The 142,929-nt window shown below is 50.2% G+C and overlaps 1 protein-coding gene across 1 annotated transcript; it reads left to right on the top strand.

The window, feature by feature from the left end:
- The first annotated feature begins 49,118 nt into the window (after positions 1–49,118).
- On the top strand, positions 49,119–114,782 carry SLC37A2 (solute carrier family 37 member 2). Its single transcript, XM_077839771.1, has 18 exons — positions 49,119–49,438; positions 78,436–78,517; positions 79,187–79,262; positions 80,865–80,943; positions 83,222–83,357; positions 87,455–87,531; positions 89,289–89,455; positions 92,174–92,211; positions 94,206–94,355; positions 99,702–99,792; positions 100,412–100,474; positions 101,180–101,265; positions 104,823–104,871; positions 106,234–106,307; positions 108,690–108,768; positions 109,853–109,950; positions 111,517–111,581; positions 114,525–114,782. The coding sequence occupies exons 1-18, from the start codon at positions 49,119–49,121 to the stop codon at positions 114,538–114,540; spliced, it is 1,746 nt and encodes a 581-aa protein (XP_077695897.1). The 3' UTR covers positions 114,541–114,782.
- Positions 114,783–142,929: the final 28,147 nt, after the last annotated feature.

Genomic DNA, 142,929 nt, shown 5'->3' with positions numbered 1-142,929 from the left:
AGCGGTCTTCGCGGCAGAGGATGTGAGGGAGATTCTCAAACCTGAGCCATTCTTTTTAGGTGATAAATCTGAGGAACTGTCCCAGATTGAGGTGTCATTAGAAGAGGTTTGGGAACAAATTGATAAACTAAACAGTAATAAGTCACCAGAACCAGATGGTATTCACCCAAGAGTTCTGAAGTAACTCAAAATGAAATTACAGAACTACTAACTGTAGTATGTAACCTATCATTTAAATCAGCTTCTGTACCAAATGACTGGAGGATAGCTAATGTGATGCCAATTTTTAAAAAGGGCTCCAGAGGTGATTCCAGCAATTACAGGCCTGTAAGCCCGACTTCATTACCGGGCAAACTGGTTGAAACTATAATAAAGAACAAAATCTTCAGACAGATAGATTAATATAACTTGTTGGGGAAGAGTCAACATGGTTTTTGTAAAGGGAAACCATGCCTCACCAATCTACTAGAATTCTTTGAGGGGGTCAACAAGCATGTGGACAAGGGGGATCCAGTGGACATAGTGTACTTAGATTTTCAGAAAGCCTTTGACAAGATGCCTCACCAAAGGCTCTTAAGCAAAGTAAGCTGTCATGGGATAAGAGGGAAGGTCCTTTCATGGATTACGAACTGGTTAAAAGATAGGAACCAAAGGGTAGGAATAAATGCTCAGTTTTCAGAATGGAGAGATGTAAATAATGTTGTTCCCCAGGGGTCTGTACTGGTCCTAGTCCTATTCAATATATTTATAAATGATCTGGAAAAAGGGGTAAACAGTGCGGTGGCAAAATTTGCAGAGGATATAAAACTACTCAAGATAGTTAAGTCCCAGGCAGACTGCGAAGAGCGACAAAAGGGTCTCTCAAAACTGGGTGACTGGGCAACAAAATGGCAGATGAAATTCAATGTTGATAAATGCAAAGTAATGCAAAGATAAATACACATTGGAAAACATAATCCCAACTATACATATAAAATGATGGGGTCTAAATTAACTGTTACCACTCAAGAAAGAGATCTTGGAGTCATTGTGGATAGTTCTATGAAAACAGCCACTCAATGTGCAGCGACAGTCAAAAAAAGCGAACAGAATGTTGGGACTCATTAGGAAAGGGATCGATAATAAGACAGAAAATATCATATTGCCTCTCTATAAATCCATGATACACCCACATCTTGAATACTGCATGCAGATATGGTCGCCCCATCTCAAAAAATATATATTGGAATTGGAAAAAATACAGAAAAGGGCAACAAAAATGATTAGGAGTATGGAACGGCTTCCGTATGAGGGGAGATTAATAAGACTGGGACTTTTCAGCTTGGAAAAGAGACGACTAAGGGAGGATATGATCGAGGTCTATAAAATCATGACTGGTGTGGAGAAAGTAAATAAGGAAGTGTTATTTACTCCTTCTCATAACACAAGAACTAGGGGGTCAACAAATGAAATTAAGAGGCAGCAGATTTAAACCAAACAAAAGGAAGTATTTCTTTACACAACGCGCAGTCAACCTGTGGCACTTTGCCAGAGGATGTTGTGAAGGCCAAGACTACAACAGCACTATTAGCCAGGATGTGCAGGGATGGTGTCCCTAGGCTGTGTTTGCCAGAAGCTGGGAATGGGTGACAGGGGGTGGATCACTTGATGATTATCTGTTCTGTTCATTCCCTCTGGGGCACCTGGCATTAGCCACTGTCGGAAGACAGGACACTGGGCTACGTGGACATTTGGTCTGACCCAGTATGGCCATTCTTATGTTCTTAAGGATGAAGCTCAGTGCGGGACCAGATGTTTGGCTGGAGCTCACCAATATCTCATCTGACAGAAAGCAGCTCTGTTTGTGAAGCAAGAACATCCTTCCATTTAAGGGCACTTTTTGGAAAATTTCAGAGCTACATCGAACGTATTGTATTTTTCTTGATTTAAATTTTGTGAAAGAGAAGCAAAGTGAACTTTGGCTTGTCTGCAACAGTAACCCAGATAAGAATGATCAGGAACTTCAAACTTAAATTAGACAAGTTAAAAAGTCACACTACTGATGTAATTCAGTGGCGCACCTCAAAATATATCAAGATATAATTTATGGCATTTAGACTCATAAACTTTAAGGTCAGAAGGGACCATTATGATTGTCTAGTCTGACCTCCTGCACAACGCAGGCCACAGAATCTCACCCACCCACTCCAGTAACAAACCCCTTACCGATGTCTGAGCTATTGAAGTCTTCAAATCATGGTTTAAAGACTTCAAGGTGCAGAGAATCCTCCAGCAAGTGACCCATGCCCCACGCTGTAGAGGAAAGCAAAAAAACCCTAGGGTCTCTGCCAATCTGCCCTGGAGGACAATTCCTTCCCGATTGCAAATATGGCGATCAGCTAAACCCTGAGCATGTGGGCAAGATTCACCAGCCAGACACCCAGGAAAGAATTTTCTGTAGTAACTCAGATCCCACCCTATCTAGTGTCCCATCACAGGCCATTGGGCATATTTATTGCTAATAGTCAAAGATCAATTAATTGCCAAAATTAGGCTATCCCATCATACCATCCCCTCCATAAACTTATCAAGCTTAGTCTTGAAGCCAGATAGATCTTTTGCCTCCACTGCTCCCCTTGGAAGGCTGTTCCAGAACTTCACTCCTCTGATGGTTAGAAACCTTTGTCTAATTTCAAGTCTAAACTTCCTGATGGCCAGTTTATATCCATTTGTTCTTGTGTCCACATTGGTACTGAGCTTAAATAATTCCTCTCCCTCCCTGGTATTTATCCCTCTGATGTATTTATAGAGACCAATCATATCTCCCACAGCCTTCTTTTGGTTAAGCTGAACAAGCCAAGCTCTTTGAGTCTCCTTTCATAAGACAGGTTTTCCATTCCTCTGATCATCCTAGTAGCCCTTCTCTGTACCAGTTCCACTTTGAATTCATCCTTCTTAAACATGGGAGACCAGAACTGCACACAATATTCCAGATGTGGTCTCACCAGTGCCTTGTATAACGGAACTAACACCTCCTTATCTCTACTGGAAATACCTCGCCTGGTGCATCCCAAGACTGCATTAGCTTTTTTCACAGCCATATCACATTGGCGGCTCATAGTCATCCTGTAATCAACCAATACGCAGAAGTCCTTCTCCTTCTCTGTTACTTCCAAGTGATGCGTCCCCAGTTTTTTACAAAAATTCTTGTTATTAATCCCTAAATGCATGACCTTGCACTTTTCACTATTAAATTTCATCCTATTACTATTACTCCAGTTTACAAGGTCATCCAGATCTTCCTGTAGGATATTGTGGTCATAGAATATCAGGGTTGGAAAGAATCTCAGGAGGTCATCCAGTCCAACTCCCTGCTCAAAGCGGGACCAATCCCCAACTAAATCATCCCAGCCAGGGTTTTGTCAAGCCTGACCTTAAAAACCTCAAAGGAAGGAGATTCCATCACCTCCCTAGGTAACACATTCCAGTGCTTCACAAGCCTACTGGTGAAAAAGTTTTTCCTAATATCCAACCTAAATCTCCCCCACTGCAACTTGAGACATTACTCCTTGTTCTGCCATCTGCTACCACTGAGAAAAGTCTAGAGCCATCCTCTTTGGAACCCCCTTTCAGGTAGTAGAAAGCAGCTATCAAATCCCCCCTCATTCTTCTCTTCCGCAGACTAAACAATCCCAGTTCCCTCAGCCTCTCCTCATAAGTCATGTGCTCCAGCTCCCTAATCATTTTTGTTGCCCTCCGCTGGATGCTTTCCAATTTTTCCACATCTTTCTTGTAGTGTGGGGCCCAAAACTGGACACAGGACTCCAGATGAGGCCTCACCAATGTCGAATAGAGGGGAACTATCACATCCCTCGATCTGCTGGCAATGCCCCTACTTATACTCCCAAAATGCCATTAATCTTCTTGGCAACAAGGGCACACGGTTGACTCATATCCAGCTTCTCGTCCGCTGTAACCCCTAGGTCCTTTTCTGCAGAACTGCTGCCTAGCCATTTAGTCTGTAGTGGTGTATGGGATTTTCCGTCCTAAGTGTAGGACTCTGCACTTGTTCTTATTGAACCTCATCACATTTCTTCTGGCCCAATCCTCTAATTTGTCTAGATCCCTCTGTATCCTATCCCTACCCTCCAGCATATCTACCACTCCCTCCAGCTTAGTGTCATCTGTGAACTTGCTCCTTTCTGGCCCCACAATTGCGGCCCCAAGACCGGAGAAGTTCTTTCCTTGTGCTATAACCTTGGGGCTGCAGCAGGGAGTGAGAGCTCCTCCCGTCCCTGGGCCGCAACAGGGTCTGGGTGCAGGGGCTTCCCCCACAACCCTCCTGTGCTTCTGTAGGGGACCAGGGTAGGGGCACTGGGGCTTCTCCTGCCCCATATGGTGCTTCTGCTGGAGAGCCAGGTGGGATGCGGGGGCTTCCCCTGCCACCCCACAACTTCTGCCGGAACAGGGTTGGGGCACTGTGGCTTCCTCTGCTGGGGTCTGGGGCTGCTGGAGAGGTTTCCCCTGTCCCAGCTTCAGCTGGGGACAGGGTCAGGGGAGTCAGCTGCATGGGTTTCCCCTGTCCCGCAGCTTCTGCTATGGACTGGGTATGAGGGGTTTCCTCCACCCCACCTGCTTGGCAGCAAAAGCTAGGGGCCCCCCAGTTGGCCAGGGCCCCTGGGCATGGGCCTGTGGGTCCAGTGGCTAATCCTTTGCTTTGTGCTGGTTGGTGACTGCCTCCCATTGGGGGCTCTCCAGAGAGGACTGTACATGTTTTATGCTCCTGAGTGGCACAAAGGGAGAAGAACAGGACAGAGAATCTGCCCCAAATTCTTGATTTTGGCTGTTTGACTTTGTAATGGCTGAGAAGGCAGACAGTGCTGCCAGTTTGGGTGATTTTAGCAACACTCCCATGATATTTGGTGTTTTTAAAGCCCCAGCTCCTGGAGTCAGGTGATTACAAAAGATTCTCAGCTTTCATTTAAAAAGGACATCTGTAGCCCTTCTGTTTGTGAGGAGAAAAGCTCGAAAATGTGACACCCCTCCCCGGGGCTCCCCCACAGGTTCAGAAAATAGGAAGTGTTAGAAAGAACTCAACACTTAACGCTTTTCAAAATCTCATGGTTTGTGGGGCCTGACATAAGATTTTTGAACTTGTGAGGTTGGCAACATTGCGCTGGGCACGACTGAATCTGAGGATAATGCAACAGCTAAAAGCAGCACTGAGGGTTGATAAACTAGAACAGTGTCAGGCAAACTGGGTTGGTTTAAAAAAACCAAACCACATCTTTATTTAATGCACTGGTTGGTAAATGTGCACTGGTGCCATTTGTCTGGTGTAGGACTTGTCTGTTGACTGTTCCCCAGGACCGTTACAATGTGCAGCTATTGGTTTTCAAAAGTTTCCTTGCCTTGTGACACAGGGGAGTCAATTGGGTTTGCTGGTGCTATTCTCTAAAGACGGGCAGCCTGGCCCAGTGCTTACAGAGTGGCTTCTAAAGGCCAGTGCTTTCAAAAGCACATTTTCACCAATAGAGTAAAAAGTGAATTCACTTCCAGGTTGTCTTAGGGATTGTTTCCTGGGTTAGCGCCCAGTCTGCCGCCACAGCAGACAAACACATTCCCCCTGGCTGCCTGCAGCCCCAGCATACCTGAGGCCCAAGCCTCCAGGTGGTTAACTCCCAAGCTACCCCGTTTTATGCAGAGTGAGATTTATGGATAGGGCCCTCTAAACAGTGGGCTTAATCTCTTCTTACTGATATTGCTAGAAACACACAGACGCCCATGGATGGTGCGGTGCGTGGTTGAGTTACATGTCTGTTGGTTTATTGGATGAGCTGCTACGCGTGGGGGTACTCAGTGCATCCCGGCACTCTGAGCTAGCCCGTTTTACACTTGCTTTGTCCAGTGGAAGGTGAGGACACCAGGTGGCAAGTCTGGTGCGGATTCTGCCGGAGACACAGTCAATACAACTGAGAATCAGCACCAGGGAAATGCCCAGGTGGGCTGAGCGTTTGGTGCCTCCCGGCGCATGCAGTCGGAGGTGTCGTCGTCTCTACGCACTGCAGAGCTCATCCCTATGGGCTGCCAAGGTTAATGATGGTCCCCAGAGATGAAATTTAACACAAAAGGAGAACTGCAGGGAGCCAAGCAGAGGTGAGCACAAGTGCCTACTTCCTGTAAGTCTGAGGCCCCTCACTCTCCTGTGTGCTCATTAGTAATGCTGGGGTGCGAGGTCAGCGTGCTCCTGACCACAACACGGGGGAACCTGCCAAGTCGAGAAATGGGCCTGGCTGATGGACCACGTGGCTGCACCAACCCTCCCTGGGAGCAGTGCTCCTCTACCTCCGACGCAACAGCCTCATGCTTCTCTGGGCCTTGATGCACAGTTGTTGTACCAGTTTAGAAATCCGTATCATTACAGCAGTGCAAGGGAGGCTGGAGGACCAAACCCCAGGAACAAACGCTTGTCTAAATTATTCACTTGTTCTTGCCATATTTTAGCCTGAATCCTACCTCAATTTTACTGGTGTTCATTATAGGACATGTGATCGCTCCTAAACTTTTTGTGGAAGCTGAAACAAAAAAGTCATTTAGCACTTCTGCCATTTCCACAACAACAGACGACGTGGGTTTGGCGAGTCTCCTCAATTCAGAGCATTTAAAGGGCCAGCTGGTTGTATACACACCCACTGTAACAAAATATTGATTTTGGAATAGAAGGTGTTGGCATATTTCAATAGCATTTTTGTAGCCCAATCTTCCTGCCCTTAATCTGCCTCTTTGTTTTCTCCTGTTTTATAGTTCACCAGAAGTTTGTGAGGCTTGGCAAACATTAGCACCTCAGCATAGTGCAGAAGCCCCAAGCTCCATCTCCTCCGGCTCTTGCTGGATAGCGACAGGGTACCAATGCTACAGTTTGAAAACAATTTGCAATTGTTACTCCCCATGATGCTAGGTTGGTTCCAGTTTGCCAGTTAGGGGTCTTCAAGTCACCAGGGCCTGATGAAATACATCCGAGAATACTCAAGGAGCTGACTGAGGAGATATCTGAGCCATTAGCGATTATCTTCAAAAAGTCATGGAAGACAGGAGAGATTCCAGAGGACTGGAAGCGGGAAAATATAGTGCCCATCCATAAAAAAGGCACTAAGGACAATCTGGGGAATTACAGACCATTCAGTGTACAGAAAGATAACAGAGCAAATAATCAAGCAATCAATTTGCAAACACCTAGCAGATAATAAGGTGATATGCAACAGTCAACATGGATTTTTCTCAAGAAAAAATCATGTCAAATCAAGCTAAGAGTTTTATTTGATAGGGTAACAAGCCTAGTGGATAGAGGGGAAACAGCAGATATGGTAAATCTTGACTTTAGTGAGGCTTTTGTTACTGTCTCATGACGGTCTCATAAACAAACTGGGGAAATACAACCTAGATGGAGCTACTATCAGGTGGGTGCATAACTGGTTGGAAAACAGTTTTCAGAGAGTTATCATCGGTGGTTCAGTCAAGCTGGAAGGGCATAACAAGTGGTGGGACCAGGAGAAAGGTGCTTATCCCAGTGTGGTTTACTCTCACTGTCCAATTTATGGGGAGAAGCTATACCAGTATAAACCCTGTTAGCAGTTGTCACAGGGCAAGTGTGCTCTATCCCCTTTTGGGGCAGGGTTAGGGTTATTTCCCTGCAGCTGAGTCTGTGCGATCACCCTTTGTCTCAGGATAGCATGGCCTAGGGGCAAGTGTCAATACGGCTGCCCTCTCCCTCAGGCCTGCTTGGCCCAATGGCCAGAGTCAGTATAGCTGCCCTCTCCCTCAGGGCAGTGTGGCTTAATGGCCAGAGTCAGTAGGGCTGCCCTCTTCAGCAGGGCTGTGTGGCTTAGTGGCTGGTCAGGTGGGTGGCAGCCAGGGTAGGGGGGACCCAGACCCCCCTGCTCCACTGGGTCCCAGCTCAGGGCCCTAGCAGTGGGAAGCGTGCTCACCATTGGGTCAGCGGGGGATCCATCCGAAACACACTGACATCACCCGGCACAATGACTAGTCCCCCTAAGCTACTTCCTACCCTGTCTCTGGTGTAGTGGTCCTGGCATCTCCAGGGTCTCTGGGCTCCTCAGCCCATGCAGCTCTCAGGAGCAGCATCACTCCTTGGGAGTCTGCAGGAGCTTGGGCGTTCACCTGGGTCTCAACATCTCTGACCGCCACCACCTGGAGCCTCAGCAATTTCTAGACTGGAGCTTGCAGCATGCATCTTCCCTCCTCAGCAGTCAGCACTGAATGAGCCGGGCTGCTCCCTTTTATACCTGGTGTCCAGCCAGAGCATGCCCAGCAGGACTGAAGGGGCATGGCCTCCTGAGCCCAAAGGATGGTATTAACCCTTGTAGTACCAGTGCGAGGCAAGCAAGCCCCATCATGCCAGTATAACACGCTCCACACCAAGGGCTGTACTGGTGTACCTACATGGGTAGAAAATCAAACCCTTATCCAACGTGGTTATACTGGTACAAAATCCATGTCCCTCCCTGGGGATTTGCTCCTGGTGTGGAGGGAAGGCTTGTTCCAAGGCCGCAGAGATCTGAGGCTGGCGGGAGCTGTAGTTCCCGGTAGGGCCACCCAAGCCGGAGAGGCAGTGCCCAGACAAAAAGCAGCTCACTGGCTCTCCAGGGTGCTGGTTTTCAGCAACTGATCCTTGCAGAAAATGTGAAGTTCGAGAAACACAGCCAGGGAGCCATTCCATTCAGGGACGGCCATGCCTTGTTTGTGCCCTAAGCAACTTTTGGTGGCATGGGGATTCCAATTCAGGAAATCTGTGGGCAGTCCAGGCCTTTCTCTCCACAGAAGTCATTACAGGGCAGTGAAGAGTGACTGCCTACCAGCCATATAAAAAGTCTTATGATCAATCATTTGGGGCAGATTCTCTGTCCTGTTCTTCTCCTTTGGTGCCACTCAGGAGCATAAAACATCTACAGTCATCTCTGGAGAGTCCCCCAATGGGAGGCAGTCACCAACCAGCACAAAGCAGTGTAGCTGGTTCCCAGTGGTGGATTACCCATGGGATGGGGGAAACCCCTGCTGCGGACCCCCCCGACCCCATCCCCAGCAGAAGCCGGAACGGGGGAAGCTTCCCCAGCAGCCTTCGACGCCATTCCTGGCAGAAGCTGTGCGACGGGAGAAGCCTCCCGCCCCCACCAGTAGCCTCAGACTTTGGCAGAGGAAGGCCCAAGTGCCCCGACCCTGTTCCGGCAGAAGTGCTGGATGCTGCAAGTCCCGGATGACTGGAAAAAGGCTAATGTAGTGCCAATCTTTAAAAAAGGGAAGAAGGAGGATCCTGGGAACTACAGGCCAGTCAGCCTCACTTCAGTCCCCGGAAAAATCATGGAGCAGGTCCTCAAAGAATCAATCCTGAAGCACTTACATGAGAGGAAAGTGATCAGGAACAGTCAGCATGGATTCACCAAGGGAAGGTCATGCCTGACTAATCTAATCGCCTTCTATGATGAGATTACTGGTCCTGTGGATGAAGGGAAAGCAGTGGATGTATTGTATCTTGACTTTAGCAAAGCTTTTGACACGGTCTCCCACAGTATTCTTGTCAGCAAGTTAAGGAAGTATGGGCTGGATGAATGCACCATAAGGTGGGTAGAAAGTTGGCTAGATTGTCAGGCTCAACGGGTAGTGATCAATGGCTCCATGTCTAGTTGGCAGCCGGTGTCAAGTGGAGTGCCCCAGGGGTCGGTCCTGGGGCTGGTTTTGTTCAATATCTTCATAAATGATCTGGAGGATGGTGTGGATTGCACTCTCAGCAAATTTGCGGATAATACTAAACTGGGAGGAGTGGTAGATAGGCTGGAGGGGAGGGATAGGATACAGAGGGACCTAGACAAATTGGACGATTGGGCCAAAAGAAATCTGATGAGGTTCAATAAGGATAAGTGCAGGGTCCTGCACTTAGGACGGAAGAACCCAATGCACAGCTACAGACTAGGGACCGAATGGCTAGGCAGCAGTTCTGCGGAAAAGGACCTAGGGGTGACAGTGGACGAGAAGCTGGATATGAGCCAGCAGTGTGCCCTTGTTGCCAAGAAGGTCAATGGCATTTTGGGATGTATAAGTAGGGGCACAGCGAGCAGATCGAGGGACGTGATCGTCCCCCTCTATTCGATATTGGTGAGGCCTCATCTGGAGTACTGTGTCCAGTTTTGGGCCCCACACTACAAGAAGGATGTGGAGAAATTGGAGAGAGTCCAGCGAAGGGCAACAAAAATGATTAGGGGTCTGGAACACATGACTTATGAGGAGAGGCTGAGGGAACTGGGATTGTTTAGTCTGCAGAAGAGAAGAATGAGGGGGGATTTGATAGCTGCTTTCAACTACCTGAGAGGTGGTTCCAGAGAGGATGGTTCTAGACTATTCTCAGTGGTGGAAGAGGACAGGACAAGGAGTAATGGTCTCAAGTTGCAGTGGGGGAGGTTTAGGTTGGATATTAGGAAAAACTTTTTCACTAGGAGGGTGGTGAAACACTGGAATGCGTTGCCTAGGGAGGTGATGGAATCTCCTTCCTTAGAAGTTTTTCAGGTCAGGCTTGACAAAGCCCTGGCTGGGATGATTTAATTGGGGACTGGTCCTGCTTTTGAGCAGGGGGTTGGACTAGATGACCTCCTGAGGTCCCTTCCAACCCTGATATTCTATGATTCTATGCTGGGTGGGGCAGAGGAAGCCCCTATGCCCCGACCCTGGTCCCACACAATAGCGTGGGGCATGGGGGTGGAAGTCGCAGCACCCAGACCCACCCTGCGGCCCTGGGACTGATGGAGGTTTCACTCCCTGCTGTGGCCCTGGGGCCATGGTGCAGGGACAGCACTTCTCCACTCTTGGGGCCTCAGTGACGGGGTCAGAAAGAGCAAATGGGTTATGGGGCTGGCGGAATGGGGCAGGGGGGATCCTGGGTGGAACAGGGTGGGGTCATGGGGAAGGGGCAGAAAGGGGTGGAATGGGTGGAATGGGGCAGGGCCACAGGTGGAACATGGGGCGGGGCCACAGGCAGAAGGGATCTGGCTCAGGGCCCCAGGAAACCTTAGTCTGCTTCTGCTGGTTCCCATGCTTCCCTTCCTCCCTGTTACTGGAGTGACTGGAGCATGCACTAATGTACGCTGGCTAGGGCTGGATGGTTCTTCGCTTTTCCTTGTTGCTGGGCTGCCCTGGGTGGCTGCATGATTGGAAGCGTTGTCCTGTGCTAGGAAGTCCCCTGGGACCCGGCAGAACCCCAGTGGTTCTCAACCTGCAGCCCAGTCAGCAGAGAGCTGCGGGCTATGTGACATTCTCAGGGCCATACAGGTGGTATTGGATTTAGCCCACAATGGTAAACAGGTTGAGAACCGCTATGCTAGATCCTCCAAGCTCCTCTCTGTGGGAAAGGGCCAGCTGCCTAGGCAGAGTAACCAGGGGAGAAGAAAGCAGAGGAGAGGAGAAGAGAGACCCAAGCGTTGGAGGGGCACAGGCAGGAGAGAAAGGCAGTCAGACTCAATGGTGAGTCGGGCCAGGGAGCTAGACATATAAGGGAAGCGGGCAGAAGAGGAACAGGCAGCTGAACAGCCCATGCCTGGGCATGGGAGAGGAGACACACAGTGCCGGAGGAGCAGGAAGTGAAATGAAGAGCAGGCAGGTGACCAGGCCTCCACTGACGCTCTAACCCCAACGATTTTTCAAATAGGAAGAAACACTCCTGGACCAAGACAGTGAAAACGGAAACACTTCCCACCTGTAGTTCTGTTCCATCAGCCACTGCTGTTTCCTATTTTGGGAAGGGCGCCAGGGGGAGCGGGAGGGGAGGTGGGCACATGGCACTGCAGGACACATCGAGGGGGTGTTGCGGGTTAGGTCCACAACTCTCTCCCCGTTAAGATGCAATCCAGGCTGTGCCAAAGCTTAAGGAATCTGGGGTCACCCTGATGCTCACCTGTTCTCAACACCACAGGGACAAGGAATCACATAGTTATACAGTGTGGCAAGGGACATTGAGGGGAAGGCCTCTATGCCATTATGCTTCCCCCGACAATCACACACACACAAACTCACAGATGATATCCACCGCGGAGATGCTTTAGCTGCTTCGCGGCAACACAAATGCCATTGTGGCCAAGAGCCTTTTGCAGAGGTCAGAACTTGTTGTACTCCAATCAAAGGCATCAACAGCAGAGTAATAAACTTTATTGGGGCTTATCAGAAGCAAATAAAGATTCTCAACAGCGTGAGATACAAAGCAGCAAAGAATTTCCATAAATGCCAACAAAGCCTTGACAGAAGTGTTGCCATGCAGAACTCCTAGGCACCTGCTGCCTCATGGGACCCTCAGCCCAGGGGAGGTACCCAGGCACCCTGCACACCATATGGGGAGACTTAGGCACCTAAGAAAGGGATCCTCAGGGGCCAGCAATGTGAGCGAGGAGCTGCCTGAGCTAGTCCGGCATGAAATGCAGAGGAAAGGGACAGGGCTTAGGGCCAGATCCTCAAAGGTAGTTAGGTGCCTAACTCCCATGGACCTGAGCCTTGGGGCATTTCCTCCTCTCAGGATTCTCAGCCATGATCCCTCTCCAGGAGCCAGGCACCTAAGCCAGATCAGCCTTATCTCACAAATAACGGAGAGAGAGAGCCAGCCCATCACAGCCAGTAGCTCAGTTGTCAGGGCACTCACCTGGGTAGGGAAGAGCCAGACTCTAGTCCCTGCTCTCCCTATTTTGGAGCTCCCAGGTGAGCACCCCACCCACCCAGCTATTGAGAATATGGTGGGGGGGATGTGTGTGTGTGCCAGGGCGTGTCTCTAAATCTCCCTATTAATGGGGCCAGAGTGTGCAAGAGACTGAGACAGCCTGGTGGTCAGGATACTCCTGGGATGTGGCAAAGGCAGGTTCAGTCCCTGCTCCAATTATTCTTGACGTAGCGATACAAAGGGAACAGTTCCAGGAGGAGAGCTTGAGATACAGGCCCTCACCTGGATACAGGCTCCTGTCCAAACCAGGCAGAGGGGGATCCAAAGCTGGGCCTCCCACATCCCCAGTAAGAGCTCCACACACTGGTCTGTTGGGGAATCTGGGGACAAACAGACACGGCTGCCTTTTCTGCCAGGCCTGACCCCGTGCCCATGCTCTCAGCATGCCTCTGGGATGGGGCCCCGCTGGTGAACTAGGCAGGGGAACACCTTGTTTGCGACTCCCACAGGGCCATGGTTTGTGCTAGGGCTCCAACCTGTTGGTTAGTTCTGGGGTGTCATCAGGACACAGGAGACTTTGAACGTGGGGGAAAGGGGAGCACTTTGGTGCCCACGAGGGAAGCAGCAGCTGCGCGCTGGTGCAGAGAATGTCCGTGGTGCCAATACATTGCACTTAGGCAGCGGAAGAGGCTATTAGGCACCTGCAGTTTGTGAAGCTGGCCCTCGGTAAATGGAATATGTCACAGCTTTGCCCCGAGCGAGCAGTAAACACTGGGTCAATAGCCTAGATCCATATAAAATGTATTTATTTCTGAAGGTCACAATGCGAGGGGAAGGGACGGATTGACAGTATTGCTACAAAGAGGGCGGGCTCAGCGCCAGGTTGCTAGCAACTCAGTAGTTATGACAGGTAAATTGGATGAGCAAGGTAAGCATGGTGTAAAGTAGAGCAATGTACACTGTTTGGGGCCGGGCTATGAACATGACAGGCCTGTGACAAACAGCTACCCCCAAGAGAAGTCAGTAATGCGAGAGGAAATGTATAGAGACGGGAAACTCGATAATGCACGCAATGGTTGGGCTGTCAGGAGCCCTATGCAGCAGGGCAGAGATAAGGAAGTGAAACAGTAAAGCTTTTGCTGCCTCTGGGCGTCCATCATCCTGTGCCAAGAGCCAGAGCAAGGCCTAAACACCAAGAAGGGATCCGCCGTTTTGAGGGATAACTAGTCATGCAGAGTTACGACAGTTACTGCTTACAGATTTTGAATGGACATTTGAACTTCCGGCTTCTGGGCTTTAGCCAGTCCCTACCTGTTAGAGACCAAGCTGGAGGCGTACCTAATGCTGTGGGTAGACAAACTGTTGCAGAGACTAGGGGTCATTGAGTACATCACTACCAGTGGTTTGCAGCCCAGGGGCTGCTTGAGACTCAATCAGCATGTGACATCCTCAGGGCCATACAGGTATTATATATATTTTGTGTAAGTGTGGCCCACATAACACAGAGAGAGCTGCCTATGCGGCCACAATGGTAAAGAGGTTGAGAACCAGTGATCACTACCCTTGATTTGACTAAAGAATGTTGGCAGATTCCCCTAACTGTGGCATCATTTGCAAATCTCGCCTTCCATACACCCTTCAGACTTTCTGCAAATTTCAAGCGATGCACTTTGGCCTATTCAGAGCAGCAGCCACTTTCCAGAGGTTGCTGAACAAGGTATTAAAACCACACAATTGATAAGCAGTGGCATATATTGACGATACCTTTGCGTACTGCAAGGCTTGGGGAAACTACTTCACACATTTCACAGTAGTCTTACAGACCCTCAGAAACATAAGACTAATGGTAAATCCATCTAAATGTAAATTGGCCAGATGACCTGGGTTATATGGTGGGGGGTGTGGGGGTAGTCAGTGCATCCCGGCACTCTGAGCTAGCCCGTTTTACACTTGCTTTGTCCAGTGGAAGGTGAGGACACCAGGTGGCAAGTCTGGTGTGGATTCTGCCGGAGACACAGTCAATACAACTGAGAATCAGCACCAGGGAAATGCCCAGGTGGGCTGAGCATTTGGTGCCTCCCGGCGCATGAAGTCGGAGGTGTCGTCGTCTCTATGCACTGCAGAGCTCATCCCTATGGGCTGCCAAGGTTAATTATGATCCCCAGAGATGAAATTTAACACAAAAGGAGAACTGCAGGGAGCCAAGCAGAGGTGAGCACAAGTGCCTACTTCCTGTGAGTCTGAGGCCCCTCACTCTCCTGCGTTCTCATTAGTAATGCTGGGGTGCGAGGTCAGCGTGCTCCTGACCACAACACGGGGGAACCTGCCAAGTTGAGAAATGGGCCTGGCTGATGGACCACGTGGCTGCACCAACCCTCCCTGGGAGCAGTGCTCCTCTCCCTCCGACGCAAAAGCCTCATGCTTCTCTGGGCCTTGCTGCACAGTCGTTGTACCAGTTTAGAAATCCGTATCATTACAGCAGTGCAAGAGAGGCTGGAGGATCAAACCCCAGGAACAAACGCTTGTCTAAATTATTCACTTGTTCTTGCCATATTTTAGCCTGAATCCTACCTCAATTTCACTGGTGTTCACTATGGGACATGTGATCGCTCCTAAACTTTTTGTGGAAGCTGAAACAAAAAAGTCATTTAGCACTTCTGCCATTTCCACAACAACAGACGACGTGGGTTTGGCGAGTCTCCTCAATTCAGAGCATTTAAAGGGCCAGCTGGTTGTATACACACCCACTGTAACAAAATATTGATTTTGGAATAGAAGGTGTTGGCATATTTCAATAGCATTTTTGTAGCCCAATCTTCCTGCCCTTAATCTGCCTCTTTGTTTTCTCCTGTTTTATAGTTCACCAGAAGTTTGTGAGGCTTGGCAAACATTAGCACCTCAGCATAGTGCAGAAGCCCCAAGCTCCATCTCCTCCGGCTCTTGCTGGATAGCGACAGGGTACCAATGCTACAGTTTGAAAACAATTTGCAATTGTTACTCCCCATGATGCTAGGTTGGTTCCAGTTTGCCAGTTAGGGGTCTTCAAGTCACCAGGGCCTGATGAAATACATCCGAGAATACTCAAGGAGCTGACTGAGGAGATATCTGAGCCATTAGCGATTATCTTCAAAAAGTCATGGAAGACAGGAGAGATTCCAGAGGACTGGAAGCGGGAAAATATAGTGCCCATCCATAAAAAAGGCACTAAGGACAATCTGGGGAATTACAGACCATTCAGTGTACAGAAAGATAACAGAGCAAATAATCAAGCAATCAATTTGCAAACACCTAGCAGATAATAAGGTGATATGCAACAGTCAACATGGATTTTTCTCAAGAAAAAATCATGTCAAATCAAGCTAAGAGTTTTATTTGATAGGGTAACAAGCCTAGTGGATAGAGGGGAAACAGCAGATATGGTAAATCTTGACTTTAGTGAGGCTTTTGTTACTGTCTCATGACGGTCTCATAAACAAACTGGGGAAATACAACCTAGATGGAGCTACTATCAGGTGGGTGCATAACTGGTTGGAAAACAGTTTTCAGAGAGTTATCATCGGTGGTTCACAGTCAAGCTGGAAGGGCATAACAAGTGGTGGGACCAGGAGAAAGGTGCTTATCCCAGTGTGGTTTACTCTCACTGTCCAATTTATGGGGAGAAGCTATACCAGTATAAACCCTGTTAGCAGTTGTCACAGGGCAAGTGTGCTCTATCCCCTTTTGGGGCAGGGTTAGGGTTATTTCCCTGCAGCTGAGTCTGTGCGATCACCCTTTGTCTCAGGATAGCATGGCCTAGGGGCAAGTGTCAATACGGCTGCCCTCTCCCTCAGGCCTGCTTGGCCCAATGGCCAGAGTCAGTATAGCTGCCCTCTCCCTCAGGGCAGTGTGGCTTAATGGCCAGAGTCAGTAGGGCTGCCCTCTTCAGCAGGGCTGTGTGGCTTAGTGGCTGGTCAGGTGGGTGGCAGCCAGGGTAGGGGGGACCCAGACCCCCCTGCTCCACTGGGTCCCAGCTCAGGGCCCTAGCAGTGGGAAGCGTGCTCACCATTGGGTCAGCGGGGGATCCATCCAAAACACACTGACATCACCCGGCACAATGACTAGTCCCCCTAAGCTACTTCCTACCCTGTCTCTGGTGTAGTGGTCCCGGCATCTCCAGGGTCTCTGGGCTCCTCAGCCCATGCAGCTCTCAGGAGCAGCATCACTCCTTGGGAGTCTGCAGGAGCTTGGGCGTTCACCTGGGTCTCAACATCTCTGACCGCCACCACCTGGAGCCTCAGCAATTCCTAGACTGGAGCTTGCAGCATGCATCTTCCCTCCTCAGCAGTCAGCACTGAATGAGCCGGGCTGCTCCCTTTTATACCTGGTGTCCAGCCAGAGCATGCCCAGCAGGACTGAAGGGGCATGGCCTCCTGAGCCCAAAGGATGGTGTTAACCCTTGTAGTACCAGTGCGAGGCAAGCAAGCCCCATCATGCCAGTATAACACGCTCCACACCAAGGGCTGTACTGGTGTACCTACATGGGTAGAAAATCAAACCCTTATCCAACGTGGTTATACTGGTACAAAATCCATGTCCCTCCCTGGGGATTTGCTCCTGGTGTGGAGGGAAGGCTTGTTCGAAGGCCCCAGAGATCTGAGGCTGGCGGGAGCTGTAGTTCCCGGTAAGGCCACCCAAGCCGGAGAGGCAGTGCCCAGACAAAAAGCAGCTCACTGGCTCTCCAGGGTGCTGGTTTTCAGCAACTGATCCTTGCAGAAAATGTGAAGTTCGAGAAACACAGCCAGGGAGCCATTCCATTCAGGGACGGCCATGCCTTGTTTGTGCCCTAAGCAACTTTTGGTGGCATGGGGATTCCAATTCAGGAAATCTGTGGGCAGTCCAGGCCTTTCTCTCCACAGAAGTCATTACAGGGCAGTGAAGAGTGACTGTCCACCAGCCCTATAAAAAGTCTTATAATCAATCATTTGGGGCAGATTCTCTGTCCTGTTCTTCTCCTTTGGTGCCACTCAGGAGCATAAAACATCTACAGTCATCTCTGGAGAGTCCCCCAATGGGAGGCAGTCACCAACCAGCACAAAGCAGTGTAGCTGGTTCCCAGTGGCGGATTACCCACGGGATGGGGGAAACCCCTGCTGCGGACCCCCCCGACCCCATCCCCAGCAGAAGCTTGGACGGGGGAAGCTTCCCCAGCAGCCTTCGACCCCATTCCTGGCAGAAGCTGTGTGACGGGAGAAGCCTCCCGCCCCCACCAGTAGCCTCAGACCTTGGCAGAGGAAGCCCCAAGTGCCCCGACCCTGTTCGGCAGAAGTGCTGGTGAGGCAGAGGAAGCCCCCATGCCCCGACCCTGGTCCCACACAGTAGCATGGGGAATGGGGGTGGAAGTCGCAGCACCCAGACCCGCCCTGCGGCCCTGGGACTGATGGAGCTTTCACTCCCTGCTGTGGCCCTGGGGCCATGGTGCAGGGACAGCACTTCTCCACTCTTGGGGCCTCAGTGATGGGGTCAGAAAGAGCAAATGGGTTATGGGGCTGGCGGAATGGGGCAGGGGGGATCCTGGGTGGAACAGGGTGGGGTCATGGGGAAGGGGCAGAAAGGGGTGGAATGGGCGGAATGGGGCAGGGCCACAGGTGGAACATGGGGCGGGGCCACAGGCAGAAGGGATGGGGCTCAGGGCCCCAGGAAACCTTAGTCTGCTTCTGCTGGTTCCCATGCTTCCCTTCCTCCCTGTTACTGGAGTGACTGGAGCATGCGCTAATGTACGCTGGCTAGGGCTGGATGGTTCTTCGCTTTTCCTTGTTGCTGGGCTGCCCTGGGTGGCTGCATGATTGGAAGCGTTGTCCTGTGCTAGGAAGTCCCCTGGGACCCGGCAGAACCCCAGTGGTTCTCAACCTGCAGCCCAGTCAGCAGAGAGCTGCGGGCTATGTGACATTCTCAGGGCCATACAGGTGGTATTGGCTTTAGCCCACAATGGTAAACAGGTTGAGAACCACTATGCTAGATCCTCCAAGCTCCTCTCTGTGGGAAAGGGCCAGCTGCCTAGGTAGAGTAGCCAGGGGAGAAGAAAGCAGAGGTGAGGAGAAGAGAGACCCAAGCGTTGGAGGGGCACATGCAGGAGAGAAAGACAGTCAGACCCAATGGTGAGTCGGGCCATGGAGCTAGACATATAAGGGAAGCGGGCAGAAGAGGAACAGGCAGCTGAACAGCCCATGCCTGGGCATGGGAGAGGAGACACACAGTGCCGGAGGAGCAGGAAGTGAAATGAAGAGCAGGCAGGTGACCAGGCCTCCACTGACGCTCTAACCCCAACGATTTTTCAAATAGGAAGAAACACTCCTGGACCAAGACAGTGAAAACGGAAACACTTCCCACCTGTAGTTCTGTTCCATCAGCCACTGCTGTTTCCTATTTTGGGAAGGGCGCCAGGGGGAGCGGGAGGGGAGGTGGGCACATGGCACTGCAGGGCACATCGAGGGGGTGTTGCAGGTTAGGTCCACAACTCTCTCCCCGTTAAGATGCAATCCAGGCTGTGCCAAAGCTTAAGGAATCTGGGGTCACCCTGATGCTCACCTGTTCTCAACACCACAGGGACAAGGAATCACATAGTTATACAGTGTGGCAAGGGACATTGAGGGGAAGGCCTCTATGCCATTATGCTTCCCCCGACAATCACACACACACACAAACTCACAGATGATATCCACCGTAGAGATGCTTTAGCTGCTTCGCGGCAACACAAATGCCATTGTGGCCAAGAGCCTTTTGCAGAGGTCAGAACTTGTTGTACTCCAATCAAAGGCATCAACAGCAGAGTAATAAACTTTATTGGGGCTTATCAGAAGCAAATAAAGATTCTCAACAGCGTGAGATACAAAGCAGCAAAGAATTTCCATAAATGCCAACAAAGCCTTGACAGAAGTGTTGCCATGCGGAACTCCTAGGCACCTGCTGCCTCATGGGACCCTCAGCCCAGGGGAGGTACCCAGGGACCCTGCACACCATATGGGGAGACTTAGGCACCTAAGAAAGGGATCCTCAGGGGCCAGCAATGTGAGCGAGGAGCTGCCTGAGCTAGTCCGGCATGAAATGCAGAGGAAAGGGACAGGGCTTAGGGCCAGATCCTCAAAGGTAGTTAGGTGCCTAACTCCCATGGACCTGAGCCTTGGGGCATTTCCTCCTCTCAGGATTCTCAGCCATGATCCCTCTCCAGGAGCCAGGCACCTAAGCCAGATCAGCCTTATCTCACAAATAACGGAGAGAGAGAGCCAGCCCATCACAGCCAGTAGCTCAGTTGTCAGGGCACTCACCTGGGTAGGGAAGAGCCAGACTCTAGTCCCTGCTCTCCCTATTTTGGAGCTCCCAGGTGAGCACCCCACCCACCCAGCTATTGAGAATACAGTTGGGGGGGGGGGAGGGCGCGTGCCAGGGCATGTCTCTAAATCTCCCTATTAATGGGGCCAGAGTGTGCAAGAGACTGAGACAGCCTTGTGGTCAGGATACTCCTGGGATGTGGCAAAGGCAGGTTCAGTCCCTGCTCCAATAATTCTTGACGTAGCGATACAAAGGGAACAGTTCCAGGAGGAGAGCTTGAGATACAGGCCTTCACCTGGATACAGGCTGCTGTCCAAACCAGGCAGAGGGGGATCCAAACCTGGGCCTCCCACATCCCCAGTAAGAGCTCCACCCACTGGTCTGTTGGGGAATCTGGGAACAAACACACACGGCTGCCTTTTCTGCCAGGCCTGACCCCATGCCCATGCTCTCAGCATGCCTCTGGGATGGGGCCCCGCTGGTGAACTAGGCAGGCGAACACCTTGTTTGCGACTCCCACAGGGCCATGGTTTGTGCTAGGGCTCCAACCTGTTGGTTAGTCCTGGGGTGTCATCAGGACACAGGAGACTTTGAACGTGGGGGAAAGGGGAGCACTTTGGTGCCCACGAGGGAAGCAGCAGCCGCGCGCTGGTGCGGAGAATGTCCGTGGTGCCAATACGTTGCACTTAGGCAGCGGAAGAGGCTATTAGGCACCTGCAGTTTGTGAAGCTGGCCCTCGGTAAATGGAATATGTCACAGCTTTGCCCCGAGCCAGCAGTAAACACTGGGTCAATAGCCTAGATCCATATAAAATGTATTTATTTCTGAAGGTCACAATGCGAGGGGAAGGGACGGACTGACAGTATTGCTACAAAGAGAGCGGGCTCAGCGCCAGGTTGCTAGCAACTCAGTAGTTATGACAGGTAAATTGGATGAGCAAGGCAAGCATGAATCATAGAATCATAGAATCATAGAATATCAGGGTTGGAAGGGACCCCAGAAGGTCATCTAGTCCAACCCCCTGCTTGAAGCCGGACCAATTCCCAGTTAAATCATCCCAGCCAGGGCTTTGTCAAGCCTGACCTTAAAAACCTCTAAGGAAGGAGATTCTACCATATCCCTAGGTAACGCATTCCAGTGTTTCACCACCCTCATAGTGAAAAAGTTTTTCCTAATATCCAATCTAAACCTCCCCCCCTGCAACTTGAGACCATTACTCCTTGTTCTGTCATCTGCTACCATTGAGAACAGTCTAGAGCCATCCTCTTTGGAACCCCCTTTCAGGTAGTTGAAAGCAGCTATCAAATCCCCCCTCATTCTTCTCTTTCTGCAGACTAAACAATCCCAGCTCCCTCAGCCTCTCCTCATAAGTCATGTGTTCTAGACCCCTAATCATTTTTGTTGCCCTTCGCTGGACTCTCTCCAATTTATCCACATCCTTCTTGTAGTGTGGGGCCCAAAACTGGACACAGTACTCCAGATGAGGCCTCACCAATGTCGAATAGAGGGGAACGATCATGTCCCTCGATCTGCTCGCTATACCCCTACTTATACATCCCAAAATGCCATTGGCCTTCTTGGCAACAAGGGCACACTGCTGACTCATATCCAGCTTCTCATCCACTGTCACCCCAGGTCCTTTTCCGCAGAACTGCTGCCTAGCCATTCGGCCCCTAGTCTGTAGCGGTGCATTGGATTCTTCCGTCCTAAGTGCAGGACCCTGCACTTATCCTTATTGAACCTCATCAGATTTCTTTTGGCCCAATCCTCCAATTTGTCTAGGTCCTTCTGTATCCTATCCCTCCCCTCCAGCATATCTACCACTCCTCCCAGTTTAGTATCATCCGCAAATTTGCTGAGAGTGCAATCCACACCATCCTCCAGATCATTTATGAAGATATTGAACAAAACCGGCCCCAGGACCTGCCCCTGGGGCACTCCACTTGACACCGGCTTCCAACTAGACATGGAGCCATTGATCACTACCCATTGAGCCCGGTGTAAAGTAGAGCAGTGTACACTGTTTGGGGCCGGGCTATGAACATGACAGGCCTGTGACAAACAGCTACCCCCAAGAGAAGTCAGTAATGCGAGAGGAAATGTATAGAGACGGGAAACTCGATAATGCACGCAATGGTTGGGCTGTCAGGAACGCTATGTAGCAGGGCAGAGATAAGGAAGTGAAACAGTAAAGCTTTTGCTGCCTCTGGGCGTCCATCATCCTGTGCCAAGAGCCAGAGCAAGGCCTAAACACCAAGAAGGGATCCGCCGTTTCGAGGGATAACTAGTCATGCAGAGTTACGACAGTTACTGCTTACAGATTTTGAATGGACATTTGAACTTCCGGCTTCTGGGCTTTAGCCAGTCCCTACCTAATAGAGACCAAGCTGGAGGCGTACCTAATGCTGTGGGTAGACAAACTGTTGCAGAGACTAGGGGTCATTGAGTACATCACTACCAGTGGTTTGCAGCCCAGGGGCTGCTTGAGACTCAATCAGCATGTGACATCCTCAGGGCCATACAGGTATTATATATATTTTGTGTAAGTGTGGCCCACATAACACAGAGAGAGCTGCCTATGCGGCCACAATGGTAAAGAGGTTGAGAACCAGTGATCACTACCCTTGATTTGACTAAAGAATGTTGGCAGATTCCCCTAACTGTGGCATCATTTGCAAATCTCGCCTTCCATACACCCTTCAGACTTTCTGCAAATTTCAAGCGATGCACTTTGGCCTATTCAGAGCAGCAGCCACTTTCCAGAGGTTGCTGAACAAGGTATTAAAACCACACAATTGATAAGCAGTGGCATATATTGACGATATCATTGTCTACTGCTAGGCTTGGGGAGACTACTTCACACATTTCACAGTAGTCTTACAGACCCTCAGAAACATAAGACTAATGGGAAACCCATCTAAATGTAAATTGGCCAGATGACCTGGGTTATATGGTGGGGGGGCGGGGCAATGCCTATGACCTCTGCACGGGAAGGTGCAGGGTTTGCAGGACTGACTCATTGCAGGGCAGGTTTCAGAAAAGTGTCACAAGAGTGATTAAACAGTTAGAAATCCTGCCTTGTTGAAACAGACTCAAGGCGCTCAATCTATTCACCTTAACAAAGAGAAGGTTAAGGGGTGATTTGGTCACAGTCTGTAAGTACCTACATGGGGTACAGATTTTTAACAATGGGCTCTTCAGTCTAGCAGAGAAAGGTAGAATATGATCCAGTGGCTGGAAGTTGAAGCTAGACACATTCAGGCTGGAAATCAGGTGTAATTGGAACAACTTACCAAAGGTCGTGGTGGATTCTTCATCACTGCCAATGTTTAAATGAAGATTGGAATTGTTTCTGAAAGAGCTGCTCTAGGCATTATTGCGGAGAAGGTCTCTGGCATGTGTTTTACAGGAGGTCAGACTAGATGATCACAATGGTCCCTGGTCTTAGAATCTATGAATCTATAATTCATAGCTTCAGTAAAACACACAGTCTAATTGTTATAAATGTACATCAAGCACTACATATTTCCTAACAACCCCAAAACCTTCAAGGCCAGAGCACAGTCCAGCACAGCACATTAACGTGGCTAACCATTAAAGTGCTCTTTCAAAGCCTACCTCAACCTCATAGCTAGCTCCATGTTGAGCTCGTGTAATGACCCTTGTGTCTGGTTGTTCAAACTCAGCAGACAGCTGCTCCCCTGCACCCTGGCAGTACCTTTTCTCCATTTGCTTCACAGATATTATGCAGAACACAACATGCAGTATAACCGTTGGGATATTTTTCTTACTGAGATCCAATCTGGTGAGTAAATACCACCAGCGTCCCTTCAATCTACTCAAACCTCATTCAACTGTAATTCTGCACTTGCTGAGCTGGTAGTTGCATCATTCCTTGGTGCTGTCAAGGTGGCTGGCAGACAGGTTCATGAGCCAGGGGAGCAAGAGTTAGGCTGGGTCCCCCACAATCACTGTGGGCATTTCAATGCTGCCAATGATAATGATAATCTGCCAGTTGGAAAAAAATGTCTCTGCTTGCAGCTTTCTGAACAGTGGTGTTTTCTTAAAGATGCAGATGTCATGCTCCTTCTCTGACCAGCCCACACTGATGTCAGTGAAGTGTCCCCGGTGATCCACCAAGGCTTGCATAAGCATAGAAAAGTAAACCTTTCTGTTGATGTACTCTGTTATAAGGTGGATAGGTGCCAAAATAGAGATGTCCATGCTGTCTATCATCTCATCAAAATTCAGGAACCCCACTGATGAAAATTCATCCACAAAGCAGGAGATGATGAATGGCCCTGCACCTTTGCATGGCAACAGCCTCCACTGTGGATTTTCCAACTCCGAAATGATTCCCCACTGACCAGTAGCAATTCAGCATTGCAAGCTTCTGGAGTGTGATCATCGCTCGCTTCTCCATTGTCAGTGCAGCTCTCATTCTACTAAGATGGAGTGATAGGACACTGCCTTTCAGATGCTATGGCAAGAATGGGGGTTATTTATGGTTTGAGGACAGGAGTTTTCAGCGTATGTCTACACTGCAATGTAAGCCCAGGCTCTGACTCAGCCCTGGTCTACCCTATGAGTTTAGATCGAATTTAGCAGCATTAGATCAATTTAAACCTGCACCCATCCGCATGATGAAGCCATTTTTTTCGACTTAAAGGGCTCTTAAAATCGATTTCTGTACTCCTCCCCCGACGAGGGGATTAGTGCTGAAATTGACCTTGCTGGGTCTAATTTGGGGTAGTGTGGTTGCAATTCGACGGTATTGGCCTCCGGGAGCTATCCCAGAGTGCTCCATTGTGACAGCTCTGGACAGTGCTCTCAACTCAGATGCACTGGCCAGGTAGACAGAAAAAGGCCTGCAAACTTTTGAATCTCATTTCCTGTTTGAGAAGCTGCAGGTGAGTGCAGATCTCATCAGCAGAGGCGACCATGGTGGAGTCCCAGAATCGCAAAAGAGCTCCAGCATGGACTGAACGGGAGGTACGGGATCTGATTGCTGTATGGGGAGATGAATCTGTGCTATCAGAACTCCGTTCGAAAAGACAAAATGCCAAAACATTTGAAAAAATCTCCAAGGGCATGAAGGACAGAGGCTATAACAGGGACCTGCAGCAGTGCTATTTTGGGGACGAGGAAGATGATATTGAGGAGGAGTAGGTTGAAGATAGTGCACAGCAAGCAAGTGGAGAAACCGTTTTCCCTGAGAGCCAGGAACTGTTTCTTACCCTGGACCTGGAGCCAATACCCTCCGAACCCACCCAAGGCAGGCTCCCGGACCTGCCAGGCAGAGAAGGGACCTCTGGTGAGTGTACCTTTGTAGATATAATACATGGTTTATTAGCAAGTGTGTTTAATGATGGATTTTGCCCTGAAGATTGGGACGCATTTGCGGCCAGTACAGATACTGGAAAAGTCTGTTAACGTGTCTGGGGATGGAGCGGAAATCCTTCAGGAACATTTCCATAAAGCTCTCCTGGATGGTCACTCTTCATGGTCACCTGGTTGAAATAGGGTAATTTTATTAAGGGGACATTCAGAGGTGGCTCTTCCTGCTGGGCTGTGTACCTGTGGCTGAACAGAAATCTTCCCCGCTGTTATCCACGTGGTGTGGGGAGGGGTGAAGCCATCATCCCAGAGAACTGGGTCTGTGGGGAGGGTTTAGTTGGGTTTGTGCTGCACGTTAACTCGAAAACCGCAGCCCCTCCTTTTAAATGGCCAACCCATCTTAAATGGCTGACCCAATGGCTGCTTGGTATGGGAAAGGAGGGCGCTGCTGTTTGAAACCATTCCCACATGTTATGAAGGTTAAAGAAGGCAGAAGACTGTGGCTTACCATGGCTGCCTGCAAGCTGAAGTCTGTTGCCCGGCCCTGCGTGTGTGATCTCTCACACCAAACCGGCAGGCCCTCAATATAAGAAGCAACATGCGACCTTGTACTGAAAGCACACGTGCTATGTAATGTTAATAGCAAGGTTCACCGTGAAAGAGTCTACGCATTGTTCTCTAAAATGTGTCTCTTTAACTACTTTTTTTCCCTCCTGCAGCTGCAAATGTTTCAACGCTCACGCTGTCATCTCCGTCCCAGAGGCTGGAGAAGATTAGAAGGCGAGAAAAACACACTCGCGATGAAACGTTCTCTGAGCTCATGCCGTCCTCCCGCACTGAAAGGGCCCAGCAGAATGCGTGGAGGCAGACAATGGCAGAGCCCAGGAAAGCAGAATGTGAACGCAAGGACAGGTGGCGGGTTGAAGGGGGTAGGTGGCGTCAGCTGCCTGACAGAAGGCAGGAGGCAATGCTGAGGCTGCTGGAGGATCAAACTGACACGCTCCGGCGTATGGTGGAGCTGCAGGAAAGGCAGGAGCACAGCCCGCCGCTGCAGCCCCTGTGTAACCAACCGCCCTCCTCCCCAAGTTCCATCACCTCCTCGCCCAGATGCCCAAGAACGCGGTGGGGGGGCCTCCGGGCACCCAGCCACTCCACCCCAGAGGACTGCCCAAGCAACAGAAAGCCAGCATTCAATAAGTTTTAAAGTCCAGTGTAGCCTTGTCCTTCCCTTCTCCCCCATGCCACCCGCTGCTTCCCTCCTCCCCCTCCCCCATCCCGGCCTACCTTGGCAGTTATCCCCCTATTTGTGTGATGAATTTATAAAGAATGCATGAACTTGAAACAACGATGACTTTATTGCCTCTGCAAGCGGTGATCGCAGAGGGGTGTGGAGGGCGGTTAGCTTACAGGGAAGTAGCGTGAACCAAGGGAGCGGGTTTTCATCAAGGAGAAACAAACAGAACTGTCACACCCTAGCCTGGCCAGTCATGAAACTGATTGCGTTGGCTACTTGGATCACAGCAACCCCCACAGTAGATTTGCCCACTCCAAATTGATTCCTGGCTGACCGGTAGCTGTCTGGCGTTGCAAGCTTCCACAGGGCTATTGCCACTCACTTCTCAACTGTGAGGGCTGCTCTCATCATGGTATTCTTGAGCTTCAGGGCAGGGGAAAGCAAGTCACAAAATTCCATGAAAGTGCCCTTACGCATGCAAAAGTTTCGCAGCCACTGGAAATCGTCCCAGTCCTGCAACACTATGCGGTCCCACCAGTCTGTGCTTGTTTCCCGGGCCCAGAATCAGCATTCCACGGCATGAACCTGCCCCATTACCACCTAGATGTCCAAATTGCTGGGGCCCGTACTTTGAGAGAAATCTGTGTCCATGTCCTCATCACTCTCGTCACCACACTGCCGTCACCTCCTCGCCTGCTTTTGCAGGTTCTGGTTCTGCGTATACTGCTGGATAACACACGTGGTGTTTACAATGCTCATAACTGCCGCTGTGATCTGCGCGGGCTCCATGCTAGCAGTGGTATGGCATCTGCATGGGTAACCCAGGAAAAAAGGTGCGAAACAATTGTCAGCTGTTGCTTTCATGGAAGGGGGGGGGCTGATGACATGTACCCAGAACCACCCACGACAATATTTTTGCCCCATCAGGCATTGGGATCTCAACCCAGAATTCCAATGGGTGGCGGAGACTGCGGGAACTGTGGGATAGCTACCCACAGTGCAACGCTCCAGAAGTCAACACTAGCCTCAGTACTGTGGACGCACTCCACCGACTTAATGGTCTTAAGTGGGGACACACACAATCGACTGTATAAAATCGATTTCTAAAAAATCGATTTCTATAAATTCCCCCTTTCCATCTACACTCAAATCACACTAATCCAGGGCTTGGTCCGAGGGTCCCAGGACCCTCCTGGGCTGCAGAGTCCAAGCCCAAGTCATGCTGGGACCCAGAGTTTGAGCCTTATTGCTTTGCAGTGTCAATGCAGCCTCACTTGACTCATGTCCTGGAAGTCCACCAAAAGTATCCACATTCCCAAGGGCCAACTTCCTTTGTCCTCTTGGTCCCAAGAATCTCCAATGGAGTCAGGTGAAAATGGAAGCCAGCCCCCTTGATGTACAGCAGCATCTCAGTGAGTCGGCATTCACCTTTCCATCATCTTCTGACCACTGAGCTGCAAATTCCCCATTGGAGAAGAGCCTTTCATGTGTGCAATGGAGACTGACTAGAAGAAGCCTTTTGCAAAGGGCGCTACCTCATGGTCATGGGAACATGGCCAGATTTTGGTGAATCTCTGGTGAGAAGTCAGCAAAACTGTGGACTTTAGCAAAAGTACCAGGAATGACCACACAGATAGTGAAAAAACTTTGCAAATTTTCCAGACTGATGGCCTGTGCAGGGAGCAGATGAAGAGGCTCAAGAGTGAATACTGGAAGACCAGGTACCAGCACTTCACCTGGGCAACTCGCCAACCTAATTCCTGTTTGACAAGGTGTTTTACTGGATGCTGAGCACCGCACCCATCGCAGAACCTATGGTGGTACATGACAATCTGGTCAACCAGGATGGTGACTGATGGAAACCATCAAGTGATCATCAAGTCACTCTGTTGCTGAAATTGGTCCCACAGCAGACTGTGAAACAGGATCAGCAACAAATTCTGGGTCCATACTTGGAGGAGCTGTTTGATGCCCCTGCCCCCCGAAGTAACAGCCCACCGCTGAGCCTGCAGCAAACCCAGAGGAGACACAATCTTCCCCTGAACCTGGTAAGTTTCTGGTGCCATTTAAAAGTTAATTACTACAGCAAAGCAACAGTAATGAGAATCTGCAGCTACCAGCATGTACCCATCGATGGCAGATTGTATCCCAGCACCTTGTCACCCCTCAACCCGCTTCCCTTCACATGGCTTTCAAAATGGCAGCTGGGAAATGCAAAGAGTAAAGAACATCTCTGAAGAGCATTTTCACTGGGCAGGGACTTTGGGTCATTCCTTTTTCCTCAAAGTAATAGCGGCTTTACCTTTGCTGCTCTGTAGTCACTCAGCGGATCTGCGGAGCTGCCAGGAACCAGTGAAGTCTCTGTGTGTGTTTGGGGAAATGCGTTGTCTTTCCAAATCTAGTCCATTTCAGTTGGAAGTAGTCCAAGCAGTCCGTAGGGGACAAAATCATGTCTCCCAAGTACGACCGGGGTGTCCGTTTTTGTCCAGAAATGTGCCAAGGGCGGGGAGCAGGAAGGCTGTGGAGTTCTGTGCGTTTGCATGCAGCCATAACAGGCTAAGCCCTGTGGAAGCTAACACAGCATCCTATTCATTTCCTCATGGATTCTGACCAAATCCCAGACGCTGATAGATGGGTGCTTCTCCTGAAGCAGGAACCCCAGCTAGGCAGTCGCATTGCAGGGAAGGGTGTATTTCCCAGGGCCAGCTTGGCAGCTGACCAGCCCACTCCACTAATCAATGTCCTGGTCAGTCTCTCTACATCCGAATACTTTGGCTGCAGACACTGTAGGTTTCCCACCAGGAACTTGGAATAACATCTCCCTCGGCCACTAGGGCACCATAAGAACCGTTATGGCGTCCAAAACATGAAAGGCTGAAATGCTAGAAGAAGCCTTTTGTTGCAAGGCCACCCCCACTTCAACTAATTATGCAAAATTTATCAGACAGAAAGAGCATGTAACCATTGTCTCTGCACCGCTATAAGTGCAATTAACCAGGTTGTGTCCAGGGCCATTCTGTGGACTGGAGCATCCCTTTCACATCTACTGGGGTTCAGTTTTGAAATGTAACATTTTATGTCCTTGAAATTCCACAATAATTAATTCTGTGCTCCTTCACTGAGCTCTTTGAGACAATAACCCTCTGTGGCTTGTTCAGTTTCAGGCCCCTTGACCTCTACTAGCTGCTGTATGTCCACAACTTGACTCCAGGCTCAACGTACTTTCATGAACAGTTCCAAGAGGAAGCATATCCGTGATGAAGTTACGATCAAAGTTCTTGAAAGGGCCAACAAGCAGGTCCAGGACCAGGAGCAGAGAGCCTTAAGACTGGAGAAGTGGCATGCTGAGAGGCAGGTGGAAAGCTGAGGCTCACTGCACAGCTGGAAGGCAGGTGTTTCAGTATGGGAGCAGGCAGCTATGCAGTTCCTGGAATGGGAATGGTGGCTAAGGAAGGACAACAGAGCACAACAAAGAGACCTGTTTGAGCAATTCATCTCCATCATGGCTGGAAGAGCACCAGCTCCTGCTGCCCTTCCCACACCATGGTCTGATCCCTCTGCAACGTACCCTCTGTCCAGAAGTAGCTCGGACAACTCCATGTCTGGGTGGCCCATGCAATCAGGCCCCATGAGTGGCTGGGCAAGGCACCTAAGCCTTCCTTCTGAAGCCCTCTCCTGTGGATACATCCATCCCCCTCCCCTGGCACCAAGTGTGTAGAAAATGGGGAAAGAAGGGAAAGAAGAATGCGGGGCCAGGAGACATGCGCGGGAGGGGAGTTTAATCGTGCCTGCACTGTGTTCTGCACTTTAATTTTGTTTGGTTTGGAAATGTTCTGTTACTTGGTTGTGGGTGTTGTTTTGATTTGCTGACCTGCCTGGCAATGGTTGAAGATCTACCGGTTTATGATATGTTTACAAATAAAACATATTATAACATCAAGGATTTTTATTGCTATTACTGCATCCTATCATATAATCATGATTTGCGACAATAAAACTAAATATATGATCAGGAGCAATTATACATGACTAAGCAAACACTTCTCCTCTACACAGTTAGATATAGCAATTCACACTTCAATAACTTCCTTACAAGATCCTATGCTGTGATTCATTGACTGCCCTCCTCTACCCAAATCATTACTCATCATGTCATTCATAAGTACATTGCATGGCAATCAAGCCCCCTAACACCCAAGAAGGTTGGGACCCTCCACAATTAATTAACCCTTTTCTCCCCACAAGCACATTCATAGAGGTGCTATTCCCCCTCTTCCATTGGACCAGGCAAGTCCATAACGTGGAAGCACAAAGCAGGGAGGGATACCTCAGTGGTTTGAGCTTTGACCTGCTAAACCCAGGGTTGTGAGTTCAATCCTTGAGGGGGCTATTTAGGGATCTGGGGATTGGTCCTGTTTGAGCAGGGGGTGGGACTAGATGACCTCCTGAGGTCCCTTCCAACCCTGATCTTCTAGGATTCTACCCCTGACTCCTGTGCCTGGGGGCATCCATCTCCAGCTGGGGCGGGTGCACTTTCTGGCTGAGGCACCGATCCAGCGGCCTCTCGCTGTCACAGGTCCATTCAGGAGGAAAAGGCTCAGCTCTGGCTTCACACAGATTGTGAAGAGCACAGCAAGCCACAGTGATGCGGACAGCGTTGAGGACACTGGCATCCAAAGGGGTCTGTAAACACCTCTTGTGGGATTTCAATCTGCCAAAAGCACATTCAGCAACCATTCTGCACCTGCTGAGAGTGTAGTTAAACTGTCTTCTGCCAGGCTGCTGACATCAGGGTACAGTTTGATAAGTCAAGGCAAAAAGGGGATACACAGGGTCCCCCAGAATGCCGGGGGGGACAGTAACTCCGTTTATGACACTGTCATGTGGTGGGAATAGTGTCCCAGCTGGGCCATGAATGTAGACTGCTGATCAGCAGAAAACACTGGCATCATGAACTTTCCCTGTGCAGCCCCCATTAAATCACCCTTTGTGGTCCATGAGGACTTGTACTACCCTTTGTGGTTTATATACTCACGTGCTTCTTGGGGAGGGCGAACTATGGGAACATGAGTCCCATCAATGGTGCCGGCAGAGTTAGGAAACCCCATTCTCTCAAAGCCAGCAATTGCCTCTGGAATAGCTTGGGGTAACCCACACGACTGACTGCCTCCGAGACCTCTGCCACCGCTCTACCCGCACTCGACTTTCCAACACCAAACTGGCTGGCAACAGACCTGTAGCAGTCTGGGGTAGCCAGCTACCAGATGGTCATAGCAACCCACTTCTGGTCCAGCAAGGGTGGCCTCCTATGTGTCTCTTTACGCTGGAGGGTTGGGACAAGCTGCTCACGAAGCTCCAGGAACGTAGCTTTCTTCATGCGAAAGTTCTGGACCCCCTGCTGCTCATTCCAGGGCTGCATGACAACGTGATCCCACCAGTCTGTGCTTGTGGCCCAGTGCCAGAAGTGCCAGTCTACGTAGGGGGCATCAGTGGCCATGCTGATGGTACTGTGCATCTTCCAGTGTCAGTCTGCCATGCCCAGGTACTCTTCCTCCTCCGCCTCCTCCTCCTCCGCTCCCGCATGAAGTCTCACAAGTACGTCTGGTGGGTCAGAATGCCGCTGAAACGTCCACCAGCATCTCACGGACGCTCTGCCCAATTCCTGACGCAGGAGTGAAAGCGCAAGCAAGAGAAGTTCTACAAAAGACGTCTCCTCCGCCCTGTTGCTGGCTTTGGGAGCTGGGAGCACACAGACCAAAATGACCCCTCGGCAGGCTGCGTTGGCGGGCTGTTCAAACTTCCTGCAATGTGCAGGGCGGACAGCCAAGTTTCCCCACAGTGCACCAGGGTCAAAGGGCTGGAGTGGCCACATTTCAGGAGGGTGCTAGGGACTCAGATATTGTTGACTCGTGTCTGTGTGTTCCAGTGTGGAAGCCAGAGCCCCGGCTCAGAAAAGTCTGAACAGGATTAAGAATCAGTGTAGCTGCTCAAGCCCATGGTTCTCTAACACGGATCGGCTGACTTGAGTCCCACTAACCCTTACATTACAGTGTAGACAGTGGCCTCTGAATCTGCCTCCTTCCGCAGCTGGAGCCACCCCTGGGAGTTGGCCTACTTATAGGATGGGACAGAGAAAAACCTGTGCATCAAAAGCAGTGGCTCAGAGGATACAGCTGATGTGCTCAAGGGCTGTAAAACCCAACCCAGACAGAAGGAGTCAGTCTGAGTGGGTAGAAAAAGGAAAGTAACTCCAAGACTCAGGTGCAAACCCCAAACCCAAGCTCTTTAGTCTGTCCTCACACAAGCTGCTAAGTTATCTGGAGTGGATTTATATTGGCTTTTCAGGGGGGATAGATGAAGGAGAGAGGGCCCAGGGGCTCTGTATGTTTAATAAACTAGGAATTTTTAACTCACAAGGCTCACTGGGGGTAGGTTTTTTCAAAACACCACCTGGAAGCATTCCAGTCTGCACAGCATCACGACATTCCCATGGGGGGCTCAGTGTCCCTCTCAAGGCACCCTGCAAGCTGAGAGCCCATCAACATAGATGAGTTTGGTTTTGGCCTTAGGGTGATGACAATGAAATGTCGTCCCTCATCACACTGCCCAGTCTCCCCGTTCAGGAAAATCCAGCTGGAGGTACTTAAAGTCTTCTGTGGTTCCAGAAATCTAACATCATCAGGAAGCCAGCAGCTGCAGCGACAGTCCCTCTGCAAACCACTCAGCCAAGTACCTTGGTGATGTGCTTGTTGGAATTCTGCCACCAATGGCAGGGAGAGTTGGGGTGATCTCCCAACCTTCTCCGTTTGCTCCTTCTTCATCCCTGCCAGAAACGACTTTTCCCAGGATCTCAAACTTCTCAAGCACCAACACATTCTGAAAATGTTGCAAGAGCATTTCCAGAAATTGTATTTAATCCAGGTTTATTTGCCGAAGGGTATTTCCTCCCTCATTAGCTTTGAAAATGTTTTTTTAAAATGGGTAGACAACTGACTAGGCTCTCGTAAGCACACACAGAGCTGGGTTTAGCAGAGGCCAAAGGAAACCTTTGGTTAAAATAATGGCAGCAAATCACTGAAATGAATGTCACCAACTCAAGGAAATTTCCTCTTCAAGCCATTAAGTGTATGAGTCACACTTGTTCCAGTACATACCCCTCAGACCCGACTCCTATTAACCTCTATCCTTTCTAGGACAGGCAGAGCTTCCTTATTGCCTAACCAGTGCTTACTCCATAACAAGACTTTGCCCCTTGTCCTGCGGGTTAGTTAGATTCCTTAATAAGCTTTTATGACAATCCTTATCAAAAGCTTTTTGGAAACCCAAGTAAGTTATGGACGAGGTCACATTCGACTACTCCTGAATTATTGTTTTCAAAGAGTAGCAGGTTAGAGATCTCCCCTGCTGTTTTGAGCCTGACAGGTTTTACTTATCTGAATGTTCTTCTTGTCTGTCAGCAACAACAGATGAGAGTGTCTGTGATTGTCACACACACTTGAATGTGCTGAGGCATGAGTCAGGGGAGTGCTTTAGCACACCAGGGTGTGCGCGTACAGTCCCCGACACTCACTCCCAACATGTTCTATTGTACTTGTGTTTTGTTTTGTTCTTTTTGCGGGGGGGGGGGGGGGGAGGGGGGCGTTTACATGGGAGCTTTATGAATATAAGATTTGCCAGACCTGATCAGGTCATAGGTTCCATGTCCTGGCCTACAGATGCCAGTACCAGATGCTTCAGAGGTAGGTGTAAAACCTTCATAATGGACAATTATGCAATAACATACCTACCTGGGATGTTTCTTCCTTACCCACAAGCAATCAGTGATTGGCGTATTCACTGCAGTGTTCAAACATTCTGTCCTTTTGACTGTTGATGTTCCCATCGGTCATCTAAAAGTTCAATTATTTCCTGAATCCTGCTAAGCTTTCATCCTCAACTGCATCTTGGAGCAAGGATTCCCCTGGTTAACGGTGCATAGTGTGAAAGAGAAAAGTATTTCCTTTCATCAGTTGTAAATATGCTGCCTTCCACTGCCATTGCACAGACCTTTGCTGCTGGGTTATGGAAAAGGTAAACAAGAACCCCCTTTGCATCATAGTCACAGATTCCAAGGCCAGAAGGGACCAGTGTGACCATCTAGTCTCACCCCCTGCATAGCACCCACCAGATGGTCTCACCAAGAGATATACTCTTCTCTACACCCTCCATTATTAAGCACCTCTATCCTGAGCCTCAGACATTAAGACAATAAAGTTAAATCCTCTGCCCCAGCAGATGACAGGCTGCTGAAGGCACAGGTCCCAGAGGCTACTGATGCCCCCACACTGACCCACCAAGGGGGTTTGTCAGGCCAGGGCCAGGCAGGCCAGCTGGCAAGCCACAGATAGGCAGGGGAGCAGGGGCTTTATAGGCAATGGGAGGGGCAGAAAGTGCAGTTCCCACCAGCAACCCACAGATAGGTCACCAGCTTGGGACTGTGTAGCTGGAAGGGGCAGCATTTTAAGAGGGGCAATGTGGGGTGGGAGGAGTCAGCTGGTGCATGAAGGAGGTTTGTTGGGTAAGGAAGCTATTGCATTTGACAGCTGTCAGAGATAACAGCTACCCTGTCTCAGCTGGGGCGAGGAAGTCCTCGTGTGGACGGAGGGCAAACCTTATTCCCACTGAGGGTGTAGAATGTAGAAGACCTCAAACATTTGTGCTTCAGCTGGACAGAGCCTATTCTTTAACTTGACCAGTCTGCCTTCTTTACTCTACACTTGTAGTGTGTTAGTTCGCGCCTGCTAGCAAGACATCTTTCAACCCTAGCCTAGACAAGGATGTGGAACAGCCTGGAGCCCCTGGCTCTGGCCTCCTGCAGACATCCCAGGATCTATGCAGCTAGGGATCCAGCCCACAGCCTGCTCTGTGGCGGATTACCTCATTCCACTGCCACCCCTCCCCACATAAGCTATAGGAAGGGAAAGGAGGAAAGGAATTGGACGTATTATCCAGTACAAAGAAATGCATGTTTCCTCATAGCAGCACCTTAATTCCGACTCTAAATAAAACCCTTTACTCAATAAACTCAAATTGCAAACACAAAATACAACCCTTAGGGAAAAGAAAATAATTCTTTACAGCAGACACCCTTAACTACTCGCAGCTGGCCCAAGATAACTAACATTCCTTCACTGTTTGCAGTTTCCCCTAAAGCAGTGGTTCTTAAAGCCAGTCTGCCACTTGTTCAGGGACAGGCTCTGACAGCCTGGGCTGGTTTGTTTACCTGCCGCGTCCGCAGGTTCGGCCGATCGCGGCTTCCACTGCCCGCGGTTCGCTGCTCCAGGCCAATAGGGCTGTGGGAAGCAGCGGCCAGTACATCCCTTGGCCCACGCCGCTTCCCACAGCCCCCATTGGCCTGGAGCGGCAAACCACGGCCACTGGGAGCCGCGATCGGCCGAACCTGTGGACGCAGAGGGTAAACAAACTGGCCCGGCCCGCCAGGGGCTTTCCCTGAACAAGTGGCGGACCGGCTTTGAGAACCACTGCCCTAAAGTACAGGGATGTAAAAGGAATGCTTCAAATACGGAGGTAAAGGTGTCTGTTTATCTAAGGCCTTGTCTACTCGGGCAAGTTTGTGCGCAGTAAAGCAGCTCTCTGTGATGTAACTCCCAAGGGGTACACACTGCCAAGCCACTTGTGGGCAGAAACTCCGTAGTTGCAGCGTTGCAAAAAACCCACCTCGACGAGAGTCGGAAGTGGCGCAGAGGCTCCAGCGTTGTATTGGCCGTGTGAAAACAAGGACATTGTTGTGACTGGTTTATTTATTTGTCTCTTTCAGGGGCCCTGCCCCCTCCCCATTCTGTGAGGCTCCCCGTGGATGTGATCTTGGCCCTTTGCTCTTCCTACCACATTCCCTATCTCTGGGTGACCTCATCGGCTCATGGGGCTCCAGCTCTCACCTCTGTGCTGATGACTCACAAATTTCTCTTTCCATCCAATCTCACATCTCACTTTACCTCTCTGACATCTCCTCTTGCAGGCCTTGGCACCACCTTACACAGACAATGGCTAAAACCAAACTTTTTCTTTCCTCCTGAACCTTCTCCTTTTCCTTCCTTCTACAGCCCCCTCTCCCCCCAGTTCCCATCCCTCTGGGCCACAATCTTAGGGTTATTTTTGACTCTCTGGCCTCCAAGCAGCATAGACGTTGCTCCCTTTCAGTCCATACCAAATGCGGCTGCTAACCTTGCCAGAAGATTTGATCAGATAACTCATCTTTTTGAATCCCTCATTGGCTTCCCATCTGACATCATTTCATATTTAAGTTCTTTTTGTTCTCACCTTCAGAGCTCTGGGTAACTCGGCCCCTCCGTACTGGGTCATCTTTGTCAAGCCCCTCTTTTCCCTTCCACCCAATAAAGCTGTTTGAGAAATTGAGTTTCACTTCTGCTAAAACTGTTGAGGTTTTGGAAAACAAATGTGTCCTGAATTGGAACAAAAAGACTAAACCTCAAAGATTTTTGCACAAATGAACTGTGGCAATGTTTTGTTCCCAAAACAATGAAATGGTCTCACAGTAGAAAACATTCCCAGCTGGATGCCAAGGACCCAGGTGCAGGGGAGTACCGGCACCACAAGTGCCTGCCCAGCTTGCTGTCGGGGAGCCTGGGAACCCAGGGAGCCCCAGCTCTGCGGCAGCTTACCTGGCAAGCTACAAGGGAGTCTGGGAGCTGGGAACCCCAGTTCTCTAGCAGCCCACCAAGCAGGCTGCAGAAGAGCCAGGCAGGTGGGCAGGAGGGTGAATTGGCAAGAAACCACACAGGTTTGCACAGGAAGTTTTGCCAAAATCATAGACTCTCAGGGTTGGAAGGGACCTCAGGAGGTCACCTAGTCCCACCCCCTGCTCAGAGCAGGACCAAGTAAATCAACAAACACACTGGTGAATCACCATTTCCCAATGAAAACCTGTTCCACTGGGAAATGTCCACCCAGCTGCACTCCCTGCGTTTGCCAGAGGGTGAATGCTCAGCATTTTAAATTGTCTGGAGTTGGACACCCAAAAACGGACACAACCAACTGTGAAAAGTAGGTCTGGTGTCATGCAGGTAGTTGGACATAATAGCGGTGGGCACTGTATAAATATCCAGCTAGATGGGTTGTTAGGTGCAAGAAGCAGCACAAGGGAATCAGGTAAGAGGGTGTGATGAGTTGGGAGTCTGTCTGTACAATGCGTGAGATTACAAACTCTATGTGTGTATCTGCGCCAAGCTGCAAACTCCATTTGCATGTGAAGGCTAGTTGTCTCCTCTGTGTGCTTCTGCCCCTCTGCCGGTTTGGAATGCTAAAGGCGGGTGGCAAAGAGCTAACAAAAGAGGGTCATTGACTTAAGTGCTCGACCACTGAAGTGCAATTTCTCTAGACAAAAGACTGGCCCCCAAACAGGAGAATGAGTTTGTCAGGGGAGAGATCACCTTGCAATGAGGTCGCTGTTGGGACTGATCAGAAGGCCAGCGGACAGAGGGAATGGAAGGTTATAAGAGGGCAGGAACTGATCTCTTTGGGTCATCATGGGCCAGCTTAAGATGTGGGAAGCTGATGCAGGATCCGGATGAGACGGGGGAACCCTGCTTCCTTGAACACAGATGGTTCCCAAGGAAGGACTCCTAAGGAACGGTGAGCTAAAGTGGGGAGCACTGGGCACAAGCTGTTTGTTGTTTTCTGTAGGGTCTGTACCTGCTGGGTAGTTCTTGTGTGATGAAGCAAAGAGCAACAACGTGTCAGACCCTGTGCAAAGTGTCTGTGTTATACGCTACACCTGCCACGTGGCCCCTTGAGGCAGTAACCCGGCAGGCTCACCCCTTTGGCCGGACGAGGCCGGGGTGGCCAACCTGGGCTCCGGAGCCACATGTGGCTCTTCAGAAGTTAATATGCGGCTCCTTGTCTAGGCACCGACTCCGGGGCTGGAGTTACAGGCGCCAACTTTCCAGTGTGCCGCGGGGAGCTCACTGCTCAACCCCTGGCTCTGCCACAGGCCCTGCCCCCACTCCACCCCTTCCTGCCCCCTCCCCTGAGCCTGCACTGCCCTCGCTCCTCCCCAGCCTCCCAGAGCCTCCTGCACTCCACAAAACAGCTGATCGGGAGGTGTGGGGAGGGAGGGGGAGGTGCTGATCGGCAGGGCTGCCGGTGGCAGGAGGCACTGGGAGCGGGGGAGAGGGGGAGCTGATGCGGGGCTGCTGACATGTTACTGTGGCTCTTTGGCAATGTACATTGGTAAATTCTGGCTCCTTCTCCGGCTCAGGTTAGCCACCCCTGGACTATGGGAAAGGTGCGTTTAAGATATGGGGGTATCTCAGGGGTCAGCAATGGTCTTGGAGGGCTGCAGGGCTCCAGTTCCATCAAGCGGTAACAGACTAAGAGTCAATGCCCAGGAAATGGGGAAGGAACCAGTGCTGCAGCCTGCTCAGAGCCAGGGAAGCTTAGAGTCCATGGGGGAATCTCTGACTTGATCCCTCATTGCAGTCTGCAGGCTGCCAGCAGGGGGAGCCTGACCAGATCTGTGTGACAGCAGGCGATGTCATGTTCATTTCCCTCTTTCCTCCAAAACTTTTAACACATGGTGTCCATGAGGGAATAACCAGAAAGAGCAAACCAGCTGCTAGAACACTCTAGTTACTGTCCCACACAACTCAGCCTGGCTAGACTCCTTTGGGCCAGCATTGCACAAAGGCATAGAGGAGCCGGTGGTGCACAGCCAAATCACATGCCATGAATTGTTACACCTCTGCACTAACTTTCAATAATCTGTGATGGCAAAAGTCTCAAAAATCACATGCAGGCCAAATAACTGGGCTGTAGCCATTTGCCCTGGGGAACAGAATTCTCAGGTCAGATCTATACTACAGAGTTAGGTCGACATAAGGCAGCTTATGTGGACTTAACTATGTAAGCATGCAAATTACAGTGTTCCTCCCGCTGCTGTAACTCACCCGCTCCGCTGACCTAATAAATCCACCTCAGCAAGAGGCATAAGGCTTAGGTCGATGTAGTTTGGGCAACACAGTGTCTGAATAGACACTGCATAACTTGCATCAACTGTTGGCTGCCAGTGTTAAAATGTGTTTGGAAACTACAGGAGAAAGTCCCTGGTGATCTGCACAGAAACACTGATCCATAATTTCAGTAGCTGGGCACATGAAGCAACCTATAAAGAGGAAACATTCTGGCTCTGGAATTTATAGCCGCACTATTATCTTTGGGAGCTATGCACGATGTCCAAGAGGCAGAACTGCATGCTGCTGATAGCTGAGTCTCGGACACTGCCGTCTGTAGCTGCTTCACGTGACCCTAGCTCTTTGTACTATCAGAAAACAGGGCTTTTATTTTAAAATGCTTATGGGATTTTAGGCAATAAATTCACAAACAGCCAAACCTGAGAGCCATCACTCATAACAGAGTGTGACACTGGGGGGCCAGAAAGAGCAGGGACTTGAGAGCTTTCCTCACCTGAGCACAGAGATCAGGGAATGACACAAGTTTCATGTCCCATTAACAGAATAACCCCATAAACCAAAGTAACTGGAACAAATATAAAATAGCAGCAGATTTTAAATAACTAGCTCTGCTTACCCGGGTGGTCTCCTCACCACCCATAGTCCAGAGACTGTTGTCGAAAAATCCTCGCCAGGCAGGTCTCTATTGGCATGGGAGTTTTATCAAGCTTATGTATTAAAAAAACCACAGCTGCAAACCTGGAGGCCCCCTATGGTGGCGTGGAAATTTTTCATAATATTTTGTATGTATATTGTGTGTGCCTCAGTTTCCCCTATGTGCTGTATGGTTAACTAGATGGTGGGAAAAGTTCCTTGGGGCTTGTCTACACTGGCAATTTACAGCACTGCAACTTTCTCACTCAGGGGTGTGAAAAAACACCCCCCTGAGCGCAGCAAGTTTCAGCGCTTTAAAGGGCCAGTGTAAACAGTGCACTAGGCTGGTCGCTATGCCTCTTGTGGAGGTGGTTTTTTTAGCTCTCCCAGCGCTCTGCCATGACTACACAAGCCAGGTTAAAGCGCTGCCAGTGTAGACTAGCCCTTACTCTTTGCAGAGACCCAGATATCTGGGTGTGACTGACACCTAGCTGCCTGGGGCCCCGGGCCCATGGAGAGTCTGAGAAGACAACGGCCACTCCAATTGCCTGGACATTTGGCACCTAGCAACTAATGACCATGGATGGCTCAACCTCCTTAGGAAGCCAGTCCGGTGTGAGGAGGCCAGTGACTATGTTTGCCTGGGAACAAGGACAAAGGACTGAGGAGGGACCAAGTGGGGTTATTGAGTGTGGGCTGCTGGAGGCAGGAGAAGTGCCTGGACTGTGACTAAAGAGGAATCAGAAGGCTCTGGGACTGACCCGATGGACTATGGTGTAACTATCTGTTCTCTATGTTAACTAATGACTTTCTATACTGTGTTCCAGACAGCTAATAAACCCTCCTGCTTTTACACCACTGGCTGCAAGCTACTCCAGGTTAAGGAAGTTGGGGCGCATTGCTCCCTTTGGGTGTGCAAGTCTCCCTCAAGTGTCCAACTCAGGTGGACTCATTGCAGGTAGCTCACAACGTAAAGCAGGGGTGCTGAAGGCTCTGGGTTTCCATCTAAGGAGGCAGTAAAGCCAAGTGACTTACCCTAGTGACAGAGTGTGACCCTAAGGGGGCTGGCAGACTGAAGGGATTCTCCCAGGAACTGTTCCAGAGCTGTACAAGAGCATCAGACTTGTGGATCTGTGACACCCCCAGTGCAGGAAACCTTTCTGTGTTGCCCAGTAGTTTAAATGTGAAGCTGTCCCTTGGCGTAGCTTGCTTGCTGAGCTCAGAGGAGCATGCTGTGGAAGGGAGGTGGGGCTGTCACCAATCCTGCAGAATCAATCCCTTCTTTCATAGAGTCATAGACTTTAAGGCCAGAAGGGACCATTGTGACTGTGACAGATATGAAAATATGGTGGACAAACTTGATTGCATTAAGTATAAGTATCTTTGGAGTTCCTTGTGTTAGAAATGAAAATGTTTCCGTATGACTGTGGGATCAGAGGGGTCGCCGTGTTAGTCGGGATCTATTAAAGTGGCAACGAGTCCCGTGGCACCTTATAGACTAACAGACGTATTGGAGCATAAGCTTTCGTGGGTGAATACCCACTTCGTTGGAGGCATGTCATGGAAATGTCAGCGCACTGCATGAAGGAGAACTTCCTTTTACTTGTTTTAGACCTGCTGCCCATTAATTTCATTTGGTGGCCCCTAGTTATTATATTATGGGAACAAGTAAATAACTTTTCCTTATTCACTTTCTCCACACCACTCATGAGTTTATAGACCTCTATCACATCGCTCCTTAAGTCTCCTCTTTTCCAAGCTGAAAATCCTAGCCTCTTTAGTCTCTCCTCGTATGGGACCCGTTCCAATCCCCTAATCATTTTAGTTGCCCTTTTTTGAACTTTTTCTAATGCCAGTGTATCTTTTCTGAGATGAGGGGACCACATCTGTACGCAATATTCAAGATGTGGGCGTACCATGGATTTATATGAGGGCAATAAGATATTCTCCGTCTTATTCTCTATCCCTTTTTTAATGATTCCTAACATCCTGTTTGCTTTTTTGACCTCCACTGCACACTGCGTGGATATCTTCAGAGAACTATCCACGATGACTCCAAGATCTTTCTCCTGATTAACTGTAGCTAAATTAGCCCCCATCATATTGTATGTATAGTTGGGGTTATTTTTTCCAATGTGCATTACTGTACAATTATCCACATTAAATTTCATTTGCCATTTTGTTGACCAATCACTTAGTTTTGTGAGATCTTTTTGAAGTTCTTCACAGCCTGCTTTGGTCATAACTATCTTGAGCAGTTTAGTATCATCTGCAAACTTTGCCACCTCACTGTTTACCCCTTTCTCCAGATCATTTATGAATAAGTTGAATAGGATTGGTCCTAGGACTGACCCTTGGGGAAAACCACTAGTTACCCCTCTCCATTCTGAAAAGTTACCATTTATTCCTACCCTTTGTTCCCTCTCTTTTAACCAGTTCTCAATCCATGATAGGATCTTCCCTCTTATCCCATGACAACTTAATTTATGTAAGAGCCTTTGGTGAGGGACCTTGTCAAAGGCTTTCTGAACATCTAAGTACACCACTGGATCCCCCTTGTTCACATGTTTGTTGACCCCTTCAAAGAACTCTAATAGATTAGTAAGACATGATCTCCCTTTACAGAAACCATGTTGACTTTTACGCAACAATTTATGTTCAATTTATGTGTCTGACAATTTTATTCTTTACAATTGTTTCAACTACTTTGCCCGGTACTGATGTTAGACTTACCGATCTGTAAGTGCCAGGATCACCTCTAGAGCCCTTCTTAAATATTGGTGTTACATTCGCTGTCTTCCAGTCATCGGGTACAGACGCTGATTTAAAGGACAGGTTTAAGTGTGAAACCCATCAAACCCATAACTCCTGGTAGAGCTACAGCAGATCTCTTACAGCTTCAGCCAATCTTGATTTAAAGACCTCAAGTGATGGAGAATCCACTACATCCCTAGGTCTGTTGTTCCAAAAGTTAATTACCCTCATTGTTAAAAATGTGTGCCTTCTTTGTAGTTCGAATGGCTTCTAGCTGTTGCACCATACTCTGCCTGGTAAATTAAAGAGTCCTTAATTAGCAGGAATCTTCTCCCTGTGTAGGTGTCTATAAACTTGCCTAAAACAATAATGCAATGCTCAGCTGGTTAGTGCTAGCAGCATTGACTCTTTCTCATCCCACACTAAGCAGGGTGAGTGATTGCCAAGAATATAAGAAAGAAGCAATCAGTTGGAAGCAGCTGTCTAATTGCGTTAATTAGCTCAAGGTTCTGCAGCTCCAGATCTGCATGGCCCCACAGCATCTGCTCTGCCATCTACGGCAGAGTGATCCAGTCTTGACAAGCCCAAACATCCAAAAATCAGAGAAGATTTTAATTCAAAATCATGAGATCAAAACAAAACCCAGATTTGGGCTCTTTTAATTTGCCTGCTGACTTTTCAGACTTTTAGCGATCGTGGGGTTTTAAGCTTTTTTCCCTGCTATAAAGGCTAGACCATTCCTCTCTTCTAAATGGAGGCTATTATCACATACCCTTTGACTCTAGGAGTTAACATGAAATAGTGCAAGAGTTAACCCCTACACTCCGGTTGCAAGGAAAGCAGAAATTCTACCTCTAATTAAATGCACATTCCTAATATAACTACAAGTACAAACATTGGTTTTCTACAGAGTCCCCTCATTGGGCCTACTTCTGCTTTTGACTGCTGTAAAAGTGGGAGATATTATGTTGCAGTAAAACTGATGTGACTTCAGAACCAGGCTCTACATTGCCACCTGTTTTAGGTATTGGTGCTACAGGGAAATCGCTTTGCTACTGATGGGGCAGTGACTACGTTGGGGAAAACAGCAGCCACTAGGAGCTTCCTCCACCCTCTGACACTTAACCCTGCTTTAGTGCCTGGCAGACTACAAGCCAGAGCCCTGGGGTCTGGCATATGGGGAAGGTAGCTGTATATGGGGGCTGAGAAGTGTTTGGGGTGTGGAGTGTCTGTGGAGGCTGAGATGTGGGTATATGGAGAGTGTGTGTGTGTGTAATGAAAGAAGCAGAAGGATGTGTGAGGAGGGCAAGGCTGGGGGGAGTATGAGGAGGGAAGGGGTGGAGCTGGGGCAGGAGGTCTATGGAAAGGAATAGGGTGTGGGGCTGTATGTGCTTGGAGATACAGGCAGGGTTGCAGGGCCGGCCCACAACATTATGGTACCTGAGGCGGGGAGCTCAAATGATGCCCCCATGCCCTCTCGCTTGGCCCAAAACTTTGAAAGGTCTCAATTCTGCCTGCTTCCTGTTCTAGTCCTCTCATGGTACTGCTCTGCCACCTACCCCAATAAAGAAGAACTAACAACTTAAAATGCCTTGTTCAAAAATGTTAAGTAACACTTAACTTTCAAACGCCTGAACAGCAAATGTAACTTTCCTTGTCTGCAGAGTAAACACTGGCATTTGTATCTGTGTGAATAATCAAAGTGGTGCTTTCCCTGACTTCTTGGTTGCAAAGATTTGAACTGTTTCCTGCTGAACGTCCACAGTCTGGGCCAGCTCCTGCTCTGTTGAGATGGTTGCAAGGCCGACCAGCCTCTCCCGTGTCACTGTGGAGCGTAGATGTGTTCTTATTAACTTCAGCTTGGAGAAGCTGCGTTCTCCACTGGGAACTGTTACAGGAAGGGTTAGAAGTATGCGCAGAGCAACAAAAGCATTTGGAAAGAGAGTAGTCATCTTATTTGTGCACATATATTCCAGAACAGCCCTTGGAATTGATCCTGCTGAAATGTATCTTGAAAGGGCTCTCGGTTCTTCACCTAAATCACTCGCATCAATATCGCGCATGTCATCATGTGTCAACACTGTCTCCAGTGCCCTGCATTGCTGGTGTCGGTCTTCTTCAGGTATAGTGAGGAGTTTTGGAATATCAGACAACATCCCAAATGTACTGCTGTGTTCCTTGAGCTGCAGGAAATGTTCGTCAACTGACTGTATTGCACAATCTAGCACCTGGTTAAAGAATTCAACTTTGAATTGTTGTTTGGGGTCTCTTATGAATCATAGAATATCAGGGTTGGAAGGGACCTCAGGAGGTCATCTAGTCCAATCCCCTGCTCAAAGCAGGACCAATCCCCAATTAAATCATCCCAGCCAGGGCTTTGTCAAGCCTGACCTTAAAAACTTCTAAGGAAGGAGATTCCACCACCTCCCTAGGTAACGCATGCCAGTGTTTCACCACCCTCCTAGTGAAAAAGTCTTTCCTAATATCCAACCTAAATCTCCCCCACTGCAACTTGAGACCATTACTCCTTGTTCTGTCATCTGCTACCACTGAGAACAGTCTAGAGCCATCCTCTTTGGAACCCCCCTTCAGGTAGTTGAAAGCAGCTATCAAATCCCCCCTCATTCTTCTCTTCCGCAGACTAAACATCCGCAGTTCCCTCAGCCTCTCCTCATAAGTCATGTGTTCCAGTCCCCTAATCATTTTTGTTGCCCTCCGCTGGACTCTTTCCAATTTTTCCACATCGTTCTTGTAGAGTGGGGCCCAAAACTGGACACAGTACTCCAGATGAGGCCTCACCAGTGTCGAACAGAGGGGAACGATCACGTCCCTCGATCTGCTGGCAATGCCCCTACTTATACATCCCAAAATGCCATTTGGCAACAAGGGCACACTGTTGACTCATATCCAGTTTCTCGTCCACTGTAACCCCTAGGTCCTTTTCTGCAGAACTGCTGCCGAGCCATTCGGTCCCTAGTCTGTAGCGGTGCATTGGATTCTTCCGTCCTAAGTGCAGGACTCTGCTCTTGTCCTTGTTGAACCTCATCAGATTTCTTTTGGCCCAATCCTCCAACTTGTCTAGGTCCCTCTGTATCCTATCCCTACCCTCCAGCGTATTTACCTCTCCTCCCAGTTTAGTATCATCTGCAAACTTGCTGAGGGTGCAATCCACACCATCCTCCAGATCATTTATGAAGATATTGAACAAAACCGGCCCCAGGACCGACCCTTGGGGCACTCCATTTGATATCAGCTGCCAACTAGACATGGAGCCATTGATCACTACCCGTTGAGCCTGACAATCTAGCCAGCTTTCTATCCACCTTATAGTTCATTCATCCAGCCCATACTTCTTTAACTTGCTGGCAAGAATACTGTGGGAGACCGTGTCAAAAGCTTTGCTAAAGTCAAGGAACAACATGTCCACTGCTTTCCCTTCATCCACAGAGCAAGTTATCTCATCATAGAAGGCAATTAGATTAGATTGTAGGATTATCCCGTGCCTCATAATCAAAATGTCTTCTTCTTCGGTGACTCTTGTATTCTTGAGTGGGTGGGAAAATACCTTCAGTGTGAAGTTCCTCTGCCAACTTCTTGCACTCTTCAGAATGTTTTGAAATCCCTCATCTGACCGGTAAGACTGTAGGTATGACTTTGCTTTGTCCAATTGTTCCATTGCTCCAGATATATCAAGGTCAACATCTTGGAGTCTCTTGCTTACAACATTTATTTCAAACACTATGTCATGCCACAACACTAAGCCACACAGAAATGTGAAGTTATGTATGTTTCTGGTGATTCCATTTCCCTTTGCCACTGTTCTCCCACAAACAGTTCCTGTCACAGCATTATCCTCTATAATGGCAACTATGGCATCATCTATCTTCCCAATTTGGTGTTTGATAGGCTTTATCGCCTCCACTCGACTTTCCCATCGTGTGGCACTCAGTGGTTTCAGTGTCAGAGAGGATCTTCCCAGATGTTGCTTCAAAATTTGCCACGGATGAGTTGATGCAGAGAAAAATACAGAGATGCTTTGAATTACGTTAAAAAATTCAGCAGCCTCACTGGAAGCTGATGCTGCATCACTGACCATCAAGGTCAATGAGTGAGAACTGCATGGGACAAAAAAAGCTCGAGGGTTTAACTCTTGGATCCGTGTCTGCACTGCTCTGTTCTGTCCTCTCATGTTGGCACCATTACCGTAGCCCTGACCTCTCATTCAGCTATCGCAATTCCCGTCTCTTCCAGCTTTTTAAGAAGCACATTTGTCATACCAGCTCCTGTAGTATCATCAATGTCAATAAATCCTAGAAAATGCTCTGACAGTCACTATTGCAGGGACATTGTCACTAGGTTCTGTTGTTGTTACAAAACGCACCATTGAAGTAATTTGTTCCGTATGACTGATGTCAGGTGCGCAGTCCAGAATAACAGGAATCTCTTGCTGACTTCAGATCTGCCCCAATCTTCTGTTTGACTTTTGTTGCCAGTGACTGTATAATCTCATTTTGAATTGTTTTTCCAAGGTAGTGGTGTGTGTACATTTCTTGGGTGGTGACTCTTCTTAGATGCTCCTGGAGTACAGCATCAAACTCAGCCATCAGCTCCACAGCCTTAAGGAAGTTTCCATTGTTTGGCACATACAGCTGATCTGAAGTGCCACGCAGGGCTAGGCTTTGGGTAGCAAGCTTTCTCACAATGGCAAAGAGCCTTTTCAGAACATTTTGCCAGTAAAGAGACTCTGATGCAATCTTCTCTTGATGCTAATTATCTATGGTGGCCTTTAACCTTACTCTCATCTCAAGCTCTTTCCACCTATGGAATGCTCTGTGGTGATTTGCTGCCTTCTCATGGCATGCCAGATTTCTAGCCAGTTTTTTCCAGTCCTCTGTTCCTGTAGAACCCAATGTGGCTGGAACATTAGACTGGAAGAGTTTGCAACAAGAACAGTATGCAGCATTCTGGGTTTTTGAGTACATATGCCATGGCCTGTTTCAGAGTAGCAGCCGTGTTAGTCTGTATCCGCAAAAAGAAAAGGAGAACTTGTGGCACCTTAGAGACTAACCCATTTAGACGGGAGGAGCAGGGAGGGTGCAGGGGGTGCACGGCGGATGCGGGTGGGGAGGGGGCAGAGGCAGGCAGGGGGGCGCACAGGAGTGGGAGGAGGGGGCGCATGGGGAGGGGGCAGATTGGGAGGGGAGGGGCGCATGGTGGGTGGGAGGAGGAGGTGAATGGGGAGGGGGCAGATTGGGAGGGGCAGAGAGGGGCTGAGGCAGGAGGGGAGGGGCAGGGAGGGAGCAGGGGGTGCATGGGGAGGGGCACACGCCAGACAGGAGGCGCAGGGAGGCTGCAGGGGGCAGATGCGGGCGGGGAGGAGCAGGGAGGGCGCAGGGGGCGCACGGGGAGGGGCGCACGGCGGATGGGAGGAGGGGGGCTGAGGCGGGAGGGGAGGCGCAGGGAGGGCGCAGGGGGAGGGGGCGCAGGGAGGGCCAGGGGCGCACGGGGAGGCGCAGGGAGGGCGCACGGCGGATGCGAGCGGGGAGGGGGCGCGGGGAGGGCCAGGGGCGCAGGGGGAGGCGCAGGGAGGGCGCACGGCGGATGCGAGTGGGGAGGGGGCGCGGGGAGGGCCAGGGGCGCACGGGGAGGCGCAGGGAGGGCGCACGGCGGATGCGAGCGGGGAGGGGGCGCACGGGGAGGGGGCGCGGGGAGGGCCAGGGGCGCACGGGGAGGCGCAGGGAGGGCGCACGGCGGATGTGGGCGGCGAGGGGGCGCACGGGGAGGGGGCGCGGGGAGGGCCAGGGGCGCACGGGGAGGCGCAGGGAGGGCGCACGGCGGATGCGGGCGGGGAGGGGGCGCGGGGAGGGCCAGGGGCGCACGGGGAGGCGCAGGGAGGGCGCACGGCGGATGCGGGCGGGGAGGGGGCGCACGGGGAGGGGGCGCAGGGAGGGCCAGGGGCGCACGGGGAGGCGCAGGGAGGGCGCACGGCGGATGCGGGCGGGGAGGGGGCGCGGGGAGGGCCAGGGGCGCACGGGGAGGCGCAGGGAGGGCGCACGGCGGATGCGGGCGGGGAGGGGGCGCACGGGGAGGGGGCGCAGGGAGGGCCAGGGGCGCACGGGGAGGCGCAGGGAGGGCGCACGGCGGATGCGGGCGGGGAGGGGGCGCAGGGGGAGGCGCAGGGATGCGGGCAGGGAGGAGCGCCGAGCCGCAGCCCCAGCACACAGCGCCGGGCGGGCCCTGGAGCGGAGCCGGGACGCAGGAGGCGGGGACCCGAGGCGGGGACCCGAACCGGGCCCCGGCGCGGCCGCAGCATGTGACCGGCGGGGTGGGGAACGGGGCTGACCCAGCAGCATGTGCCCGGCTGCCGGCCTCCAGCGGGGCATTTAAATGGCAGCGCCCTGCAGGCCTGCAGCCGAGCTCGCCGCTCCCCGCGCCCGGCACCATGAGATCCTCGCTGGCTCCCGGGATTCGCGTCATCCGGGCTCTGCCCCGGGACAGCTGGTAAGCTCCGGGGCCGGCCGGCTGCAGGGGCACCAGCGGCGCTGCGATGCCCGGCCGGGCCGTGGCACCGCCCGTGGGGACTCCGGCGGGCGAGCGGGGCTGGTCCTTCCGCCGAGGCCTCGTAGCCGGTTCATCCCTGCCCACAAACCGTGGCACTGTCTGCTCCAGAAAGACTGGGCTGGACTAGCGGGGCGCCAGGGAGAGGACACGGCAGTTCTAGGGGGAGCCCAGGGCTGGAGTGGGCGTGGGGTGGCACAGGAGAGCTGGAGGGGGAGCCCAGGGCTGGAGTGGGCGCGGGGTGGCACAGGAGAGCAGGAGGGGGAGCCCAGGGCTGGAGTGGGCGCGGGGTGGCACAGGAGAGCAGGAGGGGGAGCCCAGGGCTGGAGTGGGCGCGGGGTGGCACGGGAGAGCAGGAGGGGGAGCCCAGGGCTGGAGTGGGCGTGGGGTGGCACGGGAGAGCAGGAGGGGGAGCCCAGGGCTGGAGTGGGCGCGGGGTGGCACAGGAGAGCAGGAGGGGGAGCCCAGGGCTGGCGTGGGCACGGGGTGGCACGGAAGAGCTGGAGGGAGAGCCCAGGGCTGGAGTGGGCGCGGGGTGGCACGGGAGAGCAGGAGGGGGAGCCCAGGGCTGGAGTGGGCGTGGGGTGGCACGGGAGAGCAGGAGGGGGAGCCCAGGGCTGGAGTGGGCGCGGGGTGGCACGGGAGAGCAGGAGGGGGAGCCCAGGGCTGGAGTGGGCGCGGGGTGGCACGGGAGAGCAGGAGGGGGAGCCCAGGGCTGGAACCGGCGCGGGGTGGCACGGGAGAGCAGGAGGGGGAGCCCAGGGCTGGAGTGGGCATGGGGTGGCACGGGAGAGCCGGAGGGGGAGCCCAGGGCTGGAGTGGGCGTGGGGTGGCACGGCAGAGCAGGAGGGGGAGCCCAGGGCTGGAGTGGGCGTGGGGTGGCACGGCAGAGCAGGAGGGGGAGCCCAGGGCTGGAGTGGGCGCGGGGTGGCACGGGAGAGCAGGAGGGGGAGCCCAGGGCTGGAGTGGGTGTGGGGTGGCACGGGAGAGCAGGAGGGGGAGCCCAGGGCTGGAATGGGCGTGGGGTGGCACGGGAGAGCAGGAGGGGGAGCCCAGGGCTGGAGTGGGCGTGGGGTGGCACGGGAGAGCAGGAGGGGGAGCCCAGGGCTGGAGTGGGTGTGGGGTGGCACGGAAGAGCTGGAGGGAGAGCCCAGGGCTGGAGTGGGCGCGGGGTGGCACGGGAGAGCAGGAGGGGGAGCCCAGGGCTGGAGTGGGCGCGGGGTGGCACGGGAGAGCAGGAGGGGGAGCCCAGGGCTGGAACCGGCGCGGGGTGGCACGGGAGAGCAGGAGGGGGAGCCCAGGGCTGGAGTGGGCGCGGGGTGGCACGGGAGAGCAGGAGGGGGAGCCCAGGGCTGGAGTGGGTGTGGGGTGGCACGGGAGAGCAGGAGGGGGAGCCCAGGGCTTGAGTGGGCACGGGGTGGCACAGGAGAGCAGGAGGGGGAGCCCAGGGCTGGAGTGGGCGTGGGGTGGCACGGGAGAGCAGGAGGGGGAGCCCAGGGCTGGAGTGGGTGTGGGGTGGCACGGGAGAGCAGGAGGGGGAGCCCAGGGCTGGAGTGGGTGTGGGGTGGCACGGGAGAGCAGGAGGGGGAGCCCAGGGCTGGAGTGGGTGTGGGGTGGCACGGGAGAGCAGGAGGGGGAGCCCAGGGCTGGAGTGGGCGTGGGGTGGCATGGGAGAGCAGGAGGGGGAGCCCAGGGCTGGAGTGGGCACAGGGTAGCACGGAAGAGCTGGAGGGGGAGCCCAGGGCTGGAGTGGGCGTGGGGTGGCACGGGAGAGCAGGAGGGGGAGCCCAGGGCTGGAGTGGGCGTGGGGTGGCACGGGAGAGCAGGAGGGGGAGCCCAGGGCTGGAGTGGGCGTGGGATGGCACGGGAAAGCTGGAGGGGGAGCCCAGGGCTGGAGTGGGCGCGGGGTGGCACGGGAGAGCAGGAGGGGGAGCCCAGGGCTGGAGTGGGCGTGGGATGGCACGGGAGAGCAGGAGGGGGAGCCCAGGGCTGGAGTGGGCACGGGGTGGCACGGGAGAGCAGGAGGGGGAGCCCAGGGCTGGAGTGGGCGCGGGGTGGCACAGGAGAGCAGGAGGGGGAGCCCAGGGCTGGAGTGGGCGCGGGGTGGCACGGGAGAGCAGGAGGGGGAGCCCAGGGCTTGAGTGGGCGTGGGGTGGCACGGGAGAGCAGGAGGGGGAGCCCAGGGCTGGAGTGGGCACGGGGTGGCACGGGAGAGCAGGAGGGGGAGCCCAGGGCTGGAGTGGGTGTGGGGTGGCACGGGAGAGCAGGAGGGGGAGCCCAGGGCTGGAGTGGGCGTGGGGTGGCACAGGAGAGCAGGAGGGGGAGCCCAGGGCTGGAGTGGGTGTGGGGTGGCATGGGAGAGCAGGAGGGGAAGCCCAGGGCTGGAGTGGGCACAGGGTAGCACGGGAGAGCAGGAGGGGGAGCCCAGGGCTGGAGTGGGCGTGGGGTGGCATGGGAGAGCAGGAGGGGGAGCCCAGGGCTGGAGTGGGCACAGGGTAGCACGGAAGAGCTGGAGGGGGAGCCCAGGGCTGGAGTGGGTGTGGGGTGGCACGGGAGAGCAGGAGGGGGAGCCCAGGGCTGGAGTGGGCGTGGGGTGGCACGGCAGAGCAGGAGGGGGAGCCCAGGGCTGGAGTGGGCGTGGGGTGGCACGGGAGAGCAGGAGGGGGAGCCCAGGGCTGGAGTGGGCGTGGGATGGCACGGGAAAGCTGGAGGGGAGCCCAGGGCTGGAGTGGGCGTGGGGTGGCACGGGAGAGCAGGAGGGGGAGCCCAGGGCTGGAGTGGGCGTGGGGTGGCACGGGAGAGCAGGAGGGGGAGCCGAGGGCTTGAGTGGGCGCGGGGTGGCACGGGAGAGCAGGAGGGGGAGCCCAGGGCTGGAGTGGGCGTGGGGTGGCACGGGAGAGCAAGAGGGGGAGCCCAGGGCTGGAGTGGGCGCGGGGTGGCATGGGAGAGCAGGAGGGGGAGCCCAGGGCTGGAGTGGGTGTGGGGTGGCACGGGAGAGCAGGAGGGGGAGCCCAGGGCTGGAGTGGGCACGGGGTGGCACGGGAGAGCAGGAGGGGGAGCCCAGGGCTGGAGTGGGCGTGGGGTGGCACGGGAGAGCAGGAGGGGGAGCCCAGGGCTGGAGTGGGCGTGGGGTGGCATGGGAGAGCAGGAGGGGGAGCCCAGGGCTGGAGTGGGCGTGGGGTGGCACGGGAGAGCAGGAGGGGGAGCCCAGGGCTGGAGTGGGCACGGGGTGGCACGGGAGAGCAGGAGGGGGAGCCCAGGGCTGGAGTGGGCACGGGGTGGCACGGGAAAGCTGGAGGGAGAGCCCAGGGCTGGAGTGGGCGTGGGGTGGCACGGGAGAGCAGGAGGGGGAGCCCAGGGCTTGAGTGGGCACGGGGTGGCACGGGAGAGCAGGAGGGGGAGCCCAGGGCTGGAGTGGGTGTGGGGTGGCACGGGAGAGCAGGAGGGGGAGCCCAGGGCTGGAGTGGGTGTGGGGTGGCATGGGAGAGCAGGAGGGGGAGCCCAGGGCTGGAGTGGGCGTGGGGTGGCATGGGAGAGCAGGAGGGGGAGCCCAGGGATGGAGTGGGCACGGGGTGGCACGGGAGAGCAGGAGGGGGAGCCCAGGGCTGGAGTGGGCACGGGGTGGCACGGGAGAGCAGGAGGGGGAGCCCAGGGCTGGAGTGGGCACGGGGTGGCACGGGAGAGCAGGAGGGGGAGCCCAGGGCTGGAGTGGGCACGGGGTGGCACGGGAAAGCTGGAGGGAGAGCCCAGGGCTGGAGTGGGCGTGGGGTGGCACGGGAGAGCAGGAGGGGGAGCCCAGGGCTTGAGTGGGCACGGGGTGGCACGGGAGAGCAGGAGGGGGAGCCCAGGGCTGGAGTGGGTGTGGGGTGGCACGGGAGAGCAGGAGGGGGAGCCCAGGGCTGGAGTGGGCACGGGGTGGCACGGGAGAGCAGGAGGGGGAGCCCAGGGCTGGAGTGGGCACGGGGTGGCACGGGAGAGCAGGAGGGGGAGCCCAGGGCTGGAGTGGGCACGGGGTGGCACGGGAGAGCAGGAGGGGGAGCCCAGGGCTGGAGTGGGCACGGGGTGGCACGGGAGAGCAGGAGGGGGAGCCCAGGGCTGGAGTGGGCGTGGGGTGGCACGGGAGAGCAGGAGGGGGAGCCCAGGGCTGGAGTGGGCGTGGGGTGGAACGGGAGAGCAGGAGGGGGAGCCCAGGGCTGGAGTGGGCGCGGGGTGGCACGGGAGAGCAGGAGGGGGAGCCCAGGGCTGGAGTGGGCGCGGGGTGGCACGGGAGAGCAGGAGGGGGAGCCCAGGGCTGGAGTGGGCGCGGGGTGGCACGGGAGAGCAGGAGGGGGAGCCCAGGGCTGGAGTGGGCGCGGGGTGGCACGGGAGAGCAGGAGGGGGAGCCCAGGGCTGGAGTGGGCACGGGGTGGCACGGGAGAGCAGGAGGGGGAGCCCAGGGCTGGAGTGGGCGTGGGGTGGCACGGGAGAGCAGGAGGGGGAGCCCAGGGCTGGAGTGGGCACGGGGTGGCACGGGAGAGCAGGAGGGGGAGCCCAGGGCTGGAGTGGGCACGGGGTGGCACGGGAGAGCAGGAGGGGGAGCCCAGGGCTGGAGTGGGCACGGGGTGGCACGGGAGAGCAGGAGGGGGAGCCCAGGGCTGGAGTGGGCGTGGGGTGGCACGGGAGAGCAGGAGGGGGAGCCCAGGGCTGGCGTGGGCACGGGGTGGCACGGGAGAGCAGGAGGGGGAGCCCAGGGCTGGAGTGGGCACGGGGTGGCACGGGAGAGCAGGAGGGGGAGCCCAGGGCTGGAGTGGGCACGGGGTGGCACGGGAGAGCAGGAGGGGGAGCCCAGGGCTGGAGTGGGCACGGGGTGGCACGGGAGAGCAGGAGGGGGAGCCCAGGGCTGGAGTGGGCGCAGGGTAGCATGGAAGAGCTGGGGGCGCAGAGCTGAGCTGCTGCTCAGGGTTGATTTTTTGCTGGCAGACGTGCGGGTGGAGGAGCGCTCCCGGCTCTTGAGTTTATTGTGTCTGTCACAAACTCCAGGTCCTTCCCCATGCACAAGCCCTCTGGCATCTGACGCTTTGTCACTGAAACAAGGAGATCATCCAGATCAGAAAGTGCCCTGGGTGGTATATTTTGTCATTTGTGGACTTTCTCCTCCTACTTGGTTGGCACCTGTTATATTTCATGGGGGGCAATGGATTGCCCCAAGTCTACGCCAATTCCCGCGGCAAGTTGCTGGGCAACTTGCTGGTGTATCTTTGTGGACCAACATTGCGCGGGTTTTGGGGCAGGAGCAGGGGTATTTAGGGTATGTCTACACTCAGGAGAGTTCATCCAAATTAACATAGGCCACTAAAAAGGTTAACCCAGGTCTGTCGCTCAGGGGTGTGAAAAATGCACACCCCTCAGAGACGTAGCTATGCTCAATGGAAGAATTTGTCCATCAGCTGTCACCTCTCGTGAAGGTGAATTACCTACGCTGATGGGAGAAGCTCTCCTGTGGGGCACAGGTGGTGTCTATACTGAAGTGCTACAGAAGTGCAGCTGTGCCACTGTAGCGTTTTAAGTGTAGACATATCCTAAAACTGTGCATTTGAAGTGGATTAGTTAAACTGCATTAAACTCCTTAGGACACTCATTTCAGAATTGATTGATGGCACTGGTGAGGCCTCATCTGGAGTACTGTGTCCAGATTTGGGCTCCACACAACAAGAAGGATGTGGAAAAATTGGAAAGCATCCAGCGGAGGGCAACAAAAATGATCAGCAGGCTGGGGCACAGGACTTATGAGGAGAGGCTGAGGGAACTGGGATTGTTTAGTCTGCAGAAGAGAAGAATGAGGGGGGATTTGATAGCTGCTTTCAACTACCTGAAAGGGGGTTCCAAAGAGGATGGCTCTAGACTGTTCTCAGTGGAACCAGATGACAGAATGTGGAGTAATGGTCTCAGGTTGCAGTGGGGGAGGTTTAGGTTGGATGTTAGGAAAAACTTTTTCACTAGGAGGGTGGTGAAACACTGGAATGCGTTACTTAGAGTGGTGGTGGAATCTCCTTCCTTAGATATTTTTAAGGTCAGGCTTGACAAAGCCCTGGCTGGGATGATTTAGTTGGGGATTGGTCCTGCTTTTGAGCAGGGGGTTGGACTAGATGACCTCCTGAAGTCCCTTCCAACCCTGATATTCTATGATTCTACATGATCACAGGTTTAATTAATTTGGATTAATTTTTCTGAGGTTGGCTCTACACTACAGACCTATATCGGTAGAACCATGTCGCTTGGGGGTGTGAAAAATCCCATGGACATAGCTACTGCCTCTCAGGGAGGTGGATTAACTATGCCAGTGGGAGAGCTCTCTCCTGTTGGCGTAGACCATCTTCATTAAAGGGCTACAGTGGTGCAGCTGCAGCATTTTAAGTGTAGACTTGCACTGAGTGTCACTGTGTAGATAGTCCCTGTGTGGCTATGGAAACCCCAACATAATGCTGGTGGCCAGCAATGAAACAAATGTTTTTAAGATTATTTTTGTGGCTCTTTAAAATCTGCAAATCCAGTGAAACTAAATGTGAAATAACACTTCTCATAAAATGTTTACTTTGTTCAACATCAGAGGTTTATATATCGGCAGAAGCAAAGAACAGGGTGTAGTATGTTATGCATGGGCTCTTAATACTTCATGCTTCCTATTTAATCCAAGGACCACAGTTTATTGCCTAATTAATAAATCTTGCAGCAGAAAGAGTATTAATAGGCTCATTTTAAAAATGGGGAAACTGAGGCACAACTAGCAAGGGACTTGACAATGTCACATGAGTGACAGAGCTGATCTTAGAGACTGTCAGCCTCCGTTTTCTCTCATTTGCTTTCGCTGGACCGTATGTCTATTTGCATACGATAATTTGCACTGCTTGCTGTCCACATTAATGTACCTGTCTTCCAGTTGTTACTCTGTTCAGTTAAAAGAGTAAACTTTGGGGACTTCTGTTGGGGTGGTTTGCGGCAGATATCCTGTTCTACTTCAAATGTATTTCATTTACTCCATACCTTTGGCTTTTAAGTGACATTAGTATCCATGGTCGTAGTACGATATTTCCTATAATGCTATATTGTATCGCTGCAGTTCATGAGAGTGCTTTGTAAAAGCCTGTCACTTGATGCCCCCCTGATAAAGTGCCAAGATTACAGGTAAAAGGCAAAAAGAAAAGGAGTCCTTGTGGCACCTTAGAGACTAACCAATTTATTTGAGCATGAGCTTTCGTGAGCTACAGCTCACTTCATCAGATGCATACCGTGGAAACTGCAGCAGACTTTATATATACACAGAGAATATGAAACAATACCTCCTCCCACCCCACTGTCCTGCTGGTAATAGCTTATCTAAAGTGAGCAACAGGTTAGGCCATTTCCAGCACAAATCCAGGTTTTCTCACCCTCCACCCCCCCACACAAATTCACTCTCCTGCTGGTGATAGCCCATCCAAAGTGACAACTCTTTACACAATGTGCATGATAATGAAGTTAGGCCATTTCCTGCACAAATCCAGGTTCTCTCACTCCCTCACCCCCCTCCAAAAACCCACCCCCATACACACACAGACTCACTCTCCTGCTGGTAATAGCTCATCCAAACTGACCACTCTCCAAGTTTAAAACCAAGTTAAACCAGAACATCTGGGGGGGGGGGGGGTAGGAAAAAACAAGAGGAAATAGGCTACCTTGCATAATGACTTAGCCACTCCCAGTCTCTATTTAAGCCTAAATTAATAGTATCCAATTTGCAAATGAATTCCAATTCAGCAGTTTCTCGCTGGAGTCTGGATTTGAAGTTTCTTTGTTTTAAGATAGCGACCTTCATGTCTGTGATTGCGTGACCAGAGAGATTGAAGTGTTCTCCGACTGGTTTATGAATGTTATAATTCTTGACATCTGATTTGTGTCCATTTATTCTTTTACGTAGAGACTGTCCAGTTTGACCAATGTACATGGCAGAGGGGCATTGCTGGCACATGATGGCATAAATCACATTGGTGGATGTGCAGGTGAACGAGCCTCTGATAGTGTGGCTGATGTTATTAGGCCCTGTGATGGTGTCCCCTGAATAGATATGTGGGCACAATTGGCAACGGGCTTTGTTGCAAGGATAAGTTCCTGGGTTAGTGGTTCTGTTGTGTGGTATGTGGTTGTTGGTGAGTATTTGCTTCAGGTTGCGGGGCTGTCTGTAGGCAAGGACTGGCCTGTCTCCCAAGATTTGTGAGAGTGTTGGGTCATCCTTTAGGATAGGTTGTAGATCCTTAATAATGCGTTGGAGGGGTTTTAGTTGGGGGCTGAAGGTGACGGCTAGTGGAGTTCTGTTATTTTCTTTGTTAGGCCTGTCCTGTAGTAGGTAACTTCTGGGAACTCTTCTGGCTCTATCAATCTGTTTCTTTACTTCCGCAGGTGGGTATTGTAGTTGTAAGAAAGCTTGACAGAGATCTTGTAGGTGTTTGTCTCTGTCTGAGGGGTTGGAGCAAATGCGGTGGTATCGCAGAGCTTGGCTGTAGACGATGGATCGTGTGGTGTGGTCAGGGTGAAAGCTGGAGGCATGCAGGTAGGAATAGCGGTCAGTAGGTTTCCGGTATAGGGTGGTGTTTATGTGACCATTGTTTATTAGCACTGTAGTGTCCAGGAAGTGGATCTCTTGTGTGGACTGGACCAGGCTGAGGTTGGTGGTGGGATGGAAATTGTTGAAATCATGGTGGAATTCTTCAAGGGCTTCTTTTCCATGGGTCCAGATGATGAAGATGTCATCAATGTAGCGCAAGTAGAGTAGGGGCTTTAGGGGATGAGAGCTGAGGAAGCGTTGTTCTAAATCAGCCATAAAAATGTTGGCATACTGTGGGGCCATGCGGGTACCCATAGCAGTGCCGCTGATCTGAAGGTATACATTGTTCCCAAATGTGAAATAGTTATGGGTAAGGACAAAGTCACAAAGTTCAGCCACCAGGTTAGCCGTGACATTATCGGGGATAGTGTTCCTGACGGCTTGTAGTCCATCTTTGTGTGGAATGTTGGTGTAGAGGGCTTCTACATCCATAGTGGCCAGGATGGTGTTATCAGGAAGATCACCAATGGATTGAAGTTTCCTCAGGAAGTCAGTGGTGTCTCGAAGGTAGCTGGGAGTGCTTTATCTCCTATATCAACTAAACCGTGAGAGTGAAGCTTATCTGGCTTTTTCAGGACACTGAAAGGAAAATACAACTCATCTGTAGGCGTTCTCCTCTTATAGCTAGTTCTCCCCTGCCCAGGCCTCTCGTCTTTGGCTACAAGAAAGGTTCTTCCCCTAGGCATTGCTGTGCTGTGTTGTATGGGAAGACGGAGCCCATATGTCAGGGGGTGCCTTGTTAGTCTGCTGAGTTGCATTCCAATCCCTGAAGAATTCTCAGGGCTTTGTTGGCCTAAGCTTCAGGCTCTGTAGGGGGCTTCAGTCTGCCCTGCTCTGAAAATGAGAAGATTAGTGGGGCTACAGAGATAGAAATGGATGTCTGCAGCTTTCATTTCCCTTTCTAATTGGGCAGGGCTGGGAGGGGGAAAACTCCTCTTGAACCAGATAGGCAAAGATCTTCCAGAGAGAGACTTGGTCCCCACAAATAGAATGTTCACAGGGCTTCTGTCTTCTCTTTTTACATTCCATTTTTGATATTGTCTCTCTTTTTGGAAATGTAGATGGGGGCGGGCCGTGGAAGCCTTGTAATTTTTGATGAACTCTCAAAGCAGCACATGGAGTGGTGGTGCAGTTCCCATTCGGTTGAGTGTAGATAATTCCCTTACACCCTGTTTACAAACCTGACTGTCCTAGCGTCTGTGTGACTTTTTCTACATAACGAGGGCTTGGAACCTTTCAGTTCCCATTACGGCTATTAGTATAAATACTGAGTCATCACTTCTGGGAGCATAGTGGCTTGTGCCTCATTGGCATGGAATCTGGCATTGTCACATGATAGACACAAGATCGCTGAAGAATCGTGGAAAGTATTGCTTTCTTCTAGCACTGAGCAAGGAGCCCTTTTGCAATAAAGAGAAGCATTCTTCCCAAAGCAACTTTTGTCTTGCTCTGCTTTAGTTTAAAGCTTCTACTGAGACTCTTACCAGCTACCCCTCACTCATCTCACTTGACCTAGCCTGACTTCTTGCTGCAATTTTAAAGAAACAGTAGATCATCTCATTGTGCCCATCACCATGGTATCTGGATGGTCATGAAATCTGGTGTATGGTAATGTACTGTAATGTCCCTAAGGGCAGGTCTTCACTACTCGCTGGATCGGCGGGTAGTGATTGATCTATCGGGGATCAATTCACCGCGTTTTGTCTAGACGCGATAAATTGATCCCCAAACACGCTCCCCGTTGACTCCGGAACTCCAGCTTGTGAGAGGCAGAAGCGGAGTCGACGGGGGAGCTGCAGCCGTCGACTCGCCGCCTTCCTCACGGCCAGGTAAGTCGACCTAAGATCCGCCGACTGCAGCTACGCTATTGGCTGTGTAGCCCCCCAGTGTAGACCAGGGCTTAGAAAGCAAGGACAGAGGTAAGTATGCATTCGAGTGGTTAGAATCTGTCACATACATACGTACGGTACGTAATTACATGGTGTGTTAATGGTTCAGTGTGTAAGTAGGTAGTAAGCTATGGAGCCTTTCATGCTGGCATCACCATACCAAACGTGTGGTCTGTCGTGGCTGGCTGGCTGGCTGCCTGTGCATAACAAGTGGGTTGTCTTGGTTCAGCTCCTGATGGACTGGGACCCAATACTGAATACTATCAGTTGTCCCCGGGCGAAATCTTTTGGCAAATAGTAAAAAATGCACTTTTTCAGGGCAACACAACTATTTGTGAATTTGGGTTGAATTCAACTAAGAGTTTTGAGGGAAAATGCTTTATTTTGACATTTTTGAAACAAATTGTTTCAATATTCCATTTCAAAATGTTTGGTTTTGGTTTTTGATTTTTGGCAGCCAAATCAGAGTATTGATTATTCATTCAGCTCTACTGGGCCCATTGCTGCTAGTGAGTGACTGGGCCATGGAGACAGCACTCTCCTCTCAGCTACAGAGGTGGGTTTCTTTTGTTTGTTTTTGTTTTCCCCTCCCTCCCCTGCTCAGGGCCAAGGCACACTGGCAGTCTGGAAGGCTGCATTATTGTCACATTAATAAATATGAGGAGCTCCAACACTACGGGGATAAGCACCATAGAAATAAATACATCTAATGGATGTAATTGACCTTGGTTACGCTCTGATTGCTAGTAAGGCCATCTGACTATGGGACATGTGTGTGCCACAGGCTTTCATAGCAAAGCAGCATAAATGTTGCTAACTCACTCAAACCTGTTGCCAAGGAGTATCATCCACAACAGTCACTCAAACACTCTGTTTGAGTGGGCCTTCAAGAACTAACTAACCATAATGCAGTCTGAATGATGGAGAGTAGCAACAAGCTTTTGGGCACCTTAATTCTTGCTTTTCTATGGCTTTCTAAAATATCCCTGTTGGCCTTTAAACTGCAGAGATGTAGGAAGAAAGGACACTCCTCTCAATTTGACGCTGGTGTGACTATACTTGAACACTATGTCCAGATCCAGTGTCAATAGTTCAAGAAGGTTGTTGATAAATGGAGAGGGTTCAGAGAAGAGCCATTAGAATGATTAAAGGATTAGAAAACCTGCCTTATTGTGATAACCTAAATAGAGGGAGCTTCTTCAGTCTAACAAAGAGAAGGTTAATGGGTGACTTGATCACAGTCTGTAAGTATGGATATAGGTAATACATATTTTTGATAATGGGCTCCTCAGTCTACCAGAGAAAGGTCTAATGTGATTTAGTGGCTGGAAGTCGAAGCTAGACAAATGTAGACTGGAAATAAGGTGCAGATTTTTAATGTTGAGGGTAATTAAGTTGTTCCAGTGGTTACTAAGAGTTGTGGTGGACACTGGCAATTTATAAATCAAGCCTGGATGCGTTTTTAAGATCTGTCCTAATTCAAAAGGAATTATTGTGGGGAAGTTCTGTGGCCTGTGTTAAACAGCTCACACTGGATGATCACAGTGGTCCCTTCTGGCCTTACAGTATGTGACTCTCCTCACATGTGTTGGGCTTTTGTACTGGGTTTCAATCCAGTGTCCAACTGATTTTATGCATTAAGCATAGTAAACTCTTGGAAATGGGCAGCACTGCAGCTCGATCGAGTGTGATATGTGCCATATAGTTCAGCCTGTACCGGGGGGGAAAAAAGGCAGAGGAAGCTCAAAACACGTCCCTCATTTAGTGAACCTGGCTTTTGTACATCGGGGGTCAGAGCTCGTTCTTCACCTGGCTGCAGATTTGACACTTCTGCACCACAAATTAGTGTGTGGGGCAGGTGAACCAGACTGAAATGAAGGAAAAATATTGGTTCCTCTGAATGCATCTCTGGTGCTTCCTGGGTAACGTTCCCTCAAAGGGGCAATGGGTGTGGGAAGTAACCCAGAAGGGGAAGCCTAGCTGGATGGATCCCAATGACAGACACTTATGATATTGCAATTATTTGTCCAAATGATGCCAGTTTACAAGGGTTATGTATTTAAATGAGCAAACGGTGGGGGAGGTGTTAATAGCTTACCTTGGACCCTCAGGAGTGATCAGGAGTGACCCTTCCCCTACTGTGATACTATTGCCAGCCCTGTGTTCCATTGCTCGGCTGGGGAGTCACCGTGCTTGGTGCAGCCTGTCAGCCTCTCCTACCCCCATGCCTCGAAACACGAGAGCGAGGGCGGGTTCAGCTGCTGGACAGCTGCCAGGTGACTCCGTTTCTCTGGTTCTAGAGGCCTCTTCTATACTGGCATTTTTCTTAGCCTCTCCCGCTGTTGCTGTGTCCCTTGTGCAGCCCGCTGGTGATGGCATGTGGTGGGTAGCTGCAGTGTGTGTGTTTTGTCCTGTTGCAGAGTGCGCCAGCCAGGAGGCAGCTCCCAGGAGAAAGCTGGTGCCCTCCTTCTCTTGCATCGGCATTAGGGGGCAAATGAAAGTGTGGGGGTGGGGCTAGCGTCGAGGAACACTGAGTCTAGAAAGGTGGGGGTATGTGTTTAGAAAGGGGTCTGAAGGTTAAAGGGAGGGGAATGAAAATCATCTGTCCAGAGGAAAAAGTGAACCTACCTGCAGGGCTGGTTCTAGGGGCAGGCGAGCAGGACAGTTGCTCTGGGCGCCAGCTTCCAAGGCGAACCGTATTGCTACCCCACTTAAATTTTTGTTCCACTCTGATTGACCAGCTGCTTTTGTACTGCTGATTGACTGGCTTTTTTCCCTTCAGCTGTGTGTGCTGGATGCCCACACATGTACCCAGGGGTCAGGTGCAATGGCACTTGGGTGGCTAGCTTGAGTCACCACTCGTGTCACTGCAGCCACATTGCTATTTTTAGCATGCTGGCTTGAGCAGAGTTAGAATCACAGAATCTCAGGGTGGGAAGGGACCTCAGGAGGTCATCTAGTCCCACCCCCTGCTCAAACAGGACCAATCCCCAATTTTTGCCCCAGATCCCTAAATGGCCCCCTCAAGGATTGAACTCACAACCCTGGGTTTAGCAGGCCAATGCTCAGACCACTGAGCTGTCCCTCCCCCCATAAGTACTGTGCGCTAACCCATTGTGTCACTGGAGCCCACGATTAGGGGCTTGTCTCCTTGCTTAAAGGAGTTTAGTGCATCGGTCTGCCCAGGCTGGGAAGCACCCTCCCAGCTGCAGTGTAGATGTGCCCTTCGGGAATGCTAGAGGTATGAAAAAAAACTACTCAGAGAAACAGTGCTTAAATCTGGCCTTAAATGATTCGGAGTGTTTGTGGTGGACACTCCACAGCTTTGTGAGTCTAGAGCACCATTTCTCAAATGTGGCCACCAGGAGGTTTCCCTGCCGCCACGGCAGTTTCCTGTGCAGCATGTTCTTTGTTCGGCAGAGACTTGAAGATTTTTCGCTTTCCTCTCTACAACATGGGAGGTGGTTTGCCTGCAGGGAGCATTTGGCCATATCTCACCTAATCAATTCCTTTTACTGCAGGGGTCTCTGGCATTACATTACCTGCCTTGATTTCTCTGTTCTGTCCCTGTGGCACATGGTTTAAACTAAAACGTTTCAGTCCTCAGAAGGCTAAAGTCTCTGGGCTTAACATAGGGGTATCTAGGTGGAAATTAATGGCCTGTGAAATATAGGACAGCCTAGATGATCCAATGGTCCCGTCTGTCCTTAAATTCTAAAACTATGAATTTTAAAGTGGCTGCCATTCCTGACTCGGGTCAGCAGGGTTGGAACCTTTAGCTCCATCAAAGAGACCAATGCCCCTTAAGTTAGTGGAGTAATTGAAGGCAATAGTAAATCATCTATGTCGATTAACATTCAAGGAGAATGAGACACACACTTTTCACAGGACACACAGGATTTCACAGATATTTGCTGTCTGCAGAGGAGTGGTGACTCAGGAATCTTGGATTTCATTCCTGGCTCTGGAGGGGGAGTGTGCTTTGTGGTCATAGACTCTTCGGCCCTATCCACTCCAACTTGTCCTTACCCCAGTCCTGTCTCTTCCCCACCATTTGCTTCATACCCCAGTTCCATTCTCCTTGCCTATCCTGTCCCACTCCTCAGGCTTCTCATCCAAGTCCCAGTGTCTTTGGCCAGCCCTACTCTCTCCCTCTGGGATCCCCATCTGAGTCTCAGTCTCCCCCCACTCCCAGTATCTTTGTTCAGTTAGTCCCAGTTGCCCCTGGAAAGGCACTTGGAATTAAAGTAACTTTGCTTGGAGGTGGCAAATGCATGGAACTCTGTTCACAAGACACTTTTGGAAACTGATGCTACCTGGTCACCTGACATTAGTGAGGAGTCAAACAGGACCCCAAGACTTCCCACCACGCTGACAAATCGGAGCTGTGCGCTTTCTATAGAAGGTAGCGACAACGTTTTGGCTAGCTCTTCAAAGTGTTTCCTCTTTCTTGTCAGCATTGCTTCAGTCATGTCTAGGTTCAACATGGGCCAGCTGCTCTTCATAGGGGAGCTCATTTCCTGTCGGAATTCTAACACTTGAGGAGTGGTGGTGATTCCGTCCGTCGAGGTAGGTAGTAGAGTGTCAATGGCGTCCTGGGGCAGCTGAGCCCATGGCGGCTCTCTGTGCTCTCCTGTAGCTATTGAAGGAGAGTGGGATAGTATGGATCCTTGTGGAATCCCACCTTTAGGGAGGAGGAGCAGTTACCTATCACCATTCTCTGAGTTCTGGTGGAGAGAAATGGTTGGAACCAATTAATTGTAATTGAAGGCTGTCCCATAATGCAGACATACAGGGGGACCAAATTAAGATTGCATCAGGAACCTTAATTCTGGCATTTCCTAACTTTTGAGTGCTTGATTTAGCAACCTTAATGCCCTTTGAATGGGGTGTGTGTGCACGCATGAGTAAGAATGAATGTTCTGGAAATGGGGGGGGGGGGAGGGGGGGCGATGAGGAAGCAACTGTAGGGGAATATAGGGGAACCTAACTAGCCATGATGTCCATTCCCTGGATAAAGGCAAAGTAATGCATATCGGAAGGAAAACAATAAACTATTTGTACACCTTATTTTATGTCACTGTATCAACTCAGAAAAAGGATGTGGGTGTCATTTAGGACAGCTGAACGGAGACTTCTGCTCAGTGAGACGCTGCAGTCAATAAAGCAAACAAGATGTTAGGATGCATAGGAAATAGGCTGGAGAATAATAGCAAAACTATTGCAATGACCGTATATAAATCGGTGGTGCAGCACCATCTGGGTATTGAGTGCAGTACTGGTCACTTCATCTGAAAATGGATATTGCAGAATAAGAGGGGGTTTAGAGAAGGCAATGAAAATGATCAAGGGCCTGGAAAAACTCTTATATGAAGAGAGATAGAAATGACTGATTGCTTATTTTATTGACTTTAATCATGTCCCCTCTTGTCTCCTTTCTAAAAGGTAACAATGACCTAGAGAAGGTAGACTGGGAGTTTTTGTTCACCCTGTCTTGTAACACAAGAACAAGGAGACATTCAATGAAATTAAAAGGTAGCAAATTCAAAATTGATAAAAGGAAATATGCTTTCACACAGTGCACAGCTAAACAGTGGAACTCCATTGCCATAGGCTATCGCTGAGGCCAGAAACTCAGTGAGATTCGAAAAGATCCCAGAGATGTCTTCAAACAAAATACCAAACTCGTGAGGTGCTACTTTTTTGATCTAGTTAAAACTGGTGGAAGTGTGTAGGCTGGCCTGCTAAAATAGCAGTTTAGCCATGCTTAGGGCTTCTGCATCTGAGTTGCACTTGTTAGCATTAGGAGATATGTAAGAGAGGAACACATTGCAAAACCTCTATGCACTGGGAACCTTAGACTGCTAATACTTGTCTTTTGAGTCTCGCTCCTCCAACTGCACGATTTAATGTTGAGGGTTCTACAGTAGAACCTCAGAGATATGACACCAGAGTTACAAACTGACCAGTCAACCACACACCTCATTTGGAACTGGAAGTACACAATCAGGCAGCGGAAACAACCTCTCTCTCTTCCCCCCTCCTCCCCCCCCCCCCAAACAAAGAAACAAATCCAGTACAGCACTGTGTTAAATGTAAACTACTGAAAAAAGGAAAGCAGTATTTTTCTTTTGCATAATAAAGTTTTTCAAAGCTGTATTATGTCATCTGGTTTCTGTGGTGAGGAAAGAAATTAGGGATTTCCAACTCTGGAGATGTGCAGTTGTCTAGCTCTCCTGTGTGAAGTCTGCACTGCATGCTTACGATGCACTTGTAATGACTGATAAAGTTGGTTGGGCTCACTGCTGTGGAGGTCTGATCCAAAGCCAAATGAAATAAGTGCAAAGCTTTCTATTGGGCTTTGGATCAGCTCCTACCCAAACCTCAATGTGGCTTCTTCTGATGCCTCCCTGCCACTGGAAGTCTTTGTGGCAATCCGCACTCGACTCCCGATGACTTGGATGCAGTGTGGTGTGGGAGTAGGGTTTCTTTGTGTGGCACATGCTAATTCGTTACAGACAGAGCTCCCAGCCTGGTGTTTGCGCACAGGCTTTATAGAGCTCCGGCATCTCCTTAACTTGAGGATCTGGCTTCTCATCCAGACAGAGAAATGGGGGGTTGGTGTTAGTCCCAAAGCCTCTTGGTTCCAGTTCCCTCTTTTCCCAGCAAATACAGGACTTGCATATGCTTTGCCTGAGTCTGCCTTGGTCTCTCTTGTATTGAGAGATCCTAACTCCTGTTGCTCACCACATCATGGGACTGCAGTTTCCTCTCAGAACTCTTCAGCCCTCTCTACTGTTCACTCTTTCCTCTAAAATAGCTGAATTCTAGATTGAGCAGGGGCAGCAAGTTCCAGGAAAGGGCGCTGTGCATCCTCCATCAGAAGCTGCCTTGCCTTCTCCTCGGCCCCTCCCCCAAAGGGTCTTTGCTTTCTCTTTGCAGGATTTTCTTGAACTGTGTTTTATGTCTAAGTCAGTTCTCTCTTAAGCAGAAGTGAAACCAGTTTGAGGCAAGAACAGAAGCGGCTCAGTTCAGAAGATTAATTCTCTGGGGGAAGGAAACCAAAAGCTACAATGGCATATAGTAGTTCCCTGGCTAAGCTGAGCTCTGAGGCACTCCTGTACTGGTCACTAGTGTCACATCTGTAGCTGATCTTACACAGTCCCCTGAATGTGCTTAATCCTTCATATAGACTCGTCAATTCTGTGTACTGCAACACTGATCCTCCTCAGTGTCTGATCAGCGCTAAGAAGCGGTCTGGTGCCTGGCTGCTATGTGGCACTGCTTTGGCAGCTCTAACGCTTATTCCTGACTTCTTGCTCCCTTTCCTCTCCCTGGCTCTTCTCAAACAGAAATGAGAGGAGGACATGGCTTTTAACTGTCTCATGCTGCCTAAAAAGGTCCCCTTGAGAAGAAATTTCCTGTTCAATACAGAGCACAAGATCCTTGTGACACTCTGGCCCAGCACGGCCCCTGAAAGGTATGAGGATGTGATGCTGTTTGTTCAGAACTCACTTGCCTAGGGAGTCCCTTATCCATTACTAATAGCCCACTGAGTTGACCTACTTAGTGTGCCTTGTGAAATCTGCTAGATGGGTTTACACATCTCGTCATCTTGACACTTTGGGACCGAAGGGAGCTGCAGACTAAACCACTGTCAGCTTGTGTCTTGAAGAGAAGATGATGTCCCTGGATGTGTCCATTTCCCCCTCTCTCTGCACACCTGTGGTGCTGCCCTCCGTTTGGGATAAAAGTACCTGGGACTGGTAAATTGCTGAACAGGCTCCAGCCAGGGGGGAGCGTCAGCCCCAACGCAGTAGAAGTCGGTGTGATTGTTTTCACTGATATCTCCCTACTAATGAGGGAATAGATAATCCCTGCCTGAGACACTGACCTTTGAGGAGCCCGTCGGACCCAGCATCTTCTCTCCCTTCTCCCCCCAAATCAATCATCTTCAACCCAGTTTTGTCTCTAGCCATTCTATGCAGGGCAGCTGTTCCAGTGGAAGCGTTGTGGGACATAAATGCTGAATCAGATGCTAAGAGGATGTGGGGAGCTAGGGCGAGAATCCTCAGCTGTTTAAAGCTGAAGTCATGTCTGTGAGTGGCTAGAGCAGGGCCTTAGTTTCCTATGTCTCCCCACCTCCCTCACCCCCACACAAAGGCCTTCTCTTCATCTATGCTAGGCACCCACAAATCCCACCAAAGTCAATGGGAGCTGCCAGTGCTCAGTACCTCTGAAAATTGAGTCATCATTACTGACCTGCGTGCACCACAGAGCAGTATCTGAGATACTCAGACTCTGCATAAGTGGGGTACCAGCGGAAATATACAGAGAACTGTTGGCAAATGTTCATTTTTTTTTTTTAATGGGGACAGTTACCCTTACCAGACTCCCAGGTGGGCCAAGACACCATTAAGTAAGGATCTTACACCAGCATCACCCCAAGGCAGCCTGAGACCCGCTTGTCTCCTCGCATGTCTGATCTTTTGCACTCTCCAATGCATTCAGGGTTGTGAAAAAACAGACTTTTCCTAGGGGAGACAATGCCAGTGCGGCGGGTTTTGCTCATTTTGTTGGACCTTTGATTTATTTTTTCACTTTTTGAATGTCTTGCGTCACTTTTAATGATTTTATAGGCACAAAGCATACCTGAAAATGTCTTTGGATGCTAGAAACACTCTTGTTTCAATGTGTGAATGTAGACTTTTATTCGGAAGTTAACAAGGGAAGTGATGACAGGCTCTTATGCCCATCAGGAATGTGTAAAGCTGGTCAATTCGTTGCGTGTTTTTCAGTCTTCAGATTGTTTAATGCACTAATGGTGGCTTCTCCTTCCTGTAGTTAATGTGAAAGCTCTGGTCAGTACTGATCACCAGTAATCAGATATCTCAGTCTGAACTGTTGACTCTCCAGGCCTGAAGTAGACGGCACAGTGGCCAGCATTTGAATGGTCCAAAGTAGCCAAACCAAAGAATTCTTTTGAACAAAGATATAGCTCTTCTCAAGCTTGAGTGGGTGGATGGGAAGGACTCATGCTCATCTCAGAGCAGAGACGAAATGTGTAATTGAATGAGACCTTGTCTAGTGAAGTGGAAAAGCAGAAAATGGAATTAGGCGATTCTGCAGACGAGGTATTCTCCATGCCATTATTTCTGGGATGAAGCTACAATGACAACTTATGTCATTGGTCTAGACCTCCCTCCCCTCCCCCCCCCCCACTTCCATTTTTTTGTTCAGGTTAGGGAAATTCCCTTTTTCTGTGTGCAGAATTGGGTGGACTAGGGTGCTGATTCTTGATCATCCTTCCTGCATCACGCTTAAGTGCTTGGTCCTGGGAGAAGGAAATATTCTCTGACTCTTTCCTTCCCTGTCCTGCCTGTTTCTCTGCATACAGTGCACACAGCAGGGCTTGAGTGGAACTTGGTCACAAGGAGGCAGTAATTCCACTGCTTCTCCCATTTGACACTGGAAACATACTTAGTCATTCTGTGCTTTGTCTGAGGGAAATATTGAAATGGAAATATGCTAATTTCAATGGAATCTGCTCCAGATAAACAGCTGACACATGAACCACCGTCAAAGCTGAGGATTCTCTTGCAGATTTCTGCTGCCTTTACACATATCTTTGAGTAGCTCCCTAAATTTCTAAACTGATTTTTTTTTTTTCAAGGCCAGAAGCGATCAATGTTGAGCATCTAGTCTGACCTTCATAACACAGGCCACAGAATTTCCCTGAATTAGTTCCTGTTAGGAGTCCAATCGCTGTGGCTGAACAAAGCACATCAAGTTGGAATTTTTTTCTAAAAGGTTTTTTTTTTTAAACTGCTAGTGGTGGAGAATCCACCACAGCCCTTGGTAGGTTGTTCCAGCCGTTAGTCACTCTCACTGTTTAAAAATAAATACAAAATTTACCAATTGCTCCATATTCCTATAGTCTGCATTTGCCCAGCTTCCACTTCCAGCCACTGGATTCTGTTGTACCATTCTCTGCTAGACTAAAGAGCCCTCTATCTAATTTGGAACATCGTCTAGAAAGATGACTTAGCTGTTAGGCCCTCCCCACAGAAGTCTTGAGCTGCTTTATGTAGGCATTTGTTGGAACTACTAAAAGCTAACTTTTCTTCTCATGAACTAAGAACATAAGAGGAATTTTTCCTGTTGATCAGTGTTGTGGGCATTCACTGAAATCTTCTTCTAATGTACAATGTAATATGTTGTCAAAATGCGGTAGATACAGTAGGGAGCGATTCTGCACATGTGGGGGATGGACAGGTTGAGCTAATTGTGCTTTTCAGTCTCTGATTTCTGTGACTGCCCTGCAATGATCAGTCCAGAGTAATGGAATGACCAGGAACTGCTCTGTTCTCTTGAATTTTAAACAAACATGTGTCCCGTGCTGTGAGGTGCTCTGTTCCATCCAATCCCACATAAATAGGGGAAGAAGGCACTTGATTGGCCCCCCTGTTTGCAGCATTTTCTCTTACTGAGTATGGCCCTATGCTGAGAGCTGCTCCTCCTTGTACATTGGCTCCTTTTAAACTGCAACTTATCTATGGCTTTCCATGTACACTTCTGTAGTGAAACATGTGTGGACATTAAGGCTTGTGGGGAAAAAAGTTAAGGCTAGCGAAACAAGTGACTGTTGCCAGAAGTGCAGTGGCTCAGTGAGGGGCGAACATTGGCCTATCTAACACCTGAGAAGGGGGTGGGGGGTGACACTCATGACTTCAAAATGACCGTCTGAACTTTTTCCTTGTCTTTATTGTTGAGATCTTTTGGATATATAAATAATCTTGTGGTAAAGAAGGAAGATCCTGCCAAAATGACTTGTTTCCGAAACGTCTGCTCTTAAGCTTAGTCATACAGTCCATACAGGTCATCAGGTGACCTGAATTGTATGAGTCTTAGTGTGCAAGGGAACTAACTAATGAACTCATGAATCAGTGATAATTATAGTTTGTAAAAAAAATCACATGGAAAACTAGGGAGGTATTAGAAGTGTAGAGCTCAGCAAACTCCGTACTGCCTTTCCAGAAAAGAAAGAGCTGCCAGGATCATTTAATGTCCTGTATCCCCTAACTCCTGTCCCCAGTAGTGCATTTTTTTTTTTCTTAAAGAGGCTAATGGAGCCATGAGCGATGGGCATTGGGAATTTGGAAAGTACAAATCTTTCTGGACAAACTTGGTTGCTTTTTTTGGTTGCTAGAATCTCATGAATGAGCAGGAATCTAATAGGTGAACTGCCTCTTCATCGTACACGCTGAAGCATAAAGATGGGTTTGAAAGTCAGCTTTTGACTATGTAATGGTTGATGATTTTTAGAAGGAAATCCATGCCTACTCTGGGTTATGAATGGCAATTGAGTAGAACTTGTCCACTTCCCTGAATTCTGACCCTGGGTGGAGTCCTGTAGTGTGGTCCAAGTATCCGGAAAATCTCCCTGACTGCCAGATGTATTGTGCTGTAGAATAGTTTCCCCAAGGAAGTGGTGAACGTCTAGTAAAACTAGACTGAGGACAGTGCGCGTACACATGCCATAGGGGATATTTCTGCGCTGGGAGTGGGACTGGATGATCCAGCAGGTCTTCATCTCTAACTCTTGAGTTTCTGAATCACCTGATAAACGGTTGCTGGAGGAACCAGAGTTTCAGCTGCTGAACTAGAACTTTGACTGTTTAATTTCCAGACTGGGCCAGGTGCAGAGAAGGGCTGCTAGGCTCACCATTCCCATGAGTGTCCTATCTTGCAAAAGGAGACTGAAAGAGCTTGGTTTGTTTAATCTAGCAAACCACAGGCTGAGAAGGGGCTTGATAAATACATCAGGGGCTGCTCTAAGGAGGAAGAAGAGCTATTGAAGCTGAAGGACAATATGGTACAAGAAGAAATGGGAATAAATTGAAGCTGGAAATGAGAAGCAGGTTTCTAGTCAGTACTGGAGGAGTGCAGGTCTGGAACAGCCGCCCACTAGGAACAGTGGGGGCAAGAAACCCGACTGATTTTAAGATGGAGCTTGATCAGTTTATGAACAAGATTACATGTCAGGTTTGCCTGCCATAACAGGGACTGGACCTGGTGGCCCAGGAGGTCCCTTTAGTGTGACATGTTCTAAACATAATGTCGCACTAAGGCATCAGCCTCTGAACATGATCGTGTTGGCTCTAAATGGCACCAGTTGGTCTGTCGTTCATGTGGGATAAATCCAGCCCGAGTTCCCTCTGGTGTTCTAGTCTCTACCCTAGACCCGAAGAAGAGCTCTGTCTAAGCTCAAAAACTGGTCTCTCTCGCCAACAGAAGTTGGTCCAGTAAAAGATATTGCCCTCACACACCTTGTCTCTTTAATATCCTGGGACCGATATGGCTACAACACCACTGCAAACAATCTCTACCCAACCAGGGCAAGAGATGGCATTTAGATCATAGAAGCATAGAATATTAGGGTTGGAAGAGACCTCAGGAGCTCATCGACTCCTCAGGAAGGTTGCCTCTGCGCAAAGCAGGCCCAACACCAACTAAATCATCCCAGCCAGGGCTTTGTCAAGCCAGGCCTTAAAAACCTCTAATGGTGGAGATTCCACCACCTCCCTAGGTAACGCATTCCAGTGTTTCACCACCCTCCTGGTGAAAAGTTTTTCCTAACATCCAACCTAAACCTCCCCCACTGCAACTTGAGACCATTACTCCTTGTTCTGTCATCTGCCACCACTGAGAACAGTCTAGATCCATCTTCTTCAGAACCCCCCCTTCAGGTAGTTGAAAGCTGCTATCAAATCCCACCCCCTCACTCTTCTCTTCTGCAGACAAATAACCCCAGTTATCTCAGCCTCGCCTCGTAAGTCATGTGCCCCAGCCCCCTAATCATTTTTGTTGACTTCCACTGGACTCTCTCCAATTTGTCCACATCACTTCTGTAGTGCGGGGACCAAAACTGGATGCAATACTCCTCACCAGTGCCAAATAGAGGGGAATAATCACTTCCCTCAATCTGCTGGCAGTGCTCCAACTAATACAGCTCAATATGCCATTGGCCTTCATGGCAAGAAGGGCACACTACTGACTCATATCCAGCTTCTCATCCACTGTAATCCCGAGGTCCTTTTCTGTAGAACTGCTGCTTAGCCAGTCGGTCTCCAGCCTGTAGCAGTGTATGGGATTCTTCCATCCTAAGTGTCCTTGTTGAACCTCATCAGATTTCTTTTGGCCCAATCCTCTTGTTGTCTGGGTCCCTCTGTATCCTATCCCTACCCTCCAGCGTGACTACCTCTCCCTCCAGTTTAGTGTCATCTGCGAACTTGCTGAGGGTGCAATTAATCCCAACATCCAGATCGTTAATAAAGATGTTGAACAAAACCAGCACAAGGACCGACCCCTGGGGCACTCCGCTTGATTCCAGCTGCCAACTAGACATCGAGCTGTTGATCACTACCCATTGAGCCCGACAATCTAGCCAGCTTTCTATCCACCTTATAGTCCATTCATCCAATCCATACTTTAATTTTCTGGCAAGAATACTGTGGGAGACTGTATCAAAAGATGCCCTCTTCCCAAGTGCTTGGGTCTCTTTCTGTATACGTAGGGAGTGGGTGCTTCTGTAGCATGTCCCCCTGCCCTTTAACTTGCCCTGGTGGAACGAGTATTCCACCTGTGTCACACCGTGTCTTAGTAAGCGTGTCATCCGGTGGTCCCATCTTTTTCCCTCAGGCTCTGTGCTAAATGCATTCAATCTATAGATTCAGAGCAGGCTCTTCTAACTGCCAGCCCTGCAAATTCCACCTGGCATCCGGGAGTCAAAGTGGGTACTGATTGCTTTGTGCGTTAGCTGCAATAAAAGTTCCATAGGCTGAGTTCTGCACTCAGAGACTCCTGGGCAACCTTCTGGAGCATGTGTAGGTGTGATGCTGGAACTCCACAAAAAATTGTGTTGATGCACAAGAAGGAATAGATTCCCCCCCTCCCTCCCCCAATTGCTCTGTTGGCTCTGTGGAGCAATAGGAAGTAAAAAGCAGTAAATACTTTTATTTTGTCACTCAAATCAGATTTGATTCTGATGCACACACGGAGCAGATATCTGAGGATAGAGGATGCCATTTTACATTAGGCCTTTCTATGAACTGCATCCACACCTGGGAAAACATGCCTGGAGGTCAGGGCAAAGCTCAGGCTTGAGGTGCCAAAGTTCCTTTAGTACAGACAGTCTGATTCCATTCCATTGGCTCCCCAGATTCCCTGTATTAAGGAGACTCTGTTTCTTATCTGGTGAGTATTGGGAGATGCTTGGGTACTCGGATCAAAGCCAGACCCTCACATCCTCAGCCGTGAAGACAGATGCAATTAATTCATTTGGTTTCTCCAAAATGGGCTTATCGTCCTTGAGTGTTCTTTTAGGATTTTGATCGTCCAGTGGCTCCACTGGTTGTTAGCAAGCTTCCTGCTTCTGATGTACTTAATTTTGTTTGCTGTTACTTTTTGAGTCTTTGGCAAGCTGTTCTTCAAATTCTTTTTTGGCCTTCCTAATTATATTTTTACACTTCGTTGATCAGAGTTTATGCTCCTTTCTATTTTCCTCACTAGGATTTAACTTCCACTTTTTAAAGGATGCCTTTTTGCCTCTCATGTGTGCGGCTGGTTTTTATGGTGGGTTTTTTTTTTTTTTTTAAACTTCACTGTTTAGCCATGGTGGCACTTTTTTGGTTCTCTTACTATGTTTTTTAATTTGGGGGTATACATTTAGGTTGAGCCTCTATTATGGTGTCTTTCAAAAGTTTCCATGCAGCTTGCAGGAATTTCACTTTTGGCGCTGTACCTTTTTAATTTCTGTTTTTAACTGACCTCCTCATGTTAGTGTTTTGTGTTGATTCTAAAATCTGCCTCTCTGCTGCTGAGCTCTCTCCCTCCATCCAGTCCAGTATCTCACGGCTTGTTCACACTTGCAGCGCTGTAGCACTTAGTGAAAACACTACCTATACCAGGGCTGGGCAAACTTTTTGGGCCAAGGGCCACATCTGGGTGGGGAAATTGTATGCAGGACCAGGGCAAGGGGTTGAGGTGCGGGAAGGAATGCAAGGTGTGGGAGGGGGTGCGGTGTGCAGGAACAGGCTCAGGGCAAGGGATTGGGGCAGAGGAGGGGTGCAGGGTATATGAGGGGGCTTAGGGAAGGGGGCTGGGGTGCAGAGTGCATGAGGGGGCTCAGGGCAGGGGTGCAGGAGGTGTGCAGACTGCAGGAGGGAGCTCAGGGCAGGGGGTTGGGGTGCAGGGGGAGTGCGGCAGGGGGCTCAGGGCAGGGGGTTGGGGTGCACGGGGATTGGGGTGCAGGCAGGGGGCTCAGGGCAGGGAGTTGGGGGGTGGGGTGCTGGAGGGGTTCCGGATGCAGGCTCTGGCCTGGCGCAGCTTACCTAAAGCGGCTCTGGGGTGGCAGCGGCACGCACCGGGGCCAGGGCAGGCTCCCTGCCTGCCTGCCCTGGCCCCATGCCGCTCCGGGAAGGGGCCCTCACCACGTCCCTGCGTGGCCCCTGGGGAAGGGGGGGGCACAGGGCTCCGCGCGCTGCCCTTGCCGTGCCTCCAGGGACCGCCCCGAAGCTCCCATTGGCCACGGTTCCCTGTTCCCGGCCAATGGGAGCTTCAGGGGGCGGTGCCTAGAGGGGCCCCAGGGACATGGTGCCAGCCGCTTCTGAGAGCGGCGTGGGGCCTGCGGCACCAAGGGGGGCAATCCCACGGGCCGGATCCAAAGCCCGGACGGGCGGATCAGGCCCGCGGGCTGTAGTTTGCCCACCCCGACCTACACTGATGGAAGAGCTTCTCCTGTCAGCAGCTCCCCAAGAAGCTCTCCTGTCGATACAGAGCTGTCTGCACCGGGGCTAGGTCAGTAGAACGACGTTGTTCTACTGAGTACGTAGGCCAAGCCTCAGCTGGCCTTCCTGATGCCTCTTGGGGTGCTCAGTCATCACCTTGAGGCTCCATCTCCTCTTGCTCCTTTCTCAGCACTGTGGGCAAACTACTGTCCTCCCAGCGGTGCAGGCCAGTAAGCTGGGTGTCAGCTGTGATGAGTCCTTCTCTCTAGACCTGCACTTTCAAACTACTTCTAAGTCTTTATACGACATCTCTGAAATCCAGCCTTTCCTCTCTGCCCACATAGCCAGATGCCTGTCGAGGCCTCAGCGTGTCCCACGGTGGCTGCTGCACTCCTGCTCCCCTCAGGTCTGGACACACTGTTGGTGCTGAAATCACCACCTTGGCTTGTTGCTTGGACCCTGTCAGCCCCCTCTGCTGCCGCCCATTTACCCGTACAAGCTTCTTGCCTTCACCTTTCTTAAGGCCCCATCGCTTGACCCCATCCTTGTAACTTATAACGTCATGGATCCCTACCTTCCTTCTGCCAGTGTTCCCAGGCTTCATTGCCCACCAGTCAGCTTCTCTCTTACCCACCTCTGGGCTGTTTCCCATTGTCCTGTGTGGTTGGAAGGGTGGGGGGAGTCTCCCAGGTAAAATCCAAGCAGCCTTTATCACAACCTTCTCAGGTTGCTCCAGACTCACCCTTGCCCTGATGGTGATCAAAGCTAGGCAGGTGACAAGCTGCGACTACTCCTCTCCCCTGTCTTTCTGCACTCCCTTCCTCCCCTGAAATACTACCCGTCTGACCAGATGCCTTGTTCACCAGGTTCTTTTGCTTGCTCACATCCTCAATTCTGCCCCCTTCCGTCCTCTTCTCTTGCTGTGCCTTTATGTTGTGAGCCTTCAGGGCAGAGATTGTCTGTCTGTGTTTGGACAGCACCCAGCACAACGGGGCCCCAATCCTGATGGCCTTTGGGTGCTATTGAAACATAGATATTTATTTACAGGCAAAAACCAAAGACAAACAAACAAAACCTGTTCAAAGCTATTTAGGTTACTACATCGAGCACTCAAAAGTTAGGAAACACCTGATTTACAGTTGTCCACATAACCTTAATTTCATTCTCTTGTGCATCCATCCTCACTCAATAAGGCAGGATCCCGTGGAAGAAAAAATAGCATGTAATCATGGAACTGAAGACTGTAGCATAGTGGATATGCACAAGGGTGCGAAACTAAGGTCGCTTGGGCAACAGTAAATCTTGCATTTCCTAATTTTTGAAGTGCTTTACTCTGTAACCTAAAAGTTCTTTAAATGCACTTTTTTATGTAACTTTGTGTGTGTGTGCATGTGTGGTTTTTTGTTTTAAAGTTGGAGAGGAAAAAAATAAAAGCAAATTTATATAGATACAACTAGAACAGTCTCTCTTGATGCCTCATGAGTGGGCTTTGAACCTTGGACCTTCTGCAGTCCAGACTTCTATCACCTGAATTACTGGATTAGCTATATTAGCTGGCAGCAGGAGAAGGCTGTTTTGTCTCGGAGGTGTGGACTGCTGGCTCTGGGGTGATGTAGGAGGATGGGGTACTCCTCTCTCCCCACCCCTGTAAGTTGAGGGAGCACCGGCTGTATGTGGTGTCCCCAAGGGAGGGAGAAATGGGTCACTGGGACCATATGCTGAATCTAGGCAGCTCTGCTCTCTTTTCCCTGCCCTCCACATGCATGTTCCCCACCCCCACATCACCAACTGTTAATTTTACAGCTGCTCTTGCAGCTCCAGGCCCTCTCAGCACAATGTCTGCTGTCACCGTGGCATTGTGAGTTGGGTGTTGTCATCCGTTATCTAGGAAGGCTGCCAACACTTCCCTGAGGACTGCGGGAAGGGGAATGGAGACTAAATGATTTATAACTCAGGAAATGCTGAACTGAAATTTAAGGAAGAAAGAAAAAGGCATTTGTGTCATGGAAGGAATTTCCACTGCTAAATATCAAAGGCTTTCTGCAAACAGGTGTGAGAACGTCGCAAACAGAGTCAGAAAAATACCTTAGAATGGGACCGTTTAGGGAATTTAAATATAGAGATTGCTGGAACTAACTCGCTCCATCTAGCATCATAGGTGGGTGGATCAACTAGAAGCCCATCTGTGTCTCTTTCACCTGTGTAACTTATGTGATGCAATCCCACCAGTATCCTGCCTCTGCAGCCCCTGGGGTGTGATGAAAGAAGTGGTGCACCAGTCAGCTGAGGGTTTCTGGCAATGGGGTGGAAGCTAGTTTCACACCCACTTAAGGTGGAGCCAGTCCCTGTTCAGGCCACACTCCTCTGGACCTCTACATAAGGGACGTGGAGTTCTTTCACCTTGCAGCTTGTGGGTCAAGGTTGTGGACGGGATCCTGCCCAGGTGTCCATAGAGTCTCCTTGCTCCTTGGTGGTGGAGAAAGGGGTCAGGCTTGTCCCCAGCTCTTCCATGGCAGAGCAGTGACTAGCGCAGGCTATGACTGTGCTATCCCTGACCCTAGTGCTAATGATGTGACTCCTGCAGCAGGGCCCCAGGAGCCAAAGAGGGCATTCCCTCTTCCTTTAAATGTCTTGTCTCTCTCTTAGGTATCGGGGGCTAACGCTTGTGCTGACGTTCCTGTTTTATACCAGTTTCCATCTCTCTCGCAAACCCATTAGCATTGTGAAGGTAAGTGCTGTACCTGGAGTGTAACTCGTAGAGTGGCCCAGTGCTCATGAGATGAGATTTCTGCTTCTGTAATTAGTCCTATTCTGGCCAGCTCCCCAACCCTCTGTTAATGCACGAATCTGATGGTTTTGCAGAGCCTTCCCCTGCCAGTACATGCATCCTGCCAATGGTCCTGGCGCACTAGTGTCTCTTCCTAGTGCACTTTACTAAGAAATGTTTGGGCAAGGGTCAGGGAGAAGAGTTCTCCAGACTTTCTCTTTGGGCGGCTTTTCAGCTCCTCAGTCACCCTGGCAAGGCTTTTCCCTTGAGGAGGATCTGTGTCATGAAGGTTCGAACCTTCACGCAGAGGTGTTAAATACTATTTCTGGTGCCTGAAACGTGGCCAAGCAGCATCAGGGAGACTTCAGTCAAGACATCCTAGGCATCAAGGGTGCTTAAAAGGCACTAGCTGGTGGGGGCGGGGTAGCCCGAGGGCATGGAGAAGCAGAGAGCACATGGGCCGGGGGTCTGGGAATGTCTGGGAGGTGCTGGGTTGGGGACAGACTGTGGGGTGAGTGTGTGCAGGAGGGAAACGAGAAGCAGGAGCTGCCTCTTGTTCTTGCCTGAAGATGATGCCTTTTGAAGGAGACCTGGGCTCTTCAGCATTTTCTTTCCTTGTTCGGTCCACAGAGTGAGCTGCACAGCAACTGCTCTTCTCCCCGCAATGACACCAATAGCACCGTGTGGTGTGACTGGGCTCCCTTTGGTAAGAGCTTCCTGACTGAGTGCCGTGTGCCTCCTGCCCAGCTCCTCTGGATGGCTGCGCTCCGAGATGCAAAGAGCTCAGGAGTGCGCGGCTCCCTTCCCTCGCATGCCACGGGGCAGCCAGGAGAGCTTCACCTCTGAGCTCAGCATCCAGAGCTAGCCACAGGTCACTTGGCCCAAGGTCTCCAGGAAGGTGTTTGGGTGGGAGGCTCTAATGGCTGGGCAGAACTTACAGTGACTGCTCAGACTGCCTGGCTGGGACCCCTCATTATCTTCCCCTAGCCCATCCATGTCCCTCTGCCACACTCCCCATGCTGCTGTTGCAACCCTGGCTTTGTAGGAGTGCTGCTTGGGTAGACCTTGGGGCCAGCAATTTCCAGTGCCTCTGCATTGCCTGTTGGGGCCCCAGCCCCTTCTCCAAGAGCAAGCCATGACTGAGCCTGCGTGCCTCTGCCCCACACTGTGACCCCAGGAAGTCCGATCAATATTAAGAATTGGCAGTGCTCTGGCAAATAGACTTGTAACATGGTTAATGACCTTACTCAGGAGCCTTAATGTGTTTACACAACGCACTTATGAGTCTCATTAGCGCGTTAGCTGAGGGTCGGTTCCCAGAGTACCTGGGTTTGGCAGTTGCTAATCGGAGCCAATTGGAAGCCATTAACCAGCTGAGCAGTGCCCAGTGTGCTTTTTGCCTCATGTCCCAGGTACAAAGGGCAGATGCCTAGTGGAAAACAGGCATGTAACAGAAGCCACCAGAGCTGGTCTCATAGTGGGGTGTCCTGGCATTCAGAGAAGGTGTCATTTCTGAAAGCAGTGGGGTTCCTCGATCTTTTCAGGCAGGCGCCCCTTGCTCAAAGTAATGTTTTTGAAACTCTCTTACATTTACTGTAAAAGAGGGTAAAAAGCATCGCCATGTGTACAGCACCAAGCCAACGGGATGGAGTGGTCGGTACATGCTGCGAGGTTGACAGAGAACACTTCCCCGTGAAGGGTCAGGATGTGCGGGAGTGAGAGCCTCTGTGCTTTAGATTGTAAGAACATAGTCAATGTCTCATTCCTTTCATGTCGCATTGGTTGAGAATCACTGGCCTGGAGGAATGAACTCAGGAGGCAAAGTTCCGACTTTGAATCCCAGCTCCGCTGCATTGTCCCATCCCCTCTTTGTACCTTCAGTCCCCTTTGGTAGATGGGGATAATTATACTTCGTTTTTTGAAGGGTGGGGTGAAGAGCAGTGAGTTAATGTTTAAATACACAAGGTTCCGCTCCACTCTTAAAAATCTGATCCCTGAAGCAGTGAGTGAGGCACTCAGCAATTCAGCTCTGAGGGTCTCTGGGAGCACAAAGCAGGAACCTGCATTGGGGTGGGAGTGGGAGAGAGCAGGATCCCCTGTGGATGTGAATGAGATGCAGGGCTTCTCTAAAATATAGGCTTAAACCCAGAAAATATAGCTTGCAGCAAGCCCACCTTCCAGGTCTTGAAGCATCCCCGCAGTGCTGGGGTGGGGAGAGTGGGCAGAGACTGCAGTTGGGAGTCCTTCTATTCCAGCCTGTTGCTCTTTAACACGCTGGCTTCTGCCTGCATTGTCACCTGTTTTCTAGATCAGGCTAACTACAAAGAGCTCTTTGGTGCCCTGGACAATGCCTTCTTGGTTGCCTATGCCATTGGAATGTTTATCAGGTATGGACTTCTGAGCACCACCAGCATGTGGGGAGGAGACGGTTACATCTCAGATCCTCCCCCAGATGCCTCATTGCTTCCTGTTGGGGTCACCTCCATTCCACACGCCCCATGAGAGCTTTCCGACTGTATAGCTGCCAACGGGTGTACTGGCTCTTGCATCGGGGTGGTATTTTTGCCTGGCTCAATGACTGTGGTGTTGTGGACGAAAGCTGGGCCAGACATTCTGATGCTGGCTCCCTACATGCCCCTGGGAGCCTCAAAAGCACAGGACATGTAGCATAGCCAAAGGCTGCTACCTTGCACCCCAGAAGTGGCTGCATGTCAGTGGTGCATGAGGCTGTTGTAAGCCGTTCTGGGATGTGCTGGGTGAATGGTGCTGTATGATGCCAACGACTGGCTGTTAAGAAATGGAACATCCCTTGGGGAGCTAGACCCTGGCAGAAAGCTGCAGCATCAGTGCTCTTCGGTCATGTCTCATGTCAAGCCGAATGGGGACCGAATGGCTAGGCAGCAGTTCTGCGGAGAAGGACCTAGGGGTGACAGTGGACGAGAAGCTGGATATGAGTCAGCAGTGTGCCCTTGTTGCCAAGAAGGCCATTTTGGGATGTATAAGTAGGGGCATAGCGAGCAGATCGAGGGACGTGATCGTTCCCCTCTATTCGACATTGGTGAGGCCTCATCTGGAGTACTGTGTCCAGTTTTGGGCCCCACACTACAAGAAGGATGTGGATAAATTGGAGAGAGTCCAGCGACGGGCAACAAAAATGATTAGGGGTCTAGAACACATGACTTATGAGGAGAGGCTGAGGGAGCTGGGATTGTTTAGCCTGCAGAAGAGAAGAATGAGTGGGGATTTGATAGCTGCTTTCAACTACCTGAAAGGGGGTTCCAAAGAGGATGGCTCTAGACTGTTCTCAGTGGTAGCAGATGACAGAACGAGGAGTAATGGTCTCAAGTTGCAGTGGGGGAGGTTTAGATTGGATATTAGGAAAAACTTTTTCACTAAGAGGGTGGTGAAACACTGGAATGCGTTACCTAGGGAGGTGGTAGAATCTCCGTCTTTAGAGGTTTTTAAGGTCAGGCTTGACAAAGCCCTGGCTGGGATGATTTAACTGGGAATTGGTCCTGCTTCGAGCAGGGGGTTGGACTAGATGACCTTCAAGGGTCCCTTCCAACCCTGATATTCTATGATTCTATGATAAGCAAGAGGAAGGGAAGACGAACTTTGAACTGGCCTCCCGGCACTGAGACTAAATTGATTTCCCTTGCCTGCTTCAGTCCAGTGATTCCAAGCTCCCCAGCTGACTGGTCTATATAGACATTTCCCTTTCCCTTAGGCTCTGGTTATTGCTTGGAATGGGTGTGGGTGTGGAATGGATGTGGCCCTAGCTTGGAATTCCAGCCACTTTGTTCTGTTCCTAGAATGCAGACTCTCCCCTCCATTGGAGCTTCCTGTTGGGTTATGATGATGATTTTGAGTGGCGTTTACCCTTCCCCTGCCCCAGAAAATAACCCTGTGGGGTTAAGAAATGACTTACGCTCCAGCTTGGTAAAGCATCCATTACGGGTGCTACAGGCTGTGGGCACTTTAGCAGGTTTCTTATCAGTTTGCTGTTTGTGACGGCAATTGCAGGGGGTTCTATCTGAAATGTGTCCAGCCTGTTTGAGAGGTCAGGTTGGTTTCTGTGTTGATCTGACCTGAGTGGGATGGCGGGGTGGTCTCCGGTTTGGGTGCAGCTGGGAGGAGACCATGTATTAGGTCTGTCCTGGGGACGCTGCATTGGGTTGGTGACTTATGGCAGCTGGCCTCAGCCAAGATGGCACATAAATGGTAACATGGCCCAATGCCTGTGAGATATGACTTCAGCAATCCACACCGAGACAACCAGAGCCATTGAGAGGGGAGGGGGACTCAAAGAGCAGAATATTAGGAAGGTGCCATGGTGAGGAGATAGAAGGCCCCATCTAAGGCTCATTCTGCTCACGGGTGAGAGGATCAGGATGGCATTTTTGGTTTGGTTCTGAGTTTTGTTCCTGCTTGGGAGGAAAGTAGCTCTGTGTCCCTGGAGTTCAGACATCCCCTTCAGCCCTGCTGCATGCAGAGATGGGCCTCGCATTTCACAGAGCTGGGAAGGCTGTAGCCTTCCATAAGCATGTCCCAGCCCCTGGTTCCCAGAGGTAAGGCACCAGCCCTTGTATAAAGTATTGCTGAGCTGGCAGAATGCATGTGGGTGGCCGTTAATGGTCTTTCCCCTCCTTCCCCTCCTCTGTGCAGCGGCATCTTTGGTGAGCGCCTTCCACTGCGCTATTACCTGTCGGGAGGGATGGTGCTGAGTGGAGTGTTCACTTCCTTGTTCGGCTTGGCCTACTTCTGGAAAATCCACGTTCTCTGGTACTACGTCATCATCCAGGTAAGGAGTCCCTGGCCTTCATCTACCGTCTGTTCTGAAATGCTTCGCTGACCACAACATTGGGTGCCATCTATTGGCTGGATTTTCACTCTCTGGAAATCCTTTGTGCAGAGCAGGGAGTTCAGTACCTCTGAAGAGGCAATCAGCAAGCCAAGAGTTTCTTTGGAACTCCTCTCTGCAGGTACGTGCTGCTTCTCAGCCACTTGGAATCTTTAAACCATATCAGACTTCCCGCTAAAAGCGATGCGCTAACTCAGCCACAAGTGACGGGGCTCAGTGCAGGAATTACTGGAGGGAAGCTCTGGCCTGCATTGTGTAAGAGGGCAGAATAGTTTATCATAATGGCCTTAAATCTGTGCATTGGCAAAGCTGTAATTAAATGTCCTGGTTTAATGGGAGCAGCCTAATGTGTGATCATTACAAAAGGCTGAGTTTCCCGAGGGGAATCCTCAGCATCCTTTGAGTGTGAGTTTCTCAGTAACTTCGGGAGTTTCTCTTTGTCCTGCCTGATGGTTTCTTTTCAGTACTTACTTCTGCAGCCTTTGATGTGATCATAGAACCATAGAACTGGTAGGAACCTTGAGGTCATCTAGTCCAGTCTCCTGCTCTCATGGCAGGACTAAATATGATCTAGACCATTCCTGACAGGTGTTTGTCTAACCTGCTCTTAAACCAGCTTGGGGTTCAGTTCCTCTGACCAGCCCAGAGAGCCAGGAATGCAAAGCAAAACCACAAACCTGTACTGTCCCCATCCCCCGCACCACCCCAGTATGAAAGAACAAGCAAGGTAGCAGATACACTTGGCATGGCCAGGCATCTGCCTAAGCATGCAGAAACTTTCCATGGTGTCCTGAGTCAGTGTGAAGTCTGCAATGGATTCTCCAGGAGCTCTCTCTAATGTGGTTGTTCCAAAGTGCTAGCAAGAACAGGGCACTTCCTAGGACATTTTAAGAAATGGGAGGCTTGAAATGCTCCCAAACTTACAACAGCCAGGCTGGAGCAGAATGACCAGTGTGGAAAAGCTAGCAAGTGACTAGAACTGGCAGACTGTGTTCCTCGAGGGAGACCCAGGCTACAGAGCAGTGCCAAGGCTGCTTCTCCTTCAGGATTGGAGAGACGTTCATCTCCTCCACTCTGATTTCATCCAGAGTAGGCCGCACAGATATTCTCTGCAAGCTGATAGGTCCTGGAACAAAAACAGTTGTTCCTGTTCTTGAGATTCCCTCCTCAAACCCTCTTGCTGTGAACCACTGGAAGAAACCAAAATCTAAATAACTCCATTCAGAGGAATGTTGCTATCTCAGGCACTTCATCTGGGGTTCAGCTGGTGCACACCCCAGACCTCTCTGTGCCCCTCAGGTAGGAACAGGAAACGGAGGGGCCCTATTACCAGAAAACAACCTGTAAAGGTTCCCTAGATGTGCCACATTACAGGAGAGTAGGGAAATGTCCCTGACCCACTGGCTCTGTCCATTGCCAGTGGAGAGCAAGTAGCAGGAAATATGGATATGTCTGAACACTGATGTCCCAGATGCAGCACTGCAAATCTCTGCTTCACCAGACAGCCTGTACCAGAGGCAACTGGCACCCATGCTGATGAAATGTAACCTACTGGCAACAGCCGTGTTTCCTGAACGTGTAATTGCAGGTTCCTGTTCCAGTTCCCTGCTCCAGTTTCTCTGATAAGAAATATGCCGTCAGACCTGCCACTTTGACATGGGGTGCAGCAAAACTTGACTCCCAAATATATCCCAGCTGCAGACGGAGGCACCATTCCTCACAATGGAGAAACCTTGACTTCCAGGGCTGCGGTGAAGCTGCTCAGATTTCAGCAAAGCTGCTGCTACTGGCAGAGTTTCTGTTCTCCCAAGCAATGCCAGGGAAGCATTTCACAATGAGCTGGCTATTGGTGGGGCCCTGGGTGGGGCCCTGGCTATTACTACCTATTAAAGGATGAATTCCCAACCAGCAGTGCACACCTTAATTGCAGCTTTGGCATCCAGACGGCAGCTGCCTGGGTTAAAGGCCTTGTTTGTGTACTGCTCACATTTTGTGTTTTGACATGCCAGTGCTTCCTAAGTGGATGTTTTAGGCTGTCTCATGAGTCGGGATCTTGTGCTTCAAACACAGGCCTCCTTCTAAGTGCAGAGATACTTCTCCTCCCCCCCGCCCACCTCCTACTCCCAGTGCTTTCATACACCTATTTTCATGTCTCAGGGTGGTTCTGGCTTTATTTACAGGAGTGACTGGGATGCCGAGCATGACTTGATGAACCGTCTACACTTTAACAAGTTTAGCCTCACAGCCTCCCTGTGAAGTGGGTCAGGTTTATTAATCCCAGTTTACAAATGGAAAACGAGGTCACGGAGAGAAGTGACTTGTCCAAGGTTACACAGCGAGCTAGTGGCAGACTGAGAATCTGCTCAGTAATCTCGTGCCTTAGATCCAAGGCTCTCCTCATTCCCTAGGTGGTGGGGGCAGTTGGAGAACGCTGTGGTATTGAAATAAGGCAAAATAATTTGAAAGTTCAGCTCCTGGAATGACATTCAGACAGAAATATCACTGAACCCCCGAGGAAAGCATTGCTTGGCACTGCAAGGATTCCCAGCCTCCAGGTGGGGTACATCAGTAGCTTACATTCCTGATGCATATAAAATGGCCCAGCAGGGAAAACATACCAGCTACTCACTGAAAAGGGTGGGTGCTTTCAGCATCCCAGACATACTGGAGCAGTCAGCCCTGGGCACAAGGGAGGCGATATTGGGCTGAGTATGGAGCCAGGGATTAAGAGTTCTAATCCCAGCTCTCTCATTGACTCACTGCATGACCTTGGGCAAGTGACAAGCTCCCTGCTTCTGCACACCTCCAGCCAACTGCATGGGGTGAGGGGTTCTGAGGATTAAGGCCACAATTTTCAAAAGCAGGAACCTAAAGTTAATCTGCCCAGTCTGTATTTAGGTTCTGGAATAAATGTCCTGACTTGTCAGAAGTGCCGAATTACTAGGGGGCTGTTGGGTGCTCAGCATGTTTGAAAATCAGCCATTTTGTTTAGGAGTCAAAAATACGTACTTGGGACTGAACTTTAGGTGTCTGGTTTTGGCCTGTCCGATTTGGCATCAGGGACTGGTGTTTTCCAAAGAGCACGGCAGTGTTTCCCTTTAGTGAAGGAAACAGCCTCTTCCACTACGAGCAGAGGTCTGTGGAGACAACGAGAGCTAGCGGATGTTGTGTCCCTCTGCAGTGAATGCCTGCAGCTCCATCCAGATGGAGGCCTACTTCCTATGGTAGCTCCATGAATGTCCTTGTAGCGCTTCTGAAACCTGCCCTGCATAGTTCCCTTTACTGATTGGGGTGAAAGTGTACCTGCACTACTCATTGGCCTTCCCTACGACTGCATGGAGAGGGTGGGACTGGCATGCTTTTAACTTGGGCACCAGCCCTTCAGAACGACTGCATACTTGACTCCCTGAGCAGCCAGGGTTTTGGAGAAAATGGACTAGTGGGCCATGGAAAATGCAGGAAAATGCATGGAAAATTTCCCCAGGAGGCGCAAGTTACTTGGGCAGTATGGCACCAGTAACCCCATAGGATGTAGGCACTGCTTTGGATGGTAGACTGTCTACTAGACAGCATCTGCACTGATGAGTCTCACCTCTGGCTCTAGAATGACTTCCTTTCCCCCTTGCAGGGAGAGGGATTTCTTTCTTTCCTATATTTCGCCAGAATTGCCTGGTACTGAGGTATGATTTCAAACTGCTCAGTTTGCCACCATGCTCCTGTACTGAGTTAGCTCTGCATTTACCTCGGTAACCAGTGGCAACCCTGAAATCCAGAAGAAATGGTCAGGTAGGGATGTCTTGAGATGCCTCAGACAGAGCTTCTCCTTTGGGGTGGGGAGGCTGGCTGGAGTGAATGGCCTGAGCATGGTCAGGGTGTAAGGCACTGATTCGGGTGGTGGATATGTGTGATGGGCTAATGAGAACACCTCTGTCCTAGTGGAGGACGAAACTTTCCAGGGGCGGGGGTAGGAGATAGCACAGTCTGACATTGTGACTCTATTGCATGGCTTCTTGACACACCTGCTGTCTCCCCACTAGATCTGCAACGGTTTGGTGCAGACGACTGGCTGGCCATCCGTGGTGACGTGCGTTGGGAACTGGTTCGGAAAGGGGAAGTGAGTCTGTTTCTTAATCTCTCAGGCTTTTTGTTGTGACTTCTCTCAAGTGTTTGTTGCTTAATCCCATCCCCTGAGGAAGTGCCTGATTCATACCCTGGCAGAGGCAGGAAACAACACCCGGCACAGAAACCTCTGGACTAACTTTGGTCATGGTGGCACTGTCAAGGCCTGGCCTGAAACTCACACCAGGTCCTACAATACAGCTTTTTTGCGTGGCAGGGGAGACCCTAAAATGCTGAGGCTTCCCAGCGAGGATTGTAGCACCATTAAAGAGGCAGCTACCCTGAGCCGTTTGCCAAAGTAAGCTCTGTGCACACTGCATGTCTCCCTATGTTCCTTCCACTCTGCATAGCTGCCTGTCAGTGCTTTGGGGCAGAGATTCCTGACTTGTTCCAGCACTGAGGGCCTGTCTTGGGAAGTCATCAGTGCTGAGAAGAATGTTTGTTTACCCAGCAATGCCTTGATAAGCCGTTGCCACCTTATTGTATATGTCAGCAACTAGTGATCATATGTGTTGCACCTGCTGGGCCCTCTGTCATGGTCAGATGGGGTGATGAGCACACACCCTGCAAACTGGTCACGCAGGAGCCTGTCTCTGCCATTGCTCCCCAGGGTGCCAGCCCCCCACTTGTCCTCACTGGCCATAACTTTGGATTTGGAGAATTTTCCTCCTTTCCGGTTTCTGTGGCTATAAATCCACATATCCTCCCACTTGCTTGTGTTCGCTGCTGCCGTCCTCATCCAGGCCTTCATTTCCTCTCCCTTGACTGCTGCGGCTCCCTCCCTTAACATGCCAGAGTCCAGCCACTGCCAAATGTAACATCCCCTTCTGTGCATACAGAGCAGGAGCCTATCCTTAAACACTTTATCATTTGCGTGGGAGCCAGTTCGGAGGTATCCCTCCTTATTTTTAAAACTCCATGGACTCAAAGCAGCCCAGCTCTCATCTGCTCGTCGGCCTCTTTTATTTTGCTTCACAGTCACACCATTGTTCATGCTTCTCATTTGCTGATACTGCCACCTGTAGCTGCCTTCGTGGATCTTTGCCTCTCTCTGATTTTACAGCTGAAAGACCTTAGCTGTGACTGTCTCTTCTGGCTTGCTCATGCCCCCTAGTTTTGGCTTTTCCTTGATTGCTACTTTATTAACTGTATCTCTGTTGCTAAGCTCTGATGTGTTTGGGCCCTCGCGGTATATAGGAATGGTGCTACCCAGAGTGAAATTCCTGGTTACGAACTACTGGCCCATTATCGTCTGTTTCAAGCAATAGTGGGGGCTGCACACAGTCACGTCACTAATGCATGCCCTTACCTTGGAAAAACGTGAGCAAGGCTCAGTTCCCAAATTTGGGCCCTTCCTCCTAGAGAGGCGGATATACAGTACCGGCTTTCTCAAGTCCCCTCTTGGGTTAGGTTGGCCCAGTCTTTGGTGCAGGGTACTTCTTACTGGACCCTGCCATGTTCACACCCACTGGCCAAATCCCCTCTGCTTCCCCCCCCGCCAATTGGCATGGCTGATTGGAACAGGAGAGAGTGTGCCCTGGTTCCTGCTCACACATTTGTCCCCATCAGCTGAGCTGAGAACCCCTTTCTTAGCTGCTGGGGTATAGGGCCTGGGCGTGGAAGAAATGGCGGGACATGGAAAGCTTGCAGGGAAGAGTCTCATATCCACTGGAGTCTATCCCACTAAATGGTCATAACTGGCAAGCACCGCAGAAATGCTGTACTAATGGTTTCCCTCTTGTCCTTCATCAGGAGAGGTCTGATCATGGGCATCTGGAATTCCCATACCTCTGTAGGGAACATCCTGGGGTCCCTGATCGCTGGAGTGTGGGTTTCGTCAGCCTGGGGCCTGTCTTTCATCGTGCCTGGGATCATCATTGCAGTCATGGGAATCATCTGCTTCTTGTTCCTTGTTGAATGTGAGTGTGAGCTGGGCCTAGATGCTTCGTCATAACCTCCTGCAGCCATGCTGCGGCATTCTGCTGGCATGGGGAGGGAAAGGTGGATACAGCTCGTGGCAGAGAGGTTAGCTTCCCAGTAGCCTCTTCAGGGAGGACAGTACCTGGTGCAGCTTTGCTGACACCATGCCAGCCCTCTGTAGTGACGAGGAGAGAACTGGCTGTATTCAATATTTAGGGCTGGCATCTGAAGCCTTTCAGCTCTAGGACACTGGGATAGCTGGTGAATGACCCTGAAGCCTCCCTTCAGTATTGGCTTGACCTCTGGCAGGGTGCCATCCCCTTTGTGCTGGTGTCTGAGAACCCTCCAGCAAACCAGTTCCCTGGCAGGAGCGTTGGTGGAAATGGCAGATGGAACCAGTTGGTGCTGGAGAATATCCATGGGCTGTGGATTCAGGCTGTTGGAGTGCTCTCCCCAGAAACTCGGTTTTACGAATGATACTAGTCTCGTCGGTGTTTGTGAGATCGGTGTCAATCAGAGCTAGCTGGCAGAGCTCTAACTGTGAAGAGCAGAGTCTTGACGGACCAAAAACTGATTATTCTACAATATCTCATTAAGCTGATGAATTCTGAGCGAGGATAACCTGGGCACAGGTTATCTACGGAAAGAGCCAACACCTGTTACTGAGCTAAAGACCCAGGTTCCAAAGTCCTTATCTGATGGCTGTACAGTGGCCTGTGTGGAACCAGTATGTGGTGTCAGAGCAGTTCTCATGGACTCAGTGTTGTGTCTTGATTTTAGAGCTTGAAAGGCTTATCTCCCTTTGGGAGTCCCTGTGGGACTGTCCTCTGTAGTACAGTGCTGCATGGCCATGTGGAGGCTCTCTGGGGAAACACTAGAAAATGATAGGCCAATAACAAGAATGAAAACCTTGGAAAGGGGTTTGGCTCTCCAGGGAACATGAGGTCCTAGAAGAGCCATGCCCGAGGGCAGTGACTGAAAAATCTCTTATCCCTCAAGCCCTGTCAGCCTCTCTCCATGGTGGCACACTCTGGTGAGGTGCTGAACGTCTTTCTGACTGGCACGCAGAGCAGTAAATCGGCAGCATGGGAGCTAGCCATAGGGAAAGCCGCACAAAGCAGGGGCCCACTTCCAACCTTAGTATTTCACAGCTGCTGTGTGGGGCTTCTGCAACCATGTGAAACCAGGAAGCTGTCTGCTGTAGGGTTGAACTCTTACAGTGGAAGGAGTGCAAAGGAGCATCTTGACATCCAGAGAAGTGAAGCAGGGACAGCAGTGGGGAGAGTTCCTGGGAGCTCATACACCCCCTTGCAGCCACAAAGATTTCTGCTGGAGGCATGGTACCTTACAGTGGGGACAGCTTTCAAAGCTCTTTGGGGAACATGGGGTCACCTAAGGGAAACGCCTCCTAGTCAGATTCCATGAGAATCCTCACGCCATGCCCTGCTGTGATGTGATGTGTGGGGACCCCAAAGCTGAAGGGAACGTTGGGCCAGACCCTGACTTACAAAGGGATTGAGGCACCTAAAGATGCAAAGAGTTGCCTAGTGGGATGTACAAAAGAATCCAAGTTAGGCACCTGACCCCCCATTAGGCACCTGTTGAACTCCTTGTCAGGGGATGTTGTGAGGGCCAAAAGTATCACTGGGTTCAAAGAAGAATTAACTAAGTTCATGGAGGATAGGTCCACCAACAGCTGTTAGCCAAGATGGGCAGGGAGGCAACCACATGCTCAGGGCGTCCCTAGCCTGTGACTGCCAGAAGCTGGGACTGTACGACGGGATGGGTCACTCAATAAATTGTCCTGTTCTGTTCAGTCCCTCTGAAGCGCCTGGCATTGGCCACTGTTGGAAGACAGGATACTGGGCTAGATGGACCATTGGTCTGACGCAGTCTGGCCGTTCTTATGTTATTAGGTACCTCTCTGCATCTTTAGGTGCCTAGTTACCTTTGTCAATTTGACCCTTTGTGTCTCTTGCCCCACGGGGCTCAGACAGCTCACAGAGCACCTTTAAACTTCAGACTCGGAGCACTTTGTATGGAAACAGCAAATGGCTATTGCCATCTAGTGGCAAGTGATGATACAACTGCTTCCCTATCTTGGCCACACTATTGTTCTGCATGGCTGAGCTGAAATGCGTTCGCTAAGCTTTTACCGCCAGCACTAGAAAGGGAGTGAATTTAGTGCTCTGGTCTCAGAGCTCTCCTAGAGGTATGTAGATCTGCTGCCCGCCAGGCATGTTCCCCATAAAAGCGAAGGCCCTCTCCCACTCATCTCTGCAGCTGGAAAATTGAGGGGAAATGAGCCCTTTGGGAACACTTGGGGTCTTCCAGTTCACTTCACTTCAGCAAATATAATCACTGGTCTCTAAAGTCACCTTTACTGCAAGCTGCTGCCAAGCCTCAGCTTTGCCATCACTGCTAAATCTTGGACCTGCTTTTCAGATTGCTGTAACTGGGGCCTCTTATTCTTCAGGTCTTGTAGCATGAAATGCTGGGGCACACTGCGCAAGGGTTTGCACTCTCCTTTTCCTAGTTGTGGGGCTCCTGAGTTAGTGCACAGGAAAGCTCTTGTCCCGTGGGGCGGGCTGCACACATGCTACAGACTAGGGACTGCTGGATTAGCTTCCCACACTGGCTGTTATGCATGTGCTGAGGTAACGGGAGGATGCAAGGGGGTTGTTGTGTGTGGCAGTCACATGGAATCTCTCTTTCAGATCCTGAAGACGTTGACTGCAACCCACCTCTACACCATGTAAGTTAACTGCCTTTCCAAGCTCTCTGAACAATCCGGGGCTAGGCAGGATTTCCTCTTCCCCTCTCAGCAAGGGCAGTACCATTTCCAGGGAACACGGTTCCAAACCCCAGCTTCCCATTTCCCTGGTGTGGGGCTAGCAAGGGAGATTGCAGCAATTCACTCTGCTGTGGTATGGCAAAAGCTCCGATGTGCAGCCATAGCCATGGGAATGGCACAAGTTAACCAGAGAGGCAGGATCTCTCAATGAGGGTGCTCCTGATGCTTTGGCTGTTGAGCTCTGGCTCGTGTGCTGTTGTGTAGTTCACTGGCTGGAATCTATAAATAACCTGTGTAACAACATATTTCCCCAGAAAACCTGTGTGGAGATGTACTGTAATGTTCTTGGCATGTCCCCTGTTCAGCTGCCTTGACGGAGGCACATTGATCCCATGGCACAGGTGGTGCTCTGAGCTTTCCTGCTTTCATTAGCCGTGCGGCCTTCCTCGCTCAGAGCACTTTTCAGGGCTAGAGACACATCAGTTAGCGAGGGTGCCAAGCTGATGTGCGTGAGTGGACTGACCAGGCAGCTCTTTGGCAGAACCTAAGAAGGGCTGCTGACAGCTGCTTGACTTTTTTTTTTTTTTCTTGTTTCTTAATGAAGATTTTTCTAAAATTAAACTTCAGGGAAAGCTTTTTAAACCCACCTTCTCCCTCCCCCCAGCTTCATGCAGCCTTGATAGAAACTGAACCTTTCAGTTTTCCCCCTTATCTCTTCCTCCTCCCTCCACCCCCCCGGAACAAACAGAAAAGCTGGGGTGGGGGGAGGGAGGGAGAGTTTATACTATTCGCAAGTTTTCCTCTTGAAACTCGGACAGAGCCTGATGTGTGTCCAGTTCTCGGGCAGTGGGATTAGCAGCACCGGCCACAGGCAGGTGTAACTGTCAATGTGCAAGCTCATTCCTGAGCTGAATACCCCCACATTTCCAGTGATGGACTCCAGTGCACCTTGGTACATGCTTCAGCCATGGCCTGCCACACTCCTGCTCTATTAAGGCTGGTCTACCCAGAGAAATGTACTGGTATAATGACACTGCTGTATTCAGTATAACTTCCTGTGTGGACATTCTTATTCCACTATGGCACTAGAATTTACCAGCAGAACTATATTGGTATAACATCCCATGTAGACAAGCCCCTAGTCCTGTCAGTCTCTCAAACCCAGAGCCAGGTTAAGGCAGCTTGGAGTCCTTGGCACAGCCTCAGCCTGGCATTGGGACCTCACCCTGATTGGAGCAGTGTTGGCAGGGGCTGCCCATGTGAGTTGGTTGGAGTCATGTAGGGCTAAAACCCTCCTTTCTGGGAAAACTGAAAATCACTGCTCTGTCTTCTGGGAACCTGGGGCTGCCCGAGCAGTGAGGACTCTGCCTCCACTTCCCTGAGCAGAGAACTTTGGGGGATGGGCTCTGCTGACATCACCCCATGAGAACTGATGATGGGGTGGCAGCAGTGAGGGCCCCTGTTCTGGTGGTGATGGCAGGGCCCCTCCCTCCAGCCCAGCTGTGGCTTTCACTGTTAACAAATCCATTGAAATGAATGGCATAGCTCATTTGTCAGCTATTATTTCAGGCTGTCTGCAAACTCAGGCAGGTGTGACTGCCTTGGTTCACCTTGGAAACATGACCTGAATGTTTGCAGCCATAAGGGCTAGAAGCAGTTTTTGTTGTGCGTTTGTGTTTTCGTTTCTTTTTAAACGAGAGCTGAGATTTTTGACCCCAGGAGTGAGAGCCCTACACGTGGGCCTATAATGCCTGGCCCTGAAACAGCAGGCTTGTTTCGCAGCTGTGTGACTGTGCAATACTTCATCCCGTTATACCGACGGGTCTGAGTATGAGAATAAGCTGTACCTGCAACCAAAGGGTGGGCTGGGCTTGACAGGTGTGCCAGGCCAGGGTATGGGCACACTCTGCTCCAGCTATGCCTGAGTGTAAACTGCTGGGCTAATCTGGTTTCAGATGGAATCGGAGGAGAGAGACCCTGAAGTGACGCTCTCCACGGATGATGGGAGCTGTATCCGAGAGAACACTATCGATTCTTCAGCGTGTCCCAGAGAACCAGCTGAGCAGCCAGAAGCCATCAGCTTCTTAGGAGCCCTCAGGATACCTGTGAGTAGAAGAACCAGGCTGCTTGTGGGTCCAGAGTATTCTGAACAGGGGGCTAATGTCCTGTGGGATTTGGGATGCCACTTACTATACGCCAGCACAGGCTGAGGTGAAGTCCAAGCTGACCTGTAGCTGAACATGAGAATGGCCCTATTAGGTCAGACCAAGATCCATCTAACCCAGTACCCTGACTTCCCACAGTGGCAAGTGTCAGCGGGAATGAACAGAACAGGGCAATTTTATCTAGTGATCCATGCCAGGTCATTCAGTCCCAGCTTTTAGCAGTCTGAGGTTTAGGACACGGAGAGCATGGTTAATGGCCATTGATGGACCTGTCCTCTATGAACCTACCTACTTCTTGTTTGAACCCCATTATAGTTTTGGCCTTCACAGTGTCCCCTGGCAACGTGTTCCATAGGGTGGCTGTGCGTTGTGTGAAGAAGTATTTCCTTTTGTTTGTTTTAAACTTGTTGCCTATTCATTTCATTGGGTGACCCCTGGTTCTTGTGTTTATGTGAAGGGGTAAATAACACTTCCCTATTTAGCTTCTCCACACCGGTCAAGATTTTATAGGCCTCTTACCTATCCCCCTTAGTCGTCTCTTTTCCAAGCTGAACAGTCCCAGTCTTATTAATCTCTCTCCATATGGAAGCTCCAGTCATTTTTGTTGCCCTGCTCTCTGTACCTTTTCCAATTCTAATATATTATTTTTGAGATGGAGTGACCAGAACTGCACACAGTATTCAAGGTATGGGTATGCTGTAGATTTATATAGTGGCATTATGATATTTTCTGTTTTATTATCTATCCCTGTCCTAATGGTTCCTAACATGAGCTTTTTTGACTGCTGCTGCACATTGAGCAGATGTTTTCAGAGAACTATCCACGACTCCACGATCTCTTTCTTGAATGGTAACAGCTAATTTAGACCCCAACATTTTGTATGGATAGTTGGGATTATGTTTTCCATTGTGTTTTACTCTGCATTTATCGACACAGAATTTCATCTGTCATTTTCTTGCCTAGTCACCCAGTTTTGTGAGATCCCTTTGTAGATCTTCCCAATCTGCTTTGGGCTTAACTATCTTGAGTAATTTTGTATCATCTGCAAATTTTGCCACCTCGCTCTTTACCCCTTTTCCCAGATCATTTATGAATATCTTGAACAGCACTGGTCCCAGTACAGATCCTTATGGGGGCCTGCTATTGCCTCTCTCCATTGTGAAAACTAACCGTTTATTCCTACCCTTTCTTTCCTGTCTTTCTAACAGTTTCTGATCCATGAGAGGGACTTTCCTTTTTATTCCATGACCGTTTACTTTGCTAATGAGCCTTTGGTGAGGGACCTTGTTGAAGACTTTCTGAAAGTCCAAGTACACTATATCCACTGGATCACTCTTGTCCATGTGTGTGTTTGACCCCCCTCAACGAATTCTAATAGATTGGTGAGGCATGCATTCCCTTTACAAAAGCTGTGTTGACTCTTTCCCAACAAACTGTGTTCATCTGTGTGTCTGATAATTCTGTTCTTTAGTGTAGTTTAAATCAATTTGCCTGGTTCTGAAGTTAGGCTTACTGGCTTGTAATTGCCAGGATCGCCTCTGGAGCCTTTTTAAAATATTGATGTCACATTAGCTATCCTCTAGTTATCTGGTACAGAGGCTGATTTAAGTGATGGGTTACATATCACAGTTAGTAGTTCTGCAATTTCACATTTGAGTTCCTTTAGAACTCTAGGGTGAATCCCATCTGGTCCTGGTGACTTATTACTGTTTAATTTATCAATTTGTTCCAAAACCACCTCCACTGACCCTTCAGTCAGAGACAGCTCCTCAGATTTGTCACCTTAAAGGAATGGCTCAGGTCTGGGACTCTCCCTCATTATCTGCGGTGAAGACCAATGCAAAAAATTAATTTAGCTTCTCTGCAACAGACATCCTGTATTAAGGCCTTTAGCACCTCGATCGTCCACTGACACTGATTGTTTGGCAGGCTTCCTGCTTCTAATGTTGTTGTTGGTTTTTGTTTTGTTTTATTTTATTGTATTTATTTATTTATTTTTGTGTTTGGTAGTTTTTGTGTCTTTTGCTAGTTGTTGTTGTTCAGATTATTTTGTGACCCTCCTACTTATACGTTTATACTTGACTTGCCTTGCGGGCAAGTCTACACAGCAAAATTAAGTCAACCTAAGGTACATAATTGTACAGCCACCCAAGTGACTAAATTGCTTGGCAGTGTGCACTCTCACCAGGACCGCCTGCACCGATTTAACCGCTAGTGTGGGACGCTGTGGGATAGTTTCTGAAAGGCCTCACCAGTCAATGTAAACAACACAGTGTCTCTGTTGGCACTGCGTCAACCTAACTACGTTGACCTCAGCACTCTGCCTCTCACCAAGGTGGAGTTATTAAATCGGTGTAGTGGGCAAGTTACACTGGTGGGAGCTACATTTGAGTGAAGATGCTTTTGGAATTAAATCCATGTAAGCTGCCTCACATAGAACTCTGTAGTGTAGACCAGGCCTGAGTTTATGCTCCTTTCTATTTTCCTGAGTAGGATTTGACCTCCAATTTTTAAAGGGTGTCTTTTTGCCTCCAACCACCTCTTTTTCCTTTTTTTTTAATTTGGGGTATGCATTTAATTTGTGCCTCTATTGTGGTGATTTTAAAAGTTTCCATGCAGCTTGCAGATATTTCTCCTTTGTCACTGTTCCTTTTAATTTCTGTTTAACTAGCTTCCTCATTTTTTTGTAGTTCCCCTTTATGAAGCTAAGTGCTTCAATAAGTGGGTTTATTTGGTATTTCTCCCCCCCGCCCCCCCTGGATGTTAACTTGAATTACATTATGGTTGCTGTTACTGAGTGGTTCAGCTATATTCCCATCTTGAACCATCCTGCACTTCATTTAGGACTAAATCAAGAATTGCCCTCCCCTTGTGGGTTCCAGGATTAGCTGCTCCAAGAAGCAGTCATGTAAGGTCTCTAGAAATTTTATCTGCATCTCATCCTGAAGTAACATGTACCCAGTCGATATAAGGATAGTTGAAATCCCCCATTATTACTGAGTTTTCTATTTTTGTAGCCTCTTTAATCTCCCAGAGCATTTCACAGTAAGTGTCACTATCTTGGTTAGGTGGTGGTTAATAGTGTATTCCTTCTGCTATACTCTTATTATTCAAGATTCTATGGTATAGTTTGATTCATTTAATATTTTTACTATATTTGACTCGGTGCTTTTTTTCATGTATAGTGCCACTTCCCCACCAGCAAGACTTACTCTGCCATTCCTGTATATTTTGTACCATGGTATTACTGCGTTCCATTGATTATCATCATACCTATTATATCAATATCCTCATTTAATACCAGGCACTCAAGTTCACCCATCTTATTATTTAGACTTCTAGCATTTGTATATAAGCACTTATAAAATGTGTCCGTATATAGTTGTCTGCCTTCATGTGATGCATTGAATGGGACTCCTTTTTCATGGAGGACAGGTCCATCAGTGGCCATCAATGGACCAAACCCCCTAGTTCAGGGGGTGTCTTCCAACCCTTATATTCTATGATTCTGTGATTAACCATGCTGTGGGTATCCTAAATCTCTGACTGCTAAAAGCTGGGACTGAATGACAGCGGATGGATCACTAGATAAAATTGCCCTGTTCTGTTCATCACAAACCCAGCTATCAATATTTCTAATGATGAAATCCCCCAGTACTATTACCTGGCTCTTCCAAGTAATCAGGGTCCCTTCCCCTGGAAGAGTATCCTCCGTACGAAAAGATACCATGACATCATCTGAAAGGATTGAAGGGATGCTTACTAGCAAAAGGCAAGGACTAGCTTTGTCTTTCAGCTAATGACAAGAACAGACAGGCAAAACACTGGCCTATCAGACTCTGTGTGACAAGACGGGAGCCCCTGCCTCCTAGAGGGGGAGGAGTTAACCTTGGGGACCCAGTGACTGACCGGATTACAGAACCGGATATGCAGCACCCTCTGCACAATGGGTCTGAGTCTCTGGTCCTTAAGAGCAGCCCTGACTGTCCAGGGCCCCAATAGGAGGGGCTAGCCCCAAGGGTGTGCACCACTCTCTCCCATCCCCTCAAACCAGGGTTCTCCCAGCTGCCTTGTGTGCCCCCCAACTGCCCAGAGGGGCCTTGGTGCCTTCCCCCACCCCTCTGTGTTCCATATGGCCTCTGTTACTGCAGTAACTGAGCACCTCACAATCTCCTTGTACCCCCTCAGCCCCCGTGAGGCAGGGTGGTGCCACTGTCCCCATTGTACAGAGTGGAAAGGGAGGCATGGAGACACCACTAGGGTTGCCAGCTTTTGTTGGATGTATTCCTGGAGGTTTCATCACATGACATAATCTTTAATTAATGATTAATCTCTGATCCCTGGAGACTCCAGGACAATCCTGGAGGGTTGGCAACCCCAGACACAGCAGCAGAGATACAAAATCAACTATTGTGCTTTAAAAAAGAAAAGTATTTAAATTCAGTACATTTATATTTTTAAAAATAAACCCATTGAAACTAAAATTTTGAAATTGAGAGCCTATACTAGGGCCTAAAAATTGTACAATCTGTTAAAATTTCCATTTAAATAAAATTCAAGCAGGCCATGTTCATTGCTGAACTTTGAAAGGAAGTCAAAGCACTGAGCTGGGGGAAGTCACTGGCGAAGCACCTAGAAGCAGAGTTTGTTGAAGTGCTAAACCAGCTTTTGACGGCAGTAGCCTCTTCTTCACATGCAGAGAGAATACTTTACTTCCTTCACTTCAGTTTATTCAACAAGTTCAGTTCCATGACTTTCTCCTCCAAAACTGAGAAACCAATTTGGGAGTTGAAAAAGCAGGAAAGCTTGTTTTCCTCCTCCAGTCTATGAATAAAAGTGAGGTGTGAGTCCTACGTATCGAAAATTCAGAAGGACAATGCTCAGCTGCTCTTCCTGGTGTTTATTTTAAGATGTGAGCTTTAGAAATGTGATTAGTGTGCAGTGGGTGTGCCTTGTGTGTCAGAAAAATCCAAATGGTGAGCCATTTCCCTGAGACCGTGTAACTCCTTGTCTGGTTGTGCTTCGAATAACGTTCCCTCCGTGTCTGCAGTGTTCTTCTTTCCCTATCTGCCGTATGCTTCCCGAACACCTGGAACTCTGCAAATAGTGTGATGAAGCTGTTTGATTGACCAAGGTGATCATTAGCACCGCTGATGCACCCAACGTATGGGATTGGGATGAAAGCAAACGGAAGGAAAGAAGAGGATGGAAGGGGGAGGATGGAGGTCCCCTCTGTGTCTTGGGGTTTTCTGACACTGACCTTTCTCCCCTCTATCTCCTCCCCAGGGTGTGGTGGAGTTCTCCTTATGCCTGCTGTTTGCAAAGCTGGTCAGTTACACTTTCCTCTATTGGCTGCCTCTCTACATTGTGAATGTTGGTGAGTCACAGGAAGCTACTAATATCCATTTAACTACTTCACCGTGTGTGCTCTGGATGGAGGGTTCTCATTCTCCAGACTCCAGGCAGGAGTGCACAGGCTTCCCGCAGAGGAATCTTGCTCATTTGCTCTTAGTGTTCTAGTGAAAGAAAGTGTTCTCTGCTTCCTAGTAAGTCTTCAGTCTCCTGGGAAAACCTGGCTGTGGTTCAGGAGTGTGTGGGGACCTCAGCTGATGGACACGGATGTGCACCACAATGGCAGCTCAGCTCTTGTGGCCAGCTGTTCTCAGTGATGCCCATCGTGGTGCTGGGCAGGTCCATGGGGTTTCGATGCAAATGTTGCTCCAAATTAAGCAAGTGACAGTGCGTCCTGTGCCTGCAGTCTAGGGTGCAAGTGCCTTACAGTGGGCTCCTAGTGAACAAGGCGTCTTCTTGGGCATCCACAAGAGCTTGTTCTGGCTCCCAAGAGATCCATACCCAGCATCAGTGGATGTCTGTGTCTCAGCCCCCACGAGCTCTGGCTCCTGATGCCAGGAGAATAACCACACAGCCAGAGCTCAGGCTTGCTCTGACCTTCTGACAAGTGAACGTCTCTGTTGATGCATCTCATTTCATTGCAGCTCACTTCGGCGCTAAGGAGGCTGGGGACCTGTCCACGCTCTTTGATGTTGGTGGCATCCTAGGTCTGGCATTCTTCACTGTTGCTTGCTGTGTTGCCATTGTGGACAGGGAGGGATGATGACTTGTGGCTAAAGCCTATGCCTGGGACACAGAGAGGAGTTGTATCCCTGGCTCTGACCAGGGTTCCTGGGGGGAACCTTCGCCAACTCAGTTGCACCTAAACTGTCAAATGTGTCTCCTGATTTGGGTGCCTACCTTGAGATGAGGCATGACTCCCAGAGGTGTTCAGCATCCACCACTCCCATTGCTAGCTGGAGTCGTGGGTGCTCAGTGCCTCTGACCATGAGTGTTGCAAGTTGGCCCTGTTCTCTGCCTGGGCTTTATCTGAAAAATGGGAGTAACACTTGCCCTTCTCACCGGGGCATGGGGGCTGTAAGGATTGACTCCTGTTTGTAAAGCATGTTAAGAGCCATGGAAGGCGAGTGCTAATAGAAGTACCAATTATTATTACGTATTTTTATTATTCTGCTCACTGATTGGCTTGTAGTGACAGCTGTTTAGAATCTGGGCCCTTGCTGCATACGTCTGTTTTCCAGCTCAGAGTATGAGTTGCCTGGAATTCTCTCCTGTGCCTGAGGTCTAACCGGTCACCAGACAGTAACATCTGTCTGCAAGGCCCCGAGCACCTTCCTGAAATCGTGTGGAAAGGCAGCAGTGGGACAAACCCCTGCTCTGACAGATACAAAGTATGTGACTTTCTCGTGCAGGAGGCATTCTGGCTGGTCTCATATCGGACTACACTGGTGGCAGGGCCACCACATGCTGTGTGATGCTGATAGTGGCTGCTCCCATGGTGCGTATTGTGATGGAAAATGCTCACTAGTCCTCGGTCACGAGGGCTTGACATGAGCCTCTTCCCTCTGCTCCTCCCAAGTAAGCCCCTTCGAGTCATATGCACTTTCCTGCGATGAGTGGCCAGATGGAATCTTGTGCAGGGGTCTGGAACCTAGGGTGGGATCAGCATGAGTCACAGCTTGCATGTCTAGCTCTTGTTCCTGGATGAGGATATTCACTCTGGAGCTCTTCCTAGCTCTTCCAGCATCCTCCACAGCGGGGCACAGGAGGCCATGTGAGAGACTTTCCTCCACCCCTGCGCTCTGCTCACTGCCCTTCCTGAACCTCTGCAGTGAGGGTGCCACCTCCACCTCCCTTGGGAGTCTACTGCACTATCCAGCTGCTTCTTCCTAAACTTCTACTCCTTAGCCTGATACCAAGTGTGCTTGGTCTGCACCCTAGAGGCTGGCTAGCTTCCTGGTTCTGCCCTGTGCTAGCTCTTGTAATGTCCTCCAGTAAGAGACAGGAGCTGTAGAGCAGTTCTCTCAGCACTGCTGCTCCTCTGCCTGGTCGATGTGGGTCTGAAACAGAAAAGCTATACTCCACTATTAATGTTCAAAACTCCTAAGCGTCATTCCTAGTGAGGCTGAATCAATCACTGAATAGGGACCCATCTACTCCCTTTATCGTAGAATCATAGAATATCAGGGTGGGAAGGGACCTCAGGAGGTCATCTAGTCCAACCCCCTGCTCAACGCAGGACCCATCCCCAACTAAATCATCCCAGCCAGGGCTTTGTCAAGCCTGACCTTAAAAATATCTAAGGAAGGAGATTCCACCACCTCCCTAGGTAACGCATTCCAGTGTTTCACCACCCTCCTAGTGAAAAAGTTTTTCCTAATATCCAACCTAAACCTCCCCCACTGCAACTTGAGACCATTACTCCTTGTTCTGTCATCTGTTAGCTGGAGTAGAAAGGCAGCCTTCAGGGTCTTGGTGTCTCCAAGAGGAATGGAGGGTGGGAGGAAAAATGAATAGCCATCCCTTTTGCTCTAAGGCACTGGAGTTCTCTGCAGCACAGGGGAGCTCTTGGTGCAGTTGTGAATCAGTGAGGTGCAGATAGCAGTCCTGCTGCTATGCAAATTTGGCAGGAGGCTGGCATCTGACTGCTCCCTGCTGGAGCTCTTCCTCTGCTTGAATGCATGGTGGCTCAGGCAGGGAAAATTATGGGGAGCCCTCCTGTCTACTTTGCACAGCACCCAGTAGCATCCGGGAGGCTGTTCTTAAACTCTGGCCGCTCATCCAGGCATCCAGGACTGTCTGAACCTGCTGCACAGTGATGGGAAGATGGGCCTTTTGGCTGGTATTGTCTGGGCTGGTGGCAGGTTATGGTGCCTCTGGGTCACCAGATCAAAGCAGCCAATGTTGATAGTTGCTGAAAGCAACCCAACCCACCCATCACAGTGGACAGAGCGCTGCAGATACCCGTGGGCTGTTTGAGGATCAGATGCAGATGCTAATTTTTTATCTGTGCAGGGCTCTAACAGTGGGACTCCTTCTGCCAGCCCAGAAGTGTCCTGTGGGTTCTGGAGTAAAGGAGGAGTTAAAGTTAAAATGTTTGTGGCTTTTCCCCCTGTGGGTAGGATACCCCCCACATCTGTGCTGAACTCCACTTCAGTTGGACTTCACCGTTCACCCCTAAAAGCAACTAATTGGACCAAGTTGCAATGTGAACGCACTCTGACTCTTAGTTGCCATTCTGTTCCCAGCCCAAATGCCTCTGGTGCTACAGTCTATCATTAGTGCAAAGCTGCGGCGGTGAGACCCTGTCTAGGAGGTCAGAATGCAGGCTCTGAGGTCCTGGTCCTGATGCTGTGGTAGAGCAGTGACAGCACCACGGAGACAAGTTATTTTGTATTGCTGGATTTCACCTTCTTCCAGACTATGGATTCACGTCGCCCACCAAATGAAACCGAATCCCAAAGACAGCTATGTTTGGCTGGCTGCCCAGTTACCAGCTGCTGGTATTTTATCTGGCAGTCGAACCACAGAACTGAAGGCCAAATGAGAGATTCTGGCTCTGTTATTCCCCTTCAGTCCTGCCCTCCCATAAATACCTGCCAACATCTGCTCTGGCTGACTTACTCAATTCACACTTTCTGGAAAGACTAAAAATTTTCTAACCAAGAAGTAAAACTTAACTTCCTCTTAAAAACACATTGCTGAGTGACCAGCAGGTGTCTCTAGAATGCTTCCCATAACCCTGGGCTTCAGATGTGATTGGGTGGGATGTGCACTGGCAGGATTGACACTGGCTCCTGCTCTCCTGCCATGTGGCAACGACCCCCTTCCCTCAGCAAGCAAGGATGGAAGTAACACTCTCCTTAACATGCCACAGTGGGCCTCTTTTCCTACACTCAACTCTACAACTCCTAAAGAGATCTCCATTCAGGATAATGGCTGTTAATCAATCTAGTGCTGTCTTGGAACTAACAGTGCCTTCTGATCCTTGATGACCCCCCCTCCCGCCCATATCTGGGTGTGTCTAATTGGCTCTCCTCACCCTCTCTGTTTTACTCTTGTCTGGGAGAAGGGGTGAGAGACAGGTACAGAATCAATACTGCTATGTCGTCCACCCTGACACATCTGGTTCCAGGAGTTTAGCATGGAAAGCATGAGAACTTAGCTGTTGGAGTGCAGGTTAGGTTTTCCCAAGAGCCTTCTTGAGAAGAGGCCAAATTCTTTGAGCATTTCCTTTTGCACTCAGAGGGAGCCGTGCACATGTGCATGTACTGCCCCCCAAATCCCCCAGCCACAAACTAGGTCTAAATTAAGGACCTCGATGTTTATTTAGGCAGCTAAGTATGTGGGCTGACATTTAAAGGGAATGAGCACCCCAACAGCTGGCTTCAGCGGGAGCTGCAAGTTCGTACTCGGTCCCTCTGAGAAGGGATTTAGCGCCTGATAGGCCCCCAAGCTAGACAGTATTGGGTCCCTCCTTTGTCTGAAAGGATCCAAATGTGGACTCTGGGTCTTGCACATATGGGGGGGAGGGATCGCTCAGTGGTTTGAGCATTGGCCTGCTAAACCCATGGTTGTGAGTTCAATCCTTGAGGGGGCCATTTAGGGATCTGAGGCAAAAAAAAATTGGGGATTGGTCCTGCTTTGAGAAGGGGGTTGGACTAGATGACCTCCTGAGGTCCCTTCCAACCCTGATATTCTATGATAAGATAAATGCTCTTAGCGGGAAAGGGGATGGGACAAGAATCCAGGCAGGTGCAGAGAGCAAGCCCTTGCAACTCGTCTGGGACCCAGAGATGCTCTGCTTGATCTCGAGAGGAAGGCGAGTTCCTTCTGGAATGGGGTCGGGGAGAACTTGAGACAAATCGCTGTTCTGTGTCCAGGATTGTCCATGGAGGGTTTCCATGGAAATAACCCTGATACTTGTGTCCACTTGTCATGGCTGCAGCTAGGCCCTCCACCCAGCTGGGGTCTATGGAGGGAGAGCAGAAATTAGGTAAGGGGTTTGGTAATTCTAACCTGCTGGCATAATCAATATCTCCTCTTTGCTTCCAGCTATTCCTGTACAATCACGTTGGCCAGAATGGAATAGCCAGTTCAATAGGTAAGTAGAACTTCAGACTCTTGTGAACAAACCAGTGAGTTTGTTCACAAGTTTGAGTTTCTAGATGAGCCATCTCTGCCTCTCTGGAGGTAAATAAACCATCTAGACTCCTCCCATCTCCTCCAGAATGATCTGATCTAGGGAAATCTTAACTGGTAGACCCTGGACTGTAGTTACGTACACTGGGAGAAGTTGTCTGATGCTAGACGGCTCTTTAATCTAGCAGCCAAAGGCAGAAGTATCTTCCAGCCAATTGTACCTTAAGTTGGCAAAGTTCAAACTGGAATGAGATGGCTTTTTTAACAGGGAGATTGGTTGACCATTGGAAGAATTTATCTAGGGATGTGGTGGAATTTCCATCACCTGGACATCTTCTTCTAAATCACATCATGGCCGCAACAGTTATTGGGCTCAATGCGGGAATTGCTGGGTGAAATTCAGTGGCCTGTAGGAAATTGGACTCAGTGATGACTGGGCCCCCTTCTGGCCTTAAAATCACAACTAGTCACTGGTGCCACACGGTTGCTATTGCTGTTATTTTGTAAATCTCCCCTCTTCACCCCCGGCCAACACCCCATTTCTGTCTTCAGAACCTGTTTGCATCAAGGTCCCCAGCAAATCTTCCTCTGATCCAGGCCTCACTCACTGTCACCCTTGTCAAAGCACCTAACTATGGCTGAGAGGTACAGAATAAAGTGATGCTGTCACAGCCCAGAATGTTCCCTTCCCATCTGCACTCAGCCTTCCCCAAGCCTCGGCTTATTCTTTTGTCACCACTGTAGTCACGTTCTAGGCCTTCGAGTAGCCAGGGGGAGTGGAGATGCAATGGACCCCCAACTAGTCTTATTTCATCTCCTTGCCCTCTCCCCAGGACTCAGGCCCCAATTAGTTATCAGCCAAGTGACTGAAATGGAGGTCACGGTATCACTGAAGTAGTGTTGTAAGAGTTTGTTCCTGCCTGCAGGAGGATGGTTCTTGAGCCAGGCACTTGGGGAGCAGAGGCGGGAAGATGTGACATTCTGAAATTGAAGAGTAAATGTGTAATGCAGAACCAGACCTGCAATGGCCTCCAGAATAGTATGTTGGAGATGGAGAGGGGACACTCAACCTAACAGGGCCTTCCTGGGCTGCCTGTAACTCCAAATGGCTCTTGCTTCCAATTCCCTTGCTCCCAGGGTGACCTTGTTGTCCCGCTATGAACTCAACGGCAGAACTATGAGCTCACAGAAATTAGAAGCACCCAGGAGATCCTGCCAGTACAGCAGTGTAGCAAATACACAAATCTTTGACTGAATCGCCATAGGCTCTTGGCATACAGCAGGGCCAGCTGTGCTGTAGAATTGATACTCTTTCTCTTTGCAGCTATGCTTATTATATGTGGTGCCCTGGTGAATGGGCCTTATGCTCTCATTACGACAGCGGTTTCAGCTGACTTGGTAAGAATTCTATTGTTTGTTTTTTCTTAGGGCAGGTCTATACTTAAAACACTGCAGCACTTCAGTGAAGACACTACTTGTGCTGATGGGAGAAGCCCTCCTGTCCGTGTGCGTACTTCACCCCCCTGACAGGAGGTAGCTTTGTCAGCGGGAGAAGCCCTCCTGTCAGCATAGTGCTGTTTACACCAGGGATTAGGTGGTTTACCTGCATTGCACAGAGGTGTGGATTTCTCACACCCCTGTGTGACATAGTTATGCCGACCTAATTTCCTAGTGTAGACCTGGCCCCTCTCGTCTCACTTGAGCCTTTTTTCTTATTTTTTGGCTAGGTCAAAGTTTGAGGCCTTCCATTCCAACTGCAGCTTTTTGTGCACCGCCCTCCATACAAAGGCTGTTCTGTCTCCTCTCCGTAGAGGGTTATTACTGGTGTATCATGTGCAAATACCTGCATCTTGGGCCTCTCCTGAGTGCAAATCCCTCCTCTCTCCCCCCACCCTCCCAGGCTAGGATCGCACACAGCACAAGTGCAAGAAAGTCTTCTCATCGAGTGTAAAGCTGCCACCTGGGCTGAGCCCTCCTGGTGGCAGGGGGACAAGGGCTGGGACGCTGCATTAGAAACTTGGAGGGATTTAAGTGATGTGGTACAGAGTGCTCAGACATCTCGGAGGCAGTTTAGAATGATTTGTGGTTTTATGCAATCTTCTGGCTGGCTGTAAGCATCCCTGAGATAAATTCTCCAGAGCAGCCTTTCAAGTATAACGTGTTCGTTGTTATCTGTTTCAAAAGATTTAGTCCATTCCAAGTGTTCCTCAGTTATGCAAGGATATTTTCTGTTGCTGCTGCTTTTAGGACTAGAACATCTTATTCCCAGCTCTGGCACATGCTTGGACTGAGACTCTTCAGACCAAATGTGAGGCTAGCTGGTAAACAAGCTCTATGCTCTGACAGCACAGAGTCCCATTCCTTGCCATGGCCCCGCTGCCAGCAACTGCCCAAAAGTTCCTCAGTAACAAACTGGAAGGCCTTCTGATGGACAGGGGAAGCTGTCTACATGCTGCTCGCTTTCTCCTCTAAATAACATTCTCCTTAGGAGCTTCCCATTGAGACTCTATTATAGTGGGGAAGTAGCACCACTATACTTAAGGTGATTTTACAGCCTGCAGTTGGGCTTGCATCAAGCTAACTTCCCTGTACTTCAGTGGGAGCAGAGCTGAGCCAACACAATAAGCTTCTGAAAATTCCATCCTTAATTCATAGGGAAGTAACTTTGGGTTTTTGTTTTTGTTTTTTTTTTAAGATGACACTTTCAGCTTGTTCAAATTGAAGATATTTCTACCTGCTTTCATAACTGGCTTAAAGTTAGGATTTTGGGTGTGTGGGGAAAGAAAAGAAGGGACTTAAAATCTAACTCCTGTTGAATTTCAGTGGTATTTGGGCACCTGGCTCTGAAACCTCTTTGAAATCCCTAGCCTTAAAAACTTTGCAACTGCGGAGTTAATAAAATCAGATAGGATTAAAATCACTGGATTTTTAGCTCTCGTAGGAAGGGTCTGGTTTATATTTGTGCAGTGCCTAGCACAATGGAACCTTGCACATGATTGGGGTCACTGGGCACTATAGCAATGGAAGTCCTCAGTAATGATCCTATTATCCATTCATCAATCTTACTATCAACTCAGGCAAGCTACAGAGGTGCCACCCCCACCCCTCCTCCTCCAAATGTACAAATGTAGCTGAAAAGCTGATAAGTAACAGCAGAGAACCTGACCCAGGTCTGGCCCCTGTTTCAGGCAGCAAGATGCAGTAAATCTGCAAAGAGGCCAGCAAAAAAATCATTCTCCCCCAAGCCAAACTTCAGTCTTCAAAAATCCCTCGGCTCCAGCCAGCACAAGCCAGGACTCCAGAGAAGCCAAAGCAGCTTCTCCTTCAGGCAGAGCAAAGTACTTCAGCCATTGTGAGCTCTAGTGCTGCTCCTCTGCCTTTGGAACGTGGCTGCAGGAGGCAACATAAGATGTGCAGATAATCAGGCTATTGGAATGCTGCCCCTTCCTGGTACATAGAAGGGGAGCGAGTTCCCAGAGATGAAGAATCTCCTTCTCCAGGCCTTCAAGAAGAATACCTTCAGGTATTCAAGAAAGGGGTTTCCCCTCTTCAAGGAACTGTCTCTCTAGAGTGTGTCTTCCTAAATCTGCCTTCACAGAAGAAACCTCCCTGGCATTTTGATACCAGCATTCCTCGCTGGAAGCTGGAGACAGGTGCTGGACTAACCCCAGTAACCAGAATGAGTCAGGGTTCAGGATGCACTAATGGATCACAAATTGTACCCCTCATTTTCACTCCAGTATTTTGATTTTTTTTTTTTTAACTTCACCTCCCGCACAGGGAACTCACGAGTGTCTCAAAGGAAATGCAAAAGCCCTGTCCACTGTCACAGCCATAATTGATGGGACTGGATCTATAGGTGAGTAGGGTTGGCTGTACTAACCAAGGGGGGCAAACTATTCCAAGAACTCCATACAATAGCTGAAGAACCTAATTCAACCCCCAGCTCTCCTGGCCCCCAGTAGGGTCAATGTTCCTCTTGCCCCCAGGCACGAGCACCCTTTGCCCAAAGGGAACGCAGGCTGCCAGTGAGCTGGGAGTGGTCTGGGGCCAGCCCAGCTCACTTTCCTTTCAGAGAAGGGAAAGGGAGAGAGACTCTTTACTTCCCTATGCAGGGATGGTGATTGGGTCCTGTAAGCTTCAGCCACCCATTCTCGGGCAGGCAGAGAGACGGGAAGGGAGGGGATAAGACTCAGGGGACCTGTTGTGTTCCCGCAGCCCTCTCCCTGCCCCCCCCCCGGGGGGGTGGGAGCTAATGGTGCTGGTGCTGCAAGGAGCTTTTCATACTGCCAAGAAGAATCAAACTGCATTACACAGAGGGCCCCGGTGCTTAAATGGTCCCCAGTGCCCAACAAATAACCCTGCTGTGGAACTGAGCTAGGCAGTGAGGCACACCCAGGCTGGCACTAGAGGAAAGTTACTGCCGGCTACTCCAGCTCTGCCTGTCGTTGGAGCCAGGGGCGTCCAGACACTCGCTTCCTTAGCAGGGCTGTGAGGCTACTGCTGGCCATGTGGAAACTGCTCAGAGGGGAGACCTGGAGCAAGTTCTTCTGCTCTCTTCTGGCCCTTGAGAAGTGGGAGCTGGATCTACAGGCCCAGCTGCAGCATCCGGCAAGTCTGGCCAGTGCATGATAGCAGGGGCGGTGGGAGAACACAAGGGGGCATAGCTAATAGCAGCGGCTGCCAAGGTGGAAGTGGGAGCAAGGCGAGAAACTGGCAGGGGGAGGAGATGACTGGGAGAGCAGGCAGAGGAGCTGGAGCCTGCACCTCTTGGCACATGCAGCTGTGAGCATGCACCCTTCAAGCACTCACTCCAGCACGTCTGTCAGAACTGATGTGGGGGCTGGGTATGGGTTTTCTGCCCTGCATACGCCAGTGCCCAAAGGCTGGCTGCCCAGGATGGTTCCTGGCTGCTAGTGATGTGCGTTGTTTGTCCTTTGCAGGTGCTGCTCTGGGCCCCCTGCTGGCAGGGCTGATCTCTCCCTCTGGCTGGAACAACGTCTTCTACATGTTAATAACAGCGGATATCTTGGCTTGCCTGGTGGGTTTCTCTTGAGCCTGCTGTGGCTTCTTGATGCAGATTAGGGGACTGGTGTGCAGCTGGGCCAGGGGTTGTCTGATTTCACAAGCTAAGTGTCTGGCATGGCCAGCATTTGGATGGGTGGCCTCTAAGTAAAGGCCAGGAGCTGTAGCACATAGTACAGGTGCCTGAGTATTTGGTGCTCTTCTCTCCGAGGCAGCAATGAATTCATGTCCCAGCATCCTGAGGGGTTAACATCGTGTCTGACAGACAGCACCCAAAGCATGCTTCTCAAGCATAGAGGGAGGAACTCCGGTGTTGTGACCAAATGCCAGTGGGGTTAATTGCATTTGTCTCCCAGAGTTACTCCTGGAGTGTCAGCTGGATACAGGAGTCTTCATTTCCTGCCCTAACTCTTGTGTAGTGCTGCTGGGCACATGTCAAACAGCAACTGGTGCCACTATCAAGGTGGCTCCATTTCAGTGCAGGGAGCATTTCCATCGCTTAGAACATGCTCTGGGAGCTTTCAAGATAAAAGACAAAAGCATGCATGGTGAAAGTGGTGGGCTCTGTATAAAGCCAGGCATGATGAGCAGCCTCTTCCATCTACAGGGCTGCTTTTATGCACAGCAGGTTCTCTTAGCCATCGTGAAGTGGTTCCTAGATTTGTAACACAGCCTCGGCTCTGAACCGCTTCATTCTTCCTAATTCCTTTGCACTGCACTGGGGCATCGAAAGAAAATCTGCACTCTTTTCTCCCCCTTTTTCTCTGACGATCAGTGCTGCTGTTAACTGGCCAGTGGTCGCTGAAAGGGGCCAGGTGATCAGCGGTCAAGGCACTAGACTGGAAGTGGGGATACCTGGGTTCTATTCCTGGCTCTATCACTGACTTGTGTACAGCACCTAGCACCACCATGGGGTCCCAATCTTGGTTGGAATCTGTGCTCTTGCAGTATTCCTCCTCCCCAGCCCCAACAACATCATTGCTCTGCCTTTTTGTTGGCTTTCCACTTCCATAAAGAGGTAACTGTGCTCACTGAGACTTGCATCCTGCACCTTTCCATCAGGAGCTTTTCCACTCCTGTTTTGTCGGATTTTTGATTGCCTTTGTGCATGTTTTGCTTTGCAGGAACACGTTAGAAAACAAGACTTTGCAGGAATAGTCATGGATATGGCAAATTATGTGAATGTTTCAGAGCAGTTGCAGAAAGTAAAGCCTGTATTTAACCAAGTGTTGTCATTAGAAACCTGATGTTAGGAATATGCTCATCCAATCACGGGATAGATATAGGCCCTGTGACTCCTTCGTCCCATCCGAATTTTGACTCTTGAATACTCATAATGAAAATGCTCTCAATCTACAAACAAAGAATTATTCCCTGAAACTGTGGTGAATTATTTATTCACATTTATAGACAATACATGGCCTGACAAACTAAATTCAAACTCAGTCATTCATCCAGTTTTGTTTGCCTACTTCTCATTCACACCGGGGATGGGGCGGGTGGGGGGACTGTATCTTCAATACTTTCCCAGAGGCTAGAATCGTAAGTCAGATATTCATCTTGAGTGTCTTTTCCCTTCCAGTTCCTTTCCCGGGTGGTGTATAAAGAGATTAAAGGATGGTGTGGCTGCTACACAAGAAAAAGAGGGTATGTGCTTCTAAAATCCCAAGTTTTCGTGTATTTCTATGACTGTTCTCAGATCTCCTGTAGCACTGGCGGAGAAGCCCCCACTTCCAGCGGTGTGTCCTGGCCTGGCAAAATATGCAGGTATGGTACATGCTGAGTGCACATAGGAGTTTGAGATATAAAGTAGGTGCCATTGAAAAGGGAAACATACCGTACTTGAGTAATTTACCTCTACTGCTGCATTCCCTGCATTTAGAATGGGAAGCACCCTAAATGCTGCTGTAAATGTTTTGTCTTTGATGGAACCCCCTGCACAATGAATGCCTCCCCACCCCCTATCCTCTCGCCCAAGCATGTCCAAAGGGACATCTAGAACCTGGGCCACAGAAGTACCCAGGGAGAGTTATGACTGTTCTCATGACCCAAGAGTTCTACCTCCAGCCTGGCAGAACCCTATTAATGTGTTCTAAATGAGTTGTCCTTGTGTGTCTTCTTAGCTCGTCTGTGGCACTAACAAACGCAGTAGTGTTGGATGGGAAATAGTTTGTATTGTGAGTATCTCTGGTATTTTGCTGCCGCAGCTAATTCCATCTGCGATTTATGCTGATTTTTCTTTCTTGGCATTTGTGGGGTAAACATGAAGGTGTCTGTTCTGTGGCAAACTGAAGAAGAGCAGAGACCCAGGGCACAGTAGTCCTACATCAGTCTTGTGAGGGAGCAGCTTCCAAAGAAAGGATCCAATATGTCCACCAATAGTGTCCATCCCCAGTGCCTGACTGTGACAGCAAAACACGCTGTGCTCTGGGTCATATTGCAGAGTAGTGGGGCTAACTGACCAGAATACTGCTTGAAATGTCCAGACACACTGGTCTGGACACCAAATTTTTAGTCATAGAGTATAAGGCCAGAAAGGACCATCAGATCATCTTGTCTGACCACCAACTAGTTTATTAAACTAACAAACTATTAGTGGCAAAGTACATAGCCCCACTGCTCCTGTAACCTTGCCAGTGAGTCTGATGATAAAAATATAAATGTAATGACGTACCAATCAAAGTAATTTCCAAGCCTGTGTAAAATGAAGGTAATAATCATGTGTCTGAATCAGTATTGTCATAAAAATACTCCTGTCCTGGAGTCAAAACAAATTGACAAGATTGTAGACTACATTTCTCAGAGACCATCTTTGCTCTTTAACTGACAGTCCCAGGGCAGCTCATGATGGTGTAGGGCTGTGCTTTGCCATATGGGATAAGATGTGTTCCCGCCATGCTCTCAGGAGCCTGGTACGCTACATCTTGATTTCATTTACAGGTAAACAGCTTTTTTGGTAGTCATGTTCTGGGCTCCTGTGTTACAGTAAGTCTGGCCCATGTCTCCTCCTCAGCCCTGGTGCAGAGTAACAAGACTCCTGCTTTCATGTTTCGGCTACCTTGTCACAAAAGGCCGAGTTCTAGCTTCTCCAACCTGCACAGGCTCCCTTTGGAGTGACGTGTGCCCATCTGCCGGCAGAAATGGGCCCCAGGGAGAATGTGCTGTGAGCAGCTCTGGCTTTGGGAATGTGCCAGTCTTCACTTGCTGGGCCCACCAAAGGGTGGCAAACCTACTTCCTTTACGTTGGTCAGTCAGGGTGATGCTTCAGTCTCTGTTTAGAGCCCTTTGGTGTCTGAGGCTCCAGTCTCATCCCTTGGGAAGAGAATATGGTGGGCTCAGCCAGCTAATGACAGCTGGACCTCAATTTATATCTGGCTGGTTCTGCCTTCTTCACCTCAGTCACCTCAGTAGCAGCCTGGAAAAGTAGGGCTGTAGCCAGGGTGCCTCTTGTTGCATTTCATGAGACAAGGTTCCCTTTCTTCAGGGCTTGTGAGCCTGGCACAGCTGGGAGAACTGGGCCAGAAGGCTGTGGGTTTGAGTCTCTGCAGTGTGATTCTGGCTCATCCTCAGTGATAGCTGTCCAGAAGCAAAGAGAGAAGGGAATGCTGCAGTGGAAGAGCTGCGACATTCAGCTAAGATGAAGGCCAGATCCCCACAGGGACGTGGGCATTGCAACACCTAACTTTTAGGCATCTAGAAATCCCTGGAATAAAAACAGGATCCACAAAGCCTGAGTTAGGTGCTAGTTTCCCTGTGCAATGAATTGGGGGGCAGGTGCCTAAGAATGGGACCAACAAAAGCCAGCCTCTTCTCCTGTGGATCTGACCTGACAGTAACATCCCATCTGCCAGCTTTTGGTGGCTGGGCTAGGAAGTTGGGCATTTCCCAACAGTCAGTTCTGTCCCCAAATTCCCTCTCAGAGTAAGGGGTTCTAATGTCTAAAGCTGAAGCCCAAGTGGTCACTGGGGGCTGCCTCACTGTCTGCATAGTCACTGCAGTGCTGGTGTCTCCTTACGTTGGGGACCCCCAGCCTCTGGAAGGTGCTGCAGCCATCCCAGCCCCTGGGTGGTCCTTGCGTGTCCCTCTTGGGTTGTTTCTCAGACTCTCACCATTTAGTTCCCCACTGAAATCAAATTAACAGCTGTGAGCTGTTGTCTGCTCTCCGGGCCACCCACTAGGCTCTTGTGTTAGCAGGAACCAAAATGGTGGTGATATCTCTGCTGCCTTCTCTCCCTGCTTGCTCCTGTTTCTCCTTTGGCTCTTTCCCTCGCATAAGGACTCCGTGGCTCTAAAACTCAGCAGGTGAGGTGAGCTGGGTGAGGGCCATGCAAAGGGGCAGGCTGTAGGTACTAGTGACTTGGCTTTGGATTCTGGCACCGCTGCAGTTATTGAACAATATCCATCAGAGCAAAGTTCCGTCTGTCCCTGACTGTATCTGAGCACCTGGGAAGCGGTGGCTATTAAGGCTTAAAAGGGCTTCGGAAGCTTATTGAATGTAATTAAACTCATGAAAATAAACTCTTCCTTGGCAGGCGCCTGCCTGATCACACTCCATGGGCTGTGCTCTAATCATGGTTCTTGTTCTCACAGATTTAAAGAATTTTGACCTGACTCCCTGTGACCAGAGACAGCGGAGTGCAGCAGTGACGGGCTTTGCTGGCAGAACCCACCTTTTAGTGCTCTCCGTTTAAAATGGGAGGAATTTTATGGAGGCAAAATGAACTGGTGAGATGAGTAATTCTCTAAAACCCAACCACCACGGACTCTAATCATTGGCAGCAGCTTTAACCAGGGCGAAGGAGTGGAGAAGATGGTGTATTCTGGGCCAGGACTGTTTTGTGAGGCATAACTGGGGCCTCTGTCTCTTACCCGCTGCCCCTGCTCCTCTTCCATTATTTCTTTTATTATTAAAAGGGTGCTAAACCTGTGTTGTAGTGGAGCTTCTCTTTGTCCTGGGAGTGGAGGGAAATGTTCCCAAGGTCGCTGGGCTCAAGGAGCTGCAGAGATTGGCATCCTTCTGTGCGATGTGCTAGAGCTTCTGGCCCTTGCCTTGTCAAGATCAGCAGTTCCATCTCGGCACCAGGTGATTCTCAAATGATTGACAGTCCTCAGGTTTGAACCCCACTTCTGGCTTTTCAGATGCCTCTATCGTCATTTGTTTGTAACATTGATTAACCTGCTCAACAACTGAGCTGAAAACTTGCCAGTTCCTGTGGCTGGATTCTCTCTCATTCTGGAGTTTAAAACAGTAGGTACTAATAAATGGATAGTGATTAGCTATCAAATAGGTATTGCAAGCAAGAATTTTATTTTGGGGAACAGGACAAAGGGTTGTCTCAATGCTCTTGGCTCTCCATAATACAAAGTTGTGCTCGACAGTAGAACACTGCCATTTGGCCTGGGAAAAAAAGACTCGTTAGTTTAGTCCAGGAATCCCATTTCTAGATTTGCTGATAAACACAAACTAAGGTTTATTATGTGCTTTGCTGTTTCCAGAACCACTCTTTACACTGGAAGGAAGCAGTATCTTTCATAATGGTACCGGTTTATAATTTTAAAACACTGTATGATGGTTTGTAGTTCAGAAACTTTGTGTGAGATTATAAGCTCACCCAGCCTCTGTGCAAAGTGAACTATATTCCTATCATTTGAAATGTCTTAATCTGCAACTGCAGGCCCCTGACAGTTGTTTTAAGAGTAACTTCGACAATTTTTGTAAGGCACTCTGTCTAGGTTCTTACACCACGCTTATCGCTGCTCTATTCAAGTGCCAAACATCCCTGTGAGCTGTACTGTGAGGGGGAGGGGGAAAAGTTAATCTCTCCTACAGCCTCTGTATGTCCAGAAGCAGCTGACTAATGTATTCCTCCTCTTTCTTAAAGTGTCTTTAGGAGCATAGGTGTAGATTGGGGGATCAATTCTACCCAGGCCAACAGGGCCGTGCATGGGGAGTAAATTCCGCACCTGCCCGGGGCTTGCAGTTTGGGTGCAATACTCCCATGTCCCCCCAAACTACGCCCATGTCTAGGGATCATTGTGCTAGAAAGAGAAATGCAATGGGAAGAGGAGAATGGTGGTGGGGGAAGGAAGAGCCCCATTTAAATCCAAAATGCCAGTCTGTGCCAGCTAAGTACAGGGCTTCTGTATCTTAACAATTTAACACCCATCTAATTCTCAGCCTTCCAAAAAAGAATGAAAAACTGGTAAATTGCCTTCATGACCAATAATAGGCCTATCAAATCGTCTATTTATCAATCCACCCATCTCCATCATCTCCAGTAGTGCTGGGTGCATCACTCGCTCCGAAGAGACAGATCGTTGCTGCCAATGTCTTAGTCTAACCAGCTGGGCGTAACATTCGTTCTTAATGAGTAAGGCAGAGCAGGACAAGCTGCTTATTGGTTCTGATTCTTCCCCCTGCCTCACCCTAGTAGTTTTATAAGAGCAAAGCAGCTGCATTTCGGTGGTGACAGTTCTCCGGTGGCCGCACTCATCGGTGGCATTTTGGCGGCAGGTTCTCCGGCGGATGCGCTCCTCTCCTCTTCGTTCCTTGGCGCTAGCCCTGACAGCAGGCGCACATAAACGTCCCAGCAGGCGCCATGGCGCCCGTGGGCACCGCATTAGGGACCATTGGTGTAAAGAAAAGGGATGCAGTCCTCTCCAAAAGTCCTCAGTGCTGCTCCAGGAGAATTTGTCTCTCAAAAGGCCATCCGCTTATAAGCAGATACGTCTCTACTGCTGTGCTGGGAAAGCAAGAGAGGCTCCTGTTAGGTACATCTACACTGTAAAGAACAATCCGCAGCATAGAGTCTCAGGCCCTGGGTTTGTAGGGTTAAAAATAACAGTGCAGCTGTTCCCGCTCTGGCGCCGAAACCTGGCCAGGGAAGAGGGTCTTTGTAGCTCAGGCTCCAACTGAGCTGGCACCACCTACACTGCTGTTTTAGCCCCACAGTCTGAGCTTCGTGAACCCAAGTCAATTGACCCAGGCTCTGGGACTCTGTCTGGGGGGTTTTCTTTGCAATGTAGACATACACTTAGTATAGCAAAAGGAAACTGAACATAAATCACAGTGCAAACATGGAACTGCCTTCAGCAGAAGACCTAGCTGAGCATACTGGGAAAAGATGGAACTTTATTATCTGGCAGTTGCCTCCCCCTGTGTCAGGGTTAGATCCGCAAATGGACTTTGCTGCTTAATGAGGCAGCGGGGAACCCTGGCACCAACCTAACCTCTGCTCAGCTGCTGCCAGCCCCTGGAGGCACTTATGTTTCTGCTGGGGGAGCATGCACAAAACTGCTCAAATTTTGATGCCACTGAGCTACTTAGTTCCTAGTTCAGGCCTAAGCCCTGGTGGGATTCTCAGAATAGGCGTTCCCCTGCCTATCCCAGCTGTAGGGTCCAATCTGTGAAGCGTCGTCAGCACTTCTGACCTACACAGAACCTGGGGCTCTGTGTCCATCTGTGCAATTATACCCACTAACCCTATGGTCAGGGCACTCATCTGGACTGTGGGAGACCCAAATCCCTGCTCTACCTGATAGAGATCAGGGACTGGAACGCAGGTCTCCCATATTGCAGAAGTGCTCCAACCACTGGGCTACAGAATATTCTGGGGTGGGGTCTCTCAACTCTGCAAATGATCCTCACGTTCAGAGATCGACCTGGACTCCTCAGCACTGCTCAGGGGCTGACAATCGCTGCTGGCAGGCGTCCTCTTCCTGCAGGAGTCAGGCTACTTTTGGTGCCAGGATCTCCCCGCTCCACAAAGGGGTGCAGGGCTCAGGTGCAGGTTATAATAACTCTGCTAAAAACACAACTCCTGATCTCCTGCCCCAGCGCTCAGCCACGCTCCCAGCAGGCAGGCAGCCCTGAGCGAGCACCAGAGTAGCACTGGCCACGTGGGGCCTGGTCTGTCTAGGAGCTGAAAGGCTCACGCCGTCCGGCTGGGGAGAGAATTTTCTCACAAAACTCTGTGTGCTGAGCGCTCTCCTGAGGAGTGAAAGCACCAAGCTGAGGGATGTTGCTGCCAGGCACCTGGAGGCCAGTTGTCAGGGGAACCCTGCATGCAGGCCTGGGGCTCACCAGCTCCCCCATACCAGTCCTGCCCCTTCAGTGGCTGGCTCCAGCTCCTCCAAAATGGCTTCTCCCCTCTCCCAGCGCTCCCACATCCTGCTGGTCACCCTAGCTCTTCTTCCGGGGCTCTGACTGGTCAGTCATGTGACTCTACTCCCCACCACCCCCAGACATGGCCCCTCCTCTGAGCAGGCAGCTGGTGGCCATCCAGGCACGCTGCCGTCCTTCCCCGGAGCTCCAGGGGCCATCGCTCGAAATCGTGGCTCCCCTCGCTCCCTCGGGGCTGCTCACAGTCTCTGAATCTGCCCTTGGCCCCCCTTCCTCCCGGGACAGCATGCGTCTTCCTGTGCCAGCAGTACACAGAGCCAGGGGCCAAGCTGAGCCTCCCGGGGGTTACTGATCTATAATTGATATCAATTGGACCAGGGACTCTCAGCATCCCAGGCAAGTGCCCTAACCACTGGGCAACTGCACCCTTCTCTGTCTGGCCACATCAGTACTGAATTGTACACAGTGGGACAGTGTCAAGCCCCTCAAATCTGCTGGAAACCAGACTGGTTTCTGAGGGAAAGCAGAGTGGGGAGCTGCCTAAACTAGCCAACAGGAAATGCCAAAGTGAGGGGTGATTTAGGCACCTCCCTCTGCCTGGGATTCACAGCTGTGAACCCACTGCTCCTTCAGTTAGGAGCCTAAGTCAGGTCAGAAAACTAGACCATGTCCCCCATTCAGCCCATAGCCTGGCGGTCAGGACGCTCACCTGGGCTTTGAATTTTCAGCTCCTCACTCGGCCTGATGTGGAGCAGGACCTTGGGTCTCCCATATCCCCGCAGAGTGCCCTGCTCAGCAGGCAATCGCTCCCCCTCCCTAGCCCATGGCGTATTTATACAAAGTGGAACCGCTTCAACAAGAGCCCCCTCTCCCCCCCGCAGGGCACTCAGCCTGGGATATGGGGACCCAAGCTCATGTCCCTGCTCCACATCATGCAGAGCAGGGATTCAAACCTGGGTTTCCTGGCCCACCCTGACCCTGGGCTGCTAGGTACTGTGGGCCCTGGAGACCTATATTCCTGACTGTGTTTTGTGCAGTGCCAATGCGGTAAACATTGTTACCTCAAGGGGAATAAGGCAACGCTTCAGAAAGGAAAACTTAGGAATGGTAGAGGGGAGATAAAAGGAAAGCCCCTTTTCTCAGAAGGACAGACTCGACTCTCTTCCGTATCTGTCGCCGGTGGATTTAGCTTACAATAAGGGTGTCCCTCCCTCCCTGTGTGATGTAATAAAAATGAAGAAAAGACAAGGTAATATGGTGCAAACAAAGGTAAGTGGGTAAAGGTACAGAAACCTGGGGAAACAGGGACGGGGAAGAAACACAAACTTAACTGTACAGTGATTCAGTGACTGGCTCTAGGAGCTTGAAACTCAGACCCACGAAACCTTCCTTGGCCTTCAGAAAAACAATAAATGAAACCCCAGTACCGAAACCTTTCCTACAATTTAGGTGCAGTGGGCACTATTCACGGACACGAGGCCCAGGACCTTCTCCTCTCCGGCTAATTGGAAGCCTTTGAGGAGGACCGCTCGGGGGGTCCCGACGACTGCCGGATTTCGTCACAGGCGGGGAGACCCTCTGGGATGATGGACACCAGGAAAGCAGGACCCTCCACAGGTAAAATGGATTCGGTTCGCTGTGGCAGGGATAGTGATGACAGGCCTCTGCTTTCTCAACCTTGCTGCGGGCTAGATGGTACTCTTCTCTCGAGCTTTGGAGAGTTGGGCAGAGCCGACCGTGCGCACGCTGCCGCTGGAACGGGCAGCACCGTGCGGGCACTGAGCAAGATCTTATCAGTTCTCTAAGGCGGGAAAAGTTTGAGGGAACAGAATGTTGGGGGTTGGCTCTGGCGGGAAAAGCTGGTTCAGTCCGGTTTGAGCCAGAAGACTCCAGTGTCTAAGTTGTAAATAAGTTTGCTTACAAAGATGGAGTCCAAGGGTCATAGTTCACATACTCCATATTAAATTCTATTGAAGCCAGTGATTTACGTAACATTACTTCAAAATTATATTATTAAAACACCTAATTAAACGTATTAAACAACACCAACATTTTAAAACTTTTTTTTATACCTAACCATGCTCTGAATATACCTACCAGACTGGGCCCTGTAGGAGAGCGAGGCTGGGGAATGCCTGGTTTGAGAATCCCACTGGCGGTGAGCTAGGGTTCTCAGCAGCTTGGTGGTTCTGCATATGCCTTTGATGGAAATGTGGGCACCTGGTGCCCCTTGTCAGCCTAAAAGTGGGCATCCCAGTGTAGGCAGCAGCTGTGCAAGGATTTTGAGGTTCTCAACGGTGTCTAAATCTCCAATTTAGGCGCCGATAGTGGTAGTTAGACATCTAAGGGCATATGTGGAGCTAGCCCTAAGACTTTCACAAGCAATCCTTCAAAAGGGTCTGGTGCTCAGAGGTGAGTGCTCGACCCTTTCTGGCCATTGGGCCCTTTAAGTTGGAGCCTTCACAGGAATGGTAAAAGGCACCTCTCTCCCCTGGAAGTCTCCCCCGGGGAGGGATAGCTCAGTGGTTTGAGCATTGGCCTGCTAAACCCAGGGTTCTGTGTTCAATCCTTGAGGGGGCCATTTAGGGGGTTCTGGGGCAAAATTGGGGATTGATCCTGCTTTGAGCAGGGAGTTGGACTAGATGACCTCCTGAGATCCCTTCCAACTCTGATATTCTAGGAATCTACACTCTTGCTAAATTCCAGGGTCCTGCTGGAAAAGGAAAAAGAGAAAAAAAGCTGGAAAAATGTGTCAATAGGAAGTGTTAGGCAACCTTAATATGGGGGCCACTGCTGCCTCTTCCTCTATGCAGAATCTTAGAATCATAGAACTGGAAGGGACCTCAAGAGGTTATCAAGTCCAGTCCCTTGCACTCATGGCAGGACTGGGGTCATGTAGTAATTTCTGTTGTCAGAAGGGGGTTGCGGTGCTATGAAGTTTGAGAACCCTTGCCCTAGGCAGTTTATTCTAGTGCTTAACCACCCTGACAGTTACAAAGTTTTTCCTAATGTCCAACCTAAATCATCCATTGCTTCTTGTGCTATCCTCAGAAGTTAAGGAGAGCAATTTTTTGCCCTCCTCCTTGTAACAACCTTTTATGTACTTGAAAACTGTTATCATGTCCCCTCTCAGTCTTCTCTGCTCCAGACTAAACAAACCCAATTCTTTCAGACTTCCCTCATAGGTTGTGTTTTCTAGACCTTTAATCATTTTTGTTGCTCTTCTCTGAACTCTTCACAATTTATCTACATCTTTCCTGAACAGTGGCACCCAGAACTGGACACAATACTCCAGCTGAGGCCTAATCAGCCAGGAGTAGAGCAGAAGAATTACTACTTGTGTCTTGCCTACAACACTCCTGCTAATACATCCCAAAATAATGTTTTGCCTTTTTTTTTTTTTTTTTTTGCAGTAGTGTTACACTGTTCATATTTAGTTTGTGATCCACTGTGACCCCCAGATCCCTTTCCACAGGACTCCTTCCTAGGCAGTCATTTCCCATTTTCTATGTGTGCAACTGATTGTTCCTTCCTAAGTGGAGTACTTTGCATTTCTCCTTATTGAATTTCATCTTATTTACTTCAGAGCATGTCTCCAGTTTGTCCAGATCATTTTGTATTGTAATCTTATCCTCCAAAAACTTGCAACCCCTCCCTGCTTGGTATCATCCGCAAACTTTACAAGCGCATTCTCTATGACATTATTTAAATCATTGATGAAGCTGTTGAACAGAACCAGATCCATAACTGATTCCTGCAGGACCCACTCATTATGCCCTTCCAGCTTGACTGTGAACCACTGATGATTACTCTCTGGTAATGGTTTTCCAACCAGTTATGCACCCATCTTGTTTCCCTAGTTTATGAGCCGGTCATGTGAGACAGTATCAAAAGCCTTAGTAAAGTCAAGATATACCACATCTACCACTTTCTCCCATCCACTGGGCTTGTTATCCTGTCAAAAAAAGCTATAGGTTAGTCTGACATGATTTGTTCTTGACAAATCCATGCTGACTGTTACTTATCAACTTATTACCTTCTAGGTGTTTGCAAATTGATTGCTTAATTATTTGCTTCATTATCTTTCCAGGTACTGAAGTTAAGCTGACTGGTCTATAATTCCCTGTGTTGTCCTTATTTCCCGTTTTATGGATGGGCACTATATTCACCCTTTTCCAGTCTTCTGGAATCTCTGCTGTCTTCCATGACTTTTCAAAGATAATCGCTAATGGCTCAGATCTCTCCTCAGTCAGCTCCTTGAGTATTCTAGGATGCATTTTATAAGGCCCTGGTGATTTGAAGACATCTAACTTGTCTAAGCAATTTTTAACTTGTTCTTTTCCTATTTTAGCCTCTGATCCTACCTCTTTTTCATTGGCATTCACTGTTAGACGTCCGATCACTACTAACTTTTTTGGTGAAAAGTGGAACAAAAAAGTCATTTAGCACGTCTGCCATTTCCATGTTTTCAGTTATTGTTGTAGCATTCCAGGTATATTTCTGACCTGTCCTGTGGCAGACAGGCTTCAAAATGCTGTCTCAGCAAAGAAAGGCTAAACTGGTCTCCAGGGATGTATCGCACTTGTTTGTTTGGGCCCAGTAAGAAGTTAGAACCCGCACATGGGGGAAATACTGTCTCATCTCTCTGGACATGCTGCATGGCCCTTGGTGGTGTTTAGAGCCGGAGCCCCGGGTAGCAGCGGCAGGGCTCAGTTGGTGATTTAAAGGGCTGCGGTAGCAGCGGCTGGAGCCCTGGGCCCTTTAAATCACTCCTGGAGGTATCACCTCCGGCAGCGGGGCTTGGGCGGCGCTTTAAAGGGCCCGGGGCTCCCCACAGTGGCTGAAGCCCCTCGCCCTTTAAATCACCGATGGATCCCTGCCGCTGCTACCCCAGGGCTCTGGAAGCGGGCTCGGGCGGTGATTTAAAGGGCCTGGGGCTCCAGCTGCTGCAGGGAGCCCCGGGCCCTTTAAATCGCCAGACTGGGGAAGCCGGTCCGGTCCGGCACGGCGTATTGGCTCTTGGAGGGAGCCCAGCCCCATGGACAGCCTTGGGGAAGGAAGCCCATTTGCTAGCTTTAGCGCCCTGAAACCATCCCACACAGGCTGCATTTGGGATGAAATGTTATCCTGGGGCTAGTGCTAAGAACAGCTGGATTAACCCTAAACCAGCTGCCTGCCTCCCAGGGCACTGGGCACCTCCCAAAGAACTCGACTGCTCTGTCTCACTGGCAACTCCTGTTTGCCACTAGCTCAGAAAACTTATCCAAAGTCTTCAGGGAGCGACAGGCTGGTCCCCTTCCCAACGGAGCCTGAAGGTTCTCATAGGGTGGACCCCATCTTCATGGAGAGATGGTCTCCTGGACCCCCTCTTCCCATTACAGCTCCCTCGTCTGGCCCCACCTCCCCCAGTAAGGGGGGCATAACATCACCGGGACAGCGACACCATGGAAAAGCACACCGGGGTATTCCATTTCCCACAGCTCCTTTGAATGTGATCAAGCAGCTGGTTACAAGGAGGAGCCAGGATCACATGAGCAACCAGCTCTGTGCAGAGTGTGGGCTGTCGGAGAACTGGGGACACCCCAAGCTTTCTGGCAGGTCTGTTCCATCCACCAGAGCCAGCTGTGCCTGCAAGGAAGTACTATCGCTCTGCGGTGGTGGGTTCTCCCCACCCGCAGCTGTGCCAGGGTTGAGGATCTCTCCTCTGTCAGGAACTCAACCAGGTCTGCTGCATCCAGTTAGAAGTTTACAATAACCAGGTAGGGAATTTCTCAGCTCAGTGGGATAGCTGTCGACCTGGAGGTGTTTGCAGCTTTTCTGTACGTGCACACAGTCACCTCCAACTCACACAGCCAGCTTTCACTTCACAGATCCCCTCAGGGGTGACCCTGGCAGAGCTACAAGATCACACTAGTGAGCTATTTGTTACCAGGGAAGACTCAGACAAAGAAGCAAAGTTCTGGGCCTGTTTCGCTAACACACTAACATGGCCTCAGCTCCTAGGGACTGTGGCCCTGAGGAAGGGTCTCAGCACTGCTAATGCAGCTCCAGCCGTGGCTCCCAGAGAAAAGGGAGGGAAGGTTCATGAGTCACAGATTCCAAGGCCACAAGAGACCATTGTGATTGTCTAGTCTGACCTGCTGTATAGCACAGGCCAGAGACCTGCCCCAAATAATTCCTAGAGCAGAGCTTTTAGCAAAACCTCCAGTCTTCATTTAAACATTGGTGGTGATTGAAGAATCCACCACAACCCTCGATAAACTGTTCCATTGGTTATTTACACTCACCATTAAAAACTCATGCTTTATTTTCAGTCTGAATGTGTCTAGCTTCAACTGCTAGCCTTGGATCATGTCAGACCTTTCCCTGCTAGATTGAAGAGCCCATTATTAAATGTTTGTTCTCCATGTAGGTACTTAAGACTGTGATCAAGTCACCCTTCAACCTTCTGTTTGTTAAGCTAAATAGATTCTGCTCCTGGAGTCTGTCACTATAAGACAGGTTTTCTAATCCTTTAATCATTCTCATGGCTCTTCTCTGAACCCTCTCCACTGTATCAACGTCCTTCTTGAATTGTGGACACCAGAAATGGACACAGGATTCCAGCAGCTGTCACACCAGTGCCAAATACAGAGATAAAATAGAAAAGGAGTACTTGTGGCACCTTAGAGACTAACCAATTTATTTATTTTTTCATGCTTTGTGTGTATAAAAAAGATCTTCTACACTTTCCACAGTATGCATCCGATGAAGTGAGCTGTAGCTCACGAAAGCTTATGCTCAAATAAATTGGTTAGTCTCTAAGGTGCCACAAGTACTCCTTTTCTTTTTGCGAATACAGACTAACACGGCTGTTACTCTGAAACCAGAGGTAAAATAACCTCTCTGGTCCTACTTGAGGTTTCTTTTATGCATCTCTAGTGAGGCAGAGGGGGAGGAGCCCCACATTGAACCCTGGTGGGCGGAGCCACATCATGCTCAACCCTCCCACTGGAAGTCATTGGGCGGGACCAGAAGTATAAAAGGCGGGCCAGAGAACTCAGTTGGGAGGCAACTGGCGGAGGAACCAGACGCCTCCTGTGAGCTCCTGAGCTGGGAGGCCACTGCAGACCCCCAGGGAGCAGACTGGCCAGGACCATTTACGGACCCGAGCACAGAGGAGCTGCAAGCCCTGATGGAGGCCTTCTTTCCCGACAACCAGGACGACCCTCTCCAGAGCCAGGTACACCCGGAGGGGGAGTTGAGAAGTGGCCCAGGGGTAGCCGACGCCTGTCTGGCTGCAACGCGGACAGTAAGCAAGTCAGCATGTTGTGGTCAGGATTCCCGCTGACCCAGTGGCGGCCCGTTCTGCCACTGTCAGGGCCCTGGGCTGGGACGCAGTGGAGTGGGTGGGCCTGCGTTCCCCCCTGCCACCCCAATCTGTGGGTGGCAGTCTCCCCCTCTCTGAGGCAAGAAGCCTGTGCTTGTTGGCCCTCCGTCAGAGCTAGGAAGCCCGACTGCTGCTCAGCCTCAGTGCAAGCCTGATCCCTGAGACCAGGGGTCTCAAACTCAATTTACCTTAGGGCCAGTGCCGGTTCTCAAATCCTCCCAGCAGGCCAATAAAGTCACTGAAAATGGTGTTCAGAAAAGAAAACGTTTGTATTGTTTCTTTTTATTTCGAATTCCTTAGAAATAATAACACTCTCATACAGCTTTATACAATTCTTTGTCTGCCCGAGAGTTTTTAGTGTTTGCCAGACAGCTGCCAACACTTCAGTTCTGTCAGTTTGTTGAGGTTTGGCCTCAGGGACTGAGCAGTTGACACCTTCAGGCTGCAGCGAGGTGGGCGGCAGATAGTTACGTCCGGTATTTTGACTTGTTTATATTCATTGTGGAAAAAAGTGATGCTGCCTCCCTGGCTGACTCTGCCCGGCGACTAGTGATAGGATCTCTGTCTCTCTCCCCCAGCCAATGGGAGCGCTGGGGGACGTGTTTGCGCTGCAGGCCGCAATGGGGAGGTTCTCGGGCTGCAGACGGCCTGCGGGCCAGGACTTTGAGACCCCTGCCTTGGACTCTCTACTGCCCTGATCAAGGGCCTGGGCTAACTGACTGTTTGCTGCCCTGCCTGAGTCCAGGACTGAGCCAGAGACTCTTTGCTGCCCTGCCCGGGACTACGTAATTGTGTTTATTGTTTGGCCCTGACCACAGGCCCAAGCTCATGTCTTCCGTCACCCCGCTGATTTCCCACATCAGGCGACCCCCGGAGATGTAGCGGGGCGGATCGGCTGCCCACAGACCCGGAAGAGGAGGAGCCACTCCCCCCAGTGGACTACACATCCCTGGATTGCATTAGCTCTTTTTCGCCACAGCGTCACACTGGGAGCTCAGATTCAGCTGATTAGCCACCACGACCCTCAAATCTTTTTCAGAGTCACTGCATCCCAGGAGAGAGTCCCCCATCCTGGAAATATGGCCTACGTTCTTTGTTCCAAGATGTATACATTTACATTTAGCGCTATTAAAATGCATATTATTTGCTTGCGCCCAGTTACCAAGCGACCCAGATAGCTCTGAATCAATGAGTGTCCTCTTCATTATTTAGCACCCTCTCCCCCCCCCCCCCAGTTTTTGTGTCATCAGCAAACTTTATAAGTGATGATTTAATGTTTTCTTCCAGGTCATTGATAAATATGTTAAATAGCATAGGCTCAAGAACGTATCCCTTCAGATCAGTTTGTTTAAAACAAACCAAAGGAAGTATTTCTTCACACAACGCACAGTCAACTTATGGAACTCTTTACCAGAGCATGTTTTGAAGGCCAAGCCTATAACAGGGTTCAAAAAAGAACTAGATACATTCATGGAGGATAGGCCCATCAATGGCTATTAGCCAGGATGTGCGGGGATGATGTCTCTAGCCGATGTTTGCCAGAAGCTGGGAGTGGGTGACAGGATCACTTGACGATTATCTGTTCTGCTCATTCCCTCTGGGGCATCTGACATTGACCACTGTCAGAAGACAGGATGCTGGGCTAGATGGACCTTTGGTCTGACCCAGTATGACAGTTCTTATGACCCCACTAGAAATAGACCTGCTCGATGATGATTCCATGTTTACAGTTATATTTTGAGACCTATCAGTTAGCCAGTTTTTAATCCATTTAATGTGTGTCATGTTTATTTTATATTGTTCTAGTTTTTTAATCAAAATAGCATGTGGTACCAAGCCAAAACTCTTACAGAAGGCTAAGTATATTATGTCAACACTATTACCTTTGATGCATCTCATTAAAAAAAGATGTTAAGTTAGTTTGACAGGATGAATTTTCAATAACCCGGGTTAATTTTCATTAATTACATTACCCTCATTAATTATGTATTCATCAAGTACCATATCAGCTGCTCCATTATCTTGCCCAGAATCAGGGTCAGGCTGATGAGACTTTTTATCCTTTTTGCCCTTTTTTAAAATTGGCATATTAGCTTTTTTCCAGTCTTTTGAGACTTCTCTACTGTTTCCAGATTTATTGAAAATTAACATTAACAGTCCACCCAGCTCCTCAGCCTGCTCTTTTAAAATTCTTGGGTGCAAGTTATCTGGAGCTGCTGATTTAAAAATGCCTAAGTTTAGTAGCTTTTGTTTACTATCCTCCAGAGATAAAAGCAGAATGGAAAGAATGTAGTTGTTGGGGACACTGGGGCATGGCCACTAGGTAACTCGAGGGGATGGAAGACCACAAGTGTCGATGAAGCCCCCTCGCACTAGGCCCAAGTGTCCTTGGCCCCCCCTCCCGCCTGGAGGCACTCGCAGCAGCTCTGCATACTAGGCCCAAGTGTCCTTGGTCCCCCCGCCTGGAGGCACTCGCAGTAGTTATGCTGAGGATCTGCAACAATGTGTTGCAGAGTCAGACTGCCTGAAACTAAGCAAGGCCAAACAGGGCAGATATGGAAGAACAATGCTGAATAAAGCAGCTTTATGTATGATTTAATAAATGATACAGAGAACAAAGGCACTAGCTGGGAACTGGATTGGCTGGCTGTATGGATACTTAGGGCAGCTTCCTATTGGATAAGTATGCTGGAAAAAAAGGATGTATAAAAGCCTGTGTAACTTCCTGCTCTGTGTGCAGGATTTGAGATTCTATTCTCCCTGTACCTTTTTGCAGCTGCAAATAAACTTTTCTGCTTCTCCACCCCGTTGTGATTATTGGGTGTAGCACACCAGGTAGCGAACCAACCCCAGCTGTTGTTTAGCCTCTCGGCACTGGGTGCCAGCAACATTATCCTCATCATATGATGAGAGTATATCATGTTTTTTTCCCCCAAATGTAGAACAGAAATATTTATTGAACACTTCTGCCTTTTCTGCATTATTATTGAAAATTCTACCATTGCCGTCAAGTAACAGACCAGCACCGTTGTCTTTTTGTTCTTAATATATTTAAAAATCTGCTTCTTGTTGTCCTTAACTCAGTTGGCCATAGATTTCTCCATGTGTCCCTTGGCTTCCCTTATTTATTTGCTACAATTCCTATCAACTTCTTCCTTCCATTTTTTACAGCTGCCTTCACTTCCTGACTAAACCAGGTTGCTTTTTTAACCAGCACAGCCTTCTTTCTCAATGGTGGGATTGTGACTTTTTGGCCATTTAGGAAGGTGTTCTCAAATGATTCGCAATTATTGTTTAAATTCTACCTCCCAGCTGATCTGGCTCATAACTGTTTTCAGCTTTGTGAAATTGGCCCTATTTAAGCACCAAGTATATATATTACCTTTTTCTGCTGGCACATTATAGATGTGATCAAGTCATGATCACTTGTATCTCAGCTACCATTAATTCTGCGTTCTGTGATGTGTTCCTTTTCATCCATTAGGTGAAGGATGAGCACCCTCTGGACCCAGAGGAAGCTGACACCTGTGGGAGTGCTTCCCAGACACATGGGGCAGCTGGGGAGAAAGCTAAAAGGGCCGATTGGAGAGGAGCATTGACAGCTCGATAGTCAATGAAAGATGATAGGTGGGTAGGGACTGACTGTGCAGGGCTTTGAAAGTGAAGAGAAGCAGCTCATGTTTGATGTGGTAGAGAAGGGGGAGCCAGTAGAGGGTTGCAAATAAAAGGGCGACAAAGCAATGGGCTAGGAGAAAGATCTTTGCAGCAGCATTCTGGATAGAGATGAGTGGGACAGGATTCAGGGCTGGCCTGAGAGCCGATTGATCAGGGCAGTTGCTCAGGGCCCCAAATCAGCATTCACCTCTGGGGCACTACATAACTTGGCTGGTCTGGCTTGCCAGTGTTTTTGTTTGGTTTTGCTCTGCTGGCCTGCTCAGGGAAAGGCACTGAAAACGTTTTCTGCCCTGGGTTGCAAAATACCTAGGGCTGGCCCTGATTGCATTGGTTAAGGCCAGAGAGCAGGATGTTGCAGTAATTGAGTTGCAAGCTGATGAGAGCCTGGAGGAGAGTTTTAGCTGGTGGATGGATAGGATTGGCCCGATCTTTGGGTGCTGTTGTCCACAGTGCCTGAGACAGGAGGTAGTAGGGAGGGTTTGGGGGAAGATTAAGAGCTCTCTTTTAGCTGCCATCTTGAGCTTGGGGTGATGGCTAGACATTCACAAGGCAACATCAGAGAGACAGGCAGAGATATTCATTTGTACAAAAGAAGCCAGGTCTGGAGCAGAGAGAGATCTGTGAGCTGTCCACATAATGATGGGAGTTGAATTGTTCACAGATAAGATTACCCAGCAATCAGGTCAGCCTGGCCACAGGCTTTCCTGCCCTTGAACTCAGAGCCTCCACTCAGACAGCCGCAGCGTCAGCCCTAGGCCACGACATTCTCGTCATAGCTCCCCGGACTGCTCTAGCTCCCCAGCTGTAGAACACCCATGCTGGCCCGTAGGTCCTGGAGCCTAGAGCAGGCGCTTTCCTATCCATGGCACAGATGCCCTGGGGCAGAAAGGGCACAGGTTTGGATCTCGCCACAGCCAAGACAGTTAATGAGTATGTACGTTGTGTCCAGATGTGAAACAGCAGCCAGTTGCACGGATGTGAAATGTCTGAGTAGCAGCTTTGATGTGCTGAAAACAAAACTGCGGCTTGCAGCAAAAAAACTCTGATGTGTTCTGTCTGCTGAGCCATGAGGTATGTGTCCCAGGCTGTTCTCCATCCAGCAAGCACATCAATGAGGAGGTCAGGCTAATTATCCAGGGGATCATTCCATTGGTATTAAGGCTGCCTGTGCCACGCACTGTGTTTATGTACAGTATAAATCTGAACTCTAATTGACTTCACCTCCTTGGAACGTAAGGCAAGAAGTAACATCTGTGCCTGATGTTATTTTATGAAGTGCTGATTCCATCAGTAAAGAAACAAAATACCTGTAGTAAAAGCAAATCCCTGTAAATCCCAGCAGGGCTGCTTTCAGGCCCTACCGAATGGCGCACTGGCAGAGCTGGCAATCAAGGGCTGACTTCAGGAACTAGCCTGGTGACCACATGGCTTCTTGCTTGAAGGAGAGATGTCCAAATGAAGAGAATCTTTGTGAGGTCAACATGATTCAAGCCTTAGCCAAAGGAAGCCTCTCTTGCTCTAGAATGTGATTGATTGGGAGAGGGAGCACATACATAAACACGCACTGAAACACCCCCCCACACACACACATCTTTTTGGGGATGCCCCACAGAGCAGTTTGCCTCTCCTAGGGCAAAGACCAAGCATTCAGAATCCCTCTGCTCAGTTGCCCTGGCTGCATAGAAATCTTTCAAAAGTGACCCCCGTAACCTCCACTGCCTGAGCCTGTGCAGAGCCTGGGCCGATTGCCCGGAGAGGGGCCAGCTGCCCCGAGTATCACCCCCACTGCCTGAGTCTGCACAGAGCTTGGGCCTATTGTCCTGAAAGGGGGAAGCTGCCCTGGGTGTGACCCAGCCCAATGAGCAGAGGTCACTGTCAGGCTTCCTGCACTGCAGCTGTAATCCAGTACAGGCATCGACCCACCCCAGTGACAGCTCTTGCCTGCATCCTGGTGAATGTTGTTCAGTGCGCTGCACCCCCCAGGAACAAGCGATAGGTTTGTAGGCAGTTTGCACTCTGGCCTTCCCCAGGCACACTCCCCCACCATCCAGCAACTGTTCTGGGGTGACTGAGCCTTCTGCTGCCAGGTGCTCTCTCATCAGGATTCAGTTTCATAAGCCAGGGCAGGGGTGGGCCTGGCCACCCACACAACAGTGGGCACAGACACCCCATCGATAGCCATATCATGTGGGGGGACCAAAGCCCCTTCTTGTCCAAATGCGCCTGGCCAATGCGTCTCATGCAGTGTCCATGAACCCCCTCTGTAGTTGATCCAAGGCTATGTAACAAGGGAGCAGCATCTTTTCTAGCTGCCATATTCCTGTGCCCTTTGTGCGAGGCAGACCATGGGAACAGGAGTGCCAGCAAAGGGCAAACCACAGGAATAATCACCTCCCAAACCTCCATCACCACAACATCGATGGTTGGCACCAAACTGACCAGCCACCTGACCTGCAGCAGTCTGGGGTGGCCAACTTCCATATGGCAATGGCAACGCATTTCTGGACAGGTATGGCCTCCCTGTGTGCTGGGGCTCAAGGGTCGGGCAAGCTCCTCACGTGGCTCCTCTTTACTGTCTTGGTGGGCTAAAAACACTTCCACACACGGGCTGAGAACAGACAAGTTCTCCCACAATAGATTACAAAACAGTTCAGAGAGTGGCTTGGTTTCAAAATTGCCGGTTATGGGGAATCTGCCACAACCGTTGGCTGTTAAAGATTTGTGACTTATTTCCAGTCTGAATTTGTCTGGCTCCAAATTCCAAAGATTGGACCTTGTTAGACCTTTGCCTGCTAGATTGAAGAGCCCATTATAAAATTTCTGCTTTGAAGTAGGTACTTAGAAACTATGATCAAGTCACCCCTTCACCTTCTCGTTGATAAGCTAAATAGACAGAGCTCCTTAAGTCTCACTGTAAGGCAGGTTTTCCAATCCTTTCATAATTCTGGCAGCTCTTCTCTGAATCTCTCCAATGTTTCTACATCCTCTTGAACTGCGGGGCACTATGATGCTGGAATCCTGCCGGGCACTATGATGCTGGAATCCTGTGTCCAGTTCGTCACACCAGTGCCAAACACAGAGGTGAAGTAACCTCTCTGCCCCTTATGGCAGGTTGAGTCACAGAAACTCCCTCAAGACTGTCATTAGTTGTGCTGGGATACCACTGAGAACAAACCCACCTGCCAGAAACGGCTTCCCTCCACTCCCGTTTTGCTGAGCTAGACACACCAGTCAGCTCCACACAGACCAAGAGGTTGGGCCACGTCCCCCTGCAGTTCACTTAGCCCGGGGGCTTCTCAGTTAATAGGGACTTTCCCAACACCCTGTATTCAGTCGTTCTGGGAGCCTAAACGCTGAATAAATCCATTTTACTCTGTATAAAGCTTATACAGGGTAAACTCATAACTTGTCTGCCCTCTATAACACTGATAGAGAGATATGCACAGCTGTTTGCTCCCCCAGGTATTAATCGCTTATTCTGAGTTAATAAACAAAAGTGATTTTATTAAGTATAAAAAGTAGGATTTAAGTGGTTTCAAGTGATAACAGACAGAACAAAGTAAGTTACCAAGCAAAATAAAACAAAACACGCAAGTCTAAGCCTAATACATTAAGAAACTGAATACAGGTAAAGCTCACCCTTAGAGATGTTCCAATAAGCTTCTCTCACAGACTAGACTCCTTCCTAGTCTGGGCCCAATCCTTTCCCCTGGTACAGACCTTGTTAGTTCCAGCAGGCATCTGAAGTGAAAAACAGGGGATTCCACATGACTGGGCCCCTCTTTGTTCTGTTCCACCCCCTTTAATAGCTTTGACACAAGGGGGGAATCCTTTGTCTCTCTCTGGGTTCCCACCCCTCCTTCTAAATGGAAAAGCACCAGGTTAAGGATGGATTCCAGTTCAGGTGACATGATCACATGTCCTGTGAGACTTCATTATCCACTCACTGGCACACACTATACAGGAAGTCTTACAAGTAAATAGAGCCATTTACAACCAATTGTCCTGGTTAACGGGAGCCATCAAGATTCCAAACCACCATTAATGGCCCACACTTTGCATAATTACAATAGGACCTCGGAGTTATATTTCATATTCCTAGTTTCAGATACAAGAATGATACATTCATACAAATAGGATGACCACACTCAGTAGATTATAAGCTTTGTAATGATACTTTACAAGAAACCTTTTGCGTAAAGAATATTCCAGTTACATCATATCCACACTTATAAACATATTTTTATTAAACTATGGAGTGCAACGTCACACACCTTCTCAAGGTTCCCATTTATACATCCAAAGATCACATTAGCCCTTTAGCACAGTGTCACATTGGCAGCTCACGTTCAGCTGATTATCCAGATGATCTCCAAGTCTTTTTCAGAGTCTCTGCTTCCCAGGATAGAGCCCCCAATCCAGTAAGTGTGGCCTGGGTTCTTTGTTCCTTGATGTACATTTACATTTGGCCCTATTAAAACACACGTTTGCTTGCGCCCCATTTACAAAGTAATCCAGCAAAAAGAACGAGGAGTACTTGTGGCACCCTGCTTATAATAGCCCACTGTAATTGATTTGTCTCATTAGAGTTGGTAAGGCAACCCCCATCTTTTCTATGTTCTTTGTATATATACATCTCCACTCCATGCATCTGATGAAGTGGGTTTTAGCCCGCGAAAGCTGATGCCCAAATAAATTTGTTAGTCTCTTAGGTGCCACAAGTACTCCTTGTTCTTTTTGCTGATACAGACTAATCATGGCTACCACTCTGAAAGTAATCCAGAATGCTCTGTATCAGTGACCTGTCCCCTTCGTTATTTACCATCACTCCAATGTTTGTATCTCTGCAAACTTTATCAGTAATGATCTTTTGCCTTCTTCCAAGTCATGGATAAAAATGTTAAACAGTATAGAGCCAAGCTCCGATCCGTGTGGGACCCCACTGGAAACACACCCATCAATGAGGATTCCCTGTTTACAGTTACTTTTTGAGACCTGTCAGCCAGCCAGTTTTTAATCCAACATGTTAATTTCATACTGTTCTAGTTTCTTCATCAAAATTTTGTATGTTAACAAGTGAAATGCCTCACAAAATTCTAAGTATAATTCATCAACGCTATTACCTTTTATGATGAAGTTGGGGATTTTTGTAGTGTTTTACATGAATAGTGTGTGCATGCCTCAGTTTTCCTGTGTGCTGAATGTTTAACGAGGTGTGAGAGACGGTTTGTTGTTGCAGAGGATCCTGTAGACAGTTGGCTGTGAGCAGAGAGGCTCTGCAGTGAGTGGGTGCCAGCGATAAAACAAGGGAATTGAAGGAATCAGTAAGGAAAGGCCCTAGAACCAGCTCCCTGTGAGGGACCTTGCACGTCTGTGCAGGGAGAAAGGGCTGAGCATTGGGAGGCTCACCCAGGAGCTGCTGATTGCCTGGCTGGTAGAGAATGACCAGTCCGAGGAGCAAGTTCCAGGTCTCAGTGGGGCTTCCGGGGTGCCCGGAGAGCCTGGGAGTAGCAGGGGGCCAGCTGTTGGGCTAGCGGGAGGGGGTCCACTGGACCTGGCTCTCCAGCCAGGACAGGGGCTTCCCAATCTGGGTTCCCCACAGTGGATGTGAAGAGGTGGAAATTGGAGCTGAGAGAGAAGGAGCTGGAGCCAGAAGAGCAGAGGCTAGCTGACTGCTTGGAGCAGTGAAAACATGAACTGGAGTTGGAGGAGAGGCAGGCCAAGAGGACCTGCTGTGGAGTAATTGGGGAAGGACACCAAGCTGCCAATTCGGCAGGAAGCCTAGATTCCAAAGTGTGTCCCGGTGTAATGGGGGAGGTATATTGAAGCAGTGGGGGCAAAAGATCTATCTGGCTTTAAGATTAAACTCTGTAAGTTTATGGAGGAGATGGTATGATGGGATAACATGGTTTTGGTAATTAAATATTTATAAATAGGCCCAATGTCCTGTGATGGGCTATTAGATGGTGTAAGATCCGACCTACCCAGGAAAGAATTTTCTGTAGTATCTGGCTGATGAATCTTGCCCATATGCTCAGGGTTTAGCTGATCGCCATATTTGGGGTCGGGAAGGAATTTTCCTCCAGGGCAGATTGGAAGAGGCCCTGGAGGTTTTTTGCCTTCCTCTGTAGCATGGTGCACGGGTCACTTGCTGGAGGATTCTCTGCTCCTTGAAGTCTTTAAACTACGATTTGAGGACTTCAATAGCACAGATATAGGTGTGAGGGTTTTTTTGTAGGAGTGGTGGGTGAAATTCTGTGGCCTGTGTTGTGCAGGGGGTCATAGATGATCATAATGGTCCCTTCTGACCTAAATGTCTATGAATCTATGAATCTATGATGCCGACCACGCTGCCTGTGAGAAGGCTGGTGATTTGAACCAGGTTGACCCCACAGGCGGGCACAGCTGTCTCACCTCACTGCTTGGTCCCAAGGCAATAGGGGTGTTCAGCCAAATGGACATTACAGAGACTGGGGACTATGAATGTTCAAACAGGCTTTGCTGCTTAAGTTTGAATGGATCCCAGAGGCAGATAGGAAAAGATTCGGGGTATCCCGAGAAATATCTCTGCAAGGGCAGGGGGGAAAGGGTGCGGGGCCGCCCCCGTCGCAGAGGGCGTGCAGAATTTGGTTGGATTGGGGGAGCTGTGGCACATCTGCCCTCAGAAGCCCAAAGCCCTGCAAGGTGCAGGCATGCTGGCAGACTTGAGGTTATGGACAGCAGATGGGGTTGGGGAGAGAGACCCTTGTCGGGGACTTGGAAGGAGAGTCACCCAGAGACCTCTCAGAGGTGAGACTCCAGGAAGCCCAATGCAGGGGTGCCCACGAATGCCGAAGCAGGCAGACCCCCTTCCCTGGGACCTGAGGTGTCATTACTTCGGGCAAAAGGATGCAAGGTGGTGTCATGCCCAACGACACAAGAAATTTTTGCCCAAGAGAACCCTCGAAGAGTTAATGGGCATAGGTGCCAACTCCAGAGCACCCACAGGGAAAAATTAGCGGGTGCTCCACACCCACCGGCAGCCAAGCTCCGCTTCACCTCTTCCCCACCTCCTCCCTTGAGCACAATGCGTCCCCGCTCCTCCCCCTTCCTCCCAGCGCTTCCCACCCATCAGCTGCCTAACAGCTGTTTGGGGGTGCTTAGGACTTTCTGGGAGGGAGGGGGAGGAGCGGGGATGCAGTGCGCTCAGGGGAGTAGGCGGAGAAGAGGCGGGGTGGGGCAGGCACTTGGGGGAAGGGGTGGAATGGGGCGGGAAGGGGGCGGGGCTGGGGTGGGAAAAGGCAGGGTGGGAAGGTGGTGGGGCAAGGGCAGTATAGGGGCAGGAAGAAGTGGTGCAGGGGCGGGGCCAGGGGCAGGAGGGGTCGAGCACCCCCCAGGCAGAGGGGAAGTCGGTGCCTATGTTTACAGGCAAAGGGAAGACAAGTAGACAACCTGTAACACAGGCTGAGAGAGCGAGCTGGGAAGCGGTCATCCAGCCAGCTCCTGGGGCAGAGCTGGCCAGGGGAGTGGGGAAGGCAGACGGGCTTCCACTCCGAGCCCAGCAGATATGTCTGCTTGTGACTTCTGGGCTCAGGCCCCTCTGATTCCCAATGGGAGCAGAAGGTGGGGGTCAGTGGGAAGACATTCACGGAGTGAAGCGATTCTGGGATGAGACACTTGTGGGTGTGATGCAACTTCACCAGCTGCTGAGGGGCCGTGTAACTTGGGGGAAGGCTCCCAGACAGCAGCCATTCACCCGGGGTTTCTGTGCAGACACAGGAAGGATGGGGGTGGGGGCGGCGGTTAGCTAGGGTCCTTCAGCACATCAGCTTTGATGTACTCTTGGGAAGTGACTCTCTCTCTTAAAGACAGGATCCAGACTCTGCACCATAATGGCCAAAGAGCTGAACCCACCAGAGATCGGAAAGTGGAGAGGGCAGGAGCCAGTGAGCATGTGAATGGCCCAGCCGGCAGGGAGGGGAGTACTTTCCCCCCTGGCTAGTAGCACAAAGGAAGAACTGCAAAGCCCTGGTTACTTGCCTATCTGTAGCCAGCCCCTGGAGCTGAGTGGGACAACAGTCCTGCACAGGGTAGAGGTGACTCACACTGGCTCTGATGAGGCAACCAAAGCAGTGGGCTCACTCCGTACCCCCACTGGAACATGGGTGCTGAGGGTGGTCAGACCCCCAGTTAAGGTCTTGTAGCGAGGATACATCTGAATGGGGCCCCAATGAGGTTGGGGTGCGTGATAAGCTACCTGCAGAGGGGCTGATGGGGGATGGACTGAAGAACTAGCCAGATGGTGCCCTCATACTTGCCTGTGGCTGAGGTCAGGGAGGGCCACTTGGCCTGACACCAGCAATCTACCCAGCACACGGGTGTGAAACCTCCAATGGCAGGAAGTGAGTTTCCAGGGACAGGGCTTAACAGGACTGAGACCAAGGCCTTGTCTGGAGGTGGGAAAACTAAGGCACAGCAATGAGAGCTGGGCCCCGAACCCAGCAGCTGAATTTTAGACCTAGCGGCAGAAGGGTCCGTCCTGGAAGAAGTGGGGGCCTTGTGGCCCACAGTGTTGCAAGATCCTGGGAAAGGATCCAGCTGAGAGAAGTGACCCAGTACCAAGAAAGGGCTCCCTGCGGGAAAACTGAACTTGGGGTATCAGAGTACCAATGGGGGGATGTCCCTTCTTCTAAATATCAGGGGGTTCAGTGCACCAAGTGAGAGCTGCCGCAGAACGTTTACTGCCCCGGCAATTCACAGGAGTCCCCCCTTTTGAGTTGGTGTATGGAAAGAGAAGGAGAGGACCCCTTAAGCTGATGAGAAACAAATGGGGAATCTGTGGTGGATTCTGAAGTATTGTTCTGGGGAAAGCTCACTGAGCTCATGGGTTTGGCCAGGAAGAACCTAGCCAGGGCCCAGGAACTGCAAAAGGGCTGGTATGAAAATGTGCCTGATCAAAGACCAGAAGAGGGGTCTCGGCTCAGTGCGAAGGGCACATGGGAAGAGCCCTGTGATATCAGCAGCCAGCTGAAGGAGGTGAGTCATGCTGGGAATTGTACCATTTCAACATAATGAAGCTGTACTTTGACAGGGAGACTGTTGGTGTGGCCGTGTGTGTGGGCAGCGGAAGGAGAAGGGGAAAGAGAATCTCGCTCCTAAGCCAGGAGTTGACCTCCTGCTGGAATAACTTCTTCTCTCTGACCAGCTAACCCCTGCCTGCTGGCAGAGATCAGAGGGGCTGCGTTCATACCTGCAGCTGGGCGCCAGCTGGCCTGGGCTCACTAATCTGGCTATCCATGGTGGGAGGGGAGGTGTTCCCTGTTCACAGTCACTGGGAAAACAGCCCGGGATCTGGAAAGAGAGGTCAGTGACATGCTGGCATTACGGGTGATCCAGCCATCCTCCAGCCCCTGGGACTCACCCGTGGGGCTGGACCCCAAGTAAGACGAATTGATCAGACCCATTGTGCACTATCGGAAGCTCAGTGCTGTCACCGTGTTTGATGCCTGCCCCATGCTTAGGACTAACAAAATCCTAGACAAGGCGGGGTGGAGGAGCGTTACCTCACTACTGTGAATCTCACCAGGGGCTACTGGCAGGTGCCTTTGGACCCAGTTGCCAGGTTGAAATCTGCTCCCATCACCCCTATAGGGCTCTGAGTTCCTGGTCCTTCCTTTCAGCCTCAAAGGGGTGCCTGCCACCTCCCAGGGGATCAGTTACTGAGGCGCGGTGGAGGACTGTGCCTGGCATACATTCATGATATCTGTGTCCTCAGCCTGACCTGGGAGAACCGTGAGTCCCAGTGAAGAGGGGGCTGGGACGCCTCCAGGATGCAGGACAGATGATAGAGGCTGGAAAGGGTAAGATGGCAGAGGTGTTGTACCTGAGCCACAAGGTGGGAAGCAGCTGCCTAAAGCCAGAGCCAGCCAAGGTGAAGGTAACCAGAGATTGGCCCATTCCTCAAACCAAGACACAGGCCCTCTAATGGGAGGGCAGGGTACCACTGAAGGTTTGTACCCCACTTTAGCTCCTGTTATGAAGATTGGTAAATTGGGCAAGCCAGACAAGGTGGTCTGGACCGAGCAGTGCCAGGGGGCACTCTGTGCACTGCAGGAGGCTCTAGCCCAGGGGCTGGGGCTGGTAAATCCAGACTTGAACAAACCCTTTAGGTGTTCACCAACATGCCTCAAACGCAGGGCTGGGCACAGTGCTGATGCAGGCCAATCCGGAGGGGAAGAGACATCCCATTGTGTACCTGAACAAGAAGCTGCTCCTCTGGGAGCAGAACTATGTGGCCATAGAGAAAGGAATGCCTGACCCTGGGATGGGCTGTTAAAAAGCTGCAGCCGTGTCTATTTGGGCGGAGCTTTATGGTGTACACTGACCACTCGCCCCTGATGTGGCTGCACCGGATGAAAGGGGCCAATGCCAAACTCCCAGGGTGGAGTCTGATCCGCAAGGATTATCATATGGGGTGGTCCATGTTAAGAGAAGCGCGAATGTTATAGATGATGCTGTGTCCCGGAGAGCAGGGGCCTGAACTTCCCCAGGTCACCAGCTGGAGTGACCTTGCTCAGTTCAGACTCGAAGGGGGAGAGATGTGATGAAGTTGGGGATTTTTGTAGTGTTTTACATGAACAGCATGTGTGCGCCTCAGTTTCTCTGTGTGCTGCATGTTTAACAAGGTGGTGAGAGACAGTTTGTTGCAGAGGACCAGGTATGACCTCGCCTAGCAGCCAGGAGCCCCGGACACTGGCCTGGAGATGGGGAACCCTAACAACTGGTGACTAAGAGGCCCACTCCAGTTTGGCAGCCAGCTGGTTCTAGCCAGTGGGAGGACAAAGGGCTGAGGAGAGAGGACCACACTGACCTGACCAACCAGTTCCAGCCAGAGGGAAACAAAGGATGGAAGAGAGAGGGCCCCAGTGACCTGTTTACCTGGGACGGAAGACAAAGCACAGGGGAGGAGCTGTTGCGGGAGATGATATCGGATGATCAGCTAGGAGTGGGCTGCTGCACTGGACAGAGAGAGAGCAGCCAGAGCCCACCCGGATGCGGGACAGACCTAGATGTACTATGCTGAGGGATGCTAGGCCTGAGGGCCTTGAGAGTTTCCTGTGCTGGGTTCAGATGCTCAATAAACCCTTCTGTTTTACGCTGGTGGAGAGTCACTCCGGTCTAGAGATCAGGGCTGCATTATTTCCTCTGGGCATGGAGGCCCCGGGGGTCCAGAGCGAGTGGACTCTCTGAGGGGGCCCACGGTGAGAGACAGGCATGGTGAGGGCTCAAAGAGGTGCGTTTCCAGGAGGCAGAGGGGCCTATGGTTTAACCCCCAAGAGAGAGTGGATCCCCAAGAAGAGCTGTCACACTGAAGGGGGTTCTTCCCAGGGACCATATGGAGCCGGGGGAGAGCACAAGTCCTGTGAGTCCGTGACACCTTTATCAACCAAACTTGTAATCATATAAAAAAAAAGATATCAAGTTAGTTTGAGCGGATTGATTTTCTATAAATCCATGCTATTGTCATTAATTATATTACCCTCCTTTAATTCTTTATTGATTGAGTTGGATATCTACCATTCCATTATTTTGCCTGAGATCAATGCTAGTCTGACAGGCCTACAATTATCCAGGGTGTCTATTTACCCTTTTAAACTACTGGCATGGCATTAGCTTTCTTCCAGTCCTCTGGAACTTCCCCAGTGTACTAAGACTTATGGAAAATCAGCATTAATGGATGAGCAAGCTCCTCTGCCAGCTCTTTTAAAACTCCTAGTAGCAAGTTATCTGGATCTGCTGATTTAAAAGTAGCTGCTGTTAACATCCTCCTTAGTCGTTGGAATAGACCGTATTTCTCCCCATCGTTTAACATGAATATATTACCTGGCATTTTCCAAAAAGGAAAACAGAAATATTTATTGAACGCTTTTGGAGAGGACAGCTTGGAAAGGGAACAGTGAAGGGAAGGTGACAGAAAGTGTGTGTGGGGGAGGGCTGCAGGGTGTCTCTCTCTCTCTTTGGATCCCTAAGAGCTGTTAGCCCAAAACAGTTTAACTATAGTCTACACAGATCAGAAGAGGGCTGTCTGCAGATCCCACCCCCTCCCGCATCTATCGTCGGGTGATTTATTAAGACAGAGGCAGAATAAGATGTAACACACAAATACTTATTATGAAAAGGAGTACTTGTGGCACCTTAGAGACTAACAAATCTAAGGTGCCACAAGTCCTCCTTTTCTTTTTGCGAATACAGACTAACATGGCTGCTACTCTGAAATACTTATTCTGTCACTAGTCAGTAAACTTTACAAGGACCCCTTCAGACAATAAACAACATAAGCAAGACACACTCCGTTGTTAACAGTTACCAGAGCTCGAAGCTCAGAGCCCTTAAATCCCCTTAACCTATTGATGTAAAAGAGAGGAAAACCAAAGTGGGTATTACTCTACCCTACCCTGAAGACAGGGACACAGTGACAAAGACTCAGGATACTGACAGGGATAGTGGTGAAAATCAGGGGTGCTGGACAGCAAACAGGAGCTCCAGAACTGGGTTTGCTTCTCCATCTGGACAGGTCCTCTGGGCAGGTCTTCTCCTTCTTGGGCAGATCTTCTCCCTCAGATAGGTCTTCGGTGCTTGCCCACGCAGTCTCTGCTTGACCTCGTAGTCCAGTGCAAGTATGCGCTCACTAATGGTGTGTAGCAGCTGAGTGCACGTAGATTAATAGAGACCAAGAACCCAGAGTCCTGTGAGACCTGGTCCCTCTGGGGCTCCTGGCAGCTCGCTGAACTGTGCGGGCATGTCGCTCACTCAATAACCTGCGGTCGCTAAGCAGATAGATTATGGCTGTCACATGACTCCAACTGCCCTGACCTTTTTCCACCTTAATTTGAAAAAGGCTGAAAGGGCACGAAATCATCTGAGGAGAAGGGTATCCAAGATGGAGGCTTAGCTGTCCTTTTATGTAATATCCATCTTGGATTTGTAAAACGAGTCCGAAACAGATTTTACTCAACAAGATCCTTTGTGGCTCAGTCACTAGCCACTGGGCTGGAGGCAGGATTCTTCAGAGGAGGTTCTCGGGCCTGGGTGATTGAGGAGGCCAGACTGGATGGGTGTAATGGTCCCTTCTGGCCTCAGGATTCTACATTTATGTTTTGTTTTACGGATCCAGAATGCTCTGGTACTCAGAGGGCGAATCCCCCCAGGCAGAAAGGGGCTGCTCAGAGCCATGGCAAACGCTGCCCATCTCCAGCCGAGACCTGCCTCTGCAGAGCTCACCAGAGGAGGTAGAGCTAGGGGCGCTCACGCTGCTTTCCCAGGGTCCCAACGTTTCATTTCACTCGTCCATGGGTTCGGAAGTGCTTTACCCCATCCCTCCCCTGTGTAGATGCCTCTCGGGATCTCTGGTTCCTCAAGGCCCTGGGCAGCGGGGACAAAGGGCTCCTCTTCTCGCTCCAGGCAGGAGATGATGTCAGGCTGTGAACGGGAATCCCTGCTCATGGGAAAGTCCACAGGTCGGGTCCCAGCCTGGCAGATGTCTCAGCATTCATTGTTCCATAATTTTAACCCCAGCCACCCTCCCCATGCTCACAAGGACGTGGGATCCGCACAGCTGGGGAAATACCACGGAAGCCTTCTGGGGAGGCAAAGTGTCTGTGAGGGGAGTTGATGTGTCCCTGTTAAGACACCAGCACCTGTTACGTGCCAATGGACCCTTTATCTCCCACTCAGAGGGCTAAATCCAGTCGCTGGATTGCCACTCTACTGCCCCCCACCCACCCTGGGATAAATTACGACTGGGTGGGCACAAGTTAGAGGGCAGGACGTGTGACCACCCCACGTGTCTC

This window comes from Eretmochelys imbricata, chromosome 22, assembly GCF_965152235.1.
Source record: "Eretmochelys imbricata isolate rEreImb1 chromosome 22, rEreImb1.hap1, whole genome shotgun sequence".
Taxonomy (NCBI): domain Eukaryota; kingdom Metazoa; phylum Chordata; order Testudines; family Cheloniidae; genus Eretmochelys; species Eretmochelys imbricata.
Note: the sequence above shows the minus strand (reverse complement) of the source record. Positions and strands in the feature narration are given on the sequence as shown.

Excerpts from the sequence above, each read along its gene's own strand:
- SLC37A2 (XM_077839771.1), top strand. The coding sequence starts at position 49,119 with ATGCGGGCAGGGAGGAGCGCCGAGCCGCAGCCCCAGCACACAGCGCCG. Across the intron at positions 83,358-87,454 it reads GGTACTACGTCATCATCCAG|ATCTGCAACGGTTTGGTGCA; the intron begins GTAAGGAGTCCC and ends TCTCCCCACTAG. Across the intron at positions 99,793-100,411 it reads TCTCTACATTGTGAATGTTG|CTCACTTCGGCGCTAAGGAG; the intron begins GTGAGTCACAGG and ends ATTTCATTGCAG.